The 144179-nt window shown below is 38.5% G+C and overlaps 2 protein-coding genes and 1 long non-coding RNA gene across 5 annotated transcripts in view; 2 read left to right on the top strand and 1 right to left on the bottom strand.

Annotated features, from left to right (window-relative positions):
• Nucleotides 1-21085, bottom strand: part of MGLL (monoglyceride lipase) — an 89922-nt gene extending 68837 nt beyond the window's left edge. Inside the window, exons 1-2 of one of the 2 annotated variants that reach the window (XM_087708980.1) lie at nucleotides 20928-21085; nucleotides 20185-20323 (exon numbers count right to left, since the gene is read on the bottom strand). In XM_087708980.1, the coding sequence (XP_087565106.1) occupies nucleotides 20185-20323; nucleotides 20928-20937 (149 nt within the window). In that variant the 5' untranslated portion in view covers nucleotides 20938-21085. The remainder of the gene's footprint in view (nucleotides 1-20184; nucleotides 20324-20927) is intronic. The other variant, XM_014054723.2, reaches the window with a different exon arrangement.
• Nucleotides 21086-21263: 178 nt separating this feature from the next.
• Nucleotides 21264-32069, top strand: LOC148047984 (uncharacterized). Its single transcript, XR_015695888.1, has 4 exons — nucleotides 21264-21558; nucleotides 29152-29292; nucleotides 30973-31046; nucleotides 31450-32069. It is a non-coding gene; the product is annotated as an uncharacterized LOC148047984 (long non-coding RNA).
• Nucleotides 32070-45476: 13407 nt separating this feature from the next.
• On the top strand, nucleotides 45477-112729 carry KBTBD12 (kelch repeat and BTB domain containing 12). Of its 2 annotated transcripts, none has more exons than XM_014054722.2 (6): nucleotides 45477-45598; nucleotides 61655-62825; nucleotides 65218-65488; nucleotides 74801-74951; nucleotides 87472-87669; nucleotides 112108-112729. In XM_014054722.2, exons 2-6 carry the CDS (start codon nucleotides 61756-61758, stop codon nucleotides 112275-112277), a joined length of 1860 nt encoding a protein of 619 aa, XP_013910197.2. In that variant the 5' UTR covers nucleotides 45477-45598; nucleotides 61655-61755; the 3' UTR covers nucleotides 112278-112729. The 2 variants fall into 2 exon arrangements, with proteins under 2 accessions (XP_013910197.2, XP_087565107.1); XM_087708981.1 differs by lacking the exon at nucleotides 112108-112729 and adding an exon at nucleotides 93793-93906.
• Nucleotides 112730-144179: the final 31450 nt, after the last annotated feature.

Genomic DNA, 144179 nt, shown 5'->3' on the forward strand with positions numbered 1-144179 from the left:
TTATTCTGCACTGAAAACCATCACTTGCACTAAAAAAGAGCAAGAACATCATACTCTACCCAAGAGAATGTATCTGAAATTCTCTTTTTCTTTGGAAGAATTATTAAAGCAAATGTTCTTTGATTAAAATTCTCTTTAGCACTTGTGAGGTACTTACCAGCATAAAGAATTCCTAGGCCAAAACTGTACTACAGAAACTCATTTGCAATTATAAGGTTATCCACACTGTAATAGCACCATTGGTGTCCAATAATGCACATCTAAAAGCCTTTAACCTTCCTCAAAAACTGCTTTCAGACTATTAAAGTTCCCAGTTTGGGATAGTTGCTCAAATAGAATATTGAAGGAACAGGATTTTTCCTTCCCTCATTTTTTTTACTACTCTCCCAGTATCAGCCATACAAAATCTGGTAAATCTGCAAATTTCTGGTGATTCTTATAGGCATAAATTGCACTCTTCTTTTATTCCCATCTAAACAAACCCTAAGTTGTTGAATTAATGAATTAGTGAATGGCATATTGCACTTATTATATAGAAGAATAACCAGTTACATTTTTGTTATTGACAAAACTACTGCCAATCTATTTCTCAAGTTCCAGTGTTATTGGGAACTCTAGAAAAATGTTTCTGTATTCTATCTCTACGTCCCAATATTACCATATGCCAAAGCAAAGGCCATTATACTTTGGAGTGGGGTGGGAGCATATTGTCATAGAAAATAAGATGATATTGACAGAGACAGGTGAGATGCAGTATCAAAGAAAAGGGTATCTTAAATCTAAAACAAGTAGGTAAATGCCTCACCTCCTTAATTCAGATGGGTATAAGAAAGGGAAACAGTATCTCACAGACTTGCAAGATTCTATTATGATAACCTGTCTCAGTAAAAGTAATATTAGCCTTCCTGTGGAGTTGATTTCCTATTTTCATCTTCCTAGTGGGGATGACAGGTAGCACAATCAGTTTCAATCTGTGAGGCTGACACTACTGAGCTCATGCAGATGAAGTACCGTATTTTTCGGAGTTTAAGACGCATCGGAGTATAAGACACACTAAGATTTTGAGGAGGTAATTTTTTAAAAAAAGTTTTTGCACTCTGCAGATCTCCCAAACCCTCTGCACGCCACATTTTGGGTGAAAAACGGGGCAAGCAGAGAGTTTCAGGGGCTTGCAAAGTGCTCCTGGGGGCTGGGCCAAAAATTAGGGCATGCACAGAAATTGGGAGGCTTGTCAAGTGTTCCTGGGATCTGGGGGGGGGGGCAAAAATGAGCAAAAAACGACCCATTTTTCACTTGTTTTTGCCATCCCCATCCCCAGAAGCACTTTGCAGGCCTCCCAAAGCCTATGCATGTCCATTTTTGTGAAGGGGCCGGGGTTTCAGGAGGCCAAAAATGCTGTAGTCAGCGTATAAGATGCACCTAGATTTTCACCCTCTTTTGGGGGGGGGGGGAAGATGTGTTTTATACTCCGAAAAACATGGTAATTTGCTTAATTGAGGCATTTCAAGTCCTTCCTATAGCATCTCTACATACAGCCTAAGGCCTTTCTGAAAAATGCCGGTAGTACTAAAGTATTGTTATCCAATACAGGATCAACCTTGAAGTATGCAAGCTTAAAGAACTTCTAGTAGTTCTTCCAGCTGCTTTTCTCTTTCTGTCCCAAATCATATAAGAGTTCTATCCACACAACGGGCAGATGAGGTTGAAAGAGAGGAAAGGTACCGTGAATGGTCCTGTGTACTATTAGCAGAAGACTTGAAAAAGCTTCTCTTGTCAATTCTAGCTGATAGAGTAGTATGATAGAAGAGTGATGGGAAGTTAAACTCCCAGCCATCTTCTAGCCCACCAACCTGTCACCTGGACTATTTCTGGACAGAAATTACCAATCTTATAGAAGACTAATAGACTGTTTTGCAGTTTTTCCTGTACTTTTGGTTAGCAAAGGAAGTAAAAGAACTTTTTTTTCAATTTCACCCCCACCCCAGCATTACACTATCCCAAACTGATAAATGTTGCAAAGAAATGCTGGTAGCAAGTGGCAAAGCACCTGGAAGCTTTGCATGGGATAGGCAAAAATGCCATTACAGGGGTCATAACATTGACATACATGCTATGTGGGAATCCCACATAGTATTAGTACTCACATGAAGTATTATTACTTCTTTAAGAAGCTTTAGTAAGACCACACCTGGAATACTGCATCCAGTTTTGGTCACATTACAAAAAAGATCATCATTACAAAACATGATTATGATCTGAAATTTTTTTTGGTAATATCTTTCCTTTGAAATCTTCGTGGCCAAATTGTTTGACATCCAAGATCTACGTCTTTCAAAAAAGTAAGTAATTTTCTTGGATTGCTATTTTTCTATTTCCAAATACCAACTAGCTCTAAATTGTCCATCAGATTAAAAAAATGTTAATTTGTCTTCAGTAATTTTTTTTCCAGAAATTCTACTCACTTGTGGGAGGGTCTCACCATTCCAATCCAACATCAACCACCAATTTTCGTAGGAAAAAACTATTAATCTCCCCATAAGTGATTTATAAAACACTACTGGCCAGGAAAAATGTGGGAACAATATTATACATTAATGTCCTTAATAAACAGTCAGATATCCCCCTCCCCCCAAATGGCAAGATGGATATGCATACAAACCCAGTGATATCTGCAGGAACATTTTGTGTTTGTCATAAGGACAAAAATTATATTATGTTTCAAGTTTTGCCTCTTCAAATTGCATATAAAAGGGACAGAGCTAGTTCTGTGACACTGCAATCATTCTGCCTACCTCCCCCCCCCACCTCCAGCCATTGCTAGTCACACTTAACTTAGGCCAACTGAAATAAAAAGGACTTAAATTAGTCATGATTTATTCAAATCTCAGAGCTTCCAATGAGTCTACTCTATGAATGATAAGTTTGGATCCAACTCGCTATTTATAGCCTGCCTCTTAATTACAGGGATTCATGCAGCAGCTACCAAAAGGATATATATGTAATCATCAACAAATGAAGCAATCAGCAATTTAAACCAAAGATAGAATCAAGTAACAACAAAGGACAAGGATAAGCTACATTTTAATGTCCTTTTTAAGCTTTCTCTGGAGAATGTTGGAGAAAGAACCATTGGAAACACTTGAGTTCAGAGATAAATGTGCCATGATCAAGAAGACTGTATTCTACATTGTCATCTAGCTCATAAAAGCAGGTTGTTCTGAACTATACAATAGATTTATATAAAAATGGTCATGAAATTAGCAATTTTAATTTTTTTTTCTGAATAAAGCCATGCAAAATTTATGTCCTGAACAAAGAAACTAATCTGCATTTTCAGGTCATAGTATTTATGCTCTAAGCTTATTAATATTCTACAAATATGTATTTGACGTTTCAGTGTAAAAAATTCAAGGCTGCTAAGAACACAATTATGGACTCCCTTAGCTTGAATGCTCCATGTGTGCAGGCATCACTTAATAAAAACTAAGAATTCATATTGTAACCTTACTCATGTGTGGGTCCACTGCAAAGCCATGCAGAACTAAATTCATGTATTAGATGACTATCAGCACAAATGTGGAAATGGCTTCCAAGCCATCTTTTTAAGTACCAAATATTTTCATCACATGTGTAATCAATGTGAGTACTTTCTACACCAGCTTTAACACCAGATATATCTTCATGGGTTGTTCTTTTTGGGAGTTGGGAGTCATCCATTTCTGAATCATGAAAATGGGGTGGGGTTACAATAGCTACCAAGCTGCATCAACATCAACATTCTACTAGAAGCTTGTGACTAAATTCCATGTGATCTAAAACACATGGCTGCCACCCACATCTCCCAGTAAAGACAAGCAATGTGACATCACACTCTACATTTTCCTGGCCATCTTTTTGCACATTACAGCCAATTAAATTGAGCAGGGACAGGCAAATGTAAAAAGTGATGGTTAAAAAAAATCAAACCAAAACAAAAACAGAGCATTGGAATGGGAGGTCTCATGTAATTAATGTAATATGTGGTTTAACACTTATTTTCATCTGGTACAATTTTGCTTGCTACAGACATCACACAACTGCTAGCACTGCACAGCTGGACCAACTATTGAATGCTGTTCATTGTAAAGGCATCACATTCCATTACATATTGTCTGCCCACCCACTAAGAAAGTGTCGAAGGGGCAAAGGTATTATGATGCAAAGCTCTGAAAAATTCAAAAGGCAAATTGGAAGGGCTTACAATTATTTTTTTCTGTTATATATAGGGTGCTTCCCAACAAAGATGGAATAGATTTTGGAGGGAAGTCTTAACCCAATTGTCAATGGTTGTTTATTTATTCAATTCCAGCTTCTACCCAACTTCTGACTCAGGGCAGCCCACAGCATAAGAAATCAATTTAAAAAGAAAACAGCCTAAAGAGATGATTTTAAATAAGATGGTGCGTCCAGGCAACAACAAAGAAACAACAATACTACCCTGTTTCCCCCAAAATAAGACCTCCCTGGGTAATAACTCCAATCGGGTTTTTGAGCACATGCACTAAAATAAGTCCTCACCTGAAAATAAGCTCTCCCCGAAAATATTGCAGCACAGCAGCAGCCATGAGGTGACCACACTCGCCATGTCCTGCACCTCAAAAAAATAAGACCTCCCCGAAAATAAAGCCAATGTTTATTTTCAAGCACTTGGTCAAAAGAAAATAAGACCCTGTCTTAATTTCAGGGAAACATGGTAGAACAATGTAGTTTCAGCTACCCTAGCCCAGAACCTAGGATACGTAAGTCACAAGCAAGCAACATGCATCTTATGGACTGAATGCAACTCTTCCAGCTCCATTTTTTAAAATCAAACAGCCCTAAAGCCATTACAAGATTGTGCTCCCAAAATCTGTTAGGGTGATTTCCCCCACCACCACCACTCCAGTGTTTTTAAAAATAAAATCCATATTAATTCTTCTCTACACACTTTTGCCTTAAAATATCCCTAAATATTATAAAATGTATTGTTAGAAGAGTTAAAAATTTCAGCCTTCCCTATTCAAGTTACTTCAGTCGGTCACTGCAACGATCTTTGCAATACTCTGGAGGCTGGAGACCGTTTTTTAAAGGATGTGCAGGCATGGCTGTGAAAAAAATAACTCTCCGTGGCTTACTAAATGCATTTAATTTAAAATCTTGACAATGCACTAGAATGTAGGATATTGCCAGAATATCTCATGGTTCTGAAGTAGTTTCCCCCCCATCTTTATATTTTCAGTTCATGTTCAACTAAAGAAGTTTTTAGAGCTATTTTCAGACAGGTTGCTGAGCTTAGTGAGTATGAATTAGTGCTATCTGGAGAACCAACTTTCATGTCTACATAACTCGCACAATCTGGGGGTCAGAGTACTGAATTTTACTTTAATATCACAGAGAGCAAAGGCATCATCTTGAAATCTTTTCTGACATGCATTGAATGTCAAGTTTTAATTTATTTCTGAAGAGAAAGGCTATTATGCATTTTTAAATTGCCAATGGAGATTACATACATTAATCATGTATACGAACAGCAATCTTATTCAGCATATGGAAGAGTGTCTACTCTAATTCTTGGATGCTACACTTTGTGACTGCAGTGAAAATGGCATGAAATACACTTTGGGGGATTTTTTGTGAGTCAAAGGAAAAGCATAAACTTGGAATCTTAATCATGATTCATTTTTCCAGTGCTCTATATTTTACAGAAGAGTATACAAATTTATAATGTACCATTTCATAATCCACCAACACAAGTTCCATCATATTTTTGTCAATGTATGCTGATTTATATTTGTCTCTCCTAATTTTGATGTCCTCCTTAGGAAGTGCAGTAGAAGAGGGCAATCAAGATTAAAATTCAGTGATCATAAGAATTCCATTTCCATTTACCTGATTTGTAGGTTAGAATAAGTATGATTTGTCACAAAGGCAAAGACCCCAATTTTTGGTAGAAACATTGCTTCATATTTGTTAGCAATGAACATGGCTGTTATACCAACCAGTTGTCACATCCTATTAGCTATTTTATTATTCTGCAGAAACCAATCAATCATGGACATGGTTTTTTGCCATTTTAATTTTATCTGAACTTGCACAATTAAGATGGTCTGCAAATGTCCAGTAATTTCCTGACCGGCCAGGTAGTTTGTTCTCACTGATTGCTTACCCTCAGGAACCTTCAAGTAATTGTAGATGTCCTTCACATATTCACTGTAGAGACACCATTTCTGGGTGCTTCAACACTGGAGATTTTTAAAGAAGAAATTGGACAATCATTTGTCTGAAATGCTATTGGGTTTCCTGCTTGAACTATAAGACCTCCAAAGTTCTTTCCAACACTGTTATTCTGTTAAATATTCTTACAAGCGAAGAGTAAACACTGTAACAGGACATACAGCCATCCTCCTAGAGTGCCATAAACAATTCATCAACCAGGTGCAGCCTGGATTGCTTTTGCAACCTGTATAATTCTCCCAGAGTGGAAAAAAGACCAAAGAAACTTTTAGGAAGGCTGCAAAATCTATATCTATATCTATCTATATCTATCTATACAAAATGCCACTCAGGCAGCATCACAAAATCTCCAGAACTGTAAAGCTTACAAACTTGAAATTTGGCATGTATGTTCCTCTTGGCTTCTAGGTGCTCACTAAGAAAGGATTTTTTGCAAAATGACCATCAGATCATTAATATTTCTTATATTATTATTAACACACTAAGGTGTTCGATTCCCAATCCCAACCTGAAAAGAACTCTGTTCCAACTGCCGCATAGGCGTGGCCAGCACGTGACTCATCCAGGCTGCAGGCTGGGAGTTTAGACATTCTACTCCCCCTTCCCACCCAGAAAACACTCTGATGCTAAGGATTAAGACTGAGGGAGAGAAGGGGATAAGATAGGAGTGGCCTCTCTGGGGCAAGTCTGAGGGAGAGAAGAGGCGAGGCGAGGAGCCCAATCATGTAGTTTCGTAGCAGAGCACAGGTATCCAGTTAGTGTTTTAATAAAAAAGTAAATGCCTTAAGTCTTAACATCTCTCAGCCACTCCAAAAATTGGGCCGCTAAAAATTGTATTGTCCCTGTGTCATGCAAAAGTGGGTGTGTTTCTTGAACTACAGAAGCTGCATACTGTATTGCTGAGTCAATAATAAATATAACATTTGCTCTAATGTGAGTCATGATTTTGTGTTGATTTAAAAGGTGTATAATTCAGAATTTCTTTTTTCTAACTAAATACTCTGCCTTTCCACAGCTTTTCAACTGATTCACAGTCCCAAAATCTGATATAAATTAAACTATATTTGTACATTTTAATATATCCAAAACATTCATATGCATCCTTTATGTATCTTATGGAATTCCATGTCATTTATTTCTAAGTGAGTATATTTTATTTTCCTGGACTTTTCAAATAATTTCAGCTTGTACTTCTTAATGTTTACATTGAGAAAGCAAAATGACTGATCAACTAAAGAAAATAAGTTAGGGGCCAAAGAAAAAAGGAAGCTGGATGTTTTTACTGTCTTTAAACCCTTTTGGTATCAATGCCTTTATGTAACACAGCATGATGCTTGTGAACTCTTGCTCTTGTGTTCATTAATTTTTCAGGAAAAATTAAACTGACCTGCCCCTCAGATGGTATCACTAGATGGGTCAAAGCTACTGTACAGAGAACGATAGTGAGAAAAAAAAAACCCCTTCAAAAGTCATGAAATTTATTTTTGCACCCGAACTGAAAATAGGAAAGGAAACCAACCCTCATTTGTAGCATAGCTGGCAATTGCCAAACCAAAACATACATGTACATCTACAGCAATGCCAAAATAACAACTCTAGTTATGTCTCAAGCTGTTATTCATTTACAGGAGAATATGCTTTATGTGTGTTTTTCCGTATTAAAGATAGATAAATTATAACACATTTGAAAGGCACTTTACCAAAGATCAAATGCCTAAGAGCTAATTATAACCATGCCTATGCTGAATCCTATAGCTATTATTCTATCAAGATCAATTTTATATTAAGAATCATAATTATGTTTTTATATACGCCTACCTATATATACACACATAAAAAGAAAGAATTACTTATGTAGAAGGGATACCCAAATATACGCAGAAATGAATTTTTGTTTATGCAATGGTAATTTCTCTTCTATCATCTTCCCTGCATCTCTAACATCTCCTGAACTTTCTTCTGAAGGCTCTATCAATCATGCAAATAAAGAAATAAGACTGCAAAGGCCTTTCCATCAGTAAACAACATGTGAGACGACCATGTAATTTGTATATGAAATATACTGACATTTTAACAGATATTTTTTCAGGAAAAAGTATTACTACCAGACTGAACTTAATGCATATGTATGTCACATTCTAATTCAGCAGTGGAAAACTTTTCAAGTGTGTATGTGTGTTTGTATTTATTATGGATGAGTGAACAAGGTGCTGGAAAAATAAACACCACATTGGATTGGATGAAATTTCCTGCTTTATGTGGAACTGAAGGAACATGAGGAACTGAAGTGAGTTTTTCTACAATTTTAGGTATGCTTAAACTTACCTGATATTAAATTTTCTTTTTGTTTCCTTTTTCTATCACATACTAGTGAGATATCACTCTTTTATTGTTTGGAAAGTTACTGCCAAATTTTGCCTATATACTTTCAGAGGATTTTAGGGACCATTAAAAAAAGGATGTCTGAGGGTTACTTCTCCCCTCTGGATTGTCCACTCCTACTCTATTCAACAAGAAATACAAGTTCGTGGATTGTAACCACTGTCATCATATCACGTAGACATAAAATGTGGTTATAATGAATCAGACCATTAGTTTGAATTGTTCACGACTAGAAAGAGTTCTCCAAGATTTTTTAATTATTCTGTTCCAGTTCTATCTCCCAGGTTCTAAATCTGCACTCTATACTGAGCTATAGATTTCCTCAAGGCTATTTTCTACAAAGCCTTCTGCTTACTGGGTGATTCTATACCAGGGTACTGCAATATAATAATTTGGCCACCAGCAGAGGCAATCTAGGGAGCCTGCAGATGTGGTTTTCAAAACAGGACACTTAACTAGATGGATTGTCTAATGCCTGTTTGTTTTTTAAATAAAGGAACAGAGAAGAGCAAAGGCAGAGAATGACTAAAACTGAATAATGGAGGGGACCTTCCTAGGCATGGATTTAAGATGTTTCAAAATAGGTCTCCAGCAGATAGTATTCCCTCTAGTTGCCTAAGCCCAGCTTCTCCCAATGCACAGCACACACTATAGCACTAGATTGCTTGGGCTGATCTGAGCAGATAGACCTGCTACATATCAAAGGTTGAATACCAACTAGAAAAAGTTTAATTGTTTCCAATTACAGTACTTTATAAACACATCCCAGCACATCACAGAATCAAAAACAAGCTTCTTGGTTAGTGTTCTGGGACCCCAGATGTGCTTCTGTCACAACAGTCCTCGACTTAGAACAGTTTGATAAGTGACTGTTACAACAGCACTGAAAAAAGTATGATCATTTTTAACACTTATGACTGTTGCAGCATCCCCATGATCACGTAATTTACGGCTTGACAACTGGTTCATGTTTATGTCGGCTGCAGAGTCCCCATGTCACATGATCACCTTTTGCAACCTTCTTGACAAGCAAAGTCAATGAGGAAACCAGATTCACTTAACAACCGTGTTACTAATTTAACAATTGCAGTGATTCACTTAACAAATGTGGCAAGAAAAGTCATAAAATGGGGCAAAACTCACTTAGCAACATAAAGTTTGGCCTCAATTGTGGCTGTAAGTCGAGGACTACCTATATTTACAATTGGCAATTAATTAGTAAGGTGAAGGAGGTGATGCTGCTTCAGGTTAAAAACCTTGTATGAATGGCTTGACATCATTATGGCTTGTTATAGAAGCCACCACCATACTTAGGGCAGAACATTATTTATTTAGCATATGGCATATTATACATAGATTAGCATTATATATTAACATTTCACCTAGATTAGTAAAACACTATAAAATATAGATGTTACAAAGAGCTAAGTTCAAATACCAATATCTACGCCATCTAACCATTGAAGTGCAGCATCATTTATATTTAAAAAACAACAGAGCAATGGCAATAGCACTTACTTATATACTGCTTCAGTGCTTTGCAGCCTTCTCTAAGCAATTTACAGAGACAGCATATTGCCCCCAACAATCTGGGTCCTCATTTTAGCCTGGTGAGATTTGAACTTCTGAACCGCAGCTAGCAGTCAGCTGAAGTAGCCTGCAGTACTACACTCTAACCACTGTGTCACCGCGGCTTTGAGGCTCGTATAAGGCCTCAGCTTACAACTGGTCACGATGCGATCTAGTTTGACATGGGACCCCATGGTCACGAGGGGAAGATGCTATCCCCATTTATACAGAGAGTCTTGGCATGCCATGTGAGGTGCAAATCCTATTCAGGATTGTCCATTGCTGATGTGATAGTTCAAAGCCTGAGACCCTTTTGGTGGGGTCATTCATGTTTCCTATGTCTGGGGGTTAATTTGTGCAAATGCCAGTGGGGACTTCCTGGTGCTTTGGAGAATAGTTTGACTCCCTCTTCTTTGTGGCATCCCCTGAGAGATTGGAACACTACTATCATGTCTCTCCTAGTCTTTCTTTTCATTAAACTAGACATACCCAGTTCCTGCAACCGTTCCTCATATGTTTTAGCCTCCAGTCCCCTAATCATCTTTGTTGCTCTTCTCTGCACTCTTTCTAGAGTCTCCACATCTTTACATCATGGCGACCAAAACTGAATGTAGTATTCCAAGTGTGGCCTTACCAAGGCAGTATAAAGTGGTATACAGACCTTTGTATCCATCGTTTCATAAGAGCTCCCCTCTCAAAATAATTAATTTTAATTTCAACTGTATTTTGACATTTGATCTGAAAAATGCAAATTAGCTGTTTTTATTAAAGGAAATAAAACAAATTTCTCTTATGGATTGGTTTCATCAAATTCAATGGGCCTTATATCTGAATTGAGGAAAAGGATTGGGCTACATATTCTACTGATTTTATTGATACTGAACCATTTCAATAGTATCCATTATGCATTATTTTAATTTGCAGAGTGGAATTAAGAGTGGATGGACTTTTCATTATAAATTCATAAAATGGATCAAGAGTTTACCAATTACCTTTTAATATCGCACATATCATTATTTATGAAAATGAAAAATATGAACAGCATGGATATATTACATGAAAATGGCAGGATACTTTTAAAATGCTTTAAAGTGTTTTTTTTAAGTGTATGGTGTTTTCCTAGTTGAACTTTTCTCTACTCCTTTTTGGAATTAGTTTGAAATTGAAATTCAGTTCTTAACTCTGAAATCTGTTGTTGCTGTTATGGTCCATGAGTCGATCTAACTCCTGGTGACTCAGTAACAAGTCATTGATTTTTAGAAATAGCTTGCCAGTTCTTTTTTCCTAGGGCTGAGATAATAGACAGATTGGACCAGTCACCCAACTAACTTTGGGGCTTAAGTCAAGAAAAAAACTCATGGTGTTCCCCCCACCCTCCCTGCTCTTCTAGCCAATGCCTTTAACCACTATCCCAATTTTCAGTTCAGATTTGTCACATTTATCCCAAGATACTTCAATTACTTATTGCTTCCTTCAGATTCCTATTTCTTTTAGCCTAGCAATGGGAATGTACCATAACTATGTACAGTTTGAAAGAGAAATCTAAAAAGCTTACTGAAGTAGACAGGGAATGCATAATTAACATCTTGAAATACAGTCCCAAAATTGACTAAAAGTATTGAGGAACAAATCATCTTTGCTCTCCATATTTAGATAGGATTGCATTTCATTTTCTGCAAGCTTGAGAACTCTGGGAAATTGAACAATAGTCATTGTTTGCTAGGTCTGAGTTTTTCCCTTAAGGGAAATATCACTTATCCTCATCCTTAAATAATTTGCTTTCATCTTATCTGGGCATCTCTATTTAAAGAGAGGATAGTATTTTCATACAAATGGATTGGTTACAAACATTAGAAATTCAAAATAAGATTGAATTCTTAAGCTGACAGTCTGCTCTTAGAAATGCTGCACAATTTTATTCCATTGCACGATCAGCATTATTATGCATTTATTTTAACTAAAGCATAAAAGGAACATTTGGTATCATTTAGTGATTTTTATTTGAGTTCCTTTTAATAAGTATTTGTTTTCTGTAAATCTAGCATCCCTCCATGGACAGATGTCTACTTCTTCTATTATGTAATACGAGGATTGGAAAAGACTTTGGAGATACCTAGTCCAATCCTTGCATAGTACAAGAATCCATTCTACTAGCTACCCTGACAGACAGCCATCCAGTCTCCAGTGGAGAGCCTACCATCTCCTGAAATAGTTGTTCCTTTACTGAAGAGCTCTTATAGTTAAGATATTTTTATGTTGTCCATTTGAAATCTATTTCCTAATTTAAAATCTACCACATCATGTTTGCCCAATGTTGCCCATCTTTTGCATGACAGTCCTTGGTTCCTCTTACATTTTTTCCTCCCAGGTCTTATCCCTTAACTTCTTGATTTTTCTCCTCTATACATATTCCAGTTTGTAAATGTCCTTTATAAAATGCATGGCCAGAACTATTCGTAGGTGTGGTGAGACCAACACAAAAATGGAGAAATGATTATTTTCCTTGATTTTGACACTATACTTGTTTACACATCCTAAGATTGCATCGGTTTTTGCAATGATCAAGATACCTATTTTTCTTTCAATGTACTGCTTTCCTATTATCCTGTACCTGCTTTTAATTTTTCCAATCCAAATGTGGAAGCTGACATTTTCTCCTGTTGTTTTCTGCCCATTGTTCCAGAGATTCTTAAATGTTGATATTGTATTCTAAAATAGGGCTTTTCAATCCAAGTCTAAGGGGAGGAAAACTTCCTTCAAAAAGGACTAAGAGTTGAAAAAAAAATCACTAAACTTCTAACACATTCAGTCACCCACTGCTGCCTTGTTTCTACGGTACTCTTCCCATGTCACTAGATACACATTACCAGTGCTTGTACGTGCCCCATGAAGAAGGCAACTGGCTGCCTTTCCCTTGCTGAGTGCATTCACACAAAACCTACCTCATTTTTAATGCTGCAAGAGCAATCATGGTGGGTCCTTTCCTCCTTCCACACTGCCAACATATTTTTGTGTATGTGCATGCATGTCCTCAACTCAAGGTGACATCACCTTCTTTGAAGTAAACCCCTTTGATCTATGTACAATAATAATACAAAAATTTAGGATTGCACTGCTTAGCTGCAGTGCATGTGTTCCCCAAACGCCTTTGGAGTGGGACTTTCTTTGGAGTAAACAAAATATATATATTGTGTTTGCAAAGGCAACTGGGCAGGAGAAAGGTAGGTGCTTAAATGACTTCAGCCAGACATTCACAATGGGGAAAAAATCCATGCCCTCAACATGGATTAGAAAATAGAAAATAGAAAAAGATAAGAACAGAAAAGAAAAGACAATATCCAATACTGCTGTTACTGCTGCTGCTTATGAAATAGTTTTTGAGAAATTAAATTCATCTGATTTCATTTTAAAACAACATTTCCTTGCGTAGAACTTATAAAGTTCAGGATAGAGCTTTTCAAAGAATATCTTGTAATTGCCAGTGGAGCTTGAAATATCGAATGTCATTTTTAACAACGTGCTTTTGTGAGACAATCTTCCCTTTATATGCAGAAACAAAAACAAGTATAGACATAAGCTAAATATAGAAGATCATCTTACAACGAGCAGCAATTGTTTCAAATGCTGAACTTTTAACCAAGGAAAAGCAATCACATACTAGCCATTGAACATAAATTTATAACCATCCAAGTAATTATAAAATTAAAATTGTATTTTTATACATTGGAACTATTATACTGCATCTATTATAAATAGTTTACTTCTATTACCTATTTAGCTTTTTTTGGTTATTTTTAAAATTTCTATGACCTGAAATAGTTAAACCTCTGATAAACTATGCCTGTTAGATTCCCAACTACAGTTACAGTTTGTAAATTTGATAATTGCATACTCTAATTCCTCATTTTTTAAGAATTCATTAATATGATGCCACAAAGTAACCTTCATTAGAAGCATTTTTTAAAATAATATCAAGATCCTTTAAGTATATTCTGGTGCAAAAGATTTTAAATCATACTAAAACACAGTAGTGTGTGTGCGCGCGTGCGTGTGCGCACACACACACCATATACATACTATTTATTATGCAGTATGGAGCTGATTCAATAGTTTTGACTGTTATACTCTAAACTTAAATGTATTAGATCCAAATTTGCAAGGATAGGGTTAAAACTCTCTCTAGGCACTACATCTGTAACCCAAGATTATAATCTGCATGTCATCATACATACCTACAGAATCTGAGTCAAAAATTCTAATTCATCTGTAATAAATCAACTAGCAGAACCAGAATTAATGGTGCTCATCACTAGCAAGGACTATTAACTCTAAGAGGAATATGGTAGACACAACCATAATCTCTGCTCTACTGGGTTATTTCTTGAAACACAGCAAGTTCTTGAAACAGGCCATCTGTGCTGATAAAGAAAATGCTAAGAAAACCATCCTCTGGTACTTTGGTGCCTGGGATTCACAACCTTCTGAGTCCCAATGGTGCTCCTTGGCCTTTGCACTATCCCCAGAGGCTGCACATTAAACAGTAATGGACAAGGCCAAGACAAAAGCTGAATTTGATTTCACGTACATTTAGAACAGTCAGGGATATTTAATAAATTGATCTTCTTGTTTTAATTTTTATTACTATTTAGTAATAACTTTGGGAGATTGCCATATATGGCACCTAAGGGCCTGGGATAATTCTGTTTCACTGTTTGCAAACAGGTTTCAAGTTTCATTGACTATTTATTTACCATGTGTTTCTGCATTCCGCTAAAATACAGTGATCCTCTTACTAAATGTTAACAGCACATCTTTTATGATTCTTTTATCACCTCAAAGAACAGCAAAACAAGAGATAAAAAACTAATTTTAAATAAGAAAATGGATTCTGTAGAGGTCCTGCTTCTTGTCTCATTTCAGAAACTCAGGACTCATTAATCTGATCACTTTTATCTTGGTTTCCCAGCAGGAAAGTTGCATGAGGACAAGCAAGCTGGCCCATGAATAGTCACCATTGTTATATCATCCGATATGTGTTTCAAGGGTCAGATATAAACTTCAATGAATGTAAAATATATATTTTAATGTAACAATATATCATATAACAGCTAGTTAATTGAATAGTTTTAGCTAAAATAATTAGAAGCAGAGGAGGGTGGGTGGGAGGGAGGGAGGGAGGGAGAAAGAGAGACAGAGAGAAAGAGGATTTTTCAATTGTTTAGTTACAGTTTGGAAAATGTTCTGTATGTGTATAATACTCACATACAGATGGAGTTCCAGAAAACAGCGTGTAGATAAAACAAGCATCATTTTTTCCTCCAGAAAAATAGCATGTTAGCGTCCAAATAACAGATGATGTAATTCTCTTTTGTTTATGGAACTCAAAGTAAGCATCTTCCTTAAATGGTGTGTGCGTATTCAAACATAGAAAGGACCTTTATTACTTTTTCAACCTAAGAGTCAGTCTCAGATACACAGAAGAAATAAGCATGCTTTTACCTCAACAGAGTCAGATGCTTTATGCAATCATACATGGAAAATAAAAATGTATGCATTTAAGAAGCTATTAATACTTTGAAAGACAGCCACTGGAAGGGCAGTTAGCAAAACTGAAATAGATGGAGGAAAGATTTATTCACACAGAGGAACTTAGAAGTGAATTTCAATGAGTTCAGTGTGGCTTATTTCCAAGTAAATGGGCCTAGGGTTGTAGTTTTAAAGATCTTATAGGAAAGACTAGGTTTAACCATGGTGAAAATGTACCGATTGTATTTAAAAGGTAGGTTTTCTGTTTAATGATTATCCAATTTTCCAAACAATGTTGAACTGTTCTGAATTTATTCTTGTACGCTATATCTATAACTTAAATTATACATTTAAGGCCTGACAACTATCTTGTTTAGTACCAGAGATCTGATCACAGCTTTAAAACAAACAAACATTTTTTCTTGTTATGAGAGATGACTCAGTTACCCCAACCCATGTTACATATCAAATTGATTTGCATTTTAAAAGGACTTAATCACAGTTCACACAAATCAAGCTCAATAAGTTGAAATGCTTCTGCAGGTGGAGAGGCACAGCTGCACTGCTTTACCTCAATATCCAATTACTGTAGAAGGAAAAAATCCCACACATTCTGCCATGTACTGAATAAAATGCGCATCCTAAAATAAATCATGAAATCTTTTTAGTCTATCCCACAGTACAACAGGTGGTATATGATCTACTTGTCATTTTAACCAAAGCACAACTGGTTTACTTACTGTATCACTCACTTCCATGTTTCTAGTTTACACTTACTAGGACGATGATAAGCAACCTAGGACTTCATAAATTTTGGATTATAGCTCCGATAATCATTTTAAGGTGGCCATGTTGACTGTGCTTGATAGGGAAGTGACATTCAAAAGAACTGGAGGTCTCAGATTGCTTATCTATACCTATATCTATATATAGGAAATAGTAAAGGACATGGTAAGCCTACTCTGCACTCAAGATTGACCTTAGAAAAGAGGCCACGCCACAATTCTGCAAAAAAAAAACCAAAAAACCCCAACCACCTCCCCGCTTTCCCTTTCTTTCTTTCCCCCCAACTCAGCTTAGAGTTTTGTCCTTGTTTTACTGTGCCAGTAGTTCAGCAACATTTGTCATTTCTCAAAAAAATTCAGCCTTTCTTCATTCTGCTTCCTTAACATGAAATCCAAATACTTTTGTACTTTCTCCTATCTACCCCTTATTTACTTACCAAATGCAGGATCAATTTTATTAAATTAATCCCATCTGCTCAGCCAAAGGAAACCTGACAGGGAGACATGAGCTTATTAATCACCATGTAGTTCTATACATTAAGAATGATTGTGGGAGAGTTACCAGGATCTTTCCCCCCCCCTCACTGTAGCCATGGGGGGGGGAGGTGCTTGAACAGAAAACATACAAGTGATGGGGGTAGTTATGTAAATGTAAACTGAACTTAGGGAATCGTCATTATTCTTGTCTGTACATCTAACAGATTTTCATTCTAATATCACCTGCTTTTAACATTAATTGATCTGGATGATAACATCTAATTTTCTATGAGAACTGAGATAAAAGATTATCCCACAATATGCTGTAAGTTGGCATCCCCACTAAAGGATATCCAAGAATAATTTTGATAGGTGTGTATACACACACAGACGGCCATATGTATGCATGTATTTTAAAAACCGAATGTCTATTTCTAACAGAATGTGCTAGAGAGAGAGAAAGTTCTAAACTATTTATTCAAAAATGTTCTATGTGGTTATTTTAAATATACTGCTTTTTCTCCTTAGGAAAAATAAATGAAATTCGGAGACAAGATGCATGTACAATCAGAACTGCTTTTGGCAATTATAACTTTGTGAATGATAGAACAAGCATGCTGATAAAGTTTACACGTTCTGGCTTTTTTTTGGTTCCTCTTCATGCAAGACATATTGGTAGGAAAAAACTTTTGCATAGGAAAGGTTCAAAAGTTCTCACACTACCGGAAGTCTAGCAGCTCTTAGTATTTTTCTTACAAATTCCAGTGGCCTTTTGAGTCAAAACCTATACTCAAGAGGAGAAACATAAATGTGAATCTCTTGTGTTATAGCTAACAAAACTACAACCAATTCTTCTTCTGTATCTGAAATTCTGTTAGATTAATAGTACTGTAAAAGTGATTCAAGGCTGTTTTCCAACTCATGCCATTCATCATTTAAAACCTAGCAAATCTTCAGTGTTTCTACTATGTGGTAGAGTTTCATGATGAGTCATGAAAATCTACCACATAGTAGAAAACAATGAGGAATCTTTTTCTCCATATATTTCAAGACTGTCCCATGAAAGTTGGCTGCAGTTGACAAATTATTCTCCAGCAACCTATAATCTCCCTCTCAAACCCTGCCAGCACAATACAATAGAGGCTAAAAATAAATGGTTCCACACAGTTAAGAGCCACTTGTAAGTGAACAGAACTGGCCGTGCTTACTTTGTTGTCAGAAAACCAGGACACTCTTGCTATCAATTAACCACTTGGGGTATGCAGAGCCCTAACAAGACAAGTTACCAGAAGCCTGAAATGCTAAATTCTAACTTTCACTTCGTTACCATCCTTTCATTTCTTGATCAAAGACCCATGTGAACTACACTAATTTGCTTAGAAATTAAACACAAAATGGGGAGTGCAATTCAGCAACTCATCGAAGAACACTGTAGGCAGTTAATGATTAATTAGCATTATAATAGGGACAGGATAATTTTCATAGAAGAAGCTTGTTTTAAGACTGTATTGGTTCAATAACTGAAATCTTTAGGAAGATGCCAGGTGTCTTGTTACAAGTATTGGCCAAAAGTTTCCCACTGGGCTTGGTGAAGCTACTTTTATGAAACATGTAGTCAAAGTCAGATCCAAAGAGATGCTTCAAAGGCAGTCCCAAATCATGTTACCTTTGTCCCCTGGTCTTAGCAAGACTTAGAAAAAAGCCCCTCAATGCATACATGTAAAGCTCACAAAGCGAGGGGAAAAGGCACGAGCTGCCGAGGCAATGCTTTTGAAATTACTCTGAAGTTCTATTTTGGAGGGCAACTTTGGGTGCTGAAGAGAACAAAGCACAAAGATTCTTCAGGTTTGGTTTCTAGGTGAAAGGTCAGAGGCTTAAGATGGGCCCTGAATTAGATGAATGGATTTTTAAGTAAATCATACATGAATGAGATGGAAAACAGTACATTATGGTTTTAAAAAAAAAAAACAACCCTCAAGTAATTGGGAAAGAACCTATTTTGTTGAAAGGAGCACTTTGATTGGTCTTTACCTTCTGTGGTTCATAAATGTCACATACCCGTTGAGTAACTGATACCACAACCTTTCGTAAAACATCCACATACCGGTAGTTAAAATCAATAGTTCACTGTGCCTTGCAACAAGAATGAATTGACCCACCCCCGCCCAAAAAACCTAGCATGAAAACTGGAGATGACCATGCAGAAGACGTTGCACCATGTTTGCCACTCTTCTTTTTTAGAAAAATAAGTTAGGTGGATCCCTGATTTGACTTGCGTTTCTCTCTTTATCCACTTAGCACATCATACAAAGTTTATTAACTCCTCAAGCCAGAATGCTTTAACAGCTACTAAAATAGAAGAATTGCTTTGGAGTAATATTTTTCTAAAATTGGAGATTTCTTTGCAATATAAAAGTAAAAAAGATTATTCTGAACAACGTCACCTTTTTATGTGCATTACTCTACTCCACAAATAGAACCCAGTAAAAAAATATGAGAAAATCCAAACAGTATCTTCATTAAGAATACCCCAGTGTTTCTGAATTATAAATCACAAGGACAAATACATTATTTCATATGGGATTATGAAAATAGGATTACCTAATGGCTATCGTTTACTTCTCAAATTACTGTAAGTATATTTTGTGTACTGGAGGCCCTCATAACCCTATAGCCAAAATACAGTAGAAGAATGTCACTCAAATGACAAATTGTAACTGAGACGTAAATAACTTAAGACTAAGCTTCACATATCTTTAGAATGCAATACCACTCAATTAAAATACCTATTTCAATGCCAAAACACAGGGCTCACTGTTTCATTTCACTGAACTAAAAGAGAAAGACAGAAAGAGAGAATTATCAAACCTTACTCATCTGAGTTGCTTTTACTTATGCATGTAACAAGTCCTATTCTCTGAGTAGGAGGCTGAATGATTAATAACCAGTTCTTCTCTTATTGCTGAAATATACAGGCACTTGGGTGGGTTTAGGAACTGTTACTCAAGAACAAGATTTCAACCTACTGCTTTAGTTTAGTGCAAACAATAAAGGATCAAGGTTTCTTTTGCTAAGAGATTGTTTGGGACAAGGACCTTTCTATTATTCCATGGACTGTTGAACAAACAACCGTGGAACTTAATGAACAATGTATTTATCACAGACAACAAATGCATTGTTAAACAGTGCTCACCTTGGAGCAGCAGCTGGCTTCCAGTACCTGCAGAAAAGATACTGCCCATCAGCATTGACCAAGTGAGGAAGCTCCTGATATGGGATTTTCTGAGGAGAGGACCTTGGGGAATTTTCTTCTGGCATTCTGGCAGAGTGACCTGAAAAACATGCAAAGAAATCAAAACATGCTTTTGAACAGAACAGGTGGAAGGACTGCTATTGGAAGAATCTGCTTAGTAGAAGGAGAGGAGTTGATCCATAACTTAACCTGTTTTACTTTTCAAAGATACAGAAAACCCAGGCAGCTGCTTTTCAGATGGAAGACTCCCTGTGTGAGGCAAAAAATTATGAGGAAAAAATTCTCAAGAGCGGGAAAAGCAAGGGAAAAAGCACACCTTACCACACAGGCTCCTTACTGCCTTTTAGCCTCCTTCCCACCTATGTTTATTTACCATCGTTAAAGGAGGAGCTCTTACAGGTTTTTTTTTTTAAAAAAACTGCATTTCTTCAAAGCAGCAATGCACTGCAAATTGGGATGCTCCTGGACGGTTCCAAGAAGCCAGCTGCATAAAAGATTCATCATCTCTCTTAAAAAAAACATATCAAAAGATGAGCACGAGACACCCTGTAATGAGGTGACTGCCACTGTCTTGTTGCTATGATCCTTTCTGACATCTGGGGGGGGGGGGGTTTGAAACGCGGGGATTTTTTTTTCCTCCAAATATGCCCACACGCACACACAAAGAATAGTCGTTAACAAACCTGATTTCATCCTGTGCACGGTTTTGCATTCCAAAGAGAAGCCGGCATTATAAGTCAAATGCAGTCAGATAGAGCGCGCGTGCATGTTGACGGCGAACTGCAGAAGCGCCCTAACAAGCCAGCACCCCTAGCGCCTAGAAGCAATCCTTCGCCGTTGCAAAAAAAAAAAAAAAAGGCAGCCAAAGCTTCGCCGCTGCCAACAGCAAGGCTCTGATCTCTCCCCCCCCCCACCCCTTCTTCCCCAAGCTCTTTGGGCTGCCGCCTCGGATCGCCTTTCGCTCTGCGCTTTCTTTCTCCCCCGAGCCGCCGTTTGAAGAGGAAACTAGTCTTAATCAATGTAACCGCTTCTTGTTCATTTCACCACTCCCTCCCCTTCATCTCCAGCAAATCGGCTATGTGGGCTGGAAGAGGAAGGTGGTGGTGGTGAGGGGGGGTGTTTGCCTGTGAAAGAGCTGGGAAAGCAACAGTCCGATTCCTAGCAGCGGCTTATAGGCAAATGCACCCAGAGAGACTTATCAAAGGCACCTTGAACGCGCTAAGCGGAGTGGCAGTTGAACGGAAACTTCCCAGGCGGGGCTGGCTGCAGGTTGCTTTCAAACTAAATGCAAGTAGCAGAGGGATGAGCCGAACGGTAAGGAACGGGAGGAGGGATTCCCCCCCCCACGGCAAAATATCTGGGTATCCTTCCACTACCTTGTAGAAGGGGCTGCGCGAAAATATCCCCGGTTGAAATCCAAGAAGAACCGAGTGTTATTATTTTTTTTTTAAAAAAAGAAGGCTCTGCTTGGGGTTCAGATCTGCGCGCCCCGCGCACAAAACGGTGCTCGCGCGGGCTTTGAAAAGGAGCAGCCAGCCAAAGCTCTGGCCGCCCGCGACCCGCGCAAGCAAAAGGAAACGCGAGCCGTGCCCAATGGAAGCGCACGCTGCCGGCTCTGGGGCTGGGGCAATGGAGGCAAGCCGGGAGGAGGGGAGGGCTTGGTGACCAGGTGCTGGGAGGAGTTGCGCTTGCCGCCCCTGCTAGAGCTGGTGCTGCCAGGCGCCGAAAGCGCTCCTTCGTTCACACGCCTGTGTATGAGAACCGGCCGAAGCCCTGGAGGTTTTATTCTAAAGCGCAAGCAAATAAAAATAATAAAAAATACATGTTTTCCTGTCAGGGAGGGCAGGCGCGCCGAAAGGGAGGAGGAGCGGCAGCGGGAGGCGCTCCCCAGCGGCGCTCACTTGTGGCCGCGCTGACCTTTCTCGCACGCCAAACTCGCGGCCAGATGGTTTCCTTAGATGCAGGGGTGGGTCTCTCTCTCTTTTTTGGCCCTGGTAGCGAGGGCCCCGGTGCTGAGAGGGACCGGCGTTCGTGCAACACCGTCGACGCGCGCCTCTGGAGGAGTTGAAGGAGCTCGGTGCGCGCTGCTGCTGCTGGTTGGCTCCCGGTGCTTCGGTTGGGAATGGATCCTGGGAATCGAACAGCTGCCCTCCGTCCCCAGCCACATAAAGCCAGACGCCTTGTAGCTTCTCTGCCCAGGAGGACAAGTGCTGAACCAGGGGTGGGAGGGGCCTTTACTCGTTCATTACTAAACATTTCCCTTCAGATTTTTATCCCGCTCTTTTATATATATAATTGGTCAACGTTACAATATAAGTAGTCTTCGACACACAACCATTCGTTTAGTGACTTATAACGGCCCTGAAAAAGTGACTTTGGATCGTATCTCACAACTGTTCCAGCGGGCTCATCGTCAACCGATCAAAATTTGGCCACTTGGCAACTGGTTCATATTTTTGACAGTTGCAGTGTCTCAGAGTCACGCGATCACCTTTTATGATCTTCTGACCAGCAAAATCAATGGAGAAGCCAGATTCACTTAACAACCATGTTACTAATTTAACAACTTCAGTGATTCGCTTAACAACTGTGCCAAGAAAGAGCATGAAATGGGGCAACACTCAGTTATCATCTGTCTTGCTTAGCAACAATTTTTCAGCACAATTGTGAGTTGTAAATCCAGAGCTACCTGTATTCTTTCCTCCTCCTAAATATTATTTTGCTGGCAATTTATACAATATCTGACCCATCCTCACCCCTGTGGAAATATTTCCCCCCAACAAGATAGGTGTAAAGGCCACAGCACCCACTGTGTGACACTATAAATTGCTAGTGCAGAAGAGAGATCATAACATTTAAGGATGATTGGAGTTGCATCTAATTAAGATTAAAAGTTTAAGAATGTGAAAATCCTATTTGTTTTAGGACATGAACATCATCTCCATTTTTGTGAAATAAGAATTTCTGGAAAATTACACAAAATTACCTGAAATTTTTATTTCACAAAAACTGAAAAGATGTTCTTGTCCTGAAAGAAAGAGGATGTTCACAAAGGCAATATATCTATACAATTGATGACCCAATTGAGGTTTTATCACAGTTAGAATTGTGTATTCAGACATTACTTGGCAATCAAAATGGTAAAAGAACTTGAGCAAGATCCCTTTAAGAAAAGGTAGCACAGACTGGGGATCTTTCATTTATTAAAAAGGGCAAACAAATTAGAATATAATAAAAAGATATAAAATTAGGCATAGTTTTAAAAAAACAGCTAGAGAGTCTTCTTTCTCCCATAATTATGTAACCAGGCTCAGCTATGAAGCTGAGGTAAGACGGGATTAATAGCAATTCATTCAAGTGAATTCTCTATGAAGTACAAGATGTTATAATGGCAATGAACCTGTTTAGCCTCCTGGGAAGATTAAACTAATTCATAGAGAATAAGTCTATTGATGCCAGCCATGTAAGTTGCTTGGATCTTCAGTCTCAGAGGCAGCAGGCCTCTCAATATGGGTTTTGAAGAACATAAGGTAGGTTCTTCCAACCTCATCCTGTTTGCAGACTTCCCACTGACATCCAGTTAATACTGAATATTGTTTCTAATACATAAAGGTAAGGTTTCCCTCACACATATGTGCTAGTCATTCCCGACTCTAGGGGTGGTGCTCATCTCCGTTTCAAAGCCAAAGAGCCAGTGCTGTCCGAAGACATCTCCGTGATCATGTGGCCAGCATGATTAAGTGCCAAAAGTCCATGGAACGCTGTTAACTTCCCACCCTATTTTTCTACTTGCATTTATATATGCTTTCGAACTGCTAGGTTGGCAGAAGCTGGAACAAGTAACGGGAGCTCACTCTGTTACGCGGCGCTCGGTATTCGAACAGCTGAACTGCCGACCTTTCTGATCGACAAGCTCACTGTCTTAGCCACTGAGCCACTGCGTCCCTCTTCTAATACATATTGTACTTAATATTCAGCACAACTCACTATTAAATACAAGGTATGTCCAATTGGATTGTAACAGAATGTGCTGAATAATCCAGCAAAAAATAAATAGTGGTCCTATAATAGTTTTACATGTTTGAAATAACTAAAAAATAAATAATTAAACTTGATCATTGTGCTGTTAAGGAGGTAGTAGGGGGTACTGTAACACTTTACATATGGCTTTTAGCTAGTCCAAAGTTCTGTTATGGAGATTCACTACTGAGACAACTCTGCTGCTCAAAAATAAAACTTATCTTAAACTCATTGTGTTGATTATCATTAGGCTTCTGCGGCCAGTTCAAAGTGCTGTTTTTAACCTTTAAAATCCTACATGGTGCAGCACCAAGTTATATCAAGTAACACTTTGCTAGAATCTGAAGGCTTATTGTTCTTGGAAATTTTAATCTCCCCTCCTGACTAATTTTGAGCTGGGGTGCAACTCCAGAGTTCAAGTCCACCAGTATAATTATGGACCTAACCTAACAGCTGGAGACATACATAGTAGATGTCACATCAACCACAACCCCTGGGCAGGGATGGGGAGAGCCAAATGCCATCTGGAAGACCATTGTCATTTTCAGAGGCATGCTCCAAGATAACCTGATATAAAGACTTTTTTTATAAAGGTAGGTTCTGTGATTGCTACTGTCTAGCCACCTTGCTCTTAGTCATCTTCTTTTTCCTTCCAGCTTTCCCTGTGCTGTTGCCTTCTCCGGAGAGCTAAGCCTCTGTATAATGTGTCTGAAATAGAATAATTTGAGTCTAATCATTTGTGCCTTAAATGAAAACTTTGGGTTGATTTGCTATTCACTTCTTCAGTATCTTCATCATTAGTTCAAAAGCTGATTGTACCTGTTGTCACGTGTTTGTCTTTATACAGTATTTCATTTTAGTTCCATTTTTATCAAGCATTCCTCGATTTTTATCACAAGAGCTTGTGGATGTTTTGTCTATCAGAGTAATGTCATCAGCATAGCACAGGTCCCTTCAGTTTTAAAACCATGTTCATTTTCCAAGCCAACTTCCCTTAATATATATTCAGCATGAATACATGAGTGGAGAGTATATGGCTTTGCCTAACTCCTTTGCTAATCTGGAGCCCACCATTTTGACATGTTCTGTCTGTACCAGAGGTGAGTTCCTACCAGTTCTCACCGGTTTGGGTGAACCAGTAGTGGTATTTTGGCCTTGGTTGCAGAACTGACAGTGACCCAGGCTGGCCGCACCCCCGAACTAGTTCCCCAGTTGCCATTGCCGGCATGTTTTTTAGTACTTTTTTCATGTTCTGCGCATGCGCAGAACAATTTACAGTCAATTGTGCACGCATGAAGCAAACTGGCAACAACACTGACAGCAGCTCACCCCTGGTCTGAACCATATATAACTACCTGACTTGTATATAGGTTTCTCATGAGGACATGGACCTCTCCCTGCACTTGGATCTTAGCTCAGAGGATTTGGTCCTTTTCAGAGCAACTCTGAATGATGAAACAGCAGAAGAGTTTCATAGAGTGGTGTTATAGAAGGACAGATCGCAAATCCATGACAATCAAGGCCACAAAATGTAATTACTATGCTGCTTTTACTGCATTTACAGATTGCCATCCAGCAGCCTTGTTTAGAGTGCCTATCTCTGACACCAAGAAGTTTATCTGATCTTCTGGTCCCTCTTAAAGTCAGGAAACCATTTACAGAGTGACTATTTGAGGCATCTATCAAATATATTTGCTTGTAGGAGATGGGCCCTTGTTGCAGAATCCTGTGTTCTGCAGTGCATACTGGACAGCTGGACATGTTGACCACCTATTCAGGCTCTGGTGCCTCTGATTCTGAGTTTGAGGAGTTTGGTTTGCAGTTTAGTTTTTCTTTTTCTAGAATGTCTCTGGAAAGTGCTCATGATGGTAGTGGCTAGTCTCTCCATACAATCTGGTCTGTTCCAGCTGTTCCTTGAGATTTGCTATGATGTGCAGATATTTGTTTAATCTGAGATGTGCATCTGTGATCATGAGCTGCATCATTTTCACCTGCTTTTTTGGGCTACTTTCTATTTAGCTATGCCGTTGATGGGTGCTTTGTATCTGACACTGGTAGGCCATACTGTTGTAGGCATTCATGCAGAAAGAAAAGTTGTTCCTTGGTGGAAGTGTGCCTGCAGGCAATTTTTTTCTCATTTCTGAAGCATTTGATGCCCATATGGGATACCTTTAAAGGATAATATTTGTAGCTCAGGGTTGAAATGAAGGGCCCTTGGAGCTCTCTGAGGTTGTTTTGTTGCAGATATTTCATTACCCAAACTAGGTAACATCATCAGTGCTAGTACTAAATTTGTTTGGATTTGTTTTCACTGAATTAGACAGGTCCCATTGAATTGGCTGAATTAAATTCTAGTGTGATTATTTGGGGGAATTTAAGCCTTTTATTCCTAAGAAAGTGGACAGATCCTTGAAGCCAAGGTTTTTGCAAATAGTGTGGATTTCATCCTTGAATGAAGTGTGAGGCAGTGGTCTATCCTTTCATAAAGTAGTCATTGATGAACCTACTATGGGAAAGTCTATCTCCAGTTTTTTATTTCTAAGGAAATGTATTGTAAAAGGGGCTGGGTTGTAGCTTTAGACACGATGTAGGAAATTGATTATTTGGGTGCCTTCTTGTTGGGTATGGCTATACTGATGAGACAACATTGATTACACTAGTTGTAAACCTCTGGCAGGAACACAAAGGATGTGATATATTTATCTGTTCTTCCTTGGTCTTTAAATGACCTTCAATACCACAGAGAGAGGGAGGAAAATATTTATATAAAGTAAAAAGAAACATTCAAAAAAGAAAACAAACAACTTAAAAACCTTCTGGGACTCTTGGGTGGATTGTACTGAAATTATAGTACAGAAACACTACTTCCAAGCCTGCTCAATTTAAATAGTTTAAAAAAATAAAAGACCTAAAAGACTACTATTATTTTAATTCAGATGAACCTGCACAATTAACTTCTTGAGAGTACAAGAATTCAACAGGTCATTTCACCCCAAAGAATTTGATTGATTTTCAGAACATTTGCCACATCTGTTACAATTTTTTATTGGGATTTTCAAGGTGAATAATTCTTGTTTCACATGATTTTCACTTACCATCCTTTGTTCTAAAGTATCAAATATTTATGCAAATCTTTAAAACATTAATTCAAATTTTCCAATAAAGGTTTTATCTGCATAAATCCAGACATACCAAAAGTTGTAAAACACAGAAACAAATTTTCAGTGTGATAAAGAATCAGGCTCCTCCCCCCTTTTTTTTCTTTTAAATTTTTGGTATTCTGTGTTCTGTTCTCTTTTTGTTTGGATTCTGTATTCTATTGACAGCTGGTATATGACTTAAATAAACCAATACCAGCAAGAGATTTTTCTTGTTTTCTCTGCTTTCTTAGATTAGGACCCATAAGGTACCACTAGTAATTTGGACAAACAAATTTTGTTTTACCAATTTGGAAATAGAACAGTGAAAAGATATATTTGGGTTTATATGTCTTTTTAAAGAGGAGAAGTAATAGAAAGCAACTTGTACTCTGATCTTCTATCAAATTATATTCCATTGCTTATATTCATCAGAAGAAGAAAATACTGCCTTAATAAAACTAGTATTATCATATGGTTAATATGATATTCAGGTAGAATATCTGAAGAGTAGATTGACAACTCCTACGGGCCATTGCTAAAAGAGTCCCATGGTCTTATGGTTAAGGTGCTGGACTTGAAACTAGGAAAGTAGCATCTGGCATCAAATCTGGCTGGGTGCCTTTGGGCCAGTTGCACACTCTCAGCTCAACCTACCGCACAGGATGTTTGCTGTGTGGAAAACAGGAGCAGGGAGCATTTTGTATGCCATATTGAACTATAAGAAATAATGGTGAGATAAAAATCAAACACATAGCTTCAGTAATAACTACACTAGGAATACACGAGTTGTCTCTGAAATATCAAGCTTTATAATGATTTAGAAGAAAATTAAGAAATGTGTTTTAAACTTTTTTTATACCACTCTTAACCATGATATCAAGCTAGGTACCAAAGCAGGATAAATCCTTCAGGAACACCAACATGGAAATTATCACGAGAGTTAAAGTTAAATCAGAATTATTATAATAAATGTTAAAATATTTTTGCTGACATAAAAATGATAGACAACTGGAGCACGGCCTATTTCTTTTAGGAAGCAAGAAAGCCCTTTAGATGATTTGTCAAACAAATGGAGAAAATCCTTGACAATATTTCTAAGGAATAACTAGAAAATAAAAATGCCTTTAGATGTTTAAAGCCAAGTTTCAGTTGCTTTAAAAATAAAAGTCGGACTTGTTTAATTTCTAAAAAAACCTCTGACAGCTGAATTTCTTGTCACTTTGTGGTTGAAACATAGGAAAACCCTACAGTAAGCTCTTAAATAGGCATATTGGAATTAAAAACAAATTTCACAAATTATTTGCCTATATATATATATATATATATATATATATATATATATATATATATATATATATATATATATATATATATATATATATATATATATATATATATATATATATATATATGTTACAGTTCTACTAATAACTGCTAATATCAGCCTTTTCAAACCGATTAGCTTGCTCTTTAGATTGCTCTTCACTGATTTAATTGATTAAAGCACTTCATGCTACCACTTGAGCCTCTTACAATCATGATAAATCTAGAAAAAGCATGAAGCTCTGAATCTGTCCTGTGAGAGAATATGCAAAATTGCCAGAAGAGGTTGAACATGATACTATTTCCATAGGGGGGAAAGTTCTACTTATTTCTCAGCAGAGCAGCTCCATTTTGCCAAGGCTCAAGTATAAATTTATTCAGTCTTCTAAATCATTTGTTGCTCTTTTTCATTTGATTCTGTCAGAACATTCTACCAAAAACAATTTTATGGCATTTTTTATGAGAATGCAGAAAGCAGAAATAATATGCTGTCACTCCTACTGTGAACTCATTTCCTCAGAAAATCTTCCAAAGTTACAGCACTGGTCTTTCCAGCCAGAATTATGTAAGTATATTTTGATTTAGAAACTTCTGGAGCACATAACTGCTTGGTGAAAACTGCTCATTTCATTTGAAAGCTGAAATGATCCATAAGAGAGCAATCATAAAGGTATATGCTTGGATTAAACACGGACACATTTGTGTGTTTCAAACTGGTCCCCTGTTACATCCTAAAAACTTAAGTATGTTTTTTAACAGTACTTTTTGTACAACATACTGAAGAAATGTAACACAAACTTTTCCAACTTTGTCATAATGTAATCTTTAGTTTTGTTTTCAGATGCCTATCAAAATCCAGCAACTTCTGATACTTTAAGTACTAAGTAAAATAGATAAAGAAATGGAAAAACAAAGCACTGTACCCTGGTAGATTGCAAACAAAGAACAATAACCAAAGAGAGGAAATAAAAATAGGGTTAACAGGTGTACAATAAATGCAGAAAGTACTTCCAACTTAATAAATAATCAAAACAGATTTTAATCTTTTCTGTAGTTCACATATAAGAATTTTTAAATTTAAATTGTTAAAATCAGAATTACGTGATTTCATATATTGTAAAGCTTCAGAAATTTTTAGATTTTCTGTAATGAGCAAGATGAAAGTGTGCAATATTTTTTAAAAATGAAAATTATTTATTTATTAAGTTTATTGGCTGCCTGTCTTACCAGGGTAATTCTGGGTTGCTTAGAATATTAATACTTTATAAATAAGTAACAATTATGTAATATGCTATTAAGCTAAGCAATTTCAATTAAAGGCAGTACCAGAAGACTTTTTGCATTTATATAAAATGTGTGATTTAGAATTAGATTTAGAAATTTAGAATTACAGTGTGTATTTCAGAGGTGGGTTGCTTCCGGTTTGGCCCGGTTTGACCAAACCAGTAGTGGTGATTTGGCCTGGGTCGCAGAACAGACAGCAACCCGGGCTGGCCACAACCCCCAACCAGTTCCCCGGTCTCTTCTGCCGTTGCCGGCATATTTCTGTGCATGCGCAGAACAATTTACAGTCAACTATGCTTGCACGTGCAACGCAGGCACGTGAAGCGAACCGGTACCAACCAGTAGGGGAACCCACCCCTGGTGGGTTTCTTCATCAGTTCCTATACCATCAAATTATTCAGTAACAAAATGAGAGTACCAAAAATTCCAAATGCATAAATGGACAGGAAATAGAAAATTATCTCCACAGTGAAGAATATTGAAGTCATTTTGTATAGGGACATACATGTCTGTGTGCATGAATGCACATATATACTCATACACATGCTAATTTTTCATGCAGAAAATGCTGGGGATTATGATTGGGTAATACAGTATATATATTTGAAAAATAAGTTAAAAAATAAAATTAAACTTGAAATGCTCGGGCCAATTCTGGCTACTACACCTCCAAATGGTCATTATAAAACCGAAAAAGGTGCCAAACAACCCCCAAGGAGAGTTGAGAAAGAGTATGACAATGTAATGGGATAAGGCAGAAGTATATAAAATTATGCATAGTGTAGATAAAGTAAATAAAAAGTGTTGCCCTATTTTACAATACTAGAACTGATAGTTAAATTATGAAATGTGTTACAGTGTTATTAAATGTAATGGTTGCCAATCTCCCTACAATTTTGTAGTGTTTATTGGATAGCAGATGGACTATTTACTACATGTCCTTCTTTTGAATTTCTGTTAGCATCTGGAATATTCAAGCATATACTTAATTTTTGTTATGGAATACTGCTTATGGAATCCCATTGAATATATCATGTAAGTAACATTGTGCTACAAATGTTAAAAAAAGTAAAAAACACAGAGTAAGAGTTTCACTTTTGAGATTAAACAATAGAGGCAAAAGGTGTTTTATATAAGATTATACATTTTAGGATGAATGTAGTAATTGTAATGCAAGAATACAAGTATTAGATTAGTTTTAATATAAAAATCATTATCTCAATGTACCCTGACCAAAATATGTTGCACTAATATTCTCCTGCATTTAACTGTTTTCCATTCAATATGTTATATGTTATGGCTAGCCTAATAACAATATTCAATTCCTTTGCATATTTCCCGATCCTACGTAATAACCCTCTTACCCTTCTTAAGAATCCTGGGTGTGCAAAGAATGCAAAAATTAGATTTTGTGTACTTTTGATTAACTCTCCTGCAGATACAACTTTTATTCTTTGGCTTAAATGTAGATGAAATTAATAAGAAGCAAATGACTGACAGTCTGCTATTCATTCAGATTTAAATCCTGAAACAAAAAGACCACCTGAGGAAGAAGTGAATAATCTCAACGGGGCAAGGTCAAGTCAAAACATAGATATTCAGGTCAGCCATAGTTGCATACTCAGAATTCCAAACAGCTATGTGCCAAGAACAACAGATAGATTACATGTTCTTCCATAATTGGAAGAACGTGTAATGCTAAAAAAAAGAAATAACATTTTCAGTTCAGAAATGGCATGTTTGCATATAATATGTTTAACTGAGTGATATGTTCCTCTTAATTTACCATGCTCATAAATTTGGTTTCCTAGTAAACAATTAACTACAATACAAATGCCTCCTAAAATACATTGGACTTGCCATTCTTGTTAAAGTTAAACTACATGAGAGAATGTATATATATAAAGTTAAATAAATCAGTTTTATTTTGTTTTATCTCGTTATGTTGTACAAATAGGAACAACAGTAAATATAGCCACATTGGTCTGTAATGATGCATAAGAGAGCCACACTTCTTGTGTTCTACATCCTACGTTACATGAAAGATACAATATTTTCACAAGGGTTTCCAAAAAGATCATGCGTTGTACTTGAGAGACCGCCTTCTGCCGATTACCTCCCTTCGACCAATTAGATCGCACAGACTGGGCCTCCTCCGAATCCCATCTGCCAGTCAATGCCGACTGACGACCACACGGAGGAGAGCCTTTTCTGTTGCAGCTCCGACCCTGTGGAACGATCTCCCCGTTGAGATCCGTACCCTCACCACCATCCAGACCTTCCGCGCAGCCCTCAAGATCTGGCTCTCCCAGCAGGCCTGGGGATAGGTTCCCAATTCACCCGCCCGAGTGTTTGATTGTTGAACGAAAGTTGTGTTTTATTACTTTTCTTTGTTCACATTTTGTTTGTTTTTTGATACTGCACCCCCCTCCCTTGTGATTGTAAGCCGCCCTGAGTCCCCTCAGGGAAAAGGGCGGCCTATAAATTTTAATAAATGACTAAATGACTAATAAATGCGTTGCTGCCTATTATTTAATCTTCTCTGAAAATCTTTATATCACTTTCTACTATAATGTAAGGCAGATCTTTACTTTCAGTGATGCATTTAGGGTACTCAAAAGTACTTCAGTGTCTCTTCAACATTGGGAATTGGCATCCAAAACTAGAGCCAATAGAGCAAATATCTTGTCTTCTATCATTCTTTGTAAACTCTAACATACCAATAGCATATAGGCTTGTAGTAATACTACCAGCAATTAATTTCAGTCAAAAATCAGATTACACATAGACTTCTAACATACATATGTGCCTTCTCCAGTCTGATGCTAATCTATTGGTTGAATGAAATATTCTTTATCAGATATTCTAATGTGTTACTTTTTTTCTTTAAAAAATAGTCTTAAGCAGCATAGGGGAAGACGGCATTTTCCTGTTTTAAGTTTATTGCTATGCAGTTATTCTCACTGAAGAAGAAATAGTTTGGGCTTGAGAATTCATAAAATATAAAATACATTCAAAACCAAGTAAAGATTATAAATCTGTCAGATAGTACCTCACAAAGGTACTATGAAAACAAAACAAATGAAGTAAATTATGGAATCACCCTGTGCACAGGACTGATGGAATAATACAAAAATCAAATAAAATACTCATTGTTTTCTCATTGTAATGATTGTAACTATTTAATGTTTTAGATAAAAAAATTCAAAAGATTTCCAATAGCATTTAAACCTTTTGTATATTAAGAATATTCTAGATATTCTAGACATGAATAAGGTATTACCATAATTAAAGTATTAATAAAACCTTACAAATAATTGTGGACTAATTTGGAATAAATTAAATAAGAAAATGGGCTTCAAAACATTTCAATATTTTAGGATGACTTGCTGTAGTTAAAATGTACATTTTTGCATGGCTTAACTTTTAATTTCAATGTCTCCCAGTAGTAATTTCAGATCAGTCTTCAACACATTGGCAAAGAAAAATAGAAAGCTTCTGATTCCATGCACAAAAACTGACAGTAAATAAAAGGATTTTATATAGACCTCAGAAACAGGAAGCTGAGGCATGCTCAACTGGTTAATATATCATGAAGCAGCACAGTTAGGAGATATGATTCCATTTATTATGGAAGAGTCTAAACAATGGATTCATGTTTAAACTATGTTAGAGCCAAATAAATTTATAAATCAGTGATTTTCTTCACGCAAAATATTTTTTCTAGAATAAAACAGATTGAAAATAGTTTTACCAAAGCAGCTAGTCAAACTGACCTAACTATTCTAATACAGATAGTCTGCGACTTATAACAGTTCATTTAGTAACCGTTAAAAGTTACAACAGCACTGAAAAAAGTGACTTATGACCATTTTTCACACTTATGACCATTGCAGCATCCCCATGGTCATGTAATCAAAGTTCATAAGCTTGGCAACTGACTCATACTTTATGATGGTTTCAGTATCTTGGGATCATGTGACTGATTATCTTTTGCGATCTTCTGACAAACAAAGTCAATGTGGAAGCGATTTACTTAACAACCATGTTACTAAGGTAACAATTGTGGCAAGAAAGGTTGTAAAATGGGGAAAAATTCACTTAACAAATGTCTCACTTAGCAACCAAAATTTTGGGCTCAATTGTAGTCATAAGTTAAGGACTACCTGTAACATATATTAGGATGATTATAATGGTTTGACTAAAATAAAGTCTTTTTAGGATTATAATTTTTATGGACTAAAAGATTTTTCTAGTAATAGGGAACCTTTCAATAAAAATCAGATTGAGCAATGAATTGATGATAAGTTACCTCTGCTGGAATCAACTTGAATATAATTTGGGTAATAGAAATATTAGAAATTCAACATGACCCAATATCAATTTCAACTTAATAGTGCATTATTTAAAACAACAAAAAAGAATCATTTCAAAAATATATAGGTTATTCTTGAAATCACAAATAGGGGACCCACTGTGGTTTAAGCAAATCTTAGGTAAACTGATCTTGGTAATCCCATATAGGAGACAAATTGGCAGAAGTTATGGAAATTGGGTGGATTCACTTCAACTTCAGTGCAAGTATAAGAAATGCAGTGGAAGATTACATATTGTTGGTATTTAACTTCTGTTAGGGAAAATTGTTCTTCCAAATGTTGGAAAAATTGTCAAAAAAGACTTAGTTTTTCATTTGTCGTGGTTATATGATAGTTACACCCTTTTAACATAAATATTTTGGGAAGATAAGTACCATCTCTAAAAAAAAGAATTGAATACTCCTCAGAGCTAGGCTTACTGCATTTATTTATTGGACAATTTGTAAGCTTAAAAATAAGAAACTTATTTATTTAATTTTAGCTGTCAAAATACTAATTTTGCAACTTTGGAAAACTCTAGATAACACACTGAGTTGTGGATTAATGAATCCTCTCCAATTGCTTCATTAAAAAAAAATTCAAATTTAAATTAATGAGACATCAGATGCAAAACTGCAATTTTATCCAAACTGTGGGTGGATTTTATAGTTTAGTTCAATGGACTATAATCTGTTGTCATTTATAAATATATAATTTTCATATATATAGTACCTGTCTCTATTATATAACAATAGATCCTTGATCCTTGATACTTTCCATATTTTTTCTGTTTTCTCTTTGATGTATCTTTGATTTATGTAAATGTAATTATCTGATTTGTTTGGTTAAAACTAATAAAAAAGTAAAAAAATGATTGTGACTATGAATGTGAAAAGATATTTATCCTAAATGGAATATTCAAAACAAAACAAGGAAAAAAGTATGTAAATCTTTATGTCTCAGGTTCATCTGCTGCCAATTAATACATAAAAGTACCTGCCTTGTTATGAGCAAAATGAGTATAAAGGGAAATTCAGCTAAGTATCTTAGACCGTATTTAAAAGGTACATAGAAAGGAAGTGGAACCACTCATAATGGTGTTGTATGAGTGTGTTAGCAGGTTGAATGTTCTGTGGAATTGAGAAGAATTTACCACACACTTTGTCTTGCAAATCCAAACTCTTTCATGCCTATAAACAACACACCTTCATCTCACTATATTTGTACAACTGCAGTGAATTAAATATGTATGTGATGAAATAATGAAGTCAAAGGGAAGGAACTCTTTTATTCAACTGAAAATAACCACTTATTTAATTTTAGGGGGGGAGGGGTGTTCAGCAGAAAATGGGAAAGCAACTGGGAAGTAGGAATAAGGGATGGACTGAGGATCTTTCAAGGGCAAAGACAATGCTCCTCAGTTTGCTTTAATAGCAGGGGGATTATTTCATTTTGACATTCATGGATAAATAGACTAGGCAAGATCCTTCTGCTGTAGTTCACTGAAGCAGCCTGTTTAATTGCAAAGAGGTAATTTGATTTCTGAAGTGGGTTTAATCAGATGTATGTGGCAAGCCATTTGCAATTTTGCAGAATAGGCTCTTAAAGATCTGCTTCACTGATCATAGCAGCAGCAACAAGAAAAGAAGCAGCACCAGCAGCAATATTATGAATTATGAAAAATATCAAGCCAGAATGAAAACTGCCGGTCAAACATCCCCCACCCACCAGAAAACTACAGGATGGCAAGTACCCACCCACATACACACAGAGGCAGATACAGACTGAGGGAAGTTGCTTTGGGTTCATTAGTCCCACTAGCCTCAACTCCCAGCATTTCCAGCCCCTTCTTGGGAACTGAAAATTGTCCACTTAAGATAGCACTTCTGATAGAAGGTCATGTCCAAAAGCAGTGATATGCCCTTTTGTCACATTTGCTCTTAGTTGATGAATACTTATATGTCAGCATTCACTGTACATGTGTGTGGAATTAAGGCCGATGAATTGGTTTTGTAGAAAAACAGGTTTCCCTTTGACCTTACCATCAATCAACACACTTGAATAAGTATATATTCAACAAAACTGCATTGAACTGGAAAATGCTAAGGAGACAGCCAAGATTCTTTAGAAAGATCTGTTCGTTTCCACTTTCAGAAGATTGGCCAGTAGTGGTAACATGACAGGGACTGAAAAACAGAATGACTGACACAGGATCAACTTCAGCAGTCATCCATTCTGCTTGAAATACAGTTCAGAACCCTTTCAAAAACGCTTGAGTAAATATATTGTTACAAATTTTGTGAATGAAATAGAAGTATCATACATACACACACACACACACACACACACACACACACAGACCCAAATAAATGTATTTGTATTGTGATGTATGTTTCACTTTTCTACCTGTTAATATTAAACTATTTAATATTTAATTTACTTTTAGATTGGGATTATTTATATATCCTCGACTGGAATTAACAGAAGTAATGTGAGAAATTGTTTACTTCAGTAAAGATATTTCTATCAAATATTAGCTTAGCTTGTTTAGTTCAAATGAGTTGGAATGTGATCTTGTCAAATTCCAACCACTTTTAATTAGACTTCTGCAAAGAAAGCTAAAGTAGCACTTTCGAGGATTTTTCAATACAATCTTCCCAATCTCATGGTAGGCAATACTGTCTTGGATTATTTTTCTATCGTTTGTTCATGGCATTCTTCCTCATCCAAATGTATACAGTTGATGTAATACACAGTGAAACCCTGTCACTACTAAGGTTTCAGCACTAGAGGGCAGAATAATAATTTTACCTTGCCAAGGGTATCAATCATCTACATCAAGAGAGTGTTTTTATACACCTCCCTTGTGCTTTTCCTTGCATTTCCTTTCCCATCAAAGGCTTTTAAACTGATTTGCAGAAACTTCCTGGTTGAGACAGTAAGCACCTCCACCCTGTCCCAATTGCAGGGAAAGGGAGAGGCCGGGAGAGGAGGGCAAGACTAACCGGAAGTGCGTGCAAGTGAGATCTTAATCTCTTCATTGTGAATACAGAAAACATCCTCAATAGATCTGTTCTTTGATGGCAATTCCCTCGCTACTGTGAGCTGACCTTGTGAATCCTGAGGCTCTGTCAGTCATTTCATTAGCAGCAAAATGTTCTGCAACCCATTTACAATTTCATTAAAGTAACAGCTGATGACCACTTTCAGCAGTGTAATTTTGTTGATCTATCACCAACACTGTACTTCAGCTCTAAGTCATAATTCTTACTTAAAGGCTCATCACCAATTTATCAGGCCAAGGACTCAATTGCTGATGTTTCACAGCCCTCTTGTTCTGATTCTCCTAAACATGCTCAGCTACAGCACTGGGACCCACACATTATTGATAAAATCATCATGGATAAATCAGCTGTTTCATTGAAATGCCTGGGGGGGCATCTTCTTGTACATTAAGTTGGGGTCAGCAATCCTATTAGGCAATAGATTTTTTTAGTATCAAAACTGCAAAATTTTGGCTCAGTTTGGTGAGCATCTCAGTCTCGGTTTACTTTCGGTCTCTTGTGATGACATCATCGTCATCATCATTTTAACCATTGTCAATCCATTGCAGCATAACACGTTTCCAACCCATACGGTTCTGAGTTTCCTTTTGCCAATTGAGCCTGCAGTACTTGCTGATGTCATTGATCCATCTTTTTTTAGGTCTCAGACTTCCATAATAATGTCAGTCTTGCTAGACTTTTTTTTTTTTTAATGGAGTGATTATGAGGTTTCACCATTATGGAGGTGTCTTTTGTGATTATAATATGGGTCAAATGTGCACCATGATACCAACGACTGTTCTGTGGAAACGATCTGCATTTCCTCAGTCTAACTTGTTCTAATTTACCCATTGCTGGTAGATTTAGCACAGTCAGAAAATCGTTTAAGAAAATGGTTACATAAAATAGTTGCGCAGGGAGAAAGCAGGCACTTCTGACTTGAGAAGCTACAGTTACTCTGGCAGATTATCAACCTAGAACTGCTTGAAGATTTCCCCTAGCCATTCCCTCCCTCTGAAGAGAGGAAGCAAATCAAGAGAAAGGAAAGCCTTTAGCTGGAAAGAGTCTTGCTTCTGGCTGGGCTTTTTCTTTCATCTTCTGGCAGCTTCTCTTCCTTCAATAAACACCGGAAAGCTGCAGCAGGAGAAGGGGGGGGGGGAAGAAGCCCAGTCAGCAGCAAAACAATGCCATGTCTCCTTTTTTGAAACAAGGGCCTTTTATTTCTCCTCTCTGTTTCCTGGAACAGTAGAACAGTTTCCCACTTCAGACCTCTTGACCCTTCCTTACTCCTGGGATAAATGTGGGAAGGAGGCCTTGGGAATTCTAAGGAACAGAGTTTGGCCTCTCCCACCCGCCCCAGCCAAGGCCGCAAAAGGCAGCCCACTTCCTCATTCTGAAGCCCATGAGCATTCTTGAAGAAAAGCTGCAAGAATGGCTGAAGATCCTGTTGGAGGTCCTGCACAAGAGTAGGATGAGAAAGCAGCACAAAGAAGGACTCCATAGACTTACATTAGAGATCAAAGTTTGTGGTAGCTAAGAGAATTAGACTGCAACTCTGTGATAAAGGAAAGTAAGGTTTTACACTTAGACAGGAAAAAGCAAATAGAATAGGTGGTACCTGGCTCAATAGCAGTAACTGTCAGAGGGAGCTAGGAGTTCTAGTAGACAACCACTTAAGTATGAGCTCACGGTGTGCTGCAGCTGCCAAAATAGCCAATGCAGTTTTAACCTACATCAACAGAGGAATAATATCAAGATTATGTGAAGTGTCAGTACTGCTATATACTGCACTGATAAGACCACACTTTGAAAACTGCATCCACCAAAATACAAAAAAAAAGATTCTAGAAAGAGTGCAGAGAAGAGCAACAAAGATGATTAGGGGCTGGAGACTAAAACATGATATATGATTGGAGAAGCTGGATAGGTCTAGTTTAACATTGAGAAAGACTAGGGATGAAAAGAGCTGATGTGGTTCCCATCTTCAAAAAAGGAAAAAAATAGATCCAGGAAACTTCAGACCTATCAGCCTTACCTCAATACCAGGAAAGATTCTGGAAAAGATAATGAAGCAACGAATTAGCGAACATCTAGAAGTAAACAAAGTAATAGCCAAAAGCCAACATGGGTTTGTCAAAAACAGATCATGCCAGACTAATCTTATTGCATTATTTGACAAAGTGACAAAATTAGTGGACCAGAGAAATGCCATCGATACTTACTTGGACTTCAGTAAGGCATTTGATAAGGTAGACCATAACCTACTACTAGATAAAGTAGAAGAATGTGGGTTGGACAGCATCACTACCAGATGGATTCGTAACTGGCTGGCCAACCGCACTCAATGTGTAGTCCTCAATGGAACTGCATCTGCATGGAGGGAAGTATTCAGTGGAGTACCCCAAGGCTCTGTTTTAGGCCCAGTACTCTTCAACATCTTCATCAATGATTTGGATGAGGGAATAAATGGGGAACTCATCAAATTTGCAGATGACACCAAGTTGGCGGGAATAGCCAACACTCCAGAAGATAGACTTAAAATACAGAAGGATCTTGACAAACTTGAACATTGGGCACTATCTAATAAAATGAAATTGGTGAAAAGAGTAAGGTTCTACATTTAGGCAAGAAAAACAAAATGCACAGGTACAGAATAGGTGGTATTTTCCTCAATAGTAATAACTGTGAGAGGGATCTTGGAAACCTAGTGGACAACCATTTAAATATGAGCCAGTAGTGTGCAGCAGCTGCCAAAAAAGCCAACACAGTTCTAGGCTACATAAACAGAGGGATAGAATCAAGATCACGTAAAGTGTTAATACCACTTTATAATGCCTTGGTAAGGCCACATTTGGAATACTGCATCCAGTTTTGATTGCCACGATGTAAAAAAGATGTGGAGACTCTAGAAAGAGTGCAGAGAAGAGCAACAAAGATGATTAGGGGACTGAACGGTTGCAGGAACTGGGTATGTCTAGTTTAATGAAAAGAAGGACTAGGAGAGACATGATAGCAGTGTTCCAATATCTCAGGGGTTGCCACAAAGAAGAGGGAATCAAACTATTCTCCAAAGTACCCGAGGGCAGAACAAGAAGCAATGGGTAGAAACTAATCAAGAAGAGAACTGAGGAGGAATTTCCTGACAGTTAGAACAATTAATCAGTGGAACAACTTTACTCCAGAAGTTGTGGATGCTCCAACACTGGAAGTCTTTAAGAAGATGTTGGATAGCCATTTGTCTGAAATGGTGTAGGGTTTCCTGCCTAGGCAGAGGGTTGGACTAGAAGACCTCCAAGGTCCCTTCCAACTCTGCTATTGTATTGTATTGATATTATAGCAGACTCCAAATATTTGAGAAGCTATCACAAAGAAGGGGACAACATATTATCCAAAGTACCTGAGAGCAAGATAAGAAGTTACGGGTGGAAATGTATCAAAAAGATATCCAACCAAGAACTAAGAAGAAATTTCCTAATACTGAGAAAAATTAATCAGTGGAACAGTTTGCCTTTAGAAATGGATGCTCCAACACTGGAGATTTTAAAAAAGAAATGGGATTTATCTGAAATGGTATTGGGCGATGATGGCTAATTTATGGCATGTGTAGCAAAGGTGGCACACAGAGCCCTCTCTGAGGGCTGGAACCCAGAAGAGAGCTGCTGGCCAGTGTGCATGCACATGATGGAACCTGGAAGAGCAGCTGGTCCCCACACGCATGTGCACCAGCCAGTTGCTCTCCTCCGGGTTCAGGCATGTGCTCCAGTTTCGGCAATCAGTGCCGAAAAGGTTAGCCGTCACTGGTATAGGGTCTCCTGCTTAAATGGGGTTGGATGAAGACCTCCAAGGTTTTTTCCAACTGCTGTTCTGTGTTTTGGGGTCATATAGGATACTGTGGCTCTTACCCGTCAAGTGTAAAAAAAATCTGTGGAAGGAGGATTTACCCTTAATGAAAAATGCACCTAAAGATAAATTGATAAATGGCAGAAAATAGTTAAAAGAAAAAAAATCTGCAATCTCTGAAGTCAGCTCAATACTTAATACTTAATAATAATAATCAGCCTAATAATAAGCTTAATACTGATTAATCAGCCTAATTTAACTGCAATAAGAAAATTGAACTTAACAATACTATTTTTTCTAAATCCACTTGCAAGATTTTTTTATCATCTTTTTATTGTCTTTATGTTTCTTAGTAATTGCCATCACAAGGGTTAGGTAGATGGCTCTCATAATCTCTCAACAGAGATGGCCTAGAAGGGCTGCTGTAATTTCTTACTAGGCTGAAGTCTTGGTTCTCCATGTTAATTTAGGCAAAAAATAAATCAACACTCCATCCCAAGTCTAGATAACAACAATAAAGCAACCAAATTATCCTTCTGCCAATAACATGTAATAATTAGAAGGATAAATGAGCTCAGGTGAAATTCAGGTATTATATTACATTCAGCCATAAAGTTTATTGTGGCAAGTTGTTCTCTTTAGATAATATTCTAGTTATATACTTTTTTGTTTTGCAGAAGATTAAAAAAAAACATTCCAAACAGGTGCAAGATGATACATTTTTAATTGTTTAGCTTGGGTGTAATTATATCCCTGAAGTTACAGATGTTACCGTCTTTTATTCAAGGCACATCAAAAAGTCCAACATGACACTGACTAAATGTTTCCTATGCTTTCTATATATTGGATTAGCAGCACCTAATCTGTTGTCCAAATCTTAGAAAGAGGGACCTGCAGACATTCTGGTTCCACCTCTTTTTCAACTGTGGCTTTAGTTGAAGCTTGCAATGAGCATGTGATGGTAGACTTAGTTCAGATCATGCCTATAGCAATAGCACTTAGACTTATATACCGCTTCATAGTGCTTTACACCCTCTCTAAGCAATTTACAGAATCGGCATATTGCCCCCAACAATCTGGGTCCTCATTTTACCAAGTTCGGAAGGATGGAAGGCTGAGTCAACCTTGACCAATGGGACTCGAATTGCTAAACGTCTGGCAGATGGCAGCCAGCAGAAGTAGCATGCAGTACTGCATTCTATCCACCCTAACTCAGGGGTAGGATTCTACCGGTTAGGGTGAACCGGTAGCTTTGACTATCAGTTGGGACCGAACTGCGCTATGCTTACCTATATTTCCTTTTTCAAAGCCCAGCTGATCGGCACAGCAGAGTGGATTGCTGTATCTCAGTTGTTTCCGTCGCCAGCAGTGATGCGGAAGGTGAGTTTTCTGTTAACTGTGCACACGCACTCAGTGAACCAGTTGTTAAACCGGTAGAATTCCACTCCTGCCCTAACCCTAATAAACCTCTTTGTGTTCTTGGATCCTGGAGGCTGTTCCTTGTTTTTTTGGAACAGCTCATGGAAATGAAGCAAAACAAGAGATGTTTAAAATATTTGCTGGATGAAGACAAAGACCAAGTTCAACTGAGCACAGAAATAACCCCGTATTAAAGGCTACCTTGATAAGGATAGCAAAACATGCTTATTATAAACATGCCTTTACTGCAGATAACTATCCAGAGACTATGTTCTAGCTGATGTGGTCCCCTTCTTGGAAAACTTTGGGGGCCTGTTGAGAGGATTATGCAAAGTGTTGTATAAAATTAGTTGACTCTGTTCAGAGTTAGACTCCAGCTGTGCTAGTCCTGTGGAGATGATCTGGGATGGGTCATCCTGGACTCGCAGCTCCTACTCAAAGCTATAGATATCTTAGAATACCAGTTCCACCCACAGGTCTGTTTGATTTTCTATTCAATGAATAAATAATGTCTAACATGGGTATATTTCTATTAATACATACAGTGTATTCTAGATATAATAGGTATCTAGGCTTACAAAAACCAGTAGGGCTTTTTTGTTAACTGATTTTACAGCTTTCAGCAAAAGCTCTAAATCTGTAAGTGTGATGAAAAACAAAACCAGCTGAAGAGCTCTCAAGAATCTGCAAAATAAAAAATGAGGAAAAAAGAGACATGGGTGGGGCAGAGGAACAGGATTCATTTCATGTGTTTTAAACTACTGTTATGAATGATGGGTGCCAGGGTGGAGACAGTTAATATAAACTAATATCAGTCTGTTGATTTGACTCCTTATCACATTATAAGAATCTGCCTTCTTCAGATTTGATTCCAAATGGTGCTTCAACCTTGCAACTCTAGGAAAATATGTGATTGTTTTAGAGAATTGCTACCTGATGCCCCATAACACCATTGCGGATTTAATAAAGCATTGCACATCTCTAAAATGTACCCTTCACTTGTATTTCAGAGACCCAAGGGAGTAATCCACAATGAATTTCATAGCTTCGGAGAATGTTTTGTATTATTCGTATTCCCTTTATTTGTATGCCGCCCTTTTCCCTGGGGGGACTCAGGGCGGCTCACAGTTCAAAAAGGGGGAGGGGGAAGGACAAAAAATTTCCAACATAAGGACAATACAACATATTAAAAGAAACACAACAGTCACACAATTCGAGAGGGGTCAGAATCTTAACCCCAGGCCAGCCAGGACAGCCAGATCTTTAGGGCGGTGCGGAAGGACTGGAGGGTGGTGAGGGTCCGAATCTCCACGGGGAGTTCGTTCCAGAGGGTCGGAGCAGCCACCGAGAAGGCTCTCCTCCGGGTAGTTGCCAGTCTACACTGGCTGGATGATGGAATTCGGAGGAGGCCTAATCTATGCGATCGTATCGGTCTAGTGGAGGTAATTGGCAGTAGGCGGTCTCTCAAGTACCCTCCCCACCGTCATCATTTTTGTTTCTACTTAAGCTGATTTTTAAAGCTACAGTCATTCTAACTCAATATGGACCTATTGCAGATCAGTGGTTTTTGTATTTAATATATATGAGTTTATATAAAGTAATTACGCAGTCACTCACTGCAATAAGTAAATCCATTTATAAACATGAAGAATCAACATTACCTTCTTCAACCATCTTGATAGCAATGCAGGCACTAACATTTCACTGAACAGGAAGGCATTAAGGGCTGCAAACTTACATGTAACATTTGCATGTTCTAATTTATACAGAGTTGCACAAATTTAGAAATAATTACTATAATCATTGCAATTACAAATACAATAATCTCCTAATCGTGGGGAAGACTACCATAAAATGACCTGTACAACTGTTCTGTTTGTTCTCTGGATGTTAATTGTTTACGAGCAACCTCAGGGCCTCCAATCCATCCTTAGATTTCTTCTTTAATCAGACTGTTTCAAACACGGGGCTGTCTGCAGCTGGCCCTTCAAGTGGAAGACTGCCTTTGGTAAAATACTGTGCACTTCCTCTCTTGTTGGCAGAAGCAAATGTATTAAACACAGTAAGTCATTTCCAGTTTCACAGCAAGATTTTAATGCATGCCTGTGATGGTGGGATCTTTTCCTGTCCATTGAAGAGGGAAGGAAACTGAGTTGATTTAAGTGAAGAGTGCCAAATTAATGTACCTGAACACAATACCAATGGGACAGTGTGTATTTTAAATGGTGACTCGGTTGCCACTCCTCTCACCCTGTCTAGATTTAGTTTATATTTGCAATCAGATAAAAAGCAAACCAAAGCATTAACTCAAATATCAAATCAGAGCAAAAAAAAATGGATTTAAGTGTGAAGCAGGGACATGGGAATCAGATTCATAAGAAGGCAGGGCTGTTGGCCCTTTCACGTTAACACAGCAGATAGCATTTTATTCAATGGGGCGAGTTTGCCCAGCGGGCTCTATCAGTTGGCTGTTCCTCTTCTGTTAAGAAAAAAATGAGGCTGCCATCTTTTGCCCTGTGCCATCCTAATTCTGGCAACTGTATAGTGCCATCCCTAATTTGCATTAGTTATCCCAGTCAAGTTCCTTGTTGCAGTTCTGATTGACTCTCTTTAAATTATTTCCCAAATGCTATTTTTATAAATACATGTCAACCCAGGCAGGAAAATCAGAAATGCCAGCCATCAGTGAAGGTCTCACTGAGCTCCAGTGTGCCCCTGACACATGACACTATTACAAGTCTCAGACAGAGCCAAGTTAAATAATATTGAGCCAGACCTATTTATAACTCCTTTCACCAGATCCACATGAGACTCGAACAGAGAAAATACTGCTTTGCCTTTGATTTTACTCTCATTTGCACTGCTCTCCCTCCTGTCTCATTTCTCTTAAGACTCATAAACCACAAAAACAGAAGAGGGGACAAAACAGGTAAATATGCATTTTAAATATATAGATCAAAGGATCAGTGGGAGCTCAGGTTTCACGGATGGCTGTGAAGCTGAATATTGAGTTTGGTGATTGTGTGATATTGTTATATAAGTTGGGAGTAGGAGGCTTTAGTTAGGCCTTAGGAATACTTAGAGGTAAGGATTTGCATTATTTTCAAGAATAAGAGTGCTGTTGGCTTGCAGCATGCCTTTATATCTATCTATGGGATTCTTAGCACAGAATTAGTTCATTGTACATAAATACAAATTAGCATTGCCCTTTAAATGTTGCCAGTTGCCTATAATAGGTCATAATCGGTGCTTCTATGAGGCTGAAGAATTATCAAACTAAGGAGAACTTGTTCCCTATAGAAAAAAGGTTTCAAACAAAGAAGCAGGTTGGAAGGTTAGGAAACGGGCATTATTTTCATAAATCGTGCTCTGAGGGGGGGGAAAAATCAATCATGACCATGAAGTTATGACTATAATTTGAACCATAACTCTGCAAGGTAAAGATTACAATGTAAATGTGACATAGCATTAATTGCTAAATTGCTGAGAGTGTAAACTGTATGAAGATTATTTAATACTGCTAAAATAATTAAAGAAGCCTACAAAATGGGCACCATAAAGAACCACAAAATGGGGTGTCCCCCTCCCCAAGGCTGGTTTCAGCTGTTATTGGTTGAGGGGGGAGATTGTTTCCTGGCCCCTGTTTTATGAGGTGATGTAAGGTTGCATTCTCCCCCCCTCCTTTTCAGGATCTTTATGAATTGGGTGAGGTCATCAGCCAGTTGGGGGTTCAGTATCATAGATACCTTAATAACGTTCAATTATGTCTTTCAACCCTGAATCAGTCAAGTCAGATTTTTCAAGATTTATGCCTAGACGTTGTGTGGGTTTGGATAGAGAGAATCTATTTTCAACTCAGTCCTCCCAAGAATACAGAATAACAGAGTTTGGTAGGGACCTTGGAGATCTTCCAGTCCAACCCCTTGTTGAAGCAGGAGACCCTATAATGTTCTGGACAAATAGCTGTCCAATGTTTTCTTAAATACCTCCAGTGATGGAGTATGATTACTTCTGGAAACAAGCATTCCAAATTGTTCTCACTGACAGGAAAATTCTCCTTAATTCTAGGTTGGATTTCTCTTTGATAAGCTTCTACTAAGTGGTTGTGTGTTTGGGCCGTCCAGAACTGGGGATTTTGTCTAACCATGGATGGGGTAGCGCTTCCTCATTTAAGAGTGGTGTGCAATTTAGAGGTCTTCTTGCACTCACAGCTCTTGTTTGATGAGTAAATGGCAGCTGTGATCAAGAAGCTTTTGCACAGCTTTATCTTGTACATCAGTTGTGCTCCTTCTTCAATTGGGAGGGCTTTTAAAAGTCACTAGAGCTCTAACCATTTCACAGGTCAACCTTGCAATGCTCTATATGTGGAGATGCCCTTTTACCTAGAAGCTTCAACTGGTCCAGAATGTAGTGGTATAGACAATGATGGACATGCTTTGATATACCCATCTAACACCTTGCTTTATGAGCTTTATGGATTGTCAGTTTGCTTTCAGGTGTGATTCTAAATGTTGGTTACCTATAATGCCATACAGGGCATAAGGTCTGATTACAAGTAGTCCTTGACTTACAACCACAATTGGCCCAAGATTTCCCCCAAAATCTGGCTGTCCCCTATTCTGCCAGTATTTGAAGAGCCATGACCAAAAGTGAACTCTCTTTTAGATGATGTGGGTTTCTTTTTGCTCCAGTCTGGCTTGTTTTCTTTTATTCCTTGTTCTTATTTACCATTATATTGTTTTATTCATTTTAATTTTATTCTACTTGTGAACCGCTCAGTCATGGAAGTCCTGTAGCATACAAATCTCCATCTTTGAGAGAGATGGACAGTTCATAAATGTGAAAAATAAGAGTAAATAAATACTGTTAACAATACACATTATCAGCAACCAGCAATAATACAATAGTGAACGGAAGGCGAAGGTGTGTTTCAGAAGTCATTGGCCAATTTTTCCAGTACTTCATAGTGGTGCTGGAAAAATTAGTCAATGATTGCTCCTTTCTGTTGGCACGTGGTTTTGCTGAGCTTTTCACTTGGCTTGTTTTCCCATCCAAATATTTTCACAGATGATTAGACTGCCAGAATTGCGACCTAACATCTTTATAAGTTCATGAAAAAGAAAGATTGAATTTTCATTAATTCAACTGAATTGATTAACCATTATTTTTTTTATCGGTACAGCAGTACTAGAAAAATGTTGGTGCCTAAGATAAGAGCAGCAAAAATCTATACCTCTCCTTGGACCTTTATCCATGTCAATAAATTTACTTCAGTGTGTCAGATCTTTGATTTGAATGCAAACCAGATCATCAAGTCTTCAATAGCTACAAAAAGACTTAACGTTTCAAAATTAATCAGCTACGCTATGATTAAATTAAAAGAGTAGAACCTTAAGGGTGTTCCCTTGCATTTGAATCATGCTTAATCATGTTTTAATGCTATGACCTTGGAAATCTGTTGTGTTTGGAGTTTAGTCCCAAGTAAGTGTAGAAAGTAATATGCTAAAAATATACCAAAATATCAAGATAATATATTCAATCAGGCAAAGAGTACAAGTCATCCTCGACCTATAACCACAATTGAGCCTAATTTTTTTGTTGCTAAGCAAGACAATTGATAGGTTAGTTTTGCTCCACTTTTTTCTTGGCCCGGTTGTTAAGTGGATCACTGCAGTTGTTAAGTTAGTAACATGGCTGTTAATTGTATCTGGCTCCCCCCATTGACTTTGCTTGTCAGAAAGCCACAAAAGGTGATCACATGACCTGGGAAACTGCAATCATCATACATACATGCCAGTTGCTAAGTGTCCAAATTTTGATCACATGACCTCAGGGATGCTGCAACGGTTGTAAGTGTGAAAAACAGCCCAAACTCACTTTTTTCAATGCTATTAGATATTTGAATGATTACTAAATGAATTATTGTTAAGTCGAGAATTACCTGTACTTTGAATGAGTTAGGCTGCAGGACAGTTAGAATGATCATTCCATGCATACCCTCTCTGCATTTTAGTTAAAAATAGAATAGAAATGTATTGATTTTTTATTGAGCACACCTTCATGGAACTGGATGTCAGTTTTTGTTTTAAAAAAATGATTATTTATCAGCACAAATACAACAAATGTAACAAAAAGGCAACAGTAAAAATATTGGGTTTCTGTCTGGATGGTCTCTTGTGACGAGCCGAAGGACAGAGAATGGAAGTAGTGATCTTCCTCCCCTATTTGGGCATACCGGGGGTTGTAACTCTAATATATATATATCCTGCCTTTTGCATGTGGACACAAAAGTTAGTCCATGAGTTCAATGAAACTTAGTTCCAAAAAGGAGTATACAGTTATCAATCTAGATGGTTAGTCAACTTTTCTGGCTGGGAACTTATTATGGAATGGAAAGTTGGGGGAAATCTGAGATAAACCCGAGGTAGAAATACATATTCTGATTATAAATTTGAGATTACAAATGCATGTTTTTTATTGTAATAGTGTAAGATGGGGTAATTGTTCATTTGACACTACTCGTGTTTGTTCACTTTATTGGTATATACAAATCGATTTGCAAGTTACTAAATCCTGAGCACTTTACTGCTCATGCTCATAGGATAATATTTCTATTCAGAATTTTTTTCTACATATTCTAAAATCCTAACATTGCGCAATATAAAGTTTTGTAATTGGCCTGTGCAGCAACCCAAATTCAAAGGGAAAAGGTGATCCAGAGCACACATGGACAGGCGTGGGTTTATTCATAATTTGACAACAAATACTATCTGAGTATTGAGTAGACTTGTCTACTCAGAAAATGGTTACACTGACAAAACTGCTAAACATAATTTACCAGAAAGCAAATAATCACTCAGAAATCTTTCTATTTGTAGGGCCTAAAAATCTTGCTGCAAAGGATGTTGGAAGGTAGTAATTTCCTATGAACAGAGAAAGCTCACTATTATTTTTTTTAAATCAAAAATGTATTTTTGTGTTTCTGAGATGGTCAGCAAGGGAATGGTTATGGGTATTTACATAAAACTGCCTCTTTATATCTCTCTATCTAGTCCAGATTGTAGCTACATTAGAGCTAGTATTAAAGGACAGCAAGAAATATTTCAAACAGTATGTTCCTGTCCCAGGCCTTTCTTTTCAAGAAAGAGAAGGTATCAAGATATGGTTTAAATTAGAATGTGTGTTTGGCAAGATAGAAAGATTTATGCTTTCCGGTGTAATTTGTTCATTGAAGAATTACTAGGTTTAATGTAGAGAGAGAGGGGGGGAAAGCTGATAAGATAAAATATGTTACTTTTACTATGATAAGACAACAGTGTCATGATAATTAAGAATAATGATCTCTAGGATTTATAGGTTCCAGATTTACATGAGAAAAACTCTAGTATTTCTCTCCCCAGCCCTTCTTTACAATATTTATCAAATATTTATCCTTTACAATATCTATCCTTTATTCATCTAACTAACTGCAAAGAACCGATGGTGAGCTTGTAGTAAGGGATAATGATATTTATAAGAGAGGGAGCCTGTGTGGCAAATATATAACAGCCGCATCCCATTATGTTTGGTTTCTCCTCCAGTTGATGGCTTCATCCTGGCTCATAAAATGTCTGTGCTCACCCTAGAGATTTCTAAAAAAAATGACTAGAGATCTCAACATGTATCTCTGACTGGACAATTGAAAATCTTTAATTGAAGGTCAGAGTTCCCTGATGGGCAGCAAATAATTTAATAAAAAGGAAAGGGTGTTCAATGTAGTATCCATGCCTTTTGCATGCAAAGCATGCCATCTACCATTGTAACCATAATGCTGCGTCCCTTAAACCCCGAAGAAATACAAATTCACAGCAACATGGTAAATATGTTATGGTTGGGCAGCTGCAAAACTTTATAATGATTCTAAATAATATTTAAATACCTTTCTGAATTTAAATAAAATATAACATATTTTTTCAGTACTGTTCCAGTTTCTCATCTCCATAATTATATTCCATGCAAGTAATTCTTGGCTAACAACCACTTGTTCAGCAATTGTTTGAAATTACAGCAGCCTTTGAATGAGTGGTGATTACGAGTTCTTGAAATTCCAGCTCTTCAAGCAGCTCATGGTCATATTTTATATCCTGCCTTTATTATTTCTTGATCATGATCTGGACACTTGGCAATCTGCTCATGCTTATGGTACTTGCAACATCTCATAATCACATGACTGTGGCTTATGACTTACCCTGCCATCTTCCACAACCAAAGTCAATGGGAAATGCAGCAGGGAATTTCACAAGTTCCTCAGATAAGTCTCTCCTACCCATGCATCCTCCCCAACACCCTATGCCTTGCAACTTGCCAATTACCCACACACCCTTGCACAACCTCTCTCATCTTGCTATACTTGTTCCATGCCTCCTCAGCCAGTCACATATCTTCCCTGATCCTTGCTGAGCTCACACTGTACTTTCCTCACTACTACTGCTCCTTCTCTGAGTCTTGTGTTCATGCCACATCTTTCTGGCCACGCATGCACTCTTGTGCACCCATCCTGTGCCTTACTATACTCACAGTGCACCTCCTTAGCCACTTGTGTAGTCTTCCCCACATAGCAGCGGTCACACCACGCTCCAAGCTTGCTCACGTTTCCATGACCCCTCCCTCCCTCCCGCTCTCATCCGGCACCAGCCACTTTGGTGACTGCCAGCCTGCTTGCAATCTACCTCAGATTTGCAACATGCTATGACCACTGACTTTGGTTGCTGGAAGCCAGGAGGAAGTTGCAAGAAGGTTCTTGCTTAACGACTCATGACCAGGAGTGGGTTCTGGCTGCTGCTACTGCCAGTTCGCTCAGGGATGCATTATGCATGCTTGCCCATTAATTAAAAAAACCTGCTGCGCATGCACAGAAGCAAAAAAACAAGATGGGTGCTGCCAAGAGAACCAGTTCGGGGGCATGGCAGTCCGAGTTATTACCTACTCAGCCTAACCAGCCCTAAGGTCAGGGCCAGAGGTGGTAGGAACCCACCTCTGACCCTGACTCTTGTTTAATGATAGCAAGGGGGACTACAGATGCTTCCAGTCCCCATTGCTGTTGAAACTCAAGGACTACCTGTAGTATTATGTAAGATTAGAAATATGGAGTGATTTTTCCTCCTCCTTTCTAAAGTGAGGCAAAAATAAGAGAGTAACATCTTTTATAATTATATATTAGTGTGTTCCATAACAATAGCACTTTGCCGGAGCCATGCAGCAAGAGTGATACGATCTGAAAAGGAAAAAATATTGTTGTTTGGCGGATGAACTTTTTATGCTTAAGGGGAAAGTATTGGTTTTACTCCAATTTCCTCTTCATGTTTTCATTTAATCACAGACAGTTCTTTGCTCGGTTGTTTCTCTTTCACCGCAATGTCAATAAATGCAGAGTGGGATGATCTAAAGCCAGCGCACACGTGATTGCACTGGATTCCCTACAGACCCATATGCATCCAGCTGTTATGAGATGTGTGGGTGGTTTATAATGACCTCATAGGATCCCTGGTAATTCTATAAATCGTTCATTAACTACAGCTATCAATGTGCTCCGAGGCAAAACCTCTTGAGACCTGACAAAAAGTTCAAAATTAAATTATGCTGATGTACTTAGAAAAGAGGTATGGTGCCCTAAGAAAATAAAGCTGATGATTGAAGATAGCCCATCTTTTCTCTCCCAATAGCCAAGACGAAGAAGCACATGGCAGGAATTAGTGCTGGGAATGAGAAGGAATGAAAGACAGAATTTAACTGTCATCTTGCAAAAAAAAACCTCTGATGTTGTGGGTTCCTCCAGAATGTTGATGTTGATGTGAACAGCCTGTGTAAATGTGTAAATAAACTTTATATCACAAATCTGCAAAGATCTCTACACAGGGGAAAGTACTATAATCTCTGAATTTCTCACACGGAAATGAGCTGCTTGAATATCTTGTACAGATAAGATATTAGCCGTAGTCTCGTGTTACAACAGTTCATTTAGTGACCACTCAAAGTTACAATGGCACTCAAAAAGTAACTTATGACCATTTCCCACACTTACGACCATTGCACCATCCCTTGGTCAGATTATTAAAATTCAGATGCCTGGCAACTGACTCATATTTATGATGGTTGCAACGTCCTGGGGTCATGTGATCACCTTTTGTGATCTTCTGACAAGCAAAGTCAATGGGAACGTCAGATTCACTTAACAACTGTGTTACTAACTTAACAGCAACACTGATTCACTTAACAACTATGGAAAGAAAGGTTGTAAAATGGGGAAAAACTCATTTAACACATTTTTTTCACTTAGCAACAGAAATTTTGGGATCAATTGTGATCATAACTTGAGGACTACCTTTTACCTGTATACATATACACACTTTTCTCCAATTTTCTGTGGATGGCTGTTTACCTGTGACTGATTCTGGAAGCTGAGTTTTAGAATCTTTAGAATCTCTCTAATTGTAGACCAGCCCACCCCCTCATGCAGAGTATAAAGGGTACATGTTATGTTGGGAAGGAGTGGTGGCACATCTGCAGTCAGAAACATATTTGTATATGGACAGAGATGTTTGTTTGTGTGTATGTGTGTTGTGCTTCCTTCTAGAAAAGTTCAAGCCATTTTGTAACGTATAGTCTTTAAAAAAAATCCATCTCATTAGGGGAGATCATATATGGATGAATTGTATCATCATTCAATTTACAGTACTTGTTTCATGAACTTTTTCACATGTACTGTTAACACTGAGTAACTATAGTAACTGTCAAACATACTGGTAGAGAGGACAAGACTAATTCAGAGTCGCACAGATTCTTCAGGTGCTTTCTTAAAAAAACATTGCACACACATCAATATCAGGTCCATTTGAACCACCAACATGAATACTGTAGATTAAGAGTCCCCAAACTCCGGTTCATGGAACAGCATCGGTCCACAGCATACCAGAAACGGGGCCACACAAAAAAGTGAAGCCCCATCCACAGGATGTAGGCAGCACATGAAACCACACCACCTCCAGTCTAGGGGATAACCTCTCTTCACAGAATTGGTCTCTGGGCCCAAAAGGTTGGGGGCTACTGCTGTAAATATTGCATGAAAAGTATTTTATTATAGTCAAGAATAGAGTATACAGTCCTTGACTGAAAACCACAAGTGAGCACAAATAGATTTGAAGTTAAGTCTATCCACTTACCATCCAGCATCTTAGTTATTAACCATACTGCTCTCAATTTTGGTGGTGAGTCTCAATTCAGGAACTGGTACCTATTCCTATCATTTTGCCTGTAATAGTAATTTTGCAATGTCGAGATACAGTATAGGTTTTGTAGAGAAATCCACTAATAAGAAACAAGAAGTGTCTGGGAAGGTCACTAACTAGATGAGACAATCTTCTCTAGTAACAGAAAGTAACAGATATGTATTATTCTTAGTGTCACTTTTTCCAAGATGCTCAGAATAATGCAAGCCACATATTTCCTCCTATCCAAATTAATTTCCATAATTGGGCTGAGAAATGACTGATCCAAGGTAATTTAGTAAGCATCATAGTTGAATGTAGATTTGAACCAGAAATCTATCCGCTAGTCTTATGACTAGTGCTCCTCCATGTGAAGAAAAAACTTGTTCCGACATTATTACATACACATGGCATCTGTACACGCTAATCATTGCCATGAAGATATGGCTAGATATGAAATATCAGGAGTTCAAGGATAGTCTGCCTGCCGTCCAGGGCCCCAGGCAGCCCATGCTACCATCCGGGAGGCGGGGGGGGGGGACGCACGGCCCGAGAGGCTCCTCCGGTGGATCAGGCTCCAGAGCCTGCCTTGGTTCCACCTCCCAACATAAGCTGGCCCGATAATGAGCTTGCCATGCCTACCCCAGTCCACCGAGGGGAACAAAAATCCTGATCCGGCCCTCAATGAAATAGAGTTTGAAACCTCTGACATAGACTTTTATTTCCTCAGGAATTAGTGTGTTGAGTAAATAAGGCTAAGTCTGTTAAATAGGCCCATAAAGGGATTAAACTTTTATAAACAATTATTTTTGTATTTCTCTACATGGTTTGAGTATTTTCTAAAACATTTAGGCACAACAGATATACAGGATGTTCTTAGAGCACAATTGCTAGAATTTTGTTAAAGAATGTGAAACATGCTGTGTTAACTACCCTAATAATTACTAAATTTAAGCAAGATTTACTGAAGGGAAACAAAATTAACATTGTTAAGATTAAAAAGGGCAACCAACAGATGCAATGAAAAAGAAGCTTGTAGTCTACTTTTTTCCTGTCTATTCAGAGTTTAATGCTGTTTCTATTATTTGCAGCAACCTACTTCAGATTTAATAAGCTATTCAAAACAGCAATTAGAGAAACTGTAGAATTGGAGCAGAGTTGCAGGTTAAATACAACTGACACAGCTTCATAATCTATTGTTAATTTTTTTAAATATTTCATTAGACGGGGAGAAGGATTTATATTATGCATTCTGGCACTGTACTATATTCGCATGTGAAGAAATTATTAATTAACCAAAGAAAATCCAAAACAAATTTAGAAGAAATGTATTCTGCTAGACTCCACAAAGCCAAGCCTCCTTCTCTCTTCTTTGTTTATTACAATTGTGAGGAAATAAGACACCTGGATTAATCCTAGCACAATTTAGATTATTACAAAGAGAAGCCTAAGAATTTGTATTTTGAAATAAAGATATGCAAGCATGCTTCTTCTCACAGACACATATGGCTAATACACAAAGGACATACAGAAATAGGGCATACAATATGCCATTGAGGCTTGGAAAGGATTTTAAAAGATGGCATCTTATGTAAATACCAGGTTAGCCTTTCTAAACCAAACAGCCTCTTGAAGAAAATAACAATAGTACTTAGACATATACTGCTTCATAGTGCTTTACAGCTCTCTCTGAGCAGTTTATAGAGTCAGCATCCTACCCCAGCAATCTGGGTCGTCATTTTATAGATCTTGGAAGGATGGAAGGCTGTATCAACCTTGAGTCAGTGAGAATCAAACCTGCACTACTTATTCTAAAACTACTGAAGTTTATATTGAATCTCAGCTGTTGGTTCTACATGGTCAGTCCACCAGGAAGAACAGTCAATAAAACTGATATTGCAGTGAAAAGTGTATTAAACCTTAGTAGAAAAGGATATGGGTAGAAGCAATCAGAGATAGACCCCTCAAAAATGTGGGCAAGACCAAGTAAGCAAGAATCCCCCAAATTTCAGTTAAGATATTCTTAATGCTAAATACAGAATTTGGATATGGCAACAGGAATTTCCCACCATTCTTTATAGCAAATTAATGAAGGCAGAGCTTCTTTACTATAAAATGCTTTCCCCAGATTTCTCCCCATCCAGGCTGAATGACCCTTTATGAGATTAGCTGTTAGTGACTTACCCATTGCTATGTTTCCCATTCCTTTCTCAATCTTCCCACAACTTCTCCCATTAAGAAACAATCCTTTCACAACCGAAGTCTTCTCCAAAGAATAAAAGCCCTATCACGTAATGATTCTATGACACATCTGTTCCTATGTCCTTAGCAAGGTGCTAATATGCAGGAACATGTTGCAAAGGATGTTTTTATTACAGATATGCATATGATAAGAGTTAGTGTGCTTTTCAGGACTTTGTCCTGAAAGGATTACCACTCCTCTGGATTTGGCAATAGTTTCTATCTTTCCTTGCCACAGCTCTGTTGTAGCCTCTCAGGAGGAAGGCTTTTGCAAACCACCAAACACCTGTGGATGAACATCTGGTTAATCCATTTGGGTGGTGGTGGGGATAATGTTTGAAGCTTTTAAAGCACTTTTCTTACAAATGGAAGAGGAAAGACTACTTGTTATTTCAGGAGCTCAGAAATCTCAATGAATGTAAGTGATTGGGAAGTTTAAACTGGAGACAATGAATGAGGATTGATTCATTCCGCTTGGACTGAACAAAGTTGGATTGAAAGTGCTGCCTATAAAAAGAAGAGGATATTCTAAGCTTTTGACTGCAAGTTTCAAATTTAAAAGCTCATGTGGATTGGAAATTGTTTTGTGACTCATCAGCCACAACATTCTTACAAACAAAATAGATTAGCCCAAACTTATTATGCTATTCATAGATAAAGCATAGAAATAAACAATGCAATTAAATTAAAATATTCATTAGAAATCAGTAGCCTGATTCCTTATCAATTTATATTTAACAGAATGTTGTCATTTTTTTTCAAATGGAAATCACTTATATTTACGCAAGTCATCTACTAATGGACTTGAAATATATTGATACGAACAGTAAAATTCAATAATATTAATATTATTAACAATAATATTACATATTATATATGTATATATGTAATATTATATATTATAATATTATAACAATAATTCCATAATGAATCCCCAAATGACTTCAAGAATAGCAGGGTTTTTAGTATCTTCCAGAGAGACATGAAAATGAAGACAATGATCTCCAGAGAAGGCTTCACCATGGGAGAAACCCCACAGAGGATACCTGTAGTTATATCCACTCCTATTATATCTCATAGCCTTATAGCCTTGAAGAACTGGCTCGCCCGTCAGGCCTGGGGATAAGGACTGTTACCCCGCCCGAATGTTGTATGCATGTTGTTTGCTATTTTATTATGTGTTGTAATCTCAATGTTGTATTCCCCCCTCCCTTGGTTTTCTGTGAGCCGCCCTGAGTCCCCTCAGGGAAAAGGGCGGCCTACAAATGCAAATAAAACCTCTATAAACCTCATAGTAGTTTGGGACTCAAAGCAGTCTCCACTGCTATCTGACCATGAAAAAATGAATGGCGGCAAATATTGTATCTCTACAGAACTAATCTGTAATTCAAGAACATTAAAAGATAACTCTTTGGAATGCAAAATACTCTTTCTATGTTTAGATTGTCTACCTTAATAAAATTTAAGATATTTAATTGACTTTCCAGTATTAAAGACAACTATTTCCAATAAGCATAGCATTTCAAAAAAGTAATATTTGCAAAGGTATTTCCAGATGGGTATTGTTAGAAAGAATATCCACAAATTTGAAAATTGAATGACAGCTATGCTAAGTAGGTAATTAAAAGTAGAAACGTAAACAGAAATATAAGAACGCGATATAAAAATAAAACAATGAAATTTCCTAATTCAGTTTCATTTGTTTAAATTGAGTAATTCATAAAAACAATGTACTTACAATATTGTTGTAAAAAAAACCACCTTGCGTATATTCAGCCTACAAGTTTCCAGTAATTGCGGATTAGACGATGTTACAGAATAAGCATCTTCATCTTCATAACTTTGTGCTATCTTTTACCAATATCAGACATGAGATTTTAATTCCGATATGATATTAATCATGGATTTCACACATTTTACCAAATCACAAAAGCACAGTCCCCCCTTTTAAAACTGTACTACTATTCTGTCCATTAGAATTACTATCCTTGTAAATTAATCTGTCCTATAAATAGAATAGCACATCAAATCTTATAGTTGCAGTATTTCAAAATAGTCATCTATATCTTAGTGATATCATTATTAGAACTACCTGAATTGCATTCTCCACATAGTTAATCCCTGAAGAGTTAATCCAGAAGCTTCATCTGGTGTAAAAATGCAGCAAAGAGGCTGCTACACGTCACATAATCCAGGGATCATATTCTCTTTGTGCTGAAAGACCTACCCTGTTTTAAACTTTTAAATCTGAAGATAGCTTCAAAGCCGATTATGCAAGACGGCCTATCTCAACTTTAACCTCCCCAGACTTCAGATCGACAAGAAAGGCCCACTTCAGCCTTTTCAAAGGCCTATTTGTTGCCAGCGCAAGTGAAGGACTCCAAGCCGTGGAACAGACTCCCTTGAAAATTACCCTTAGCTCTCTGCATGTTCCGATTGTCAGGGAAATAATTAAGACTTTCCTGTTCTGCCAGGTCTTTTAATTATATGTTTATTAAAATCGTAACAAGAATAACCAATCCACTGGAGAGACAGTTTTGTATAGTGGTGAAGGTGCTGACCTAGGCACCAAGTGCTGGTAAGACTTCTTTTAGGCAGCTGGATGGCTTTGGGTTGATTCCTTTCTCTCTCATCCCAACCCACCTCACAGGTTGTTGTCGGGGAGTATAAAGGAGGCAGGAGGATTAGCCTCGATTTATATAAAAACGTAGTATAATCGTCATTGTGACTATCATTTTAATTTTGCGAAGCTTCTTCTCCAGTAATATTGTACTGCAAACTAGAGCATATAAAACTTTTGCCAGACCAATTCTCGAATATAGCTTGCCTGCCTGGAATCCACACTGTATATCAGACATTAATACAATCAAGCGAGTCCAGAGATATTTCACGAGAAGAGTCCTCCACTCCGTTGCTCACAATAGAATCCCTTATGCCACCAGGCTTGAAATTTTGGGCTTGGAGAACTACGCCGATTAAGGTCTGACCTAAGTTTAGTACACAAAATTGTCTGCTACAACGTTCTATCTGTCAATGGCTACTTCATTGTATTTCAATAATACATGGGCAAACAATAGATACAAACTCAAGGTAAACTGCTCCCAACTTGATTGTAGAAAATATGAGTTCAGCAACAGAGTTGTCAATGTCTGGAATGTGCTAATCAACTCTGTTGTTACATCCTCAAACCCCCATAACCTTAACCTTAAACTGTATAGGATGGACTTCACCCCTCTCCTAAGAGGTCGGTAGGGGGCTTGCATAAGCGTGCCTACCATCCCTGTCCTATTGTCCCCATTTATTCGTACCCATTTCCTATTTTCATGTTTATACTTATACCTGTTATCTCGTACATGTTTGACAAACTAAATAAAATTTTAAAAAATGAATGAATAAATAAATAATAAAATCATCCCACCCAGCCATCAAATCATTTTCTCGAGCCTGGTCTTTTGCTTGCTCATTAGTGAGCAGAGATGAAAACCTAAGAGGAAAATTGTGGGGTACTCACTGGCAGCAGAATAGCCTTGACGAGGACATTTTCCTAAACGATTGTGAGTACTGTAAGCTATGCAGTCATGTATCCATCCTTTTAAAATGGCCACAATAGTTTTCACTCAACCTATACCAAATTTATAATGAAAAGCCTTTAACACGGGTGGCCTTCAGCTTTAACAAATAATGTGTCTCAAAATTTGTGGTAAGCATGCTTAATGGGACTGGAATTTCAGAACAGATTAATTGAAGACTACCTTTATTGTGCAACTGTGAAAAACATCCAGCTTTGTGGCAGAAGAAAGCTCTGTCCTCCAATGTTTGGGCTGCATCATTGAAGTGAATAGATCACTGAACCCCCCAAGTGATTATGCGCAGGGCAGGGTGCAAGTGGCCAGGAGTATTTTAGGATGGGGCGCTGAAGCAATATCGGAATCTCACTGTTCTTAACACTGTACAAGCCAGGCTTTCTGCAGGAAGTTGAGCTCACATCTTTTGCAAGTGTTTGGTCTCCCATGGCAACCTATATGTCCAGGAATAAAATAGTATGTTTTACTTATCCCCAATCCAGCCTTTCTGAAAAGCTATTAGGATCTAACAAGAAGAGATGATGTTCTTTCCTGCCTCCCCTTTGTGTTCCCTGTTAGATTCATAGCTCTACCTAGGCAGTTCTGTCAAACCAGGTTGCCTGCTACTTTTGTTCTTAGTGTTTATCCCATTTGGTTGCAGCATCTGCTTGTTTTTGCATTGTGCTTACCTCGTTCTCACAGCAAAGCTATCAATGCATGATGCAATGAGGGTTTTTGTTTTCCAGCTGGCTTGTTGCAGATGGAGTGCACAATGAGCTTCCATGCCGAAGGGAGGAATAGAACTCAGGTTTTCCTGCTCTTAGTTCAGCATCTAAACCAATACACCATGCTGACTTCTTCAGGCCAGAATACCTACAGTAATTCAAAATGTTATCTCAGTGGGAGTCTTCTATGCATTAAGAGTTGGTTTGAGAATCATAACCAGGCTCTGATGAGGGGGAATGGAATCTAGTGATGCTCTTCTTTTAATGTTGAAAACATTGTTAACTAGAGGAAAAATGTTCTTGTGAAAAGCTTAATGTGGGATTTTAACAGATGGATTTCTCAAATAACAGCATTAACATTTATCTATCTGTACAGCATAGAAGTGGCGATTGGCTTCTCAAAAGATTCTTATTGAACTGTTTAAAGAACGTTACAGTGTCATTTAATTACATTAGACTGTACCTAAGAATTTTGATGGATAAAGATTGCACAGTTTCTTTTATGAACCTTTTAACATTATGTAAACACTACAATGTATTCAACATTGCAGGAATTATTAGCATTTACAAAATGAATATTGTGTATGTCATTGTAGATGTTATAGTACCATTAGAAATTAGGCAGAAATACTAAAAATAATCCAGCTGAAGAATCAAAATATTCTTTGATATTAAGCTCTATAGTAGAAAATACACTATCTTCTTCATAATTGTTCAGTTGAAAAATAAAGTCATTCATTCATTCATTTGTTCGTTCATTCGTTCATTCCACTTTTGTAACCCACTCCAAGCCACAGACACTGGGTAGTATATAATAGAATAAAAATGTTAAATTAAAAAACAAAATAAGACAATACAATTAATTTTTAAAAAAAGGTTAATGGCCACTATTAAACATTCATTCTGATTAAAAACAAGGCACTGCTATTTTGATGACTTCACAAAATACCAAGAGGGAAGAACGGGCTTCATAAATCTCTGGGTGCAAGGAATTTGGTATACAGAGATCCAAATAACTTAATTTCATATCTCTGGGGCAGTGTTCCAACCATTGGATGGATTTTATGTTCTAGTATAGCCACGTTAGTATATATTTCTGATGCATTTGTTCAAAATATTTACTGCCTGTGGACCATAACTATATGATTTGACTGTCAGAATTTTAAATATGTGTTCATATAGCAAATTATATGTTTTTCTTTCTCCTTTCTAGGAATAAAACGATGAAGGAATTTCATTCTGAGAGCTCTCAGATGTAGAAATAGCTGTTTCAAAATAATAAGCACCAGAAAATACTTTAAAATATATTCCATCATGGATTACAAGGCTGTAGGTAAAAGGAAACAGCAGCATAGTTTGAATTTACTGGATCAAATAAAATATATGAAAGATTTAACTGAAATGATTGATGTGGTGTTAGTGGCTGAAGAAAAAAAATTCCCTTGCCACAAATTGATCCTGGCTGCTTTTAGCCCCTATTTCAAAGCAATGTTTACTTGTGGGTTGATGGAATGTGCACAGAGAGAAGTTGTGCTACATGACATAGCAGCTGAAAGTGTATCTGTCCTCCTGCACTACATGTACACCTCTGAATTGCATCTCACCAATTGTAATGTTCAAAATGTGGCCATTGCTGCCTTTTTTACGCAGATGGAAGATGTGTTTAGTCAATGTCAAACCTACATGATGGATCACATTGAAGCTTCCAACTCTATAGGGATCTATTATTTTGCAAAACACATTGGAGCAGAAGAACTATCGGAACGGGCCAGGAAATATTTGTATCAGCACTTTACTGAGGTGAGCCAGCAAGAAGAAATATTAGAGGTAGAAGCTCAACAACTGCTAAGCCTGATCAGATCTGACGATCTGAATGTATCCAGAGAAGAGAGCATCTTGGACTTAGTCCTCAGATGGGTTAACCACAGTCGGAAGTTGCGTGCAGATCACCTCATTGAGCTCCTGAAGCAAGTAAGGCTGGTACTTGTAAGTCCTTCATTCCTAGTGGAAGCTCGGAAAAGGAACACGGTGCTTCTGAGTAATTCCAAGTGTTTTGAGATGATTGAGGGAGCCTTAGAAACAATTAAAAAATCCAATCAACCTTCCCTCAGCCTTCGGTATGGCATGGAGGCCACTACACTTCTCCTTTGCATTGGCAATAACTCAGGGGGGATCCGTTCAAGGAAAGGTAATTATGCCGAGGCCAGCTTCTGTTACGCACCTCTAACGCAAAAGACCTACTTCATTTCCTCTCCAAAATATGCAGAAGGCATTGGCAGTATATACACCGGTGTGGTTACTGAGAACAACAGTATTGTTATTGCAGGGGAGGCAAGTGCTACCAAGATGTCTAGACAAAAGATCAAGAAGATTGAAATTTATAGGTTTGTATCTGGGGGCACTGACACAAAATATTCCTATATCATTTCTACATAGAAGGAAAGATTTAAGTGGTACTCCCCAAGAATTATTCAGTGCTGTGCAGTGGTGGGTTTCTATTTTTTTTACTACCAGTTCACGCATGTGCATAACATTTCTGTACATGTGCAGAAGCATCTGGGCAGGTGGGTGGAGCCTCCCGCTGCCACCACTACCGATTCGCCCAATCTGGGCTGAACCAGGAGCAATCCACCTCTGGTGCTGTGTGATTTAAAACTTTTCCTTTAAGCCTATGATAGAACTATTGACATCAATGCTACCCAATGAAGAATCTTCCTTTGGGTCCTAGATCAGTTATAATAATGGAAGACAATCTTAAATAAATGCAAAAAAGTTTTGGACAATTCTAAATCATCATCCAACTTTATAAATTATGTTTGCAAAGTTAAAAGGCATCGTAAAGGGATGAAATATTCTTGTGGAATATTTTTAATGGTTGGATGGAATCCTGTTTTATAAACATTTCATTGGCTTCTAAATTGACTGAATACAAGCATATATTATATCTACATATTTAAAACCGGTCTCTCAAGCTGAGTTATTTCAGATTGGGAATGAAGCAATTAGGTGTTTGCTCATTCATTAATGCCACAATGGCAAGGTCTATAGCACCCTCTAGGTGCCAGATATAATGCTATAAGCAACTTCTTTTCTTCTGGAGTTATTTTGCCCTTATTCAGTCCTGGGGACAATAAAAACCTATATCTACAGTGTTTTCATTCAGTGCTGCCTCTGTTAACATTGAATGAAAATGAAAAGTATAGTCCTGGCCATAGATCCTACTAAACTTTAGGAAAATTGCTTGAAATACATTTGGTTAGGATTGCGCTTCTAAGAATATACATATGCATTACTATGTCAGATTTTGCCTTTTTAATGAAAAAAATAGCAAGCAAAGTAAATAGTCACCTTGAACCGCAAGATGGGCAGCAAATAAATTAAATAATAATAATAATTTAATATTAATAAATAATAATTTATTTAATATTAAATATTAAATAATAGTAACAAAGAGATTTTCTAGCAAGAAATTTCCTTTCCTGACTTAATTCAATTTCTTAATGGTGGTTATGTCCCTAGATATGCCCCAAGGTTGAATGGTTTTTTTAACAGAATATTTTTAGCATAATTCAGTTCTTACTATGGTGACATAAGATCTTGCTGGGTTAACCTGACTATAGCTGCTCTGGTTAATTAACATATTTATTCACATGGAGAGAGGATAGGAAGCAAACAGAATATTTTGAGGATGGTGAGTGGATACTGATTAGCCAATAGTGAAAGACTATTGTACTGTTTTACTCCTAATATTCTCTGATAATAATGATTGATCAAGGCCAAAATAATTGGGGAAAGCGGGCAGTTATGTCTCCAAACTGAGCAGGAGGATGGAGGGGGAAACAGGATAATATTCAATACAATACAATAGCAGAGTTGAAAGGGACCTTGGAGGTCTTCTAGTCCAACCCCCTGCCTAGGGGGTGCAGTGGTGGCGCAGTGGTTAAATGCAGCACTGCAGGCTACTGCTAGATCAGCAGGTCAGCGGTTCAAATCTCACCGGCTCAGGGTTGACTCAGCCTTCCATCCTTCCGAGGTGGGTAAAATGAGGACCCAGATTGTTGGGGGCAATATGCTGACTCTCTGTAAACCGCTTAGAGAGGCCTGAAAGGCCTATGAAGCGGTATATAAGTCTACTGCTATTGCTATTGCTATTGCTATTGCTATAGGCAGGAAACCCTACGCCATTTCAGACAAATGGCTATCCAACATTTTCTTAAAGACTTCCAGTTTTGGAGCATTCACAACTTTTAGAAGCAAGCTGTTCCACTGATTAATTGTTCTAAATGTCAGGAAATTTCTCCTCAGTTCTAAGTTGCTTCTCTCCTTGATTAGTCTCCACTCATTGCTTCTTTTCCTGCCCTCAGGTACTTGGAGAATAGTTTGACTCCCCCTTCTTTGTGGCATCACCTGAGATATTGGAACACTGCCATCATGTCTCCCCTAGTCCTTCTTTCTATTAAACTAGACATACCCAGTTCCTGCAACCGTTCCTCATATGTTTTAGCCTCCAGTCCCCTAATCATCTTTATTGCTCTTATCTGCACTCTTTCTAGAGACTCCACATCTTTCACATCCAGAAAAATTACTTCTATAAAATCATAGCATTTGAAAAGATGTGCCAATTTATGCCATTGGACTTTAGTGAAAATTAAAGGTCTTTTTTAACTCCATGTTGATCCCACTTAAGAATAATAGCTGTACTTGAGTAGAGAAAGTTAGGTACAAATACATAGGTAACTGTGATGAAAGAAATTCTAATATGATGATTCATTACAGGTATGAAGGTCATGGAAATCGATTTTGGGAAAGCCTGTGCACAGCGCAGTTTCGTGAATTGTATGCTTTAGGCACCATCCATTGTGATTTGTACATCCTAGGAGGTCAAATGAAACTGAAAAACCAATATCAAATTACCAATATTGTGGAGAAATACTCCATGGAGCAGGAGAACTGGAGAACTTTGGCCCCGCTCCCAGTGCCGTTGGCTTGCCATGCAGTTGTTACTGTGAAAAACAGGCTGTATGTCATCGGAGGGTGGACCCCACAGGTAAGAAACATTGTTAAGTGTTTCAGGACATGGAGTGTTCTCCGAAGCCATTGTCTGAGCTTGTTAAAGCAGCCTTCACAGTTGGAATGTAACTGCAATCATTGCCATTCAGAAAAATTATAAAAGCTACTGCTGATGGATATGCTTGCTTTCAGGCAGTAGCGTAATACCTCTTTTCTATTGCCTTTAAAAAAAATCCTTTTGGCTTTTGGGTCTTAGTGCATATGCTGTGCATTCAGTTAATGCAGTTACTGTCTGCTATAATTGGTAAAGACTTTTCAGCCTCTCTCCAGACGATGTTTGCCACTGGCTGCCTCTGAGGCTGAAGAATTCTGACTTGCTCAAGATCAAACACTTATTATGTAGGAGGAAAATGAGATTTTAACTGGACTTTCCAGTTCGTTCTCTTGTCTAATGCATCACATCAATTCCAATTTTAGAAGATAAAAATCACTTTGGTATGAATGTCACTGAGGGACGGAGGAAAACTTGGTCTGTGCACCACACATTATAACAGACCAATATTTTGGTCAGCACTTGATGTGACCTTATTGATGGGCAAGGAAAGATAATCTGCCTTTAACGGCAGACTTTGAGACTCATTTTAGAGAAAGCAGGAGAGCCAGTCTGGTATAATGGTTAAGACATTGAGCTAGAAATCAGGAGGCCGTGAGTTCTAGTCCAATTTTTGGCCAGTCACTTTCTCTCAGCGTTTAAGACATTGAACTAGAAATCAGGAGGCCATGAGTTCTAGTCCAATTTTTAGCCAGTCACTTTCTCTCAGCGTTAGGAAAGAGGTAATGGCAAACCTTCTGAAAAACCTTGCCAAGAAGAAAGCAGGGACTTGTCCACACAGTCTCCACAATTGAATGGAATGGGGGGAGGGGCACATTAAAAATTATTCTGGTTTCTTCTAGAGAGGTGGTTTCTAGTGCTGCTCATTGATTACTCTTCTGTGATAAATTAGAAGTCGATTTACAATACATTTTACACACTATTGAGAATACTGCTATTTTTATATGAGACTTGCCAGACTGCCAAGCTAACTATTTTTTTCTTTGTCATTTATGTTGAAATTAATGCTGAATACTTCTGAGTCATTTGTATCTTTTCAAATATATGCTGATATTCCTAACAACATAATCATGAGCATGTCTATATTTTTATTTGCGTAAAATTGTCAGAAAACATCAAACACTGTTTCACTGCAGTTATGCAGTGTGAAGTAATAAAAATCTGTTCATCTTTTTGCCACAAAAATTGAGTAAATTACTAGCCACCGCCTCTCCACTCATAATACATGTATTTTATTAGTCCACATTTAGCCAGTAATTTCAAAGGAAGGAAAAGCCTTCTAATACTATTCTGTGAAAAGTGAAGGTAAGGGGAAATTGATGTTTAAAAATTTAAATGAATGTCCTTGGGTCACAGAAACTCTGTAACCAGGGTGTGAACTATAGTCTTCAGTGACTGCAATCATGATTATGGCCACTCAGGCAAAGAAAACACTATAACCGGGATGGCGAACCTATGGCACACGTGCCATAGGTGGCACACGGAGCCATTTCTCAGGGCAAGCAAGGCATTGCTCTGTCATCTGGCCAGCGCGCATGCATGCGCTGGCCAGCTGACTTCAGTCTTTTTCACCCTCCCCAGGCTTCAGAGGCTTTATAGGAACCTGGGGAGGGGGAAAACAGGGGAGCGCCTGTCATGCGCGCATGTACGCTGGGGGGTGTCGCACATTGCATTATGGGTGCAGCACACCTGCGCATGACCCCCCCTGTGTTTCCTCCGCTTATGGCACGCGAGCCAAAAAAGGTTCACCATTGTTGCCCTAAAACCTTTATATGAAAGCCATTATGAATGTCCACATACTTGGTATTATGTTGTATCCTAGTGTTTTCCCACAAGTGCAGGTTCCACTTTTTTTCATTGGTTGTGGACTAACTGGCATGTCACCCAAGCTAATTTTGAGGGCCAAGACTCACCCAAATTCACCCAATTGGCTTTCATGTCTAAGGTGAGACTAGAACTCACAGTCTCGTGGTTTTTAGTCTGGTGCTTTAACCACTAGACCAAACTAGTTCTAATGTTACAGAGCCTTACTGAAGTCTTTCTGAGTGGTAGCAGTGAGGAAGTTAAGCAAGATCAATTAGCTGGAACACCTGTTGTTCACGTTAAAATATCTTTCAAAAAGGATGAAGGTATAGCAATTAATAGCATCTACAGCATTTTCTTCTGAAAAATACTCAGACTTTTCTACAGTTTATATTTTCCACAGGGAAAATCTAAAATGTAATAGTGGATGATGAAGTGGTATTAGCTGCCCTCTGAAAAGTGAGTGCAGCTTGTAGTACCTCACCAAACATTGGACAGAAGTATTGTTTCTAAATTGTACTTTTACAGCCGGAAGTGACCTCTGTTTGTGTTTTCTAACTTAGATGTGAAAATGTGATGTATAATTTCTGAATATGGCACTACTTACATATGGAAGATCAGCAGGAAGCATTTTATTTGAATTTGTGAAAAATTAATATGTGATAGGATTGCAGGATAGGATTGCAATTTGAGATTGGGTATTTTATGAGGCATACTGATGTTTCTATCTAAAGAGCTCAAAAAATACGAAAGAATCAATTCAAATAATTATGTTTTCCTATGTTATTATGGCATGTAGCTTCTGATATAAGAAATGAAAAATCGTATAGAAATGTTAGGTCAATATAAAACTAGCTTAATTCAGGAAAATAAGGCCTGGAGCCTGTTGGGTTCTTTAGGTTACCTTTAGCTATTTGTAAACCTAACTTGGACTATTTCCATTTAATAAGATTTATTTCTGATTAGACAGGATTGGATTGCAGATGAGGCAATAAATTACAGTAGTGACAGCCAAACAACTTTCAGAGAGCAAAAAGGGTTGCTGACATATCAATACAAAAACTGTTTTGAGATCTGCAAATATTTCTTTTTTGAGAAAGGTTAATGTAAGAAACCCAGTTCTGGGTAGTCTTTCTAGAAACTTTTAGAGCTTAAAATGGAATATGAAGTTTATGTTAGTTACTATATTAAATTAATAGTATATTCTGAAAACTTGAGACAAGAGCTGGCCTTCCCTTTAGGCATAATGAGTTAGTTGTCTCAGATATTAGATGCTGAAGAAGGGATAAAATATTAGAGTGTGTCACACCGAGTCTGTGCTGCACTTCCCAATGTAGATTTGGTCATTTCGTTATCTAACTCGTGAGGCAAATATATTAGACTAACTTTTCCTAGACCAAGTTCATATTCTTTTTTCTATGCTGAGGAAATTGTAGCCAAAAATGGCAAGACTATTTGAAGCCACGTATCTCACCAAGATTATGGAGGGAGGACAGAAAACAGAAACTGGAAAAAAAAGCAAGGTTGTTACATGGGCAACCATCCCAAGGGTAAATTGCAAAATTAGATTTGGGGGTGGGGACAAGTTGGAAGCATCACATGAGGAATTTGAGAATGGGAAAAAGCTGAGCCAAAGTGAAGAGCTTTGCAGAAGGATTTGATGGGCCTCTGCATGAAACAGGATGCAATTTGGTTGAATGATCAATCTCATAGAGATCTTATGTTTTTTATGTAGGAATGCAGGGTGCGTCTTCTTAACACCGATCTTGCATGAATTAGGAGATTAATTGAGACTGCTCTCAGAAAATAATTGCCGACAACCCATTTGAAATAAGCTTTTCAGGCTAGTGGATAAAGATTTAGCCCCACAAGAGTCTGTTAGGCAAATAATCACACTGGCTATCATGATCATACACTCATTATTGTAATGTGGCAAAAAGCAGCTCACAATGTGTGAAATCTAGTTAAATTCAGCATCACAGAATATTTTAAACAAATCCCTTGTGGTGATTTTTCCAGAATTAAAAGAAAAGAATGAGGAACTGGTAGCCCACCAGCTATTATTGAACTACAGTACCCATTAATTCCTACCATTGGCAATGCTGAGTGGAATTGAGTGGCTACAGAGAATGCCCCCTGTTTTACCCTCTTTGTCTTCACCTGACCACAGTTGACTGCAAAGAATGACCACACTGTATAGTAATCATTGCAGTAACTCTGTAGGGGAAGCATTTGCTAGAGACTTAAAATGGTGACTTTCTAGTAGACTTTGTTCATCTGTTTGTTCATCTGGAGATTCATGATTTAGCAGCAACATATGGCTCCATGAACACAACTCCACTTGCCCATCCAATCTTGTTAACATTTTTACTGAAGAATCCAGACATGTTAATTTTCTATATTTATGCGGTTTCTGAATTATATTTCCACTGGCATCATCCTGGCATTTGACCAAAGAATCTATTTGTTTCAAAGAAGGATGCAGAGCCAGAGGTTTGAAGGCTGCCAAGAATGAAAAGAAAAGAAAACAAAACAAAAAAACCCCTCACAGATGGTTGCAATGGGATCAAAGTCTCAATGTCTCTGTACTTCCTCTGCTGATTAAAGGTCGTTGTTCTCATGAAGCTGCAGATATATGCATACATAATTGCTGGTCACAACCTAGTTAACTAATCTGAGAGTACCTTTAAATTCACCAGCCCTTGGAAGGACATATTCCTGTTCTTGAAAGTATTCTTTTTACTTAGCTTTTGTTAGTGTTACCACAGTACAACCTGTTTGGTATGCAGGGTGTCCCTAATGGAGAACACACTTGGCCGGCTGATCAACTTACCGGTGGTCATAGACTTATTTAGCGATGGTCTATGGAGATTCTCAGTTATCCAAGTCATGGTTGTCCCAAAGGTGCTTTTTCAAGAGGCAACTGGACTTTCTGGTTTTTCTTTGAAGACGTTTCACTTCTCATCCAGGAAACTTCTTCAGGTCTGACTGGATGGTGAGGAATGGAAAGATTGCAGACAGCTGCACATTTGCATTATTTTAGAGAGTCGTTAAGGTCACCTGGAGATTTATCTGTGTCATCAGGGTCACTTGAGTGGTAGGAATTGGTGTGAAGCCTTCTTGGAACTGTTGGAAGGACTATGTTGTAGTTTAGCGACTGTTTGAAGTTACACAGCACTAAAATAGTGATTTACAGTCCTTGCACTTAAGGCCTTTGCAGCTTTCCCATACTCAAATGATCAAAATTAGGGCACATGGCAAATGGGCTATATCTATGATGATTGTGGTGTCCTGAGATCATGTGATTGCCATTTGTGACCTCCCAGCTTCTGACAAACAACATCAATGGGGGAAGCTGGATTCATTTAGCAACCACATGATTTACGACTGCAGTGATTTATTTAACAATCATTGCAAAAAAAGTTTAAAGTTTGTAAAATTGCAACTTGCTTAATAACTGGCTTGCTTAGCTATGGAAATTCTGGGCCCTATTATGGTCATAAGTTGAGGTCTGCCTGTATTCCCACTGACATATTGTGACATCCAGCTAGGAGGTAGCGAGTATACGTAGGAGTCAGTATGTCCAACATGAAAAAGTGTGGGAGATGTATGACTGTGTGAACTTTCTGTAGCAGAAGATATGGAATCTCATTTCTACTGTTTGCAGAACATGAGAACTTGGGGCTGCTTGAAAAGATCTGCTGCTGGATTTCAAGTAGAGATATGAGAGTCTTAACAAAGGAGACAAAGTCTCCTACAGTATAAACTCCCTATATGTGACAGAATTCAGCATTATCCTGTGGTGTGGCTTTTGTTATGGTTCCGTTTAATTAGCTTTCACTTGGTCAAGGAGCCAAGAAGTTTCCTAAGGTTTTCTTTCAATCCCTAGAATCACTCTGTATCCAACATCTTACATTCTATATACCATTCTATGCCTATTCCTCAAGAATTATAGCTCTTTTGGTTTTTTTTAAGACTATTTTGTTTATTTTTATTATCAGATTTAGACACCTCCCATCTCACTATCCAAATTACTCTGGGCAGTTTGCAACTACAAACCATATAAAAGAAATACAATTAAAAATAAAGTGAAAACAGAGAAAAATAAAATAAGACAAAACCTAAAAAGACAAGTTAAAACATTTTTTTGAAAGGCAGAGAGAGAGAGGGAGGGAGGGAGGGAGAGAGAGAGAGAGAGAGAGAGAGAGAGAGAGGCTGAATAAGTGGGGGCCAACTACACCTCTGTGGGCAAGATATTCCATAGGGTAGGGCTAACAGCAGAGAAGGCTCTTTCACTAAACCCCGCCAGTCAAAATTATTTAATCAACAGGGTCTATAACGTACTCTCCCTGTCTATGACCAGGTGGAATGGGTTGATGTAATTGGGACAAGACTTTTTCTCAGATAACGTGCTCCCGTTCCATGAATAGCTTTAAAGGTGATAACCAACACCTTTGATTGGACCCAGAAGCAAACTGGCCCCCAATGTAGGGTGCACACAGCAGAGCAGTGGTGGGTTCCTACCGGTTCAGCCAAACCAGTAGTGGTTTGGTGGTCTGGGTTGCTGGAACCAGCAGCAACCCAGGCCTGCCATGCCCCCAAACCGGTTTTCCAGTTTGGATAGGGGCCACCATCCATCTGGATAGGCGCCGCCATCTTGTTTTTTGCTTCTGCGCAGAACAATTTTTTATTGCACTGTGCATGCACACACAGTGCACATCAAGCGCATGCATGGCATGCCCACGAGCAAACCAGCAGTAGTGACTGACGGAACCCATCCCTGCAGCAGAGGTATTACAGGAACAACCCTAGAGGTGCTCAAAATTGCTCATATGGTTGCATTCTGCACCAGCTGCAACTATTGAGAATCACAGGCCAGCCCCATGCAAAGCTTTCTTGTATCTTTGATCTTGTCTTTTTTTATAATAGTTGGTGAGACCAGGCTCACCAACTTTTACTCTGGGTCTTATCCATCTAGATTTCTTCTAATCCTTTTCTTAAATTACTTTATTACTTTGTGTAATAAGAAAAAGAAAAAAAGAATGTTTTATTACCCATTGATCTTAAACCTATTTCGAAATATTAACTGCAGCTCCTTTTTTGCATTTTGCTTCTCACACAGCTTCCCCATTCTCTGTATGTTGTTAATAATGAATTTAGTGCTGGTAGTGAGGCAGGAAATCTAGAGAATCAAGGACAAATATCTAATCACATTTCAAAATTTGGAGTATTTTTTTTTAAAATTATTTCTTCTTATCTTGATCAAGTTTCTTAATGCATTCTCCAATCATTTGATCTTGAAGGCAAAGTTCCATTTACAATTCTGTTTACAACTACTGTACCTGAATGCTGGAACATCTGAAAGATGCCTTTGTCTATTGTATTTGTATTTTTAAAACTAAAACAATATATAAATATGTGTTTTGTTGATGTTTCTGTTCTGGGTCAGAACAATTATAATCTCTGAGGGTGGAGGTTCATTCTCTGAGCTTGTGGGTCGGTTTCCGAACATTTTGTTACCAGACTAGGTAACATCTTCAGTGGAATTTAGGGAATGTCATTGTTGGTATTCTTCTGCTTATAAGAGATTGATTTGGTCAGTAGGCCTTGTGATTGGAGGATCACATTAGGTGAGGGTCATTGGAAGGTGAAGTACTGGTTGGGAGGTGGGATGGAGCTTCTTGGATTGGATGAGATTCAGTGCTGTTGCTGGTTGCTTGTGCTGTTAATTTGAATTTTGAGGGGTTTGTAGGCTGGTTGTAGGTTGATGTGTCTGTTGATATAATTGTTTCTGGAGTGCCAGGCTTTGATAAACTTGTGTGCCTGGTGGCTTTTAATTCTTGTATTGGTTCAATCAAATTGGTGCTGTTTGGTCTTCAATGTGGGTAGCAATTAGGGATCTGGGATCGTGGTGATTGACTGCCAGCTGGTGTTCATGGATTCTGGTTTTCAATTGATGTTTGTCCCACGTAGAATTAGTTGCAATTATTACAGGTTATTTTGTAAATTACATTGTTTTCTTCATCTGTCTGTATTTTGTCTTTGTTTCTGGATAATTCCTGGCAGTGTGTGACAGTGAGTTTGTGAGATATTGTTATTCCTAGAGGTTGGATAATTCTGGCTGTCATTTCTGACACCTCTTTTGTGTATGATAGGGTTAGTTTTTGCATGGTGCATTATGGTTTGGGTGCTGTGTATCAGAATATAAAGTTTTTCAGATAGCTGTTGCTAGCTGTCAAGCATCCTCACCTGATGTGACCCACACCTGACCCATCACAAGACCCACACAAACTGACATTACCCTCCCATCACAAGACCTACTGACTACACCAAGCCCTTAAAACTTAATCTGGTAACGAAATGTTCGGAAACCAATCCGCAAACTCGGAAACAAACTCAACCTTCAACCTACAGATATTCCCCACAATTGCAATTATAATCTCTCTTTTAGCTCCATACACAACTGCAATGACTATTCCTGAGCTTTGTCCATATAGCTTTCCTAAACCTGCCCTGCAATTCCCATTGCATCTCTTTCCCAATCTTTATTTGGCCAATATTAATTTGTTTGCCTCCATCTATAACTTTGCATTAAGACTGTTATTGCTAACCTATCAGTCCATGTTCTAAAATAGTAATTTAGCTGCTGATCTCTTTTATAACAGGTATGAATATGGGTGCAAGAAAATATGTATTTTTAAACTTGTACATTTTCTTTCTAGTTAAAGAGCCATTGCTTTCAGTTTATTAAAACTTAGTGAATAAAAAAGTTCCAATTTCTTACAGTATATCTATCTTGACATACATGCATGTAGCAATTTGAATATACATATAAATGGAGATAATATTATTCATACAATCAGGTCTAATAATTATTTTCCCTTCCCCTCCCTTCCCTGGAGAAAGAAAAAGGGGAGACAGCATACTAAAGATGAGTTCAAAATCCATTCAAAAATAAAAGAAGAGCAGAGTTTAGTTTTTACTGTTATGTAATCTTATTTCACCTAAAGCATTAGTAGATAAATCTTCGAACTCCCTCTGGGAAGTTGTGGCCTAATCAAATAAGAAGCTAAATCAAAATTTGATCTCAAGGGGGAAATAAGTGGTTTTTGACTTTCTTCTTTGAGACTTCACGGCATCCTTGTAAAAAGAGCTATGTGCTGTCACAGCTGGGTCTATAGATGGTTTATTATTACCCAGATCCTCAGCTTCCTTGCTGCAGAATATATATGTGTCGTTATTCCTGTGTCTTCTTCAATGTACTTCTAAGCCACAAGTCATGGGGTCCACTAGTCGGTATGAATCACTTTGCAGCTATAATTGATGTCTTTGTGTTATTTATCTGTTCAGCTGTCCTCCATGATTAATAGCACGCAGGCATGTTTAGAAGGCTCCAAATACTGTATTATTATATGGCTGTCATATTTCACACAGATGGATCTTCCTGATGATGAGCCTGATCGATTAAGCAACCGAACATTGCAGTATAACCCAAGCCAAGACAAATGGACAGAGTGTGCACCGATGAAGTATTCGAAATACCGCTTCAGCACAGCTGTAGTCAACCATGAGATTTATGTCCTGGGTAAGAGCAAACAGATTTTTAAGAGATAGAGGGGCCACTTTTTATTTTTTCCTAGCAATTTGATTCTATGAAATGAAAGATTTCATTCCCCTACCACTCTTTTTCTTGTGAGTTAGAGAAAAGGAACAGGAGAAAATATATATTGCTTTGTCAATGAACTAAGGATGAGCAAACTTTATTTTTATTAGTAAAGAAAACAGTATGAAATAACTGGCAAACAACAATTAGCTCCATTTTATACACTTATTTTATTACACTTTTCCTTGGTTTATTTCCTGCATCACTGTGGAAACTCCATTCTTACTTACCAATCAGGATGCATAATTTGGTTCTGCTATTTTTTTATTTTAACAATGTAGCCAGTGCAGTCTCTGTTTTTTATTACTATGCTGATTGGAAAATTCTGGGAATTGCAGAACTACCTGAAGGATGAAGGTGCTGTGGTGGAAATAGTCCCCAAGAGTACATTACAAATGTCTCTGCAGATTAAATTGTTATGACTAAATGGGATGTCAACATAGGTATGTCGTTCCAGGTCAATTTACACGCATAAAAATACTAGGTAAAATATTGATCTAAAGCTCAGCCACCACAGGAATCCAGTACAAAGTCTAAATATGGAAACATAGAAGAAATGTGCATTGCAACATCCCAGTGTGAATCTATGCCTTTGATATTTATGTCTCAAATTGAACACAAGTGTATGTGTTAGTTGGTTTATATTATAACAACATGGCATGTTTTGTCATTTTTTTCTCCAGTCTCTATGGCAGGAAACTACTGCAGAAATGTATTCTTATCTTCAAATGTTGGCAGGATGGCCACAAGAAAATTAATTATCTTTATTAATGTGTGCAGAATCATTAAATTATCTCTCTGCTCTCTGTGGCATCTTAGTCTCAATGCTTCAGACTTTGCAATTCAGTATGATTACCCTAATGGTCTTATGAGAATGAAGCTGAGGCTACTCAAGTACATGAAAACATTATTAACTAGGACCTCCATTGTATATTTGCTCAGATTTTCTATTTTGATCATTGTCCCTTCTGAATCTTTGTGAAGCTAGCAAACACCTTCCCTCATACAAAAGTTTCCACAGTTTTTCCTCCTTAAAGATACAGGAGAAGGATTCAGAAATAATCTCTGCATATAAAAAAGCAATGAAGGAGGATAAATAGGGGAAAGGGAAAATAATTGACAGCCCTGCTCAATGAATTATTATTTAATCCATTGACCACTCATAAACTCAGAATAACAGAAAAGGCCTATGCCTGAGTTTTCAGTATTTTCAGGGCTGCCACAAAGAAGAGGGGTCAAATTATTCTCCAAAGCACCAGAGGGCAGGACAAGAAACAAAGGTTGGAAATTAATCAAAGGGAGAAGCAACCTGTAATTAAGGAGAAACTTCCTAACAGTGAGGACAATTAACCAGTGGAATAGCTTGCCTTCAGAAATTATAGAGGCTTCATCACAGGAGGTTTTTAAGAAAAGACTGGACAATCACTTATTGGAAATGGTATAGGGTCTCCTGCCAGAAGAGGTGGCTGGACTAGAAAACCCCCAAAGTCCCTTCCAACTCTATCCTAATTCTAATTCTAGGTATTTGAGGTATTATTTCTATTTGTTGGATTCCAGTAAGAAAAAGCTTTTTCTGTTTGGAAGATCCTGCTGTTGCAAACATTCAACTAAATATCAAGAGAGCTAGGAGACAGTTTATGACCCCAAAAGAGAAATGCGGGGAACTGGAAGAGAATCTGTTTTCAAAGCCCTTATTTTTCATGTTGATGAATGTAAATGTGTACAAAGTACATACAAGTGAAGTTAGATTTATTAAATGTGTACAGCCTAGGACCTAGGAGGTGATATTTCAGCTTATTTTTGGCAAGAGAAGAACAGTAGGCTTCCAGGCCAAGATAGAATTTCTATCTTGAAATTCTAACAACAATACCTGCAGAATAAAGCCTGCTCAACATAATCTAACATACAAGAGCAAGACCTCTGAAGAAAAAGGAAAATATATTTAATGAATAACTTCAATAGGCCCTGCACAGTTAAAAGCTATTTGGAAGAACTCCAACAGGGGTCTTATAGCATCATTTTGGTCCTCATTAAAGTAGCTTAACATTTTCAGGCTTTTAACAAAAGTGCCTTGTGAAAAAAAATGAGCCATTTATAGAATTGCAAAGAAGGAACCTCTTTTTTCCAAACTTACCCAGAAGTCCGAAAGAAGTCAAGTTGCTTTAAGGAAGACCATAGAGGTGTTGCAGGCCTTAGGACATATTGATAGGGGGGAAATGGTAGGTCAACTGAAAGCTGCATATCATGTAGTTTAGACTTTGTGCCATTACAAAGAAAAAGGATTGGAAGAAAACTGGAATTAGTTGTTTTTCCCTGTAATTGCCCACTCTTTTTTTTCTCTAAAAGTGATATCATAATTTGATGCCCTAGTTAAAATGTCTTGAGACGCCCTTGCTACTTAAATGATAAATAATATTTTGAAGAACAGGAACATTTCCTGAGGATCTAAATTCTTTATTCTACTCATAGTATTTGACTGATCTTAGCTGTTTGTCCCCATATTTTCCCAGGAACATAACTATATTTGTTCAGAAGCCCAAGAAAGAGTGGTATTGTGTTCCTAATGACAGAGCCAATTGAATTCAGCTACTTTTGGAAGAAAACCAGATGGGGAAGGCACCATTTGAGGTCATGCATTTTAATCTCTTGCATTAAAAAGAAAAGGCAAAAATCCTTCACAGCTGAATCTCTGGAAATTCATTACCAACAATTGGCAAATTAGAAGAGGCTTTGCCAAGGGCACCAGCTCAAACTCTTCCAGAAGAATAGTACTCTGTAGAATATAAGACTTCAGCAAGGGAAATAGCCTGCCTGAGAAGGGTGTTCCTGCAACATTGTTTGTCTGTTATGTAATCCCTGATTTTTATAAATAAGAACATGCAGGCAGAATTAAAGGAGAAATCCTATTAGAAAAGATTTGGAATATCAAAGAATCTCTGTTCATCTTCCTCAGTCTGGAATTACATCTCATTAAAAACTTGTTTTCTCCACATCTCTGGCTGAGAGCTTTTTACAAAGTTTTAAGCAGTTAAGTAAGGTTCAATTAAATTCTGAAAATCGCCTTCATAAAATACTTATTGAAAGGGTACCAAGGGAGTTCTCTGAAAAGAAACAGTAGAATAGGGAGGACAGAGGAAGAGAGTTGTTAAAGCCACATTACTTTAGCCTGAAGAGTTATTTTGAATTAATTATACATCTTACAAATTGAACTGATTTCTAGATTTTTCAGGGTTCTTAAAGAATGAAGAGAAATCAGCTCAGTTCTGATGAGTCAGTAATATTATGAGAGTTAAATTTGAAAAAATAAAAACAGTACCTACAAATAGAAGATACATTCTCTTCCCTTCCCTGTATGCTCCAGATGTTCTAGAATTCCATTTCCTAGAATTCCTAATTACCACAACTTAGTTTAGAATTATTTAAATATTTAAACATCTTTAAAAGCTACTTGGGTCATATAAGGCAAATTAGGCATATAATTGTGATTACAATGTGATATATCACTTATTTTTCCTAGAGTTATTCATCCATTATTTCTACTGACCTACAAACTTTCCAAATGAGTGGAGGTTTTAATGTAGGTATATTCTCCAACAAGTCATTTCCTAACATATATTTTGAGGAAACGGAATAATATGAAACTTCTATTATTGAACATTGGAATTGCATTTTAAGACTCCTTGGTATAAAATCCACTTCTCTCCAATCAAAGTTGCTTTCAGACAATATATTTTCTCAGATGATGTAGCAGTAGGGCAACTATGTGGCAGGCTGACTTAGAATCCCACATGTGCTTTGACAGAAAAAGATAGGTACCTCTCCATAATATTTTTACTTCACGTGTCCAGTCCATTATTAGCAGGGAAATGAATGTGGATATGAGTGTGGATATTATTTGACTCTTTCAGACAACTGGTCTTTCCATCTCATAGTTTTTTCTCAACCCAGCAAAAATAGTTAAGTACTTTCAGAGTATCATAGAATGTGAAATTTGAAAGATACTGCACAGATCTTCAAGTGAATCTGCCTGCTCAGTAAAATTATCCATTACAACTGTATTCCTAACATCTAGCCTCTCTTTAAAAACCTCCACTGAAGGAGACTCCATCATCTCCTGAGGCAATTTTTCTATGGTTGAATAGCTCTTATTGTTAGAAAAGGTCTACCCAGTATTCTGCCAAAATCTAGTTTCATTATTATACTGTAATCTCTACAGTATTATCTTTGGTAACAAATCTTTACAATTCTGTTCTCTTCTACACAATAACCATTCAGATTTATTTTAATTTGTTTTCATATTTCTGTACTTCCCAGATATTTGAAGACAGATATCACATCTCCTCACAATCTTCTTTTTTCTGGGCTAATCATACTAGCTTCTTCAGACATTCTTCCTAAAAAAAACACAAAATCAGCCTCTTATTAGCTTGGTTATTGTTTTCTGGACATCCTCCAATTTGTTAATATCCCTCCTATATTAAATGACCAGTACTGGATTTAATTTCCTACTATGTTTTCCCGACTATAAGACAGGGTCTTATTTTCTTTTGATTCCTGAAATAAGCACTTGGCCTTATTTTTGGGGAGGTCTTATTATTTTTGAGGTGCAAGAGGCTGCAAGCGTGGTCATCTCATGGCTGTTGCTATCTTGCAATTTTTTCAGGGAGGGATTATTTTAGGGGGAGGGCTTATTTTGGCACATGGACTCAAAAGCCCGATTGGGCTTATTATCTGGGGAGGTTCTATTTTCAGGGAAACAGGGTAGGTGTGACCACATAGTAAAGAGGAATGTTGACTTCTCTTGATCTTGATTGCATTTGCCTGATTCATGTTCAGCTTGTGATCCATCAAGATCCCTTTTTCATGTACCGCTGCCCAATATGTTCTTCCATTCTATATGAGTGTCTTTGACTTTTCTTACTTAAATGAATTAGTCTTTGTTGAAATTAATTTTGTTGGTTTCTGCCATCATTCCACATTGTTTGTTACTCCCCTTATTATTTATCTGAAAAGTTGACATCAAAGGCATTTATAGATTTGCTGAACACTAAATGACCTTGAACGGAGCCCTAAAATATACAATCTAATTGTGTTTTAACATATTCCACATATTCCACATGTTATTATTATTCCACATATTCCACATGTTATTATCAAAAAGCCCTCATATAAAAAAAGTACTGCATAATTCACATGATTTGAGTCTAGCTCTCCTAACTCCTAGTACACCAGCATTATGCTGTATCATGTTCCTCTCTCACACGGAAGTAAAAAGTAAAATATAAGAATATTGAAATCATACTTGGATCTCTGTATATAAATGCTTGTTTACAGGGACCCAAAAGCACAAATCAGATCTCTTGGATGATATTTTGCATCTATCAAAAAGAAACAAGAAAGTTTCTTAAAGAAAGTTAAATTGATAGACTAGGATTATAGTCCAGGTGTGTGTTTGTGTGATTGCTAAACTTTATTATTAAAACCAAATTACATTTTGAGTAAGCTTTAAGTAAACTTTGCACATGCAAAGCAATTATCCAGCTTCTGTCCCCAACCTCTAGATTATGATTATATGCAGATGTATTCACTGACAAGGCCATAAACAATGTCTAGAACTGAAAAAATGGAGCTTTATGATTATACTCCAATAAGATCAAGTCTTTTCTATAACTTTTTGGGACATATATATTCTAGTCTCAATAGAATACTATCATTAAAATAAACACCTATTACCCATAATTTGATTTCATAATTATGTACTTGTTACCCATCTCATTTAAATATTTTTGCAAACTCTAGAATTCATTGCATTATTAGAGTTCAGAGAAAGTTATTAAAAAATCTGAAAACATTGCATTGAAGAGGCAGCTCCAGCACAAATCAGCACAATTAAAAAGCAAAGAAGCATAAGAAAATGGGTTTTTTTTAACCTATTATATAAGCTTCTCAGGAGGATGGGTAGAATATGGATATATAAATGGGAATATTTGTATGAGGGTTTAAAATTAAAACTGAAGATCACCATATGCTGTTGAACTTAATTAAAGAATAAATCTATTTTTATTGTAAATGTACAATAGTTCTTACTGAGAGAAAACCAGTTCTTTATTCATTCTGAAAAGTGAGTCCATATTTTCTATGAATCTACAGTATGCACACTATTTATTTGCAAGGCCTCTTTCAGCTTACAATATTTGCAGACAATGATGAATAACCTTCTGCTTTATTTTCACCCAAAATGTGTGATCTGCTAAATAGAAACACATTTGATGATCTGTTGATTTTCTGGCCTTGCTGAAGCCAACTGAGAACTTGTCTGTCAATTAACATTTAAAACTGACCACTGATCATTATCAACTCTTGGTTAGCTCTTTGAGTATTTTTCCCCCAACTATATAGATACAAGAGCTTCTGGGTGATGCACAGCATGATTTAAAGATTACAAATTATCTAAGTATTTTATAGGGGGGGGGGGAAGTGTCTCAGTTATACAATCTGATCCTGAACACATTAGACTTAATTCCACATTTTCTAGGCCTGTGTTATGAAAATCATCACACCTCATATAAACATTGCACCTCATGAAAGTACAAACTTTATTCAAATTTCCTCATAAGCCTGAAAAAAATGCAGATGATTTAAGAATTCCATTAACTTAGTATGTACTGTATAACCTTAATTAGCATGATGGCTTGTAAGAAAATGGCTACTGTGTGGATGTGACTATTGATAAAATCAGGGGTGGGATACTACCTGTTTAACAACTGGTTCGCTGAGCGCTCATTTATTTATATTTCCCTTTTAGTTAGTAAATAATTACTGGTTTTATTTATTTGTAAATTCAGTGTTATTGACTCCTTGTAGGAAGCCTTTGTATGAAGTTTTTGGGGGTGATCCCAGGTTGACCCCTTTAGGTAGAGAGAAATATTGACTTGCTGAACTATTCTCCAACTCCTTGTCCTAGTCTGGTCATTGGCTCTGCTAAACATGGAGCTTTTATTTAGTCCCCCATTGCTTATCCAGAAGTCATTCGCTTCTCCTTTTCTCATCATTACTTTACCAACATTCCCAACCCACTGTCATTCTCCATCTTCCACTGTCCCCTCACATCCTCTGCAAACTTATTCATTCCTTTTGGGGAAGGGGGATGGTAAGTGGCCCAGGTGTAATGCAGAGACATTTTAAATAAATAACTGAAGTCGCTTTGGATTGAAAAATGTTTCTCAGCTAAACAAATAAAAATTGAGTACGGGCACTATGACAGGGAAGTCAAGTAGAAACTGTGAAGTTAAAGATTTCAGTCTTGCGTCACAAAGAAATGACTATGTTGGCATTTTCTTCCTATCCCCCAAAAGACAATTCTTGAAATAAAGGTGAATCAAGGGTAATGCATGAATAATTGTGCAAAAAGATATGAACGACAGTGCCTTACCTGTTGCAGAATCAAAATCCGGAAATTTGTTTTTTGGAATCTGTCCTGGGTATGCAGAAAGAAAGCTTTGGAAGGGAAAAGCTTTATAGCAGATTCTGTCCTGGAGAAATTTGTAGGTACCTATGAGAATCTGGATGCCTTATGAGGCATTCTACTCCAAACAAGGCAATGTTAGTGGCACAACGTGAGTTTAACGTTGTAAACCAAGGTACCCCTGGGATGCTAAACCAATCAATGTCAATGTCAAGACACACAACTAAGGCCTCTCAGTACATTTATAATTGGTAGAGTTTCCTTTTGTCAAGAGAATTATAATGAGGATGCCAATTAGCATTTACTGAACTGCTGAAACAATTCAGAAATATTGTTATGTCAGACTTAGTGTGTAGTTGTCAAATTACACAACTTTCATTATCTCAGGTCATGCACAGAGAATCCGGAAACATACATTCCGAAGCACGGTTACATTGCTTGTATTAGCAGAGGAAATGCTCTAGGTCAATGGTACAGCTGTGCATATAAATGATTAGGGTAGAACTGTATAACCACATTTACAAAGGTCACTTTCTAGTGACCTTTCTCACACACACGTACACATTAAAAATCTTGGGTTAGGAAGAGCTTCTATATGCAAGGGCTTTAATAGCAATAGCACTTAGACTTACAGTATATACCGCTTCATAGTGCTTTACAGCCCTTTCTAAGTGGTTTACAGAGTCAGCTTCTTTCCCCCAACAATCTGGGTCCTCATTTTACCCACCTCGGAAGAATGGAAGGCTGAGTCAACCTTGAGCCTGGTGAGATTTGAACTGCCAAATTGCAGGCAGCCAGCAGGCTGCAGAAGTAGCTTGTAGTACTGCATTCTAACCACTGCACCACCATGGCTCTCCAAATCAAACCCCCCTCCCCTTAGAAATCCCTGCCCACTACTTTGGATTCTGCCATATACAGTATGTACTACAAGTAATCCTTGACTTACAACAGGTCAACTAGTGAAGTTACAATGGCTCTGAAAAAACGACATATGAACATTTTTCACACTTAACACCATTCCAGCATCCCCAAGATCATGTGATCAAAATTCAGATGCTTGGCAATTGATTCGTTTTTATGAAGGTTGCAGTGTCATGTGATGAACTGTTGCAACCTTCTGACAAGCAAAGTTAATGGGGAAGCCAGATTCATTTAACAACCGTGTTACTAACTTAACAACTGCAATGATTCACTTAACAACTGTGGCAAGAAAGGTCATAAAATGGGGCAAAACTCTGTATATGTATGAATATACAGTATGTATGTATGTGTGTATTTATAAATGAGGGAAACATTAAAATAAAAACCAGGGCAAGCCTAAAGCCCGTTGGACAGAAAGAAGCGTTTTTACAACACATAGATAGCCAACAGCCCCTGGTCTAAATATCTGTTTTAAATAATTAGATGGGTAGTCTTAGCTGATCTTAGCTTAATCATACTTCGGTGTTTGGAGAGAGGAGAGGACCAGCTAGAGAAAATAAAATATAAAGGACATTTAATAAAATACATTTTAAAAATGTAATAGCACCATACTTTATTTGAGTCCTATACCTGTAACAGTTCTCACGAATAGTTCTCTAACAAATAGGTCCTATATTGTAATAGCTCTCATTTGTAAAGAACAGAAAGGGTTTGGCAATATCCTTCAACCTTGGATTTGAAACTTGTTTAAACTGTCTAGCTAAATGGAAAGTATAACTTCTAAAATTCCCAGCAACCTGAGCTGCAATCTGAGCATGTCTGGAAGGAGGAAAGTTAGGGAAGGCTGTGAGGCACAAACCCTGGCCATGAATATATATCTATTCCTCTTTCAAATTGCATGGCTTAAACGTGGAGTCTCCAAACAGCCTGGGGAATTTCTAGAATCTGCCTCATTCCCTATTTTACCTGTTATACCACTACTTGTCTTTTAAGAGCCAAGGTGGCACAGTGGTTAAATGCAGCACTGCAGGCTACTGCTAGATCAGCAGGTCAGCGGTTCAAATCTCACCGGCTCAGGGTTGACTCAGCCTTCCATCCTTCCGAGGTGGGTAAAATGAGGACCCAGATTGTTGGGGGCAATATGCTGACTCTCTGTAAACCGCTTAGAGAGGCCTGAAAGGCCTATGAAGCGGTATATAAGTCTACTGCTATTGCTATTGCTAAAGAAAACTATTTTAATTAATAAACATTTAACATATTTTAATACAAAAAACCCAAACCTATTAAAAAATAGCAGCGGGATCCAAAATTGGTGAAGGACTATACTTCAAAGTTTTCTTTAGATGTCTGTCCAACTGCCCAAAAAAACCAAACTAAAAATAATTGGGATGGTAGGGTGATATGGAGGGTAGGAGGCTTAAAATGGATGAGCAGGAACAATTTTGCCAATTATTTTTCCATAACTCTCCATATCTAATACAGCTGCCATTTTGTGACAATAGCTATGATAATTAACTACATGAATTAAAATATCATCCAACTGCACGGTATTTATAACATTTAGATTCCTATACTGTACATAACCAAAATTGAATACCATTATAATCTATGAGCATCACTTCTGGTGAATTATTTGAAAGATCAAATAATTGTGGTGAGTTATTTTAAAGTACCTAAGACTGGCCCAAGGTAACAGAATTAGTTAAAAGTTTTGCTGCTGGTTCTGGTTACAGTACATAAAAATTTATCCTTAGTTCATTGAATAAACAATTGCAAAGGATTTATCAGAAATTTCATTTTTTGTGCATTTCTGGGTAACCAAGTAGCAAGTTTTACGCATGGCTTCCATCAAAATGAGAATTCTATAGATGGAGAAGTATTATATTCGAAGTCCAAATAATGTTTCATCAAGCATTTTGTTAGCAGATCAGATGTTCACACAAATAATTCCCATTTCACATAAATGCATTTTTGTGCAAATATTCCACTAAAGATATGTTATTATTTCCTTCCATCCTAACTCAAAACTGTGTGTCTTTTGATATGGGAGGTGAATTCTGTGCCCCAGCAGCAAATATGAAAAGAGGATTTCATAAGCTAGTTTAAACTATTATTGCTGAGGATTTTCCTATACATGCACCGCTTTTTCAAGGATATTGTTTTAATCTCAAGATTCTTTCCAAGTTCTGCTCTTTCCAATAAGAAGAAGTCATTAGTTAGCTCATCCATTACAATGAATCTGCACACCTGTACTTTCTGTTAGGCCAGGAGTTCCCAACCTGAACCCCCAGGGGGTGCAAGGTGGAATTTAGGTATGCGACAAGGAGTGGTTTGTTCCCCTAAGTGATAAGTCGCAGGTCACAATTACTTGTTTGTAGGCGGTGCAAACATTAATTACATTTCCTAATAATTGAAATGCTGGCCCTGTAAAAAACCGAATAGTATATATGCCCATTTATTCCCCCAAATTAACTCTCTCTGTCTAAAACTAGGATATTCTGGGAAGGGTTATGTGCAACTTTTCTTAAGAAAAATACAAAAAAAATTGTATTCATTCTTGGATGTGATTTAAAAGCATATAATCCTATGAAATTCTACCATAGAATTGTGGGAAATCATGTATGATCCATGTATATGGCCTAAACCATCTAGGTCCCTCTATTGATGCTAGGAGAGTTTACTAATGTATAACCATTAAGGTTCTTTCCCCTTTTTGTCCTTGAAGGCAGTTCTGAATTGTCATTTGAACAGTTTGGATGAATGTTTTAAGTATACCCTAAAAAAATATTTCTTTCTGTTGTTTTCTAAAGATAGTTGTTTTAGCTGCAGTTGACAAAGGATTTTAGGAAGTTTCTGACAGGGAAGCAGTGAGTTCTTTTGTTCTTATGCTTAATTAACAATCTTGAAAAACAAATTGTGTGTGTGTGTGTGTGTGTGTGTGTGTGTGTGTGTGTGTGTGTGGCAAATGTGTTTTTATTTTTTTTCCATGGCATGAGAGTCACATCCTCCAATTCACTTCGGTTCTGCAGATATCATATTTTACAAGCTAAAACCACATTATTCTGTATCTGTGAAAATGAGAGAGATAACACATTCATTGTTTTTATATGACAATGAGGAGGAATGCGATGCTGATAAATGCATTCCTTAGAGTCTGCATTTCCCAAAAATTAAATATTCAAAGAACATTCTCATTTTTCCCCATTTTATTTTCCATCATTTTGTGATTCTCGTTTATTTACTTATTCATCTTGAATACTTTAGAGAGTCTTCTGCTTTGGAGTACAAATTTAGCATGTTTTTCTAAGGGGAAGGGTATGGTATGGTATGGTATAGTATGGTAAATTTATTTATAGGCCGCCCTTTTCCCTGGGGGGACTCAGGGCGGCTTACAACAGATAGGGTGGGAAGACACACAATGACATATATAAATAACATATAATTAAAATAAAAGCAACATTCATTCATCATTCGGGTGGGGACAAACTATAATCTTTAACCCCAGGCCTGACGGGATAGCCAGATCTTGAGGGCTGTGCGGAAGGTCTGGAGGGTGGTGAGGGTACGAATCTCCACGGGGAGATCGTTCCAAAGGGTCGGAGCTACTACTGAAAAGGCGTAGTTGCCAGTCGACACTGACTGGCAGATGGAACTCGGAGGAGGCCCAATCTGTGTGACCTAATAGGTCGCAGGGAGGTAATTGGCAGGAGGCGGTCTCTCAAGTACCCAGATCCACTACCATGGAGGGCTTTAAAGGTGGTAAGTAGCACCTTGAAGCGCATCCGGAGATCAACAGGTAGCCAGCGCAGCTCGCAGAGGATAGGTGTTATGTGGGCGAACCGAGGTGCACCCACAATCACTCGCGCGGCCGATTCCCCCCCTCCCCCCAATATGCACGATTATTCCTTCCTCATAGAATGTTGGATTATTTCTTTTTGTAAGAGCAAAAAAACATTGAAGTTGGAGAGAAAATGATAACTTAGCCCCCAGAAAGTGAGAACACTCATTCTGATGAGCTATTTTTATTTTCTTTGGAATCTCTCTTTCCCTCTGCAGGTGGAATTGGCTGCCTTGATCGTGACAGAGGGCAAGCACGGCAATGCCTTGATGTCGTGGAGATCTATAACACTGATAGGAACTACTGGCGAGAAGGACCACCTATGCCTTACCCTCTTCTTTCCCTAAGAACCAACTCTACCTGTGCTGGTGCTGTGGAAGGAAAACTCTATGTCTGTGGAGGATTTCATGGAACAGGTCTGGAGAAATCCAAAGACAATGTTGTTATGTTTGCAATGTACCTTCAAAAATCACCTTAAATATCACTATCCTAACTTACATTGCATCCCATCCATATTTTAATTTTTCTGTCTGTCTGTCTGTCTGTCTGTCTGTCTGTCTGTCTATCTATCTATTTATCTATCTATCATCATTTTGACAAAAAACTTAGTTATATAGGACTTCTACCTCTACTAGTCCTATGTGATAGTAACTGGGAATATCTCAAATTTATATCAGTTTACTGAAAAGTCAAAGTCTCATACATTTCTGCAAATAGATCCTTATAATCGTATAGCAGTTATGATTAAACAACTTTGACCATGATCTAAATTCTTCCATATGCATATTGTCTGCAGTCCCATTTATTTATTATCTACATTTACAATTCCACTTTTCCTTCAGAGAGTTTTTTTTTTGCATTGTATATGTTTTCTCTCTACCTCACCCCTTCATTTTATCATCAGAACAATGTCATAGGTTAGAGTAAAATTATGGGAAAAGTTAACTAAAAAGCTTTATGTGTGGGTTGGGTATATCGCCAATATCAGTTCTACCTTATAATCTGTATAACAATTGCCAGGCACAAGCCACAAGATCCACATCCGTTGAAGTGAAGCCAACTACTTTATTATAGTCTTCCTATAATACAGGAATCTTCCCAGACTGCTTGCTTTTTCTTGGAAACAGATAGATAATACTCCATGAAGCTTGGTGCGGGGGGGGGGCACTTACTTCTAAATCTCTTGCAGCTGTACGATTCAAGGCTAATTCCTTGCTTGAGGCTTCCTCCCTTCCTGGCTGGGTATTTCCCAACATCAATTTTCTTTGTCACTATACTACAACTAACAGTTTTCTTTCCATATATGTACAAACAACTGCAGAATTGGATGTAAATTTGCTCATGAAATAGGACAGCATTCATGTTTTCAGAAATAGGACAACATTACATCAGGGAATTGCGCAGCCAGTGTCCAAAGGGAGTCAGAGACACTGACACAAACTTGTAGTTTTATATAAATAAATATATTTTACTTTTTTATTTACAGCAAACAAGATAGTCAGGCACATCACTACATCCATCACGTGTGCGAATAACCTGTTTTCCAGTTACCTGGAAGGGTTTTTCCTCTGGAAAAAAATGGATACTTTAAAGTGAGAAAATAAACTCTCCAGTTCTGAAACATTATTGAAGGAACTCTTATTCCTTATTGATTTCTCCATTCAGCAGTCAACTTTCACTTATGCACCCATCTTTTCACTTCTGGAATATCTCCTTTGAAGGACATCCTTCATGAAAACATTCCTTCAGTCTGTAAATTACATGTTGTTCTTGAAAAAATTGTAGACTATAAACACATATAGCTCTCATAAATGTCGATAGGATTTCAGTAAATCTAAAACCAGCGGTTTGCAGGAGGAAAATTCAGAGCTATTACAATTTCCCATTCCTTTTCTTGGCCTATTAACCTATGTTCTAAATGAGCACTAGAGGTCTTATTAGTAAAAGAAATATTGCATTATTGCACTATTACAATAGATAGTTTTCAACCCCTTTTCAACCCTGGGAAGATAGTGAAAGCGATTCCAAAGTAGAAAAATCACTTACTTCGTTTATATGCTGCACATTCCCAAAGGTTAGTCAGCCGAAACATATTGACTCTTTCCTTTCTTGTTTTCTCCATCAGTATTTGATTTTATTTAAATCTGTGACACCAACATAAAGTATTGCAATATGTTGCTGCTTAATGTAAGCAGTGCAGTAATAAATTGACTAGTATCTGAATTAGTGCTGGATGAGTCTGAGGACCACAATATTAGCATGAACATACAAGATTCATTAGGTGTTTGCACTGCGGAGTCACCAAAACAGGGCCAAAGTCCTTGACTGTTGCTTCCCGGCTTATTTAGTTAGAGTTTTAAAAAAACAACCTATAATTCAGAGTAACTTACAACTGATGAGATTAAAATCAAATTCAGAAAAGAGCTTAATAAACATCATATATTAATAGAGCAGACTTGACTCAACAGTCAACTATTGCAGGGCAGACTAAATAAAAACATTTTGCCTTCCAGGAATGATAGCAGAGAAGGAAATAGTTTGAATCCCCTTGGCTGTTAGCTCCAAACTGCGAAAGGATGTTTCAAAAAGTCACTGGACCTTTTTTCTCATGTTTCCTCAAATATTCCTTCAGTGCTGATAAGATCAAGAGGAGGACCTCTCCAGACAATTATGCAGCCTGGAAAAATTGGCTTCTCAAATAAGAATCCCAAATAGTATGAGGATATATATAGAACCAGGACATGGGGTGGCTCAGTGGCTAAGATGCTGAGCTTGTCAATCAGAAAGGTCGACAGTTCAGCGGTTCGAATCCCTAGTGTCACATAACGGAATGAGCTCCCATTGCTTGTCCCAGCTTCTGCTAACCTAGCAGTTTGAAAGTATGTAAAAATGCAAGTAGAAAAATAGGAACCACCTTTAGTGGGAAGGTAACAGCGTTCTGTGTGCCTTCGGTGTTTAGTCATGCCGGCCACATGACCACGGAGATGTCTTTGGACAGCGCTGGCTCTTCGGCTTTGAAACGGAGATGAGCACCGCCCCCTAGAGTCATTCGAGGGTACCTTTACATTTTTATAGAACTAGGATTCTGAATCGTGTATTTTAACAGACCAGTAGCCACTGGAATGATTCGGACAAAGAGATCATGTGATTTCTATAATTACTCCTGATTGCTAGACTGACTTGGCCACCAACATTCTGGGGCAGCTGAAGTGTCTAAATCCAAAATCAGTTTACTGAGAACATGTTAAAGCATTCCAAGCACATGTCAGTACGATCAAAATGGCTATTTCCATTAAAAAGCATATGTAATGTACCAACAAGGCAAAAGCATTCCTCTCCCTGAGCCCTAACTGGCAAGTTGAGAGGTGATGTAACCCATTCAGCACAGATCAAATTCATTTCCTACTCTGCCTTGGGCTACTCAGAAATACATTAATTTTTTGCCTGTGTGTCTGTTTTAGAGGAGGATTGTCTTGGTCTGCACACATGGAGAACTGCATGAAAATATAATCCATTATTTGAGTTGGAAAATATCTTGAATAACATCTAGCCCAATCTTCCTGAGCAGTACAGGATCCAGTAAACATCTCTGACAGCTGCCAATCCAGCCTGTGATTAAAGACCTCTAGAAAAGAGAATTCACTATTACATGTGCTAGTCCATTTTGAGTGTCTTGCACAATCAGGAAATTCCTCCAGATTTCTAATCTGAAATTGCTTCCTCGTAATTTTAACAATGGGTTCTGGTCCAGTCCTCTGGCAATGCAGAATAACTCCATTTCTTCTCCTGGGACAACCCTTCAGATTTTTGTTGACTGCTATTATATATCCCCTCTGGGTTTTTTTCCCCCTGTAGGCTAAACATATCCTAATCTTTTAACTGTCCTTCACAGGGATTGGTTTCCAGATTCCTTACAATCTGGGTAGCATTCCTCTGAATTTGTTCCAATTTGCTACTGTTTTACTAGAATTCTGGTAGTCAGATCTGAACCCAGTACTCCAAGTGGGGACTTCCTGGGACAGAATATTGTGAAACAATTATGTCCCATAATCTGGATTCAATGCATTTATTAATGTGCCTCAAGAAAGCATTTGACTTTTTAGCAGCTGCATCACACTATTAGGACATGTGGCTGACAAATATATTCATAACCCTATTGCCAAGCCAGATCTCCCCCATCCTACACAAATACCTTATATATTCCCTACTCAAATACAATACTGAATATTTTTCCTCTCAATTAAAGTCTATCTTATTCATTTCAGTCTCCTGCTCAAGCTTTCCTATATCCTTTTGAAACTTCTATTATCGAACATTTTATCCAGCCTCCTAGCTTTATGTTATCCGAAGACTGTCTAAATTATTCCCTTAACTCCCTCCTCCAATCATTGATAAAAAAATGTTGAATAGTTCAAGGAGAAGGAAAAAGCCTCTGTAACTCTACTCAATATTTGCCTCCAAGCTAAAGTAGAGCCGTTAATGAGCACTCTTTACGTGTACTTTTTCAGCCCACTGTAAGTCTAACTGACATACTTTACCATTTTATTAGGAAGAATACCATGAAAAGCTCTGTCAAATTTTTTTTGAAGTCTGGGTATGCTATCTTTACAGCATTCCCCTGACCTGCTGAGCTAAATACTATTACAAAAAAAGATAAGCTTAGTATGGCATGGTTTGTATGTGACAAATCCACACTGGATCCTGTCAATCATAACATGCCTATCCAAGTGCTCAGAAACATGCGGCTTGATAATCTGTTCAAGTACATTGCCCAGTACGAAATGTCCAGCTGACAGACCTAAAGTTTTCCCAGTTTTCCTCCTTTTTGAACATTTGCTCTCCTTAGTCTTCTGGAGCATCATTGATTTTCCAGCCTTTGGCACATATCTTCTTAGTAGATACTGAAGATACTGAATTCTTTACATGCATCAAAAGCAGAGTTACCAGAAAAAAGATGGAAATCTAAAAGACTTGTCTGAAATCTTTAGCATTCTTTAAATGTTCTTTAGAAGAATGGCAACAGACAAACCTCACACCAGAAGGGACGGGCATGCCCAAAGTCACCCTGAAATGGACCAAACATGCTTCTCTGATACTTCCCCATCCCCTTGTCTCTCTTCCAACTGGGTCACCTGACTTTCTATCTCTGCTTTAAATGACAGAAAAGCATAACCAATTTTATACCTCTTTCAGCTATTGCTGAAGCTTTTGCTGAAGAGGAGAAGCACTACATTTCACTCTGGGGAAAATAAGGACTACTTAAATGTCTTTCATGGACTGGAGGTGAGATAGGCCAACGTCATGGAAACATGGCTTAAAAAAAATATGGGCACATTTGTGTTGTGATTTGGTGCAAATCATGAAAGATTGTAGATGAAATCAAATCCTGCAATAACTTTGCAATAAAAATAGCAATTAGTTCTTCCATCATAAACTACTCCATCTTTTTGGTGTGAGATGTAAAAAAAAGCTAGACTAGGGAGTTATAGATATTATAGATTCTGTGATTTTACTTCTTTCAGTGACTCCTTAGATGAGGGATGTCAAGCTTGCATTATCATGGTGGCATTACGTGAACTATTGCCAAGGTGGTGCAGTGGTTAAATGCAGCACTGCAGGCTACTTCAGCTGACTGCAGTTCAGCAGTTCAGCGGTTCAAATCTCACCGGCTCAGGGTTGACTCAGCCTTCCATCCTTCCGAGGTGGGTAAAATGAGGACCCGGATTGTTGTTGGGGGCGATATGCTGACTCTGTAAACCGCTTAGAGAGGGCTGAAAGCCCTATGAAGCGGTATATAAGTCTAACTGCTATTGCTAACTGCTATTGCTATTGCGACTTTTCCCCCTTCGCTAAACTGGGCGTGGGCGTGGCCAGTGCGTCATGCACCTGGCCCACAGGCTGTGAGTTTGACATCCCTGCCTTAGATGAAGTAGATTTTAGTTCAGGTTTAGTTCCTGGATAAAGTATATTTATTCATTCTTACTGGGCCACCTATTCTTTGCAGCACTTCTGACAAATCCTAGTTGACATCTGATTGACTGCCTCTGCCTGTGCTGAATCGGGCAACAGAAGAACAGACATACTAACCTGTCAATAACAACAAACAATATCAGTATTGTTTCTAGTTATTGGGCTTATGTAATTGTCTTGTTGCTGTGGTGATAGGTGGCAATTTATTCCATAGATGTCATGCAGGAATAAATGTTACCCATTAGCATTACAACAATACAACTCTAGTAGCCGTTAGATCCAAAAAGGGCAATGCAGAAACAGTGTAGTTATACCCCAGAGGCAGCTCTCTCATCAAAGACAGAAGGTAAGGAAAGGAAGCCATAAAAATACAACCTAAACTTATGCAATTGTTTTCATTGCCAGACTCAGAAAAACAATAGTTACAGATTAAATCTCTAATTTCCACCAGGATTCCATCAGAGTCATCAGCCTCTTAAAATCAGATACTTGCTTCTAGCTCAGCTCTCAATCTAAGACCAACAAAGGATTTAATACACCAACAAACTCCTTTTCTCCATCCTTTATAGACAGAAGGACTCTCAGAATTTACTGAAAAATATCCTTCAACTGTATCACCAGACAGAGGAAATGAATATTTTCAGAACATTAATGAAAACTAGGAAGCTTCAGCATATTATCCAATGGAGATATATACAGTTGGAAATCTGTATTAGCAGGAAATATTTTCTGCTTTGCCTGTAAGCTTTCATTTATCCATGGATATGCAAAGTGGTTTTTTTTTCAAACTGGAATAAATATGAACAAACTCTCAAGAAGAATGAAAAAAGAAAATATCCAACACCAAAGGAGCATGACTTTTACAGAAGAATGATGCCTGTACAATAAATGAATGTACTGAGAGCCAGAAATCAAATACTGGAAAGATGTTTTGAAGCATATTATTGCCATTTTAAATTTTGTTGCAGAGGCATAGTGAACAATGAAAGCCAGACAGCAAGCATTCTCTGGTGATTACCAGATCATCTCCATTGGAGCAGTGGACTGAATTGCCAGAGATAAAGGAAAGGGCCATGTTTCATATTGTTTTTTCACAGTTCTTTAATGAACCAATTAAACCCATGGGAGATGAAGTTGGCATGAAAATTACTTAGAATCTTAAAGAAGCAAAGCATTTTTATTTTCATTGTTCAATTTACAGCAGCTTTTTCCACTTTTTTGCTACTTGCCCAATGGAGGTTTTGGTGATTTTTGTTTTGTGCCACTTGACACGAGAAAGGATGGTGTGAAATTGTTATCAGAATTTTCCAGAACTATGAACTTGACATCAAGAATTGCACAGATTTAAATTGAGGTCAATTTTATTATTCCCTTTAGTCAGCCAATAACTACAAGGATTCTCTCCAGGCAGTTTCAGAGTTGCAAGTTCACATTAAAAGAATGAACAATGGAACTGATGTTGTTGTTGTTTGCTGGCTATTCTTTGAACCTGTCTGGACAAAATAATATGGACAATAGCAGTTAAATTGTGCCAGTTATTTTAAGTTTTATATATTTGACCTAATTTTCTATCCACCACCTATTCACAGTACTACAAAAGAATATTGGACACTGGTTCAAAAATCCCAAAGATCATTTTTAAAATCTTTGAAAATAAGATGGCCCTGTGAAGAAAATGCCATATAAACAATATGAAAGACTTAGTTAAAATGAAGACTAACTCTAAAGTGAAAAAGTTAGTAAAAAGCAAGCATTTTGCTGGTGAAAGAAAATCAAGCATATATAAATAGTGAAAGCAAGAGAGATGGGTAACTTGGGGTGACTCTCTTCTTTTCCTGAATTTGATTCCTCCTTTTCTTCCATCCACCCTTAATTGCTACAGCTTGGCAGGTGGAAGATCTTCAAATTTGCTGGAATACTTAAGTTCAGGCTAGAGCTACAGAATGTTATATTCAGATAAATTTCACATTAAAGTAGAGAACGATTTTTCTGCTTATACCAGAGTTAAGAATTTATTTGGCAGCCTGCTAAGACTTGAATTGGTCTCTCAAAGTCTGAAGTCTCTGGAGAAAGATCTGACGAACTTACCCAAAAAACTTCACATTTTCTTCCTTCCCTCCAAATTAAAATCTTGCATTGGCTTCTTAGCTAAGACTGCACACAATATTTTGAAGAAAAATTTCAAAAGGAACTGGTTGCAAATGATATTGTTGCTTCCTGTCTTAATCCAGTTTTGCCCATTTCAAATTCTGAAATGCATTTTCTCCAATCTAATCCTAATAGAAACATAAATTATGTTTTACAATACTGCAGTCAGGAAAGGCCTTTATTATTCATTCCTGAAGTAGAACGACAACTTCTTTAGTAAGAAATGTTGTCTGACGGTCCCATGTCAGAATTACTTCTGAAGTAAATTTCAGAAAGGAAGATATGACTTCTTAAATAACTCCCTAAAGCAAAACTGGGGCAATATAGTTGAGATCTGAGAGCCCGAAATTGAGCATGGAGCTGTTCCTGGAACTCAATCATAAAGTTTGCCCTTAATTTCCTTCAAGCTAATCATAATGAGCATCAAGAGAGCTCATTATAAAGAGCTAACCTCCTTTTGCCAATCTGCTGATACCAAGGCAAGTCTTTCCCCATCAAAGCAGTCAGACTGCAATTTGCCTCTTAAGTGTGCTGATTCTGCTAATATTGGGCTAATGATAACATTAATGCAAGATGAACTTCTCCCCATCTTATTCATCTTACTTCCCAATTACAGCCTGGCTTCACAAGTACTGAAATTCTCCAGTTGATAGTCAACTTGTTCACCCATGAAAATTTCAGCAATCCTGTTTTGCATTTGCATCTTTGTATCAATCCAGTGTGCGGTATGTGGCCTTATTACCCTGAGAAGCAGTTTTCTTAAAATGAACTTCCATAACTATGTATAAGTAAGCAAGTGGCACCTATAGTTTTCCTACAAGCTGTGTTCCTAAGCTTTTGCCATGAATCTACTGACACAGCAAATGTTGATTGGCAGTATACAGGTATTATAGATCGTGACCCGTCAAAAGCGCGGACGGCAAAAGCGCGATCGACAAAATCGCGCCTTTGACGTCATCACAGCGCGACGAAAAAGATCGAAAAATTCAAATAAAAATTAATAAAAATTAAATTAAAGCAAGCCGATTCACATAAAGGTAAGGGTTAGGGTTAGGGTTAGGGTTAGGGTTAGGTTAAGGGTTAGGGTTAGCTTTAGAGCATTAGCGTTAGCGTTAGGGTTAGGATAAGGGTTAGCGTTAGGTTTTTCGTTACTTTAACGGTTAGGTTTTGGGTTAGGTTTAGGGTTAGGTTAAGGGTTAGGTTTAGGGTTAGGTTTAGGGTTAGGTTTGGGGGGCTTAGGGTAAGGTTTTCGCTTTATTTTTACAATTTTTCGATCTTTTTCGTCGCGCTGTGATGACGTCACAGCGCGCTTTTGTCGAGCGTGATTTTGTCCTACGCGCTTTTGTGGTGGAACCATTATAGATGCCTTCCCTATCAAACTAAACCCATGTTGAGTAAGGTGGCTTCCTTCAAGCTAAACATTTAGCATTTTTCTCTCTAGGACATAAAAAGCACTAGTTTTAGATGTGGAATCAGCATAACTAGTGGAATACTGATGACACTAAATTTTTCAGAGTGATAAAACAAAAAAGGACTGTGAAGATCTCCAGAGGGACCACTGCACATTAGGACGGTGACCATCAAATGATGAATATCATTCAATATGAGCAAGTGTAAAGCGATGCATATTGGTGCCAAGGCTTGTAATTACTCATATAAACTAATGGAATCAGGGCTAGCACTGAATGATGAGAAAATAGATTCAATGATGGTGTTGACACAGCATATCTAGCTGTAAAAAAAAATGCCAACAGCTTGTTAGGAATAATAAGGGATTGTAATGAAAAGAGAGACTGCAATGTTAGAATGATCTGATATAATTCAATGGCATGGCTGCATCTGGAATATTGTGTGCAGTTCTGGTCACTGCACCACAAAAGGAATATGGTAGAGCAGGAGAAGGTAAAGTGGAGGCCGATTAAGATGGAGCAGTTTCCCTCTGAGGAGAGGTTGCAACATGTAGAGAAAGAAAATGATTGAGTTGTGAAAGGCATCAGTGTCATGGCAGTGTAACTGCCTCTGAAGGCCATCTGCTGGGAGGCTAGTGGGCTTCCTTGTGCAGTTGGCTGACCACCATGAGAACAAACTGCTAACCTAGAAGGGCAGGGGTCCAATCCAGGAGGGCCACTGCTCATATTCACATGCTCATATATTTGTATATAAATAACAATAATGCCCAGCGGGGGATTTAAAATTGTTAATAACTCTCATAACTGGGAGACTAATACTAATTTGTTGAATCTTAATTGTTCAAGTGTAAATAAGCAGTAAATAAATAATCAGAAACTATACACCAAATCACACTCATTATGAAAAGGAGATAGAATAGCGAGGCAAGTTGATAGACTAAGACCATGGAAGCTCAAGTCCATCCTCAGCCTGGGTCTTTATTTATCAGTCTAACTTGATTCAGGATTACCATCATGAGAGAGAATTGGAGAAAATGGTTCCACCACAAAACCGCGTTCGACTAAACTGCGCTTGACGAAACCGCGTAGCTGACGTCATCAACAGCACGACAACAGCGCGGAGACAGAAGCACACTGTAAACGCTAAACCTAAAATTAACCCCTAAACCTAACCCCCCTAAACCTAATCCTAAACCTAACCCTAAACCTAACCCTTAAACTAACCCTAAACCTAACCCTAAACCTAACCCTTAACCTAGCCCTAAACCTAATCCTAACCCTTAAACTAACCCTAAACCTAACCCTAACCCTAACCCTTAACCTAACCCTAAACCTAAACCTAACCCTTAACCTAACCCTAAACCTAACCCTAAACCTAACCCTTACCTTAAGTTGAATCGGCTTGCTTTCAAAGCACTATTTAAAGCGCCCTTCTTTCTCCGCACTCGCTGTTGTCGCCCTGTTGATGACATCAGCGACGCGGTTTAATCGGGCGCGGCTTAGTCGAGCACGGTTTTGTCGTGCCATGGGAGAAGACAGCTCGGTCAGTTTGTAAGCAGGAAAATAAGGCCACATTGAGTTTGAAGAGAGATGCTTCATACATGCTCTCATGGGTTATGACGATGCATTTCTTTTGGAGAATTGGCATGGCCAAAGGTATCTGTGGGGCAAAATCAAGAAGCATACCCAATAGTGTAAGTAAAGCAACTAAGCAACATATATATTGTATAAAACAATAGTTGGAAACTAACCAAAGAGAGAAGCAACCTGGAATTAAGGAGAAATTTTCTAACAGTGAGGACAATTAACCAGAGGAATAGCTTGCCTTCAGAAATCGTGGGCGCTCCATCATTGGAGGTTTTTAAGAAGAAACTAGATGGTCACTTATCTGAAATATTATAGGTTCTCCTGCTTGAGCAGAGGGCTGGACTAGAAGACCTCTAAGGTCCCTTCCAGCTCTATGCTATTCATTTATTCATTCAGAAAGTCATTGTGGCTTCCATCTTGACTTCATTGATCATACCATGGAGATTCCTCTAGAACAGCCCTGCATTGGACAGCTGGAAGAAGAGTGAGTCAACCTAATAGAAACAGAAATACATAGAGCAAAATTACCTGAAAATAGTCAAAAGCATTAGCAATTCGGGAAGGACAGAAAGTATCAAGAAATATCAATTCTCACAAAGATAAAATGTGCCAGAAAATGTATTTTGATTAAATAATTCTGGACTTCGATGGAGTATGCCCGATAGAATCAAATAGGAGTCTAGTAATATACTGTATCTCTGAAAACACTGCATTTTATCTCACTGAGAGCATTAACACTTGAAGCAAAACTTTCCCCAGGCAACAGTTACTCATTGAGAAAGAAGGCAAAAAGAAAATGCTGCCCAAGATTTCCTAGGACCAAATTCACTGAATTTCAGAGTCAAAGCTGACACCTTGAATTTGGCAAACGTAGGGCAAAATCAGAGGGGAAAAACCCCCAATACTATTTTCACAGCATTAGCTGAATGTAATCGCCATGGTAAACCCCACACAAAAGATGTCCTGTTAGATTCTGGATCCCGAATCACATCGCATGTACACTGCATTCTGTGTGCATATGAAATCCAGATGCTTCTTTCTTGAGATTTAGACACCATTTTAAATAGTTTTTTGGTCACTGCAAACTCAATCAGTGTCCTTATCTTCACCAATTTCTCTTGTTACCATGACTGCTGAACGATTTAGCTTTTCAAGCTATCAAGAAAGGATATTCATTTAAAATTCTTACAATGCTCAGGAATGTATTGTGGAGGATTAATAAAAGTATCTATGAGATGGAAAGGAAGGAGGAAGGGAAAAAGTATCAGCAGATGGTTCTCAAACTCAATAGCATCTACCTTAAGAGTTCCTCTTGGAAGGCCTGAGGATGGCAGATGTTTTCTGCAGCTCATCTACAAATCACTGTTGGACAATTAATGAGCACCATGTGATCTACATGGCAAAATAACTGTGGCAGAGGTCACATTTCTAGATCAAAGTTCCTTTTTCTTCTACTTTTTGTAAAATGAAACTATCAGCTGGGGAAGAAATGAATTAATTGGGCTTCTAATTCTTAGAAGAGTTAAAATTTTAGCAGAAGTTGGCATGACTGAAATCTCCTAGAGTCATTATAGTGTGGAAGTGGAAATAAGTTCATTTGACATAGGAAGACCTCATCCATATCTTACGCTTCTTCAGACAGTCCATAATAAACTTTAAATAAAGTCTGTGCTATTGCTATTAACAACCTTTCTCTTAAGTCTGCTTTCTTAAAAATTAATCATTTTGTTAATCATTAATCATTTCATTAAAATTTTCTAAAACTATCATCCCACCAAGTTTCAGCTATCCATAGGATATCCTATTTGCCCTCCTATGTTAGTGTGAAGTTTCCAAGAGTTGGCCAAATTAATTTATGAGCCTCAGACAAGGTTAAAAAAAAAACCATTCATTTATTAGGAGTAACATCTTGGCACGGACTTCTGTGGAGCCGAAACTAAATCCCACTTAATGGCGTCTGAACTTTATCCCTGTGTCCCCTCCCCTCTGGTTGAGGTCATTAATCACATTCTCCAACAGGACGTTATGGCAGGGTTCTGTACATGCGCATTCACATACCAGTACAGAAATCTGAGACTTTTACTCTGGCCAAAAGTATGCATGGCATTTCCCCCCCCTCCTCAAGTTGATAGTAGTCATGGAAACGCTTTAGATGTTGACAGTTAGGACTTCAAATGCTCTTTGTTCTGGTAGCCTGTGCATCCAGGTATAAGCAGCAGCCAGAGGGTAAAGCACAGCACTCACTCTTTCGGAGCAGTATACAAGAAGAACACATAGTTACATATGTCTGGGCCAAATTATAGATTTCTTTTCAGCCTTCACTAACAGAGTTTTGTCAGCAGTGAGACTCCAGGGCTGCCTTCCTTACCATCCCTATGGCAAGGAAAAACTGGGTCAATGGGATGGGGAGATAAGACAAAATAATAAACCCAGAGGTGGTATTCAGCAGGTTCTGACTAGTTCTGGAGAACTGGTAGTGGAAATTTTGAGTAGTTCGGAGAACCAGCAAGTACCACCACTGACTGGCCATGCCCCCATCTATTCTCTGCCTCCCGAGTCCCAGCTGATCGGGAGGGGATGGAGATTTTTCAGTAACCTTCCCCTGCCACGCCCACCAAGCCACATCCACTAAGCCATGCCACGCCCACAGAACTGGTAGTAAAAAAAAATTGAATCCCACCACTGAATAAACCTCAAAGGGGAAGGGGGTTATTTGACTGGTCATGTAAAAACAATCTTTCAGTGGTTTAAAAACTAGAGCTAATCATTTTCAGTTGTAATTTCCCATATAATTTCCCACTCTCTTCTCACAGACAATGTTAATGGCACAATTCTTTCCATGGCATATTTAAACATCATTATATCCAAGTATTTTTGACAACCTAAGCTTTTTTTTTCTTTTTAATTTGGTTTCTTTTCACAAGATAGGAATCTGAAAGTAGCCACGGAGCATATGAAATACAGCTCAGATATAAAACTTCTTTTAAAAAAAGAATTTGGGAGTTTTAATCACCATTGTTTTCTATTAATTTTAAATGAAAACAGTATATAAATATATACATATTTATATAAACTGTAAACATAATATGCAGACATTTTGAGTAGAATTATAAGGAAACCTTTAAGGTTTTTTTTTTAAAAAAAATCAAAATTACCTTTATGGAAAATTGCCTCTTGCCATTGGAAAAAAACATGGAGTAAGAAGAAGCAATCCGTATATAGAACCACAGGGACAATTGTTAACTCTACCATATATAAAATGCAATTTTAAAACAAATAGAAAAACAGATTAAATATTTATTCTATACCCTAAAGCAATATGTCAGCCTCTGCATGCAAAGGGCAATATGGTGTCAGGCAAACTACAGAAGTCACACAACATTAACAGCAAACCCCAGCCTGTTTATGTCTGAATGGCAAAATAGATGGAGGCTTATGAACATCTTGCGATATTTAAAAGTGTGTCTTATGGAGATCTCATTAGTAGTGCTGGATAGAATAAGCTGCACAAATGGAAAAGCTTACAGCAAGACCAGATACCAAAATGCCAGAGAGCTTTCTTCCCTGGGGCTAAGACAATTTCTGGGGAGATTACTTTCGCTAGAGTTGCGGCAAGACAAGAAACAATATAATTGGCTTTGTGCCATTGTCTCAACTGTTGCTAGTCTTCCAATTTAAAAGCAGACCCAGTAGCTTGGACAAGATTTCAGGGTCTCCGTAAATGGCCCATGTAGTCTCTGCTGCTGCTTCCCATGCTTCTCTCTTGGGCCCAAACAATCCAGAAAAAAGAGGGGGGGAAGTTCTTGCTCTCATTTTGGTCACTCAGGAATGGTAAGAGAAATGGATTCCCCCTTTTCATCTTTGCAACCATTCTGTGGTGTGGATTAGGTTGAGAAACTGACACAAATCATTCAGCAAAGTCATTCAGGAAGGCCCTGAAATCTTCTCCAAAGCCACCCCAGAAAGCTAGTGGCTCTGCTTGTAAATTGGAAGACTAGCTATGATTGATTTAACAAGGATTTGAACCTGACTCTCCCTGATCTTGACTGGCACTGAATCATTTGCTCTTATGTTACAATTGTATGGTTCTTAATGAGACTGGACTATAATGTAAAAGAGATAGGCTGGCTATGGTCTTCCAGCTGCATTTGGACTATAACCAGAGGTGGATTACTCCTGGTTTGGCCCACATCGGACAAACTGGTAGTAGTGGGGGCGGGAGGCTCCGCCCACCTGCCCGGACACTTCTGCGCATGCACAGAAGCGTTGCACGGGGGAGCGCACCCGAACTGGTAGTAAAAAAATTGGCAACCCACCACTGACTACAACATCTAGCATTTTCAATTGTTGCCGCATTGGCAAGGTCCCCCACACTCATTTTAGAGACAGAGTACACAAAAATGGAAAAAGAAATGGCCACTTGGGTGTTTATTTGTACCTTCAGGGTCATCTGAGTGCAAGTGGGTCTGGAACTTTCTTGGAACTGCTAAAAGGACTGTATTGTAGGCAGGAGATAGGTGGCATCATATCCCTTCCCCTCTGTTGAGAGAGGGCTCTTCAATTTTAACATTGATAGCCTCTTTTACTCTTCTTTCAAACCCCTCTTTCAATAATTACATCAAGGAAGCCCTCAAGGCGTGTGGTTATTGTTATAGCCCAGCAACAGCCTGTGCTGCGTTCTAATTGGTCGGGCGAAGCACAGCCTGTGATTGGTGGTTGTAATGACAGTTAAATGACAGTTGGTACCTGAGAGTATAAATACTGTGACAGTTGTAACACATTCTGAATCGCTTGTCACCTACTAATAAACATCTTACTCTCTGATTCCATGGCTCCTGCTTCGTTCCCTCACAACACACAATATACAACAGTTATTTGCATACGTGTATTTTATTTGCATTTTCCGTATTGTCAATTTGCGTGTTATTTGTTTGCATTTTTGTGTTATCTGTTTATTTATTTGCATTTTTGTGTTCATGTTCAACATTTACAAGTATTTGCATTTTTTGTTTTTGTTTTATGTTCAACATTTACAAACTCTTTTACAAACTTTTCTTCCCCCCAGTTATTTGGCACATTTTCATATTCACATTTGCATATTCACATTTGCATATTTACATTTGCATATTCATATTTGCATATTTAAATTTGCATATTCAAGCTCTGCGCATGCTCACAAATCATGGAGGCTGGAGAGCTTACATGGAGGGAAACTCAAAGAAGTCCTATTGGTAACTTTTCTGTTGGGCTTTGTTCGATCGGCATGCAGACAGGGTTCCGCTGTTGCTGGAAGGTTTAGCTGACAGGATTTCTGCTGACTTTTGCTGCAGAGAATGGTAGGCTTCTGAAACGGCTGTGGAGGCTTCTGTTAGAGAGCGGAGACCGGCCCTGGAGGCGGCTGAGTTGTTCCTGGCTCGTTAGGAAGGCAGCAGGCAGGCTTTTGAGTGGCCAGAGTTGCTCCTTGGGAGGCAGGCAGCTTTGTAATGCATGTAGCAGGCTTCTGACAGGCTGGTAGTAGGCTGCTGGCTTTGGAGGAAGAGCAGGCTTGGCTTTGGAGGAAGAGCAGGCTTGTCGGAAGCTGCTTCTTTGGAAAGCTGTATGAAGAGTCAGAGGCTTCTTAGGCAACAGTATCCGTGTATTGCAACACTAATGTTTGTAACAGTAGCAAACAGTAGACCGGATAGACTCTAGAGTTGTGTCTGGTAGATCTTCGCAGCAGAGAGGCAGGCAGACAGGCAGCTTCAGCCATGGTTGTGCCAACGCGATTCGTAGCTCGTCCCTGAGCAGAGGCGGCGGCTCCAGCCAAGGTCAAGCGCAGGTTGCCCGTCCCTGTGACCGATGGAGTCCGCGCCTGTGGATCTACTCAGGTTGGTGTGATCGGAGGCGAAACCTGAGGCGGTGGCAACTGCTGCTGCAGCTCTGACAGGTCTTCAAAGGTTTGCTTGGTTGCGTTGCGAGTGGCTTAGTGTTCGTTGTTGTTTTCCAGGCTCTGCGGAATCGCATTCAATCCCACCTTCGTCGCCAGTATTATAACTTGAGAATGAAGACAGAGGCTCTTTATTCAGTAACACTGTAACCAATTTTAATGTAGCAGTAACTTGAGTAAAAGTAACATTACTTGTAACAAAGTAACTCTAGTAGACCGGGCTGTGTGCGCGGCTAAATGAATGTAACAAGAAGTAGACCGGGTAGTCTGTAGAGAAGAGGCAGCGAAGCAGTTCCGAGTAGACCGGGTTGTTCGGCTGCTCTGGGTAGATCGGGTGGCGGTTGGAGAGAGTCTGCCCTTTTATATTCCAGCAGACTCGCGCTTGACAGCTCGGCAACTGACAGGCGCGTCTGATTGGCTAAGACGCGCCTGGCTGCTGCCGAGCTGTCATTCGTAACAGCGAGGACTACCTTTTACTATACAACAGTTATCTCAACTGGGCCTTCATCAAGAAAATGGTCCAGAAGAAACTTCTCCATAAAAGATAAAGAAGAGAACAACAAATAAAGCAATGTTGTAATGCCATAGATTGAGGAATATCTGAAACCCTCAGGAGGATTTTCAACCACCACAACATATATACATACTTTAAATCCACTAAGAAGAAGCTTATTCACTCCAAGGATAAAACACCCTGAGCAAGGTGAAATATACAGTACAATACAGGGAGACATGTGCAAATGTGTACATTGGAGAAACAAAACAACCACTTCACAAACACATAGCACAACAGGAACAAACCTATCAGGACAAGATTCAGCAGTCCATCTGCATTTGAAAAAAAAAGGTTACCCTTTTGAAGATATCAAAGTCCACATTCTGGACAGAGAAGACCAGTGTAAAAGAGGTCCTCTATGTTAAAATTGAACAACTCTCTCTCAATAGAGGGGGAGGGATAGGACACCACTTATCACCATGATTTAGACCTTGAGAATGGAACTGACAAGAAATTATCAATTTTGCTTACATAAAATCAGATTTATGATACTAAGTATTGTCAAAACCATGTCAAATAGTTTGAGGATTTGGAATGTCAAAACTATGTCCAGTCTGATAATGGAAGTGTGCATCAATCAGGAGCCTAATTCTTGAATTGGGACGAAACACAAAGGCAACAGTATAGTTTAGTTTAGTAAGCTGTAAAAATACTTTGGGTTATAATTGTGTTCCTTCTCTCCCTACTGGCTCTCAAGATTCAATAAGAGTATTTAGAGATCCCACAGTGTGTGTAGAAAAAATGGAAAATTATCCATTTCTCTTAACAGTAAGAAAACATTCAGCCTCAAGGTTTTTACTGGGGAAAAAAACCATTGAAAAGAAGAAGGAACAAATAGGGGGGGAAAAGGAACTTCTCATATACAGCAAAGAACATGATGTTTTGAAAAAAAAGGTTTCAGAAAGCTCAAATCAATGATTCTTCCATTTCTCCATCTTTACAAGAAGGGGAAAAAAGGGACTCTGAACCAAAATTCTGTCTTGTTTGATGGTTCAGTTACTGCACAGTTTTACAGCCTTCGTTAAAAGCCGCTTATTGTGAAGGCTTGGCTTTGATTTCGTAGGCTTGCTTGAATGGAACCGCTTCTTCTAAATTCATTACTTGTTCCAAACAGGGAAACTTACAAGAAGAGGAATTAAACTGCTGTTTGCTTTAAAGCATTTCCTGAAGCCTGGAAGGCATTTTCTTATTTGCCCTAAAAACATGCATAGCCTCTATTGTTGCCACTGCTTTTATTTCTGGACAGAATTTTGAAAATAACTTGAATAGGTATGTTTAACAGTGTATACATTCTAAAATTACATTTGAAGTGAATTTAAAGCAATATAACCCCATGTATGAAAGAGCCTTTAACAATAAAATAAAAATTGTAGGATGATCAGAATATTTAAACGCCATCATAATGAAGTCAAATGACTTTTTCAATTCTGCACCAAGTCTAATATGAATTCTCACTGGTCCAGTTCTGTGTGGTTTGCCGCTTTCTGCAGAAGTTATTAATCTTAACCTTAGTCACACTTTTTTTTTCATGTTCCCATTTCTTGCAGTTCTTCTTCTCCTAAAAGAAACAATTTAATTACAGTGAGTGTACAAAGCTGAACAACCTACTGTGAAAAAAAACACTTGAAAAGATACAAAAATATAGCCAGAATGACAAGACAACCACATTCAGAGGGAATTTTTCTTGAGAAACATGAACTAGATTTTTCTTGTGGTATATAGTTAAGGAACTCAAGAATTTTACATGTAGTAAATATAGCATCATGTTTGTTTCATTACTATATATATGAGTAATGTTAGATGACTTAACTTGCAAAGAATATTTATGAGTGAGTATGAAAGTAAATACATCCCTTTGAATGACAGATGTAAAGATTTGTTGTTACAGAACTGCAGTTTTGTTTCAAGTTGTCTTTCCATATTAACCTTTTTCTATAGATTTGCTATCTTTTGTTCACTTAGCTTTCCAAATGCTCTGAGTAGTAGGCCATTCATCTTCTGCTGCCCCAGCAGTATATAGCTAGTGTAGGAATTAAGAACTGTCTCCTTTAAGAAACTACCTCATGGGAAATGTAGGCAGAGACTGCCTTATGGGAAATGTAGTTCCATAACATGTGATCACATCTGTGTTTCTGATTGGCCATGGGGCATTCTGCCTGCATGCAAAGTTTATAGCCAGTCAGTTTAAATGCCTTTGTAAACCGGAATAGTAGTGTTTGTATCTCCACTCAGCATGGGAGTGAAATCATCCCACATGATGGGATATATTATGGAAAGTCAGAAGTATCTTAACACTGAACTGTAAGTTTGCTATTAAGAATGTCTGATAATAAACTTGATCTGAATAAGATTCCTAAGTGTGGAGTTAACTGCATGCCCCGAGCAAGCCTACAATGCTCAAGGCAGAAAAGTAAAAAGATGAAATTCTGAGATGACGCATCATCTGACAGTGGACCCTCCTCCAAATAATAAGTCTTCACACGACACCGAAGCACACCTAGAAGCTGCCACAGATGTAAGTGTCAGATGCACCTCAGTATGGGGTGGTTCTCCATCACCTCGCACATTCCACCAAATCTGTCAAGCCAAAGTCTATCCTGCTCCCACCTAGAAGAAGCTGTGAAGATGTATGTGATCCTAGACATGCAAAGCACTAAATCACTGGCAAGGTCAGCATTCTTCGATCTCTTTGACGTCCAAAACAAAGAGGCGGAATTCATGATATCAACGTGCACTGGTCCCAGTGCATGGTGGGGAGGAAAGTCGATGGACTCTGCAGGGAAGCATTAGATGGGAGTGCACGGTTCCCACTGCCGCCAATAATAGAGTAGGACAATCTACCAGATGATCGCAGTCAAATTGCAACACAAGGGTTAGGAAACACCAAACCTCACCTGAGACATATGGCTAATCAATTTACCACCCTGGATCCTAAAGCCAAAATCATTATCTTGCTGGGAGCAGATGCCTCTGCAGCATTCGTTCTTCCGAGAGTGGTTGAGGGCCCAATGGGTTCCCCATTCGCTCAGAAGACAAGACTCAGTTAGGTCATCTTTGGAACAGTGTGTGTTGATCAGCTGCAGGTCCCAACCAAGGTGAATGTCTTCACGACTTCCATTCTCAGTAATGGGAGAACATCCCACTTGAAACCATGCCAAAAACATTTCACCACTTCATCGATCAAACCAGTTTTAGGAGCAACAGTGTTCCAGACTGGCAAAGAAGACAATGACTTGGCCTTGTCGAGGGAGGACAAAGAATTTCTGAAGCTCTTGGACAAGGAATTCCAACAGGATGCTACCAAGAATTGGGTGGCTCCACTACCTTTTCACATAGTGTTTGTATCTCCCCTCAGCATGGGAGTGAAATCATCATATTTTTATACCACGTGATGGGATAGATTATGGAAAGTCAGAAGTATCTTAACACTGAACTGTAAGTTTTGCTATTAAGAATGCCTGATAATAAACTTGATCTGAATAAGATTCCTAAGTGTGGAGTAAACTGCATGCCCCGAGCAAACCTACAACACTTGAGGCAGAACACATCTTAATTGTGTTGCATGTTATCCTCTTCTGTTTTTATAACTTTCTGGGGATGTTGGGAAGTGTGATGCATAAAAGCAAAGAAGTGCTTTAAAAGTCTAAAAGTCTTTTAATGAAATTTCTTCTTTGCAGGCTGTGCACTTTTGATTGCTTTAATATGACTGACAGAAGACTGCTCAGCATCCCTAAAGCTCTTCTTATCCTTCACTTAGCCATGATTTGTAGGCAATGTCATCCCCAGTAAAAATACTAGAGCAGGGCCAGGGAGATCCATGTTCAAATCACCCCTTAGCTGTGGAGGTTCACTGGGACAACTGATGTCTCTTTTTACAACTGTAACAAAGAAATGAGGGGACCATACGTGTGGTGAAAGTGTGAATGTTATGTAGGCCACTATGAGCTCCTGGGAGGATTTAAACCTAACAAACAAACAAACAAAAATAAATCATGCTTTAATACCACAAGATTTCCCCCATGATTTGATTATGTTGTCTCATCTCCAGTCCATGAGTAAAGTAATGCTATGGCTTTGTGACCTGTAGGGTATAATAGTATTTTCTCACTTATTCTGATACCCTCCATGGGTAGCCCCAAGTATAAGTACTTTTCCACCCATCACCTCAGAGGTGAAATCAGGTAACCATCAATGGCTGTGATTAGAGTATACATATTTTGGGGGAATTGGGCATGGCCCTCCACCCAATCGCTAGCCAGCCTCCACTAAAACCATTTCCTTCCAATCTTTTGTCCTCTTTGGGCACTTTGGTTCTTGAAGTGCTTTCATATCTGTCATCTGTTTTTTTACTACGTCTTTTCAACAACATACAGGGAGAAAAATAGACTTCCCACTGGGGAAGAAGTTTTGCCTTTGTGCTAATGGACTTTTACAATATTTTTGAAAGTTATCTTTACCATAAGATGCAGCACTCCTGCTTTTCCTCATAGCAGTGGGTAGAAAATCATGAGAAATATTGAATTGGGCTGTTGTTGTTTATTATTTGTAGTTTGAAGTCAACATGGTTGCCCAGCAGCTGGTCAAAGTTCAGTTGCTGAGTCTATATGACTGATTTAGTTAGGGCCCATCTCTCTCTTCTCTGAGACAGGCAATTACTTTCTGGATATTTCCCTATGGATAACTTTATTTTACATTAATTTAACTTGTGCAATATCCAAGCTGGAAGTGAGGAAAAGGGAAAATAAACCAGTTTAATAAAATTATCCCATTTCCTATTGTGATGCCCAAATTGGTAGATGTTTTTCATGCTGGCTGGTGATCTGCTGAAGGGGGTGGGCAGCAAAACCAGATGGAAACATAGGGGTAGTTAAGGAATCCATTCTCACCATGAAAACCTCCTGTGTAATTTTGGACCAATTGTTTTGTTTGTTTGTTTAATCAAGCATGTATAAGATAACATATATAAGTATAAACATGATTATGAATACAATAAATGGATACAAATAAGTGGGGATAGCAGGACAGGGACAGTAGGCACATTGGTACACTTATGCACATCCCTTACAGACCTCTTAGGAATGGGGTGAGGTCTACAGTAGACAGTTTAAGGTTAAAGTTATGGGGGTTTGGGGATGAAACCACAGTCACGTAGTGCATTCCAGGCATTGATCACTCTTGCTGAAGTCATATTTTCTACAGTCGAGTTTGGAATAGTTTACCTTAAGTTTGTATCTCTTGTGTGCTTGTGTATTGTTGAGATGGGAGCTGAAACAGTCAATTACAGGTAGGACATTGTAGCAGATAATTTTGTGTACTACGCTTAGGTCAGACCGAAGGCAGCATAGTTTTAAGTTGTCTAAGACAAAAATTTCAAGCCTGGTGGTATAGGTATTCTGTTGTGAGCAGAGGAGTAGAGGACACTTCTCGTGAAATATCTCTGGACTCGCTCGATTGTATTAATGTCTGATATGCAGTGCGGGTTCCAGACAGACAAACTGTATTCAAGAATAGGTCTAGCAAAGGTTTTATATGCCCTAGTTTGCAATACAATATTACCGGAGAAGAAGCTTAGCAAGATTAAGTTAACAACTCTTAATACCTTTTGGGCAATGCTGTTACAATGAGCTCTGGCACTTAGATCATTAGAAATAGTACTCCCAGGTCCTTGACAGAGTGAGGGTCATTCCCGAGGTCGTGTCCGCCCAGCTTGTATTTGATGTTCTGATTTATTTATTTATTTTTGCCAATGTGTAAGACAAAGCATTTGTTGTTTGAGATTTGGAGTTGCCAATTGTTTGATCATTCTGCCACATAGTCAAGGTCTTTTTGTAGGGCAGCAGCATTGTTGAATAGTTTTTCAGCCCAATCTGTCTGTCAAAATTGTAATTCTGGGCAAAATGTGTACAAGGAATGCTATTACATTGTTTGAGTTCCTGGAGAAAAGGCAGGGTGTAAATCTAGCAAAGAAACACATTTAGGATGATACAAGTACTCCCAGATTGAGACAACTCCCCTTTTTGGCAGTGATTTAAAACACATATACTACAGGAAGGATAGGGATTGGCCATCAGGATAACAAATATTATGAGCACATAATTTTTTGTTGCCAGATGAGTAGACAGTGGAAGGGAATGGCCTATGGAAGTCCTCCTTTTTTAAAAAAACTTTTTATTTTGTTTATGCAAACTTCACATCTTTGCAACACATTACACTTCTTTTACATATCTGTTGTGATTCTTTTATCTGTGCATATAAGTCTTGTATAGCTATAACTTTATATATATATATATATATATATATATATATATATATATATATATATATATATATATAATGTTTGCATTTATATTATTTCATGCATCTTTTTTCTTCATTCTATATATAACATTCTATATATTCTATGTATAACAACCTTTATTACATTTGAATCGTTTTGCAGCTATTTCCTATTATTTATTTGCTACAATCTATTTTGTATTTCTATCTTTTAATCATTTTCTGGTTTTGTAGTTGTTTTTTAATTTGTTGATCTTTCTTCCTTTCTTTTTTGCTTTCCTGCTTCCCCCCTCCCTTTCCTCTAGCCAATTATACCATAAATCCCATATGGAGTAATATTCAGATTCTTCTTTCTCTTTTAATTCTTTCATGAGCCTATCCATCTCTGCACATTCCAATATTTTTTTTATTACATTTTCTTCTGTTGGTGTGTAATTATTTTTCCAGTTTTGTGCGAATGTAATTCTCGCTGCTGTGATTATGTGTAGAATTAAGTATCTAATATTTTTTTCATAGTTTCCTTTTATAATTCTTAACAGAAATAATTCCAGTTTTAGTTCAATTTGGTGTGTGGTAATCTCCTCCAGCCAATCTTTTTTTTTCCCCAATATTTTTTCGCAGATGCTCATGTTCACCACATATGGTAGTATGTTCCTTGTTGTTGGTTGCATTTGGCCTACGGAAGTCCTCCTAATCAACACAAAATAGAATTTCTATTTTATAGAAATTTTATACATAGCTGTATATTTTGGAATATCAAACCATGCCTGCCTTGGATGATGCCTTCTTCCAAAGAGAAATACTCCAGGGGAGGAATGGCACTAGGCGTCAACCATAGCCATCTCTCTTTTTCATCTAAGCACAGCACCAAATTATTTGTGAAATGTTGCTCACAGACAGAACTGAATTTCTGGACTCCTTTGCTGGCTTTGTATCTGAATTCACCTGATTTATACTCCTACCTTATTCTCTTTTATTTCAGCTCGGCATGAAGTTATCACCAAAGAGATCCTAGTGCTGGACACTTGGGAAAATCATTGGAATGTTGCTGCAACTAAAGCTCTCATGCATGACAGCTATGATGTCTGTCTCGTTGCTCAGCTGAACACAAGAGATCTCATCCCTCCTCCTTCTGATTTGATGGAACAATAGGTGTGCAATTTTAATGGGAAATAAGTAAGCCAGCTGAATGGAACAGAAATATGTTGGTATGTGGCAATTTCAATGGGTGGTTAGAAAAGAGAATGCCATATAATGAATTTTTAAAAGATGACACACAGCTTGGCTTCAACATAGCAAATTCTTACTGCAGTATAATCAAAGATTATACAATATTTTTCTTTTCCACAACTTTCATAATAATTTATTCTGTGTGCCAAACTGTTATTTTCTTCTATTTAAGAGTACAAAACTCAACTTACCTTGCAAAATAGGAATGCTAAAAATGTTGCTTATGGTAAGACAGAGCAATAGTAAGTATTTAAAAATAAAATAATTTAAATATTTTATTCTGTACTCACATGAATACTATGGAACCTATTTGTTTTTTTTTAAATAGAAGGCAAAAGGGAAAGTAAAACATAGACTTAATCTCATTAAACTGGCTTGAAAAGTCATATAGCTGATTGTGTATTGTTGGCAGATAAGAATCTTTTCTTCTTCTTCTTCTTCTTCTTCTTCTTCTTCTTCTCCTCCTCCTCCTCCTCCTCCTCCTCCTCCTCCTCCTCCTCCTCCTCCTCCTGTTTTGTAGTCTTTTGCAGATTCAAATTAATCCAGATTTGAAATTAAATCTAGATCAGATACAGAAGGACTATCACCAGGTATTTTCCAGTAGTCCCTTGATGCTCTGGTCTGATTATCTCAAATCCCCAAAGCTTGGTTTTATTTGGGAGCTTAGAATATACTTTAACAGGTTAAATGAAGCATTATAAAGGTCTACAGGGAGTCACCTGCATTGATTTATCTAACTCAATGTTGTTTACTCTCAATTGGATAAAGTAATGGTTGCAACTGTCCACTGCTTAACAAAACAATCTTTTCCAAACTCACCTGGAGATGCCACAAAGTACATTTTCTATGTTGTGTGCTTCACTGAGCTGCTAAATATGTTCAAACTGACAGATTTTCACCCGCCTTTCAAAATTGTGGCTTTTCTCCCAGATTTTAACAACTTTTCTCCAAAATTGGATTGGATTTATTGGATTTATATGCCACCCTTCTCCCAAGGACTCAGGGCGCCATACAACATTAAAAGAAACACATAATACAAAAGTTAAAGAAAAATTAAATAGAATATCCCAAACAAACCCAATTAGAATTAACAAAAATATTTTTTTTAAAAATCGATTAAAATTAACAATAATCAATAATTTATTTTGTTTTGTTCAGGCCAGGCTGGCTTGCTGGAAAAGCCAACTTTTTAGGATGCGTCGGAAGGACCGGAGGTCGGGGATTATACGAAGCTCCGAGGGCATCTCATTCCAGAGGGAAGGTGCTCCCACAGAGAAGGCTCTCCCCCTGGGGGTCACTAGCCGACACTGTCTGGCCGACAGCACCCTGAGGAGGCCAACTCTGTGGGATCGCACTGGATGGTGGGAGGCTACCGGTGGCAGTAGGTGGTCTCGCAGGTATCCTGGGCCTAAGCCATGGAGTGCTTTAAAGGTCATAATTAGTACCTTAAATCGCACCCAGAAGATAACCGGCAACCAGTGCAAGCCGCCTAAAAGGGGTGTAACATGGGAGCACTTAGGTGCCCCCATGATAACCCGCGGAGCCGCATTCTGGACCAATTGAAGCCTCCGGGTGCTCTTCAAGGGCAGCCCCATGTAGAGAGCATTACAGTAGTCCAGGCGAGAAAGGACGAGGGCATGAGTGATCTACTGCTCCTCTCTTGGCCCATGATATCTCTTATAATATAATATCATTGAGAAGAAATGCCATTGCTATTTCTTTCATCTATTGGAAAATTTGAGTATTTGTGCCAAGACAGAAAAAAAAGAGAAAATGAGGAATTGTTATGGCAGATGTAGAATCAACAGGGGCCATAGAAGAATAAAGAAAAGTGGTGATGATGCGATTGGAGGAAAGGAAGTAGTGAAGAAAGCATATAAATGAAAAGGCCTAAAATGAATAATACAAATGTTTTGGAAAACGAAAAGGTTTTTTTAAAATACACTTTGGATGACTTATCAAAGTTATACTGAAATATCAAAGTTTCGTTAAATATCAAATAGGCCAGTTTGCTCTATTAATTCTACCAGGCTAGAAACCAAGAGATGGGGAATTCTAGACACAAAGTCTAGCTGAGTTATTTTGGGACAGTCACTCACCTTACAGGGTTGTTGTGGGGAAAATAAGAGGAGGAAAAAGTATTGGGTATGTATTCCACCTGAAGTTATTTATAAAAATAATAAAGGGATTTAAAAAAATCTAGAAAGAACATAATAAAGGCTGCATCAGAGGCAGTAGAATTTTCTTGAAACAAATTTTAAGATTGAATTACTTTGCGCATTTACTCACAGATTTTTAGCAGACTGATTGTAATAAACCTTACTTTTTCTTCATGCTCCCTAGACCGAGTATTTTTGGCATCGTATACAATAAGCTGTCCATCCCCCTTTGTCAATGGGCCATTAAGATAGCCAAGCCAGTCCCTTTACATAATAAAGAGTTCTCCCCTTCAGGGCCAGGGGAATGGGATTAAGGCATGATAATATTGGCCCTTTACCAAACTCATCATATGGCATCTGAGAACTCAACCAAACCTGGATTCAAAACACAGCCTAGAGAGTTGCCCCTGCATGGCCCGATGGGAGTCTGACAACCAATCAGAATACAAGCTCAAGATCAAAGGCCAGAGAGGGCATAAAACCAGGGACTCAAAATCTCAGTCCTTCCCTTCTCTTTTTCTCCACCAACATTGAAGCATGTGATCACCTTTTCTGTTCAGGACTCAAGACATGTGATCTGTCCACCATTAAACCTCTTTCCAAGCAGCCTCCATGTCTCCAGCGTCTTTTTCCCCACTTGGAGCCGAACCCAGAAGAACATTTCTTCCAACATCTGTATTACAGAAAATGACGCTTTAGACAATAGCATAGAATCTTTGTTTTTGTGTCCTGAAAAGGCTCCCAGCATTGAGATGTATGAAATGTATACACTTCGTTTGTTCTATTGAAGTATCCAGGTGAATCAACAGCATTTGAAAATTTTCTCCCTAATGCCTCCTTCAATAAATATTCTAAGTTTGATACCAGAAATTTATTGGTTCATCCAATCAAAGCTACAGTAGTCTCCTTTTTGATGTATTTAAAATCAAATGTGTTCCATATGCAAGATAAATTTTAGCAAATAAATAAATAGATAAAAAAGGGAAAGTATTTTTATTTCTCCAAGAAGCATTCATTAAGCCCATGTATCGCTATCAGTGTACTTTTCAGTTCTAAATAAAAACTGTTTACATAAGTTTTAAGTCACTAGGAAATATGAAACAATTCTCTGGTGCCTGTTGTAAAGAGCTGTGCAAAACACACACACACACACACACACACACACAAAAACATGCACACCTTGCTACATTATCCCCCCACCCGATTGTTTGCCCCCCCCCCATGTTTTTTTCACCATTCCCCCATTCACTACCCTCCCAAATCAGGGAGAAAGAGGGAGTGTCTTCCATTAGTGGAGAGGTTTGTTTCCATGGTACCCTGGTAATAGCAATCTTCTTTCCAAATTTAACTATGGGCTCTAATGAGCGATCAAGGCAGCAGCTCACCTCAGCCATTTATGTGGTCAACTCACGCCCACCAGTAGGGAACAAAGGAGGTGGAGAACTGATCTGCTAGGTCTGCTTTGGACAGGGAGAACCCAACAAGATTGAAATAGGGGCTCCGGGGATGATGCTTTTGCTCCAGAATAATTTTATCTATTTCTTCCTTTCACTAGTCATCTGTATGTTTGGAAATAATCAGATATTTAGAAACAACATATGCTTCCAATACTGTCGCATCAAAGAAGTATATAAAAAGGTATCTGGTGCAGCAAAAAACTACAGTCCTTATTAGTAATGCAACTAGTCATATTGTAGAAGTCTTCTTCTTCTTCTTCTTCTTCTTCTTCCTCTTCCTCCTCCTCCTCCTCCTCCTCCTCCTCCTCCTATTAAAGCTTTAACCTTCTAATATAGCAGATCTATCTTGGTGCCCCTTCTAGGATGTGGCTATCTTGAACCTCTTCCCCATTAAGTTTGGGACAGCACAGTCTCTTACTCTAGGCCTCTCTCTGCGGAAGCTCTGTGTGGCCAAAATTGCCCCCCACTCCTCCTCCAGAGCCCCTTCCATCATAATACTTTCTCATGAATCTTTGAAATCTGAGCATAGTTTTCATGAGTCTATAATTAACATGGCTTAGTATATATTTCTTAATTTTTCTTGTGTATTCTAGCTCTCTCTCCACCTCCAAGTTGTCATCACTTGAATAACTGCCAGGCACGTTTTGTGGAATCTGGCTTTTTATTATGAAATGATGCATATGATCTTCTGGAACAATTTCCCATTTTGAGAGAGAGAAAGGGGGAAGATTTACAACACAACTGAAGATTTCCATTGTTATGTATAATTCTTGAGTTATGACATTGAGGAAGATTTAGTGGTTTACTGCAACCCCCACCCCAACAATTCAATGGAGGAAAAGTTTCTGTTTGGCAAGCGGGGGGGAGGGGGAGCTTTCCATAGAACTGTCTGTTTCATGATCTCAAGTCATCTTCCTCTGCAACGTTCTATTTTTCATGCAATTTCTTTTGCGAAACAAACAGCAAAACAGTACCCCAGTTCTTGGAGAACCATACAAATACAACAACAGGATATTCAACTCTGTACAAAATAGGAAAGTTTAAAACAATTTTTTTCTTGGGGAAAAAACCTTATTTATTAGAGGACAAAATTTTCAAAGTTCTCAAATGTATTTCATATCTCTGGCTGAAATCAGGGGTTCCACCACAAAACCGCGCTCGGACTAAACCACGTCCGACTAAACCGCGTAGCTGACGTCATCAACAGGGCAACAACAGCGCGGAGACAGAAGCACGCTGTAAACCCTAAACCTAAAATTAACCCCTAAACCTAAACCTAACCCCCCCTAAGCCTAATCCTAAACCTAACCCTAAACCTAACCCTTAACCTAACCCTAAACCTAACCCTTAACCTAACCCTACTCCTAATCCTAACCCTTAACCTAACCCTAAACCTAACCCTAACCCTAACACTTAACCTAACCCTAACCCTAACCCTAACCCTAACCCTAACCCTAACCCTAACCCTAACCCTAACCCTAACCCTAACCCTAACCCTAACCCTAAACCTAACCCTAAACCTAACCCTAAACCTAACCCTTACCTTAAGTTGAATCGGCTTGCTTTCAAAGCGCTATTTAAAGCGCCCTTCTTTCTCCGAGCTGGCTGTTGTCGCCCTGTTGATGACGTCAGCGACGCGGTTTAATCAGGCGCGGCTTAGTCAAGCGCGGTTTTGACGGGTCACAGAAATCAGGTACATTGGCCTGACATGCCTCATTTGTGGAGTGCAGTAGAGATCATTTCCAAGGATCTTGTGGGCACAAAAACACCTTCTATTTAACCGTTGCCCCAATGGAATTTGTGCCAGTGATTATTTCCCCACTAGTAATTTACAGCACTTTCTACAATCATTCAACTATTTTTTGTCAAAAATAATAGTAATGAGGTTAGAGTGTCTATTATTTGCTCAGTGGTTGGTGATGTTACGGAGTTGCTTTAAGTTACAAGTGGAGAAATAGTTAGTGAAAACTATCTTGTGCACAGGATGGGGACAGACTTTATCACTTTGTCTTCAAATGCAATGCTATTTTTTTATTCAGAAACACATAAGACATTTTCAGACACATGTTATTGTCAATGTTTTTTTCCCCATTTGAACTAGCAGTTTCATCAGCATTTTTGAATTAAACTAGGACTTATAGAAAGCCTATATTTCATTGATAAGAGTGCCAATTAATTTGGTCTGAATTCTTGTTGTTACAGACATGTTAATGTAAACTATATCTGACTAATAACCAAAGTTTTAAAAATAATGAAACCAATATGTTGTTACAAAAAAAAAATGAATCAGGCTGAAACAAAATAAAACAAAGCCTTAGGACTCCAAAATTCCTTGAAACGGTACACACTACAGTTAGCTCACTCACTCTGGCTGTGCATTATGGGAGTTGGACCTGAAAATCTGGAGATATAAGTTTAAGAAAGTCTGGGCTAGCTCAGCTATATGGAAAGGGAAAATAGCATGCATATTCTGATTGTGTTACTAGCCAATGTGGTTGGTTTGTTTGTTTAGTTGCTTTGCATGCCAACAAACTGGCCTTAACCTGTGACTATATTGCAGAAATCATTCTGATAGCAAGGCTGGCCATCTTTTTAAAAGATTTTATAAAAAGACATAATCCATGTCTCTTACACAGAGGTGTATAAGCTTAGGTTTCTCATCAGAGGTCTGGGAATGTGCTTCTGAACAAATCTCCTTCAAATTGTTGGCTGCATCTACTAGAATTCCTGATCAATTTGGTGAACCTGGAGGAAATGAAATTGAGAAGAGCTGTCTTAAGGCATTTCCTAACTAATTTTTTTATTAAAGTTTATATGCTGTTCCAAGGTTAGAGGCCTCTGAATGACTTATATTTTCCCCTATAGCAGCAATAAGATTTAAAAACAATAAGATTTTTTTAAAAAATTAAAAAGATTTAACCTACAAAACAATCTAAACTACAACCCTAGCACTGAGGAATCTCCAGACATCACACAAAGAATAAGTCAGGAGGATTTGCCTCTCAAGGTTTCGGTTCTTGATTCTCTCTGGAATAATTATGATTTGATGGCTTTCAAAAACACCAACAGGATGTAGGCCAATTTAACTTCAGGGGAAATGCTGTTTGTTTGAAAGAAATGGAGCCATATCTGAAAAGGCTCAAGACCATGATCTCTGAAGCTGATATTTTCTTGAGAGAAAGTCCAAAGATAGCCATCCGTCCAGATCTTACAAAATCTTACCCTTCCATGTATCATGAAGAAGTGTTAAGAGCCTTAAGTTATATCCTTCTATGGAGGATGTTTAGGTTATTGTTTTTTTATTCAAGGCCACAAAGGGGTATTTTGAATAGTGTAGAAAGTTAGCACCCACCTCTCCTAGAAGAATGAAATATTTTAGGAAATATTAAAAAGGCGGAATATTATATTTTCCCTAAAAGAGAAATAGAAATCTTAAGGGAGACAGAAACCCAGAGCTTCAGCTCCCTGCACCCACAGATATGTGGTGCCCATTAAGAAGGACTGGGCCAGCCTATCTACAAGACAAAAGTCCTTCCGCTCCAGGGTGATGGGATTAAGACATACCCCTCCAGGACATAATAGGATTATCTATCAGCAGAGTTCACTGCATTGCAAAATCACCTGGGGACATTGCATTACCCTCCAGGTTTCAACCAAACTTGATTCAGACAAACATGACCTCACATGGCCCCATGGGAGTCTAACTATAACCAATAGAATACATTTCTTGCACAGGAACAGGAAGCTCAAGAGCAAGGCCCAAGAGAGGGTATAAATCAAAGGTAGTATTCAGCCAGTTTGGACTGGTTCTGATGAACCGGTTGCGGAAATTTTGAATAGTTCAGAGAACCAGAAAATACCGCCTCTGGTTGGACAGGCCCTCCCGCCCCCGACATTCCCTGTCCTATATTCCCTTGGTTTTTCACTCAGCTGATTCATGTGGCAGAGCGGATTGCCTCACCTCAGCTGAGCTAAACAACAGCTCAGCTCACCAGCGCTGACACCGAGGGTGGTTTTTGAGTGTTGTGCACATGCGCAAAGCATGCTCTCATAGAACCAGTAGGAAAACATTTGGAATCCCATTGCTGGTATAAATAATTCTCACTCTCCACTCCATGTATTCAGCTGCACCAGGACCATGTGTTTGATGGTTCTGCTTCATTAAACCATCTTTCCAATCAGCCTCCATGTTTCCAGTGTCTTCTCCTGCTCGGAACTGAACAAAATGGATATTTCTTTCAACCATACGAAGAAAAATAAATTTCTAAAGGTTACCTAAAGAACCATCTCATCCCAATGATATTAGCTATTTGCTCTGGCAGAAAGAACATGGTCTGGATCCCATCAGCCAAGAAATTGTAGCTGGTGGCATCCAGGAAAAGATCCTTTGTTGCCATGCTTCCTGTATTTGGACTATTATCACCCTTGAAGTGAGATACATCCCCACCTTCTTGGCATTCTGAAAGAGCCTGAAAACCTCGCTTTGATGTCACCAAAAGGGACATCATCAGGGTGGGATCCTACCGGTTTAACAACTCTGCCATGCAACTCAGTTGAGAAGATAAAAGTAGGTAAAGGTAGGTAAAGCGCAGGGCCGGGCAGGTGTGCCCCTTGCTAGTCTTCAGAGGTACCAGTTCGCCCGAACAGGTCCAAACCAGTAGAATCCCACCCCTGGGCATCATATTTTGGAGGTAGCTAATAGATTACTAGAAGGCCCCATTTCTACCAGTTTACGCATTAGTAAGGTGACCAGATTTTCAGATTGGTAAAGAGGGACACCTTTGACCAGGGGGGGAGGGGGGGCTTGATTAAAATTTTTATACGGAGCAACAAAGATTTTCATATAACGCAAAAATAGTATTGTAATTTTTTTTATTTCAACATAACTACAATTTACAAATATAAATTGTAACTGTTGCCAAACATCAAAATTTTGACCACATGACCATGAGGATGCTCAACGGTCGCTAACTTTAACTTTAACTTTTAATAAATTTATATGCCACCCAATCCCGTAGGACTCCGGGTGGCTTACAGAAAATGTTAATATAAGGAGTTAAAAATAAAGAAACAATTTAAAAAGGAACAATTTAAAAACAACACACCATACACTCAATCTGGGTGGGGCTGGACCTCATTCCTGAAGTCAACAGCCCCAGGCCTGTCGGAATAGCCAGGTTTTAGTGGCTTTTCGGAAGGCTGAGAGAGTGGGGAGGGTCCGGATCTCTACGGGTAGGTTGTTCCACAGGGTCGGAGTGGCTACAGAGAAGGCCCTCCTCTGAGGAGCCGTTAGCAGGCATTGTCCGGTCGATGGCACATGGAGAAGGCCCAGTCTATGAGTTCTTATTGGCCATTGGGAGGTATGTGGCAGGAGATGGTCTCCCAGATATCCAGGTCCTAGGCCATGTAGGGCTTTAAAGGTGATGACCAGCACCTTGAAGTGTGTGCGGAGACCGATTGGAAGCCAGTGCAGCTCGCAGAGGATAGGTGTAATATGGGTGTATCTAGGTACACCCATAATCAGTCACGCGGCTGCGTTCTGGACTAACTGTAGTCTCCGAACACTTTTCAAGGGCAGCCCCATGTAAAGCGCATTACAGTAATCGAACTTAGAGGTGACGAGGGCATGAGTGACCATTCGAAGTGCCTCCCGGTCCAGATAGGGCCGCAACTGGTGCACCAGGCGAACCTGGGCAAAGGCCCCCAAGGTCACAGCTGACAAATGATGTTCTAATGTCAGCTGCGAACCCAGGAGGACACCCAAGTTGCGGACCCTCTCTGAGGGGTGTAAAATTTCACCTCCCAGGCTAAGGATGGAATATCTGGATTATCCTTGGGAGGCAACATCAATAGCCACTCGGTCTTGTCTGGATTGAGTGCAAGCTTGTTCACTCCCATCCAGACCCTGACAGCCTCCAGGCACTGGTACATCACTTCCACCACTTCGCTGGATTGGCATGGGGCGGACAGATACAATTGAGTATGTCCGCATACTGATGGTATTTGATCCCGCGCCGGCGTATGATCTTACCCAGTGGCTTCATGTAGATGTTAAATAGGAGGGGGGACAGGACTGAGCCCTGCGGCACCCCATATTTAAGGGGCCTAGGGGGTCGACCTCTGTCCTCCAACCAACACCGACTGCGACCTGTCCAAGAGGTAGGAGGAGAACCACCGTAAAATGGTGCCTCCCACTCCCACCTCCCGCAACTGTCGCAGAAGGATACCATGGTCGATGGTATCGAAGGCCGCTGAGAGGTCAAGAAGCATCAGGGTAGAGGAATGTCCTCTATCCTTGTTAAGGATAGCTGGGTCCAGAGAAGGCTTCTTAAGGAGAGGTCTCACCACCACATCCTTCAGTGGGTGTGGGAAAAATTCCTTCCATAGAGAGCCGTTAACAATCATCTGGAGCCAGCCTCGTGTTACCTTCCTGCTGGTCGAGACCAGCCAGGAGGGACACGGGTCCAGTAGGCAGGTGGAGGCACTCACCGCTCCCATGGCCTTGTCCACTTCCTCAGGAGTGACAAGTTGAAACTCGCTCCACAAAGTCCAATCAAGGCCCTCCCCCGGCATCTCCGCAGGAACTGCCCAAGTGGAGTCCAAGTCCATCCGAATCTGAACGACTTTGTCTGACAGAAACTGAACAAATTCCTCGGCTCTACCCTGTAAGGGTTCACCCGCATCCCTCCCTTTCAGGAGGGAGCGTGTTATCCTAAACAGGGCAGCCGGGCAAGATTCTGCGGACGCAATAAGAGCGGAAAAAGGAGCACATTTTGCTGCCCGTATCGCCACTAAATAAGTCCTAATAAAGGCTCTTAGTTGTGTTTGGTCAGATTCGGAGTTACTAGCCCTCCAACGTTGCTCTCGGTGTCTCTTTTGGCGCTTCATCTCCTGGAGTTCTTCAGTGAACCAAGGACCCCTCCTGGATCCACTGCCGCAAAGAGGCCGCAAAGGCGCAATCCGGTCCAGTGCCTCAGCCTCCGCTATATTCCAAGCTGCGACCAAGGACTCTGCTGGGTTGTGTGCAAGGGAGTCAGGTATCTCTCCAAGTGCCGTCTGAAATCCCAAAGAGTCCATCAGGCACCTGGGGTGGAACCACTTAATAGGCTCCCACTCCCTGCAGTGGGGAGTAGTTTCCGAAAGTCAAGCCTCAGTAGGAAGTGATCTGACCATGACAAGGGCAAGATCTCTATGCCCTTCAGTTCCAGATCACGTCTCCACTGCCCCGAGAGAAACACGAGGTCGAGTATGTGACCCCCTGTATGAGTCGGACCCTGAATTACCTGGGTCAAGTCCATGGTTGTCATGGAAGCCATGAACTCCTGAGCTCCATCCGAGCGTTCGCCAAGAGATGGCAGGTTGAAATCCCCCAGTACTATCAGTCTGGGGAACTCAACCGCCAGTCCGGCTACTGACTCAAGGGGCATAGGCCTGGCTGTTGTAATGCAACTGGGAGGTAGGTATGTTAGAAACAAGCCCACTTGACCCCCTAGGTCCAACTTCACCAGAAGGGACTCACACCTGACAATCTCCAGAGCAGGGATCCCACGAGGAACTAATGACTCTCAGATGATGGCTGCCACTACCCCACCCCTTCCCTGGTGTAAGTGTGAAAATGGTCGCTAAGTGTGAAAAATGGTCATCAGTCACTTTTTTCAATGCCATAGTAACTTTGGTCACTATACCACCTTTCTTGCCACAGTTCTTAAGTGAATAACTACTGTTGATAAGTTAGTAGCATAAGTGAATCTGGTTTCCCCATTTGACTTTGTCAAAAGGTCACAAAAGAGGCAGTTACATGACCCCAGGACACTGAAACCATCATAAATACGAATCTGTTGCCAAACATCAAAATTTTGATCACGTGACCATGAGTATGCTGCAACGGTCGCTAAGTGTGAAAATGGTCACTAAGTGTGAAAATGGTAATCAGTCACTTTTTTCAATGCCATTGTATCTTTGGTCACTAAGCCCATTATACCACCTTTCTTGCCACAGTTCTTAAGTGAATAACTGCAGCTGGTATTTTGTATTTTGGATAGAATCTTTTTTAAAATAGTCTAAGACAATTTAAAAAAGAATCCACACAGAATAAATTGAAGTAAAACATTTCAAACTATTCCACACAGAATAAATTTAAGTAAAACTATTTTTAAAAATTCTATGCACAATATATTTCAAAGTATTGTGCATAGAATTTTTAAAAATGGTGTCACTTCAATTTATTTTGGATAGAATCTTTTTTTAAATAGTCTAAGACAATTTAAAAAAAGAATCCACACAGAATAAAACTATTTTTAAAAATCCTATGCACAATAAATAAAATATTATTTTAAAATACATTAAAAAAATAAAAGAAAAAAACCCAGCTTACTTACCACTCCAAGTCAATCCAGAATGATGTAGATGTTAATACAAAGAACTGAGCAAATTAAAATGGTGAAATTAGTCAGGGAAATATTTTTCAAAGAAACTTTGCCACCATTTTTTCCCCACGAACCGACCTCCAACCTCCGTGCCCCTCCCGAAAATCGAGGAAGGAACACTCGCGACCTCTCTAGCCAAGTATTTCCTGCAGCTCTATGGTACTGGGTCATTTTTTCTTATAAAATGAGGTAAAAGAGGTGGGGGGGTCTGGTTTTTTTGCTTTAACGTTTTAATATCTTCAATGAAAGTACTGAGACAGAGAGAGAGGTAGTTAGCCAGAGTGTCTTTTGTCTTGCCCCAGTTAGGATTTCTTAAGCAAATCCACTGGGCTTTCAACATGAAGCCAGAAAATCGGGACTTTTTTAAAACGCCCCGTGACACGGGACAATTGTTAGAAATCATGACTGTCCCGCCGAAATCGGGACATCTGGTCACCTTACGCATTAGTTCTTTTTCACTGTTTTAATATTAATTTTAATGTTTTAACTTTTAATGTCTGATGCTGTAATGTTTTAATTCTGTAATTGTTTTACCCTATTATTTATGGTATTGTAAACCACCAGATTTGCTTGGTAGAGAGATAGGTGACATTCACATTTAATAAATAAGCAGCAAGTGTCCCACTGCAGGTGTAATGTTATCTATGTAAAAAGAGAGAAAAGTTAAAGTTTCATGTACTGGCATGAGGTTCACCTATAATTTAAACCAGGATTTTTGCCTTATGATTTATTGAAAAACACATAGTGGCTTGCTTCATACACCATAAGAAGTGAGTTTGCACACTCAGGTATAATAGGCTTTGCTCACACTAGAACGAGACACAGTTAAAACTCCAGTGGGCCAGAACCCTGAAGAGATTTCTTTTCTCTTGCATCTCCGAAGCTTCCCAGCAGGTTTTAAGTAGGTGTGTGATTGTTTTCAATGCTTTTCAAATGGATGCCATTCATTTGCCGCGGTACTCAGCTGGAGCTGAATGGCTAACATTTTATCATCATTCTAAACCTGGAAATAGAAAAAGTGTTTATAACATTTCCTGGCAAATATATGTATTGTGTCTTTCAATTCATCTCCTTTGCTTCCATTGGCTCGTGTTTTTTTTTAACTGGTTTCCACTTCATGGTCTGAGACTCTATGAATACATAACTTCTGAGTTACAAAAATAGTGTTTGTGTACTATGATAAAGAAAGGTGACCCAATAAATACTGAAACCTTTCATTCAGAAGAGATATATTATTATTATTTTTCTTCTTCTATATTATATTTTTATGTCTAGATTCAGGCAGACCTCTCTAAGCTGTTCTGTGCATCTCTCATAACAGATTACTGACTTCTAAATCCTATCATCCCCAAATAACATAACTAGATTAGGATATAATCCATATAGCTCTATGGATATAAAAATATACATATACTTAATTCCTTATTAGAATTTATTGCTTGGTCGGCTTGCACACAGATCTATGTAAGATCGCTATTATCTATTCAACTGCATTTCACAAAGCCTTGAGGAATAGGAATAGGAATAGGAATAAGTTTATTTATAGGCCGCCCTTTTCCCTGAGGGGACTCAGGGCGGCTAACAACTTATATGGGAGGGGAATACATACAGTAACATATGACATAACACGTAATTAAAAGAATAAACAACATTCATTCAGCATTCGGGTGGGGGCGAATCAAATCTTTACCCCCAGGCCTGACGGGATAGCCAGTTCTTGAGGGCTGCGCGGAAGGTCTGAAGGGTGGTGAGGGTACGAATCTCCATGGGGAGATCGTTCCAATCTTCCACTAGAGGAAGTCTAGTGAGAGATGAACAGGTACATTGCTTAAGACAATCCTTATATTTTGTGATTAGATGTGTGGCAAACACATTTAATAAATAAATAAAGATAAAAAGTTCAACTGAATTTCCTTCCCAACGTGCTCTCTTGCAGCATCCACCAACTTCATCCAAGCTAAAAAAGAAGAAAAAATATGATGCCTTTTGATGATTATGTCCAGTTTGGAGACCTGAATTTTTAAAAAAAATGTAGGCCAATTAGATGAGGATAGAAAAGTAGGGCAACGGTTCCTATGATTTGGAGACGACAATACCACATTGGGACTACATACAGGTATGCCTCAACTTACAACCACAATTGAACCCAAAATTTTTGTTAGTAAGTGAAACATTTATTAAGTGAGTTTTGCCTCATTTTACAACTTTCTGAGCCACAGTTGTTAAGTGAATCCCTGAAGTTGTTACGTTAGTGACACACTTGTTAAGTGAATCTGGCTTCCCCATTGACTTTGCTTGTCAGAAGTTCGCAAAAGGGGATCACATGACCCCCCCAGGCATTGCAATAATCATAAATAGGATTCAGTTGCCAAGCATCTGAATTTTGATCATGTGACTATGGGGATTCTGCAATGGTCATAAGTGTGAAAAATGATCATAAGTTACTTTTTTCAGTGCTGCTGTAACTTCGAATGGTTACTAAGTGAACTGTTGTAAATCAACAACTACCTATAGCACTCTTAGGAGATTTGCATTGCCATTACACCGAAAATTTGTCCTATTACTGTACTATAGAGAACAAGATGATACTTAGTAGTTTAAACAAGAGGATATAGATTTCAGTTGATCCTTGAGAGAAAAAAAACTACTTGACAGTGTTGGAAGAAATGTCCTTCTGGGTTCAGTTCCAAATGGGGGAAAAGACACTGGATTCATGGAGGCTGATTGGAAAGATGGTTTTAATAGTGGACAGGATCACGTGGCTTGAAGATGTTGGGTGAAGAAGAAGAAAAAAAGGGTAGAGATGCTGAGATTTTTATAGCCTCTCTGGGATTTTGAATTGAGTTTGTATTCTGATTGGTTGTCAGACTCCCATGGGGCCATGCAGGGGCAACTCTGTAGGCTGTCCTGAGTCCTAAGCTTGGTTGAGCCTTCCTGGATGATGTAATCTTCCCAGGTCCCATGTGGTGAGATGAGTAGAGGGCTAATCCTATCATGCCCTGAGGGCCATGTCTTAATCCCATCACCCTGGAGCTGAAGTGGGGGGGGGGGGCAGGGAGCTGCAGGAGCTGCTTTGACATGTTTCTCCTTTTCCCATCCAGGGAAACCTAATATTCTGCCTTTTTAATATTTCCTAGAATATTTCATTCTTCTAGGAGAGGGGTGGCTGCTAACTTCCTACAACAGTAAGAATAATTTGATAATGCAAACGATTCCTAACATTACTAAGTGATGACACTCCCTTGCTTTCATTCTTCAAGCTGGACAATCCACAGTTGATCCAACCTCCCTGTGGCAATCCAGTATCCAGCAGGGTTTGCTCTACATAAACGTCAAGGTCCCTTGACTTTTAAGATCCAATAACAATTTATAGGTGCAGGAACCAATTCTTTGAAATAGACAGAAACCAGAAAGTCGTCTGTAGAAACTTAGCAGGCACAGATGGTTAGGAGATACCTGGGCTGAATGCAGTCTACATGCTACATCAGCTTTGATTAAGAAAGCAGATGGTGAAAGTCTCCTGGAAATTCCCCGAGAAATGCATACTTGTAGACTTCCTAATCTACCCACTGCTGGGACTCAGGCATTTGTGCAAAGAGCACTTGGGAGGTGGTGTGAGGTTTTAAAACATCTACCGCCTCTTGTTCATTGAAGCACCACGGGGGAATTTTTCCATCCTCTCTTTGCCCCAGCATAAGTAGAAGTTTTGGTTGCTAAATGTGGGCTGTGCAGTCTGAGGAACTGCAAAAGGCAGACATTTCTGGGGTTTACAAGCTCCAGCCTTAGCCACAAAGACTGTACCGTTAAAAAAAAAACTTTTAATAAAAACAAAAGCGAATAGCCTCATCTATTTTCTGGCAGCTTATAGGAATAAATAGAAAAGGGGGATTACCCAGCAAGGCTTATTTGATCTTAATTAGGAAATCCTCTTTCTTGTTTGGTTTCCTTTCTTGAAAAGGAGTTGGGAACATATGTGAGCCTAACTTGCAGCAAGAAAAAGAGGAGAAGGAAGGAAGGAAGGAAGGAAGCTAGAAGGTCTGCTGGTTCATTCCTAATCAGCAGGTGGGGAACGCAATGCCCCCCTGTTATCCCCTGTTGATGAGATCCTCATGGCTACCTTTGAGGGGGGGGCAGGAAGAGAGAAGCCAGAACTGGCAAACTTCTTCTGTGATAATTCTCAAACAGCATAAGTCTGCATCTTAAGCCTACCTCTCTTTGACTGCTTATAGCACTTCTACCCTTTGCTTCTTTCACCAACCCACTTCATTCAGTGTCTCTTGGGCACCTTCTGTTCAGGTCCAGATCCCCACCAGACATTGTTCCAGAACTATTTTCTTTTCCATTTTTTTCCACACAGCATTGACGCCAAAAACTTAAACTTGATAGGAAAGAGGGTGTTCTGTTTCCTTATTGAATTGCAGCTGCAATCCGTATGATAGAACACTTCCCTTTCTATCTATGCTTTTATTGCTAATCAATTTTAATAATATTTTTTTATATTTTTACTGTTTCTATATCAATGATTTCCTTTTAATTTAGTTAACTCCTAGAGTATTCATGCAAATACACACCTGAAAAGTAAAGACTCCTTTGTGGGTTAGAAATCATATATACATGATTTCTATATCTGATACATATACACCCTTATATTCCCACACAGCATCAATCCACACACTTTAGCACTAGAATTCTGATTTTTAAACATGAAAATGGGACTTCTCAAGTAGCTGGTTTTAAAATTCACAGTATCTTTCTCGGTATATACTCCCACCGAATAATGGCAGATAGCTGGGATATTTGTAAATTCAGGGCTGCTGGATGTCTGTGAATATTCAAGGCCTAATAGTGGCACAAAGCTGCATCAGTATACCTGTAGATGCTAACAGTTTAATGGTTTGAGAGTATTAAGTAGGACTCAGATGGAGTTCAGCCAGGGGTGAAATTCCGCAGGTTCTGACAGGTTCTGGAGAACTGGTAGAGGAAATTTTGAGTAGTTCGGAGAACTGGCAAATACCACCTCTGGCTGCCCCCAGAGTGGGGTGGGAAAGGGGATTTTGCGGTATCCTTCCCCTGCCACGCCTACCAAGTCACGCCCACAGAACCGGTAATAAAACATAGACCTTTTGACACTACTGAGGTGAACTACACTCCATTCATCCTTGATTCAGAAGAAAGCTACATTATACCAACAGGCAATTTACTGCTCCCCCACCCCCTTGTTGATCTCTCTCCTGCCTCAGTTGCCCCTGGGTGAAGTCCCTGCTGTCATCTGACTTTCCTTTAAACTAATGGGTGACAAAGGCCAACTAATGACCTTCTGTCTGCTTTGGATGGTGTCAGAATGACTACAGATAGCTCTCAATTACAACCATTCATTTAGCAACCATTCAAAATTACAATGAACACTGAAAAAAGTGATTTACAACCATTGGACCATCCCCACCCCCCAGTCATGTGATTAGAACTTGGGCACTTGGCAACTGGCATGTACTTACAACAGTTACAGTGTCCCAGGGTCATATGATCACCATCTGTGACCTTTCTCAGCTGACTTCTAACAAAATCTATGGGGGAAAGCTACTTAACAATCATGTGATTCACAACAACTGCAGCAGTTTACTTAACTACCATGGCAAAAAAAAAGATTGTAAAATGAGCTGTGTTTAACAAGTGCTTTGCTTAACAGTGGAAATTCTTGTCCTAACTGTGGTTGTAAGCCAAGGACTATCTGGTACTTGAACATGAGTTCAACAAAGGACGACGTATGGCCATCTCTCACTCAGAAGCTGGGAGCAAGATGAAGCTGATGTCCTCTATAAGCACAGCAAGAGGAGAGAAAGAGATGCTGTCCTCATGTACGTGTGCTGTGTTTTGGTGCAAGTCAGGGAAGACTGGTTGTCTTATATTAAATCAAAAACTCTATAACTCAGTGTCTCACCTCCATAGGAAAAAGAAAGATAAAAAGAAATAGTGACTTATCATTTAAAATTATTTGTTTTGTTTTGCCTTTATTTGTATGCCGCCCTTTATTTGAGAAGAGAAACAAATTAGAAACTAAGCATATTAGTAAATAGCATGAAAATTATTTATTATAATGTCAGATCATTGTCTTCTCCCAGGTAAAGTATCTGGCCCGAATGTTAATACCCCTTTCTTATTAAACGGATGAGAACTCAACTGCCAATAAAATAAATGAAGCAGGTCCTACATAAAACAATGGCTGTGCTATTTAACTTTAATGTTCAGGGACTACGTGGCTCGCTTGAACCATAAATCAGACACATGCCTAAAATATGGCTGATTGCTTTGCCTTTCTATATCTTTTGTAAATACAGTCATAAGATTAAGAGATATATTTTCAATAAGAAAAAAAAGGCAAATGAATTGAGAAGCTATCAGAGCGGACTGATTAATATAATGCATACTGTATGTAAAACAAACATTACATCAGCTTTAAGACTTAAAACATTAGGTCCTTGTAAGCAGAGGTGTAACAGATTTGATGCTATATTCAACCATTCTATCAAAGGATGGTGAGACCTCTTTCCTTAAGAGAATCTCAGATACGAGATCTCTTTCATTAAGAGAATCCTTTCCAATTTATTTCTGTCACTTTATGGTTCCTAATACTAGGCAAGCAGAACAGATTTTCAATTAAACCTGATTGGTTTAGAAAATTTATATGACAGCCCAACTCACTCAAGATGACTCCAGATGACTTACAGAAGTAAACATCAAATGCAAAACCCCAAGAAGCCCTCATCTCCCCTACCCCAGGGTGACCACAATCAAATAAACAACTCATGGGCTTCATATCCCTCTGGTGTCACGGGGACTGCTGGCAAAACTGGGGGACATTCAAAAGTGGGGGGCAATATTATTTCTGTGGAGATGATGCGCCAAAGGGAAGGAGCCACTGTGAAGAAGGTCATTCTTTTTGGTCCCAATAGATGCATAACATACCTTGCCTCCTCATTCTGATGGATGAGGTAGATATAACAGAGAAAGAGATGGTTCTTTAAATACCGGTAACCTGGCCTCAGGCCATGTGGGGCTACAAAGGTGACAAGCAGCACCTTTTAAGCCTGGAGATCTATGCCTTTTCCACAGCAGCTTTACATAGTCACTTTGAGAGCTTCAACTGTCAGTCAAGGAAGCTATCCCCTGTTCCTGATTTGTGTGAAATTCAGTTGGTAAAGTCAATATAAATCTAAAGCTGGATTTAAAATAAAGCACCAAGTTAGTTCTTATCATACGCCTCTGTCAACAGAATACTCTACTATCCAAGATAAACAATAAAAACCACAATCCTTGTAGAAGAAAAATATAATGCTTGTTAAGTGATTTTAAATGCTGCCTGTGGAATCATAATTAGTTGTCAGAGAAGGATGAATGGAAATCCGTGCTGGGATCGTTGGTATTTCTCGCCTTCCATTGTAAGGATGGCCAAAGGCAACTTGTGAGGAAGGAATTCAGCTGGGGAGTCCTTCCCCCCCTGGCAGCCCCTACTTCAGTCAAAATTACAGCCAACAGCAGCGGCTTTAAATCTATGAAATGAAATTGCAAAACAGAATTCTATCTTTCTCACTTGCAATTCCCTGAAATGCTCTCAATTCTGTTGTTAATAAAATAGTTCCTCAGCATTCTAACCAGTAAAGAAGCTTCTACAGTATCTCAAATGTTCTGAAATGTTTACCAATATGTGAGTGTATTCTTGTGGCTGAGCAAAAAGTCCTCAATTCCTGGTTGCTAATTCCTGCAGAAACAAAAGGGATTTAGAGCATTTAGAGTTCAAGTAAATTTGTAAACTCATCTGTCAGCTGATCTGTTTTACAATCTGAGTTCTAAATCTCCACAGCCAGTCAAATAAAGAGGTAGTCATTCTTTATCAGGACAGACTATTACGTTTTCTTTTCTTTTTAATTGATAGAATAATGTAATTTTCAGATCCTAGCCTAGACAGTAATCTTTAAACTACAGACTGGAGCCAATTCCACTTGAAATTTAAATAGAATTTTCCATTAGCTGCTTTGCAAATAGGAGGACATCAAAGAAAAAGAACTAAATGCATGAGGCCCTTCCCATATACTGGTAGGACTTTGTTGATGATTATGCTCATGATTAGATGCCATCAAATTATTATCAAAGAAAGAAAGAAAGAAAGAAAGAGAGAGAGGGAGGGAGGGAGGGAGGGAGGGAGGGAGGGAGGAAGGAAAATACTTTGTGATATAGAGGTGGGTTCCTACCGGTTCGGCACGGTTTGGCTGAGTAGGTAGTAACTTGGCCAGCCACGCACCTGAACCAGTTCCATCCGCAGCGCTCTAGGAGCTGCCATCTTGTTTTTTGCTTCTGTGCAGGCGCAGAAGCATTTTTTTACTACTGTATATGCACGCCCAAAGTGTGTGCGCGCCCGAAGCACATCCCTGAGCGAACCAGCAGTAGAAGAAGCCGGACTCCACCCCTGGATGTGGCACTGGCATTTGTACCAATGTCCTATGCTTTATATTAGTTTATTTGCTTAAGACATATTACTACATGAGGAGGAAGGTGCCTCCACTGAATGGGATAAAGGGGAATATCTTGATTGAAAAACCATTGCCAGAGGTAGGAAAGATATAAACAGTCTTTCCTTGGTAACATAGCTTATTACTTAGTTATTTATGTATAAGTATAATCTTTATTGTCATTGTACTTAAATACAATGAAATTGGTATTATTTGCTTCCCACCTTTGTTATGTTTATAAATAACTCAAGTAGCAAACATTCCTACTGCTCCTTTTCCTCACAATAATTCTGAGATGGGTTGAGCTGAGAGAGTGACTAGCCCAAAGTCACCCAGCCAACTTTCATGCCCATGACAAAACTAGAAGTCAGGTTTCTAGCCTGGTGCCTTAACCACTAGACCAACCTGGCTCTATTATGGCTACTTTTTTGGCTGCAACAAAATTATACAGAAAGCATTTTCCCTCCAAGGGTCATACGGATCGCTAGCATTAGACCTAGATGTGGGTTCCTACCAGTTCGGATCGATTCAGCCAAACCAGTAGTAGCTTGGTGCCTGGGTAGCTGGAACCGGGAGCGACCCAAGCCTGCTATGCCCCCAAACTGATTCTCCTGGTTGTGCCTAGATAGCACCATCTTGTTTTTCGCTTCTGCGCATGCGCAGAGCATTTTTTGTTGTATTATGCATGCGCGTGCAGCGCACATCAAGGACAAAGCATGCGCAGCATGTCCCTGAGCAAACCGGCAGTAGCGGCTGCTGAAACCCACCCCTGATTAAACCAGGTAGCCTATTTTATTGTAGTAAGATAATTTCTTGTTATCTGATGACTCCTGTTGTTATCCTATGAATTTGGCAGTTAGTTAATAGCATAGTTGGGAATATGAATATTTTGAGAGTGCTTATTGGCAGATCAACTAGCCAACTCCATAACCATATAGCATACAGTGATATCATCTTGATGCTGGAATCTACTCTTCACAATTAAGGCTGGGCCTGAATGCAATTTCCCCAGAAGGTGCAGAAAATGAATTCTGCTTGTTGTGTGATAAAGGATCATGAGGTTTAAGGAGGGAGAATCTGAGGGTTAGCAGTTCAGAAAATAGTGGAGTAAGCTGGCTGGGGGGGGGGGGGGAATCCAGGTTAACCTCATAGATGAGTGACATTGAAAAGTGGGTTTGGGGGCAGTCTTTAACCAAAGGTGTTCATGGGGGGGGGGAGGAAATGTCAAACCCCATGTTCCTTCATCACACAAATGTATTGTGACCCATCAAATATTCAAACACAAATTTATAGTAGCGGCAATAATGCGATACTGATCCTCCAGACGCCTGGAAGATGGAGGGAAAAGGTAATAGTTCTATAAATACTATTCTAATTTTTTTTTGCATCAATTCCTGATACTTGAAATACTGCATATTTTAAACTTTATCATAAAATGGGCTGGTCACATAGCAAAAAGAACTGATGGCAGAACCAATTGCCCAATTGGCAAAAGAAAGCTGAGGACTGTATTGGTTGGAAACATGCGGAAGAAGTCTTCATTCTGCAGTGAATAGACAATAGCTAAAATGAATTATAAATATGTACATTGAAGGATATAAGATCTATTGTATGGAAATAAGTATAAGTATAAATAATAATACTAGATGAAAAATATGTAAAATGGACATATGTATATGTATATGTATATGTATATGTATATGTATATGTATATGTATATGTATATGTATATGTATATGTATATGTATATGTATATGTATATGTATATGTATATGTATATGTATATGTATATGTATATGTATATGTATATGTAGGTAGGTAGGTAGGTAGGTAGGTAGATAGATAGATAGATAGATAGATAGATAGATAGATAGATAGATAGATAGATAGATAGATAGAGATAGAGATGATAGAGATAGAGATGATAGAGATAGAGATATACTGTAGATATATAAAAGTATATATGTACGGCTAAAAGGAGTATAATGGATATTTAACAATATAGAAATGTTGCAAAGGTATTTATGTTTATTAAAAAATAAAAAAATGAATGACACTAGATTTTTGTTTTAAAAAAAGAGGAAGGTTATGTTGTCTACTTGTGGCAAAGAAGGTTTTGAAAATAAAAGGGCCTGGTCTATAATATGGTCACCAGATGCTTTAGTTTAAATGGGAGCAGATTTGGAGGAGGGGAGACTTACATAATCAGCCCAATGACCGTACAGTCACCTGATTTAAACCTAATGAGACAGGAGAAAGAACATTAATCACATTCTGACAGCTTGGCTACCATTCTCTAACTTCTTTGGTTCATTACCAGTGGTTTTAACTGATTTATTTCAGTTTCAATATGTAATTCATAATCCAACATTTGAAAACGTTACCCCAAACCCAAAAAATTTGCAAAACATCTCTGAAAAATAAAAGGATGCTTATGTTCAATTAACATGAAGCAAATATTAGCAAACAATCCCCTTGGGAATTATTGGAATAACTAGTCAATTCCAGTCAGTGCATGTACATTTTCATTTTCACTCCCGTCCCTCCCATTTTTGCATGAAAGAAATTTTTTTCTGCAGAAAATAAATATTAATAAATATAGATGCTCTCTTAAATACAGCATAATTAGGACAGCTCAATTCTATAACAACAGAGAACTGACTGAAATTGGGCATTACCTATGATCATATGATGCCATGAACTTACCCAGTTCTCAATGCATGTCCAATCCCAATTTAAGATGTATTAACCGATGAAGCCTTCATATGGGGGGGGGGACAGTATCTGAATACAGCTAATCCTCAACTTACGACTACAATTGAGTCCAAAATTTCTGTTGCTAAGTGAGACAATCGTTTATGTGTTTATGTTTGTTTATGTTTATTTCATTTGTATGCTGCCCTTTTCCCCCGAAGGGGGACTCAGGGCGGCTCACAACTCAAATCAGGGAAGGGGGATACAGACAAATTAACAACAAGACAAAACAATACATAATTTAAAAACATGCAACAATCATACCATTCGAGATAGGGGCAACGGTTCTTTAGCCCCAGGCCTGTCGGAACAGCCAGGTTTTAAGAGCTTTGCGGAAGGCCTGGAGGGTGGTGAGGGTGCGAATCTCCACGGGGAGTTCGTTCCAGAGGGTCGGAGCAGCCACAGAGAAGGCTATCCTCCGGGTAGTCGCCAGTCGACACTGGCCGGCGGATGGAATTCGGAGGAGGCCTAGTCTGTGGGATCTAATCGGTCTGGTGGAGGTAATTGGCAGCAGGCGGTCTCTCAAGTACCCAGGTCCAATACCATGAAGGGCTTTAAAGTGACGACTAGCGCCTTGAAGCGTATCCGGAGACCAATAGGCAGCCAGTGCAGCTCGCGGAGGATAGGTGTTATGTGGGTGAACCAAGGTGCACCCACGATCGCTCGCGCGGCTGCATTCTGGACAAGCTGAAGTCGCCGAATGCTCTTCAAGGGCTGCCCCATGTAGAGCACGTTGCAGTAATTACCTAGTGCGTTTTGGCAATTTTATGATTGGTAAGTGAATCACTGCAGTTCTTAAGTTACCAACATGATTTTTAAGTGAATCTGGTTCCCCCATCAACTTTGCCTGTCAGAAGGTCATAGAAGATCATCAAATGACCCTGGGACAATGCAACTGTCATAAATACGTATGAACCAGTTGCCAAGCATCTGAGTTTTGATCAAATGACCATGGGAATGCTGCAATAGTTATCAATGTGAAAAACTGTCATAAGTCAACTTTTTCAATGCTGCTTATAACATCACATGGCCACTAAGCTAACTGTTGTGAATTGAGGACTACTTATAAATGTTTCTTCCAGTGTTTTCCAAATTGTAAGACAGTGCCTCTCTTTTTCCCTAAGGGTCATTTCCAAAGGACTCATGTAGTGGGATCTAATTTGAAAAGCAGGGTGCCGTAAACAAATCTTTGTTTTTTGTTGTTAAGGAGGGGCCACATTTTTTAGAAATGAAAAGGGAAAAAATTGCTATTCATACATGGGTGTGTGCACATGAAAGTATTTCCTCCCTTTATGAGCAATATATGGGAATCATTTTATATCACCACTAAAGCTGGTATAAATTTACTCGTTATCTGGAGAAGGATAGATGTTTGGGAGACTTATTATCAAGCAGTACTGACCAGCTTTTTTCCAAGCTCTGAGTATCTCTACTCATAAAAACATCTGATATCAGATGTTCATGAGGATGTGAGATGGGAAATCTGAAAATGGATTTCTCCCTCTAACCTCAGACAAGAAAATGCAGTGAATACCATGGTTTCTGAATGCATTTTCTTCTAAAGTACATATTTCCAAATATATTTTATTTTACTTTAAATTTACTTTTCCGTGTATCTTGACAGATAAAGTTGTACCAACCTCAAAGCTGTGCACAATCTGAAGTGAAATTTCATTCTAAACCGTTCATTAGTTCAGGAAATGTAAATGAGGTTCAAGCAAAATCTAATACAAGTATTGTGCCCTTGTACATTATGGTGTAGATATCATTTTGCAAGTGGCTCGGGCAGAGAAGGGCATTGCAATATATTATGCTTTGTTGAATAACCTATAATGGGTAGTATCATACTTGGCACGAAAGCAAAATTCTTGGTTTACAAAATCTAGTCTTGATGTAGCTAATGAATTCTTATCAGTTATTTTTGGAATGTCTACATTTGATGGAAAAACAGGTACCTCTCTCTCCCTGACCTGAGTATATCACTGCAGATGCAACGTGTCCAGAGGTTCACCAGTTCAGAACCAATTCAGCAGGTTCTGACCAGTTCTGGAGAACTGGTAGCAGAAATTTTGAGTAGCTCAAAGTAAATACCACCTTTGACTGGCCCTGCCCCCATCTATTCTCTGCCTCCCAAGTCCCAGCTGATTGGGAGGAAATGGGGATTTTTGCAGTAACCTTCCTCTGACACGCCCACCAAGCCACACCATGCCCACTAAGCCACACCCACAGAACCCAATAGTAAAAAAATTGGAATCCCACTCTGAATGTGTTACAAGTCCTACAAACAGGAAGTATGTTTACAACTTTAGAGTACTAGAGCTCTCCATTTCCAAAATCAAGTTCCTGCTACTGGTAAGTAATTTAACTTTTAACACCGGCCTTTTGATCTATGCTAAGCATTCATAATTATCAGAAAAAACAGATGGTAATTAGCTAGCCAAATATTCCATTTAGTTTTCTTTAACTTAAGCCTAAATCTAAATCAATACAAAGATATTTCGGCCAATATGGCACATTGTGGAAATAAGATTTCCTGCTAAGTCAAATGCCTTTTAAGAACCCAACAGAGACGGAAAGAAATCCAATACTATTTTTGTTGTATTGCAGGAGAGTCCCAGGAAAGTATTTTACAAGGAAGTTGAAATAGCCAGCGTGAAATATGATAACAGTGAAGTTAAAACCCATTCACAGGGGATGAAATATAATAGACCAACCAATTTCAACTTTTATTTCCCACAAGAATCCTTGCTTATAATCCCTGTATTTAAAGGCAATAGTGATAAAAATGAATTGGCATCTTTATTATTCAGCCACAGGATCTTCAGGAAGGAGGTTCATCAACCAGATAATTTCTTATTTGTTGGATATTCTCATCAGGTCATCAGAGAATCCTTGTGTTTGACTGGGCAAATCAAGAAAAGATTTCATTAAAAAAACAAATTCAGTGATAATTGTCAAAGGCAAGATCGAAAGGAGGGGCGGGAAGAAAGAAGAAATTGAAGGCAAAAGGAGACCCTGATATTTTAACAGGCAAAGGAGAGACAATTGAAGAAGAATACAAATGAGAGGACAGGATATTTAATTTTAGTATGAGTGACAGAAACGACAGCAAGAAAAAAGTACTTATGTATATGAAATTACTTTTTCCAGCCATAGAAAGACTGGTTTTTCAATCACAATATTTTCCAACAAAAGTTTTATTTTCAAGAACATATGCTAGCAACCTAGAAGTGATGATGACATGCTTTTCAAATTTCATCACATAAACATACGAGTTATGTGATCTAAAGACTACAGGTAGCCTTTGCTTGCTGACTGCTTTTTTCAGGGACCATTCAGAGTCACAACACCACTGAAAAAAGGAGATTTATGGTATTCGAACTGGTGGTTGTTGCAGAGTCACCATAGTCATGTGTTGTTACAATTTGGGCACTTGGCAACCAGTGTACACATATGACAGTTGCATTCTCAACAGTCAGAGGATTACTATTCACAAGCGTCTCTGCAGTCAGCTTCCGGTAAGCAAAGTGTATGAGGAATCTGGCAGGAAGTCACAATTTTTAGTAACGTGACCTACTGCTTAACGAACAGGGTGATTTCTTTATCGGCTGCAGCAGGTGTGGGTTCTGGCCAGCTGTACTGCTGGTTTGCTTGTGCATGTGCTGCGCATGTGTAGGATGTGCATTGTGCATGCATGCGCAGTTCAATTAAAAATGTTCTGGGCATGCGCAGAACTCAAAAACAAGATAGCAGCGGTGACAATGGCGACCAGAGAACCGGTTTGGGGCATGGCAGATCTGGGTCACTGCCTGTTCCGGTGACCCAGGACACCATACCACTACTGGTTCAACCGAACTGGGCCGAACCGGTAGGAACCCACCTCTGGGCTGCAGCCAGAGCTGTAAGTCAGATGTGGTCACATGATTTTTCACTTTATGCCTGGGCCACTTAGCAATGGGGTTGCCAATCCCAATTACAGTCAATAAGTGAATACTATCTCTATAGTGATCATAGATTTGAAGAGTCTGAATTACAGCCAGTTGCTGGAATCAGGAAACAAATTAAATAACATAAATCTAAGTTATCAACTCTGTCAATGAACAAGGGAAAGAAAGAAGCAGTAAATTTACATGGTCACAATACACCAAAATTTTAATGATTACTATTTAATGATTACCGAAAGCAGTCATACATTAATTAATTAATTAATTAAATCAAGATGGTAAAAAAGTCAGACAATATGTGATCTTTCAGTAAAAGGCCTAAAAGAAGGGCAGCTTGATAGATGACAATCACTCATAAGCAAAAGATTTCTGGGTGAGGTTTTAAATTACTTGCTCTCTTAGTTGATAACGCAGGAATGTGCTTTGGGGAGGCGGGGGGGCAGTGGTGAATTTTGAAAACATTTGGTGGACATAGTCATAAAGTGGTTGCCATGGGGATATTGCCTAGTCAGAAAATGGCAGGTATTGTGGGCAAGCTATCACAAAGCATCCATTTACCAGAAGACTAATTAGCCCACCAGGATGTTCTGTATCTTCTCAGTGGGACTCTTCTGAGGCCCAAAGTCATTAAAACAAACAACTCTGATGCTAGAGTGCTTTGCTTTGCAATACACCAGCTTGCTATTTATTTCTTAAAAATTAAAGAGAGAGTGGGGCAAAGAATCTCAGGCAGAAGTTTCTGAAGGCACATTGTTGTCTGTGAATATTTCACCTCTAAAGCATTTCAAAGAACTTATTTATATAAATAAATAAATATAATTCGCTGGTGCTCATATGCTGAAAAAAGGAAATTTTATATAAAAGGCTACAATTGCAATTATATAATTGCAATGTATAGTATGTTCTTGTTAGTTGCGAAGTCATGTCCAACCTATTGTGACCCCATAGACAATGTTCCTCCAGGCCTTCCTGTCCCCTACCATCCTCCTGAGTCCATTCAAGCTCATGCCTACTGCTTCGGCGACTCCATCCAGCCACCTCATTTTCGGTCGTCCCTTTCTTCTTTTGCCCTCAATCTTTCCCAAAATTAGGCTCTTCTCCAATGAGTCCTTCCTTCTCATTAGGTGGCCAAAGTATTTGAGTTTCATCTTCAGGATCTGGCCTTCTAAAGAGCAGTCTGTATCAGGGCTGTGTTCAGGCTGGCTTTACTGCCGATTCACTCGTGCACACACTTTGTGCACGCACATGCACAGTTCAATTTAAATTGTTCTACGCATGCGCAGAACTTAAAAACAAGATAGCAGTGTCGATGGCGCCAACTGGGGAATTGGTTCAGGGGCAGGGCAGACCTGGGTCACTGATGGTTCCAGCAACCCAGGCCGCCACACCACTACCGGTTTGGCCAAACTTGGCCCAACAGGTAGAAGCCCACCTCTGGTCTATATAGTATGTTGTATAGTATGTATGTATAGTATGTTTGGAAGCAAATCTGAATAAATTCAATGAAACTGAAGTTTATTTCGTCATATGGGTATGAAGAATGAACACAACTGCAACCTTTCAGAATAACGTCCAGATCAAATTTGGGGAACCTATGTTTCTCCATATATTATTGGAATACAATTCTGATACAATGAACGAGGAGGGGTGCTGCTCCCATCTCTGGAGGATCACAGATTCCATTTCCTGTTGCCTAGATGTGGTTACAAGACTTGGCTGCAAAACTCTCTATGACCTCTAGATGACAGGAAGGAGTTCATTTTCTGTATTTCTTTGCTGCCATTGAACAATATCATATGGATTTTGGTAAGCAAGATGTCATAACCTTAACTAAATGTTATATGAAAAGCAGCATACCTATTAATGTGCCCAATATAGACTGGCTTCTCAAAATCTTAACTTGTTCTAGTGATTGACAGTATTGGCCCACTACTGTAAGCCTTAATATGGTTTGGTTAATATAGCTCACGTTATTATCTGAAAGCCACTATAATTTTAAAATACTCACTTATTTTAAAATAATGGCTTAGTGTGTTATGCAGACTCAACCTCCAACCTTTTGTTTAAGCATATTTTAATGAATAAATCATTAACTCATCATGTAAAACCTTTCATTTTATAGTAATTATTAATGCTCTTATCCAGGAGCTAGTTATTATGATAGTTGACATATTTGTTTTAAATGCTTGCACTCAGTTAAATACTAATCTTAGGTATTTTATGAATGATTTTCAAACTGCTTTCAGTTTGTATTGATTTTCAACCTGAGGTTTAAAACCACAGGTGTGTAGATACATAAAGGGATATATTACATTGGGGAGAGATATAAATTATAATTTGAACAAAGCAAAGAACAGGGACTTGAAAAATACAAAACATTTTTCATTGTTGTGTGTCTTTACTTTGAATTTTCTGTGACTGTTTCCTTCTCAACACAGTTGTGAATACACAGTGAAAAAACTCAACTTCCTATATGAAGTTTGCTTCTTGAAAATTCAGGCTTATATATATGGATCACTGGATGCCAACAGTTTGTATTTTTAATTAGAGTAGTATCTGTATATACTAAATAAGTGTGTAATCTGCTAAAATTTAGTAAAATGAATTCATAAGTTAAACAGTTCTCCCACCTGGTGGCTAAATTAAAAATTACTTCTAAGAGTAATATCCTAATCTATATTACATAGAATGCTTAACTAATAATCTTATTTTTAATTGGGCCAATAGATATAAATATCAAGCAATAGCAGTAATAGCAGTAGACTTATATACCGCTTCATAGGCCTTTCAGGCCTCTCTAAGCGGTTTACAGAGACCAGAGGTTATCAAGGTAATAATAAATAATTATAATAACAAAATTCTGAACTGGCATTATCTCCTTTGTGTGTGTATAAAAAGACTATTGATGCTTTTGAATTTTAATGTTGGAAAAGACTTCTGAGAAGTCTTATGGGTACCCAAGAAAACAAACAAATGAATTATTGGATAAGCTAATTAAAGCAGAGTTCTCACCCAAGGGCCTTGGATGACCAGGCTCAAATTAACATATTTTGGACAGATTAATAAAGACCTAGTTCTTTTGAGGCAGCTATAATAGCAATAGCACTTAGACTTATATATCACTTCACAATGCTTTATAGCCCTAAGTGGTTTACAGAGTCAGCATATTGCACCCAACAATCTGGGTCTTCATTTTACTCACCTCGGAAAGCTGAGTCAGCCTTGAGCCTGGTGAGATTCGAACTGCCAAATTGCAGGCAGCTGGCAGTCAGCAGAAGTAGCCTGCAGTAATGCACTCTAACCACTGCACCACCATGGCTAGGATAGAGCACAGAAAAGAGAAAAAGAGAACAACCAGCGCCAAATGGATGGATTTAATCCCAACATCATTGGAAAGGCCTGGCTGGGGACAGATCTTCTTGGGAAAAACTATTTATATCAGGGGTCCCCAACCCTGGTCCATGGCCCAGTACCAGCTCATGACCACTTGGGAACCGGGCTGTGCAAGTAGGAAGCAAGCATGCCAAGCTCCATTTATGCAAGTGGCAGGAGCACACATGAAACCATCCTCTCTTCCCACCAACCCACGCTGCTGCCACTGCTGCCACCGCCATTGGTCCACAGAGCCGAAAGGTTTGGGGACCGTTGATTTATACAATAGCTAAGAACTGACACAGACTTTAAAGTGTTTTATCAGTGTACTTACAGTACACAGTGAAATTAATTATATAGTTCCACACCTATAATTAAAGCTTCAGTATCATATGCATCTTACCAGGAAAAGAAACAAAAACGCTTCATTAATGTCTTACATCCAATAAAATAATATAGATAGGACACAAAGGCCAGATATATTGTAGGAAAAGTGAAAAGTGCTCTTGTTGTATAGTGCTTCTTAACCAAGAGTTTTTCTGTGATAGCCATTGTTAGGAGCAAGTAAAATAGCTGCCCTATACGTATCATTGAGTTTACACATTGCCCTGAGTGTAATTTGGCTGACTGTAATGTGTGAACCAGCCTTTGTGGTTTGTAAACTATGACTTACAACCTAACACAATGTGTGAACCCAGACATTGTAACTTACTCAACAACTTTTAGTTAAATAAATCACAACTTAGCATGATGTGTGAAAAAGTCTGTGGGTCTCAGTGGGCGTGAAACTACATAAGCTTCAATTTATTTTAAATAGACTGGCATGTTTTTGTTCAGTTAATCTGAATAAAGCAGTTGCTTTATTTTTACCAGTTTTCCAATTATGACTCCTATCTGTAATTTTATTCATTATTAACTCCTACTCCCAAAATTTTAATTACATTACAGCTCACACATAGCCAGTGTTTTCTCCCATCTGTAACTCCTTTAATAGCTTAGTTTGCATTCCTTCTGAATCCGACGTTCTAATCCAGAGTTATTCCACTCTGATTGTTCTCTGTTTATTTGTGATCATCATCACTGACCTATTGATGTCTTTTAGATAAGGTACAGCTCCAATATCTGGCCGTATTTACCTATGCCAGTTGGCATGGGGCTCTCAAGGAGAAATTGTTGGGCGGGAGTGGTTGGTGCAGTAACAGAGAAGG

The sequence above is a fragment of the Thamnophis sirtalis genome, unplaced genomic scaffold (assembly GCF_051295495.1).
Source record: "Thamnophis sirtalis isolate CommonGarterSnake01/CBP01778 unplaced genomic scaffold, rThaSir2_p1.2 scaffold_3, whole genome shotgun sequence".
Classification (NCBI taxonomy): domain Eukaryota; kingdom Metazoa; phylum Chordata; class Lepidosauria; order Squamata; family Natricidae; genus Thamnophis; species Thamnophis sirtalis.

Bases quoted from the DNA above. Each gene is read 5' to 3' on its own strand.
- KBTBD12 (XM_014054722.2), top strand. From the start codon at position 61,756: ATGGATTACAAGGCTGTAGGTAAAAGGAAACAGCAGCATAGTTTGAAT. The intron at 62,826-65,217 runs GTTTGTATCTGG...GATTCATTACAG, and splicing joins AAGAAGATTGAAATTTATAG to GTATGAAGGTCATGGAAATC. The intron at 74,952-87,471 runs GTAAGAGCAAAC...TTCCCTCTGCAG, and splicing joins CCATGAGATTTATGTCCTGG to GTGGAATTGGCTGCCTTGAT.